This window comes from Pleurodeles waltl, chromosome 3_2 (genome assembly GCF_031143425.1).
Source record: "Pleurodeles waltl isolate 20211129_DDA chromosome 3_2, aPleWal1.hap1.20221129, whole genome shotgun sequence".
Classification (NCBI taxonomy): Eukaryota; Metazoa; Chordata; class Amphibia; order Caudata; family Salamandridae; genus Pleurodeles; species Pleurodeles waltl.
Window position 1 is genome coordinate 148,739,458 of NC_090441.1, and position 144,179 is coordinate 148,883,636.

Below are 144,179 nucleotides of genomic sequence, written 5' to 3' on the forward strand. Positions count from 1 at the left end.
GCGATGGCACGCCAAATCTCGATCTTCTGATGGGCGCTGACCTATTTGACATGTACAGGGTGGAAAGGAGGAAATCATCAATGACCTGCATGTTAGATGTGATTGGCCCCCCCCACCAACTTTGCCATATGGCACATGCTCTCATCTGTCGTGCGTTGCACTCCTCATTCGCCCCCCACCCCACCAACTTACATCCACCCCAATCCACACAGGCATAGCCCATTCCATGTGCACCCGGTGTACTCACTTGTTGGTCTGGAGGACCGTAGAGTAGCGCATACTGGGGGAGGACCCCATCCACGAGCTTCTCCAACTCTTCAGACGTGAAGGCAGGGGCCCTTTCCCCAGTCGCAGCAGCCATTGTATCTTCCAGACCGAGGTCACAGCAGCACTTGCAGTATAGGTCCTCTCCTGTGGATGATCAGGTCTCGAGAGATTAAGCAGATAGAAAATGGCGGTCACGCCCGGGCGGTGCGTACCGCGGCGGTGCGTACCGCGACCGCCGGCGCACTTCGTCATTGGCTCCTGAAACCCATAGGCTTCAATGTTAACCAACGCGGCTTTGCGCCGCGGTCTTCGACCGCCTACCGCCACGGTGTGCCCCGCCAGCGCATTGACCTCACATCCCATTGTCCCACTTCACAGGTCAGGCAGCCGCCATTTCAAGGGCCTACATGGCTTAATTTTGACTGCGACACACAGGCCTAGGCCTTGCATTGCCACACATACACGCCTTTCAACCCATTGCCATTCTCTAACTGTGCAAGCTGTCTGTACGTACCTGTGGTTTGGCTGACTCTGTGCTCCATGTTGTCCTTCCTAGGCACCGTCCGCTGGGACTTGGGATGAGAAGGAGGAATCCTCGCGTGTACCGACCGCTGGTGGACCTGTCGACAATGGAAGAACGCCATATAATACTTCGATACAGACTTGACCGTGCCACTATCCATGACCTGTGTGCCCAGCTGGAGCCAGCCCTGATGTCCCCCATCAGCCAACCCACAGGGATTCCCCTCTGGTGCAGGTTTTGTCAGTCCTCCATTTTTTGGCAAGTGGGTCATTCCAGACCACAGTGGCCATGTCATCTGGAATGTCTCAGCCTATGTTTTCAAAGATTTTGAGTAGAGTGTTGTCTGCCCTGATGAAACTCATGCGGAGCTACATCATTTTCCCAGAGGAGAGTGACTTGCCTACAGTGAAGGGAGATTTCTATGCCCTTGGACATATCCCCAACATCATTGGTGCCATTGATGGGACCCATGTGGCTTTGGTACCCCCAAAAGACGATGAGCAGGTGTACCGAAACAGAAAAAGTTATCATTCGATGAATGTCCAGGTGGTCTGTTTGGCTGACCAGTACATCTCCCATGTAAATGCCAAGTTCCCAGGGTCAGTGCATGATGCGTATGTGATGCGAAATAGCAGCATCCCCTATGTGATGGAGCAGCTACAGAGACAACGTGTGTGGCTAATAGGTGACTCTGGTTACCCCAACCTGCCTTGGCTACTGACCCCAGTAAGGAATCCCAGGACCAGGGCAGAGGAACGGTACAATGAGGCCCATGGGCGAACTAGGAGGATCATCGAAAGGACCTTTGGCCTCCTGAAGGCCAGGTTTAGGTGCCTGCATATGACTGGGGGATCCCTGATGTACTCACCAAAGAAGGTGTGCCACATCATATGCTGTATGCTTCACAATCTGGCATTGCGACGTCAGGTTCCTTTCCTGCAGGAGGATGGTGCAGATGGTGGTGTTGAAGTAGCTGTGGAGCCTGCGGAGAGTGAAGAGGAGGAAGACTCAGAGGACGACACAGACAACAGGGACAGAGTAATAGAACAGTATTTCCAGTAGCACACAGGTAATAATCACCCATGCCATTTTACATTTCCTGAAAGCCTCCTGCATCTCAACTTTGTCGGTTTCCCCCCAGACCTATGAACATGATGTTTGATTTTCCCTTCCCTTTTCTGTGCTGTATGAGCCACTGCGTGACCTCGGCTTGGTTGGCCCATGGACTAATGCTAAGTTACCTCGGTATGTGTAATTCACAATGTTCACAATACGTAATTGATATGTAATGTGTCATACATTTGTAAATAAGACAGGCTGAGTCCTGATTGATTTCAGTGCAATGTGTGATTTATTATTAGTGCATAGATATTGGTACATGATAGTGAAACAGTGATGGGTGGGGGTGGAGTAATGTCCATGGCGGAGTCCAGTTCTCAGTCTCACAGGTGCATTGTCCATATGCCTGTGGCAGGATGGAGCAGGGGCAGTTCAAGGTTTGACAGGGTGGCAATGTGGGACAGTGGGAGGACTTCAGGGGGTATGTGATGCTGGCGGGGGACTTGACATCCTACTCTGTCGGTTTTTTTGATCTCAGGCTCCTTTTGCGGGGCGGTTGTTGTTCAGCAGGAGGTGGGGTTCTGGTGGGCTGTCGTTGTGGTGGGGCCTCCTGTCCACTAGCGCCGGCGGAGGTGGTAGGCTGTTCCTGGCTAGTGACAGGGGCCCTGTGTGATGCCACATGGTCCCGAAACGTGTCCTCTATGCGGTTCAGGGCCTGGACTATGCTCCCCATAGCGGTTGAGATGTTGCTGAGTTGGTCGCTGAACCCCATGTAGCGTTGCTCCTGCTGTGCCTGGATCTCCTGGAACCTGGCCAGTACCGTCGCCATCGTCTCTTGTGAGTGGTGGTAGGCAGCCATGATGGTGGTGAGGGCCTCTTGGAGAGTGGGTTCCCTGGGCCTCTCCTCCCCCCCCTGTCGCACAGCAGCCCTCTGAGTTGCCCTGTTTCCCTGGGCCTCTGTCCCCTGGACGGTGTGCCCACTCCCACTGCCCCCAGGTCCCTGTTGTTGTTGGGTTGGTGGGTTACCCTGGGGGCCCTGTAGTGGTAGACACACCGCTGCTTGACCTGTCCTAGAGACAGAGGCATGGGCCCGCTGGGTGGGAGCTGTGCTGTTGTTCCCAGAAGGGGGTTGGGACTGCAGTGACCTGTGTCTGGGTGAGGGGAACCAACTGCCCAGAGGTCCCCGATGGTCCGGGCTGGTCGTCAGGTTCCAGGTCGACAGAGCTGCTGTCATCACTAGTGGCCTGTTCCGGGGGTGGGATGGACATTTCTGGTCCCTCCTGACCGGTGTGTTGTCGTTCGGGTCCTGCATGGGGTAAGAGGGTATGGTTATTGTTTCTGTGTGTGCATTAGCTTGCGTTTTATGGGTGCCCTTGTCCCCCAGTGCTGGCATTCCCTTGGGGGAGGTGTTGTGAGGGTGTTTTGTGGGGGGGGGGATGATGGGTATGTGCAGTGGTCATGCTTAGGTGATGGGTGTCCATAGTTTGGGGGTGGCATGCAGGGGTTGGTGTTGGGTGGGTTGTGCTGGGGAGACATTCTCAGGAAGGATGTGTGCTGGGGGTTTGGGGGTGAGGGTGGGGGTTAGCATGCTGGGGGGGGGGTGAAGTGGTTGGCCTTGTACTTACCAGAGTCCATTCCTCCGTGTACTCCAGCGAGGCCATCAGGATGCAGGATGTTGAGTACCTCTTGCTCCCATGTTGTGAATTCGGGTGGAGTGGGTGGGGGTCCCCCGCCAGTCTTCTGCACTGCGATGTTGTGTCGCGAGACCATCAAGCGCACCTTCCCCCGTAGGTCGTTCCATCGTTTGCGGATGTCCTCTCGATTTCTGGGATGCTGTCCCACCGCGTTGACCCTGTCCACGATCCGCTGCCAGAGCTCCGCCTTCCTTGCTATGGTGGTGTCCTGGACCTGTGAGCCGAAGAGCTGGGGTTCCACTCTTATGATCTCCTCCACCATGACCCGGAGTTCTTGGTCCGAAAAGCGTGGGTGCCTTTGTGGTGCCATGGGGTGGTGTGTATGAGGTGTGGGGTGGTGTATGTGATGATGTGTGTGTTGGTGTGTGGTGCTTTGTGCTTCTATGTGGTGTGTGTGATGTTGCGGTGTGCCTCTGTGTGTCTGGCTATCTATTCTCTGATGTGTCTCTCTCTCCTTCGTCTCTGGTTTTTGTTGGTAGGGGTTTGTGGGTGATGTGGGTGTGTGTTTTATATGGTATTGGATGTGTGGGAGTGGTGTGTGTATGTGTTTCAGGTGTGTGCCTTTCAAATTGTCCAATGTGGTAGGGGTTTGTAAAGGTGTGTGTATTTTGACCGCGGCGGTGTGTACCGCCAGTGGAATACCGCGGTTGAATGACCGCCGCGTCGATTTGCCGGTCATAATGGGATGGGCGTATTTCTGTTGGCGTGGCGGTGGAGGTTTGGTCTTCTCCAGTTTACCGCTGGCTGCTGATGTGGCGGACTGCAGTGGAGGGCGGATTTTCGGAGGGTTTGCAGTTGTGGGTCAGAATGTCCGTGGCGGCTGACCGCGGCCGCGGCGGTATTGTGGCAGCCTTCTGACCGGCGGTAAGCGGCTTTTACCGCCGAGGTCAGAATGACCCCCATTGTCATTTACAACACCAATGTCTCTAACTCTCGCAAATGCAAGACCTGTTGCATTGCAAATGCTTGTTTTTGATGCAGCCGCTATGCATCCAGAGCATTCTCTATATTTACAAAATGATGCTGGAGGCCTCTACCATCACTTTTCTCACTCCTGCATCAAATTTTACTAGCTCTAGATCCAGTTGCCTTTGATAAGACAATAATATGCAAGGTATGTGTTCCCTCTTAAAGAACAACGCAGAACTGATGCAGACATATCTACAAGGACTTCTCAAAATGATGCTTCTTTGGCAAAAGACACGTAGATTCTCAGTAGTGCAAAAAGAATAAATGCATCGTACCAGGAGTTAAAATGACACATTTGCACTGATACATAAGAACATACCCAGTTCACTCTGGCAAGCTCTGGGACACCATGGACCTACTGCTACTGCAGCTTGGAGCCCTAAGAAGACCACCACCATCACCACCACACCTTCACCATCACCACCACTATCATCACCACCTGCACCACAGAGGCAGAGCTGGAGAAGGAGCTGACATACCAGCAGAGGATTACGCTTGTTGATCTTAGGGAGGAGGAGGAGGTCATAACCCATTGCAGATTCAGGAGGTAGTCTATTGTCAAGCTCCTGCATCAGATTGCACCAGGGCTGCACACAACATTGCAGCAGTACACCAACATCCCTCAGCAGTCCACGCTACTGGCTGTACTGCACATAATGGCATCTTGAACATTCCAACTCACTGCAACCAGAGTGGCATGACTATCCCAGCCATCCTTCTCAGCATTCCTCCCCTGTAGGAGGCTGGCCGAGTTTGTAGTGAATACCTAAGGTACTTACACCTTATACAAAGGTCCAGTTATCCCTTATTAGTGAAATGTAGTCAGTGTTTAGAAGCCGGGTTCTCTAAAGGGTAGTGTGGATGAGCAGCCAAGGCCTAACTAGGAGACACGCAAAGCTCATGCAATACCACTGTAGTCACACAGTACTCACACACATGAAAGAAAATACTCAGTGTTACAAAAATAAAGGTACTTTATTTTGGTGACAGAAATGACAAAAATACCTTAGAGACTAAACTCCCTTAGGATGGAAGTAATATACACAGTATGTACACTAGAATGCAGTAATAGCCATCCTGGTCTGCCCTGTGGCAACAACTGGTAAATGAGGCCCTATGTGTGTTAAAGGTACTTTATTTTGGTGACAGAAATGACAAAAATACCTTAGAGACTAAACTCCCTTAGGAGGGAAGTAATATACACAGTATGTACACTAGAATGCAGTAATAGCCATCCTGTGCTGCCCTGTGGCAACAACTGGTAAATGAGGCCCTATGTGTGCATTCAAATGTTTGAAGGTTCCTCACTAATGCTCCACTATGTGAAATAGTGCATACAAACACAGTGTACAAGGAAGGGACTCCCTTTCTGTTGTCTGTGTGTCCCATGGTCATGAGGCATGTAATGTATCTCAGACCTGTGAAACTGAGAAATATAGACCTATTGTAACCTGTCAAGATCATGTGTATCATGGAACATTACATTTGTCATATACACAGTTCCCATCCAATATGCCCACCATTTTGTGGCACACAAACCACTCTACCAGTCCTCCAAGGCTTTAGACTATGCATCAAGGTATAGCCTCATTCACTAAGAACATCTCACTGGACTGGAAGCCACACAGTCACCTTGGGAATAATGTGCATGTTTTGGAGCAATGTTGTACATTGTCTGACAGTGCAGACAGCAAATCCAGGACACTGAATCATGAGGAAAAATTGCCCTACACTGTCCCCAAGCAGTGTGGCAGTGTAGTTTTTATTTTATTATTTAGTGTGGTCAGTGTACCAGTTGCACTGTACAGCACAGGGCTCCCACATTTCTCAAACCCTTTGTGTACTGTCAAAATAGTGGACATAGGGCCAGATGTATGAATCTGGCCCATTGCGATTAGGTAATTGCGATTTTTAAGAAATCGCAATTACCAACTCGCAAAGGGCCATGTATCACATTTGCGAGTCGTTAATTGCGATTTCTTAAAAATTGCAAATGCAATTACCGAATCGCAAATTGCGATACTGGCCCCATTCGCAGCTATGGGCCTATTGGCCCATAGCTGCTAATTTTTGGCATTTCGCAAATTGCGATTTCTGAAACAGAAATCGCAATTTGGGAAAAGCAAAGGGCCAGGGTGCTGGGGGCCTAAGGCCCCTTCTCCTGCACCCCATTTTTTTTTTTTTGCACATGTAAAGTACACACATGCCAAAAGGGCATGTGTGCTTTACATATCTAATTTAAAAATGCAGTTGTACTGCATTTTTACATTTTGCACCAGGTTACCACCTGGTTGCAGGTCATGGTATTTTGCAAGTGCAAAATACCATTCTGCGAAAAATCGCAATTTGTGATTTTTTGCAGAATTGCTTTGCGACCTGGATTTTGCGAATCTCAAATTGTGATTCGCAAAATCCAGGTCGCAACACACAAACATGCCTTTGGGTGGTTGCGGTCGTAAGACCCCTACTGCCTAAACATGCCTGTAATAGTAGCCAGAATATTTTTCTTTTCTAGGGCCAGTGATGCAGGTGACTTTTAAGAAGTCGGTGATGGTAGACCCAAAGGGGCATATTTACAAGGAGTTTGCACTGCGCTGAGTCATTTTTAGGTTGCTCATAGCAGCTGCAAGAACTGTTTTCTGACATCTTTGTATCTATATGGGATTTTAACCACACCCACCGCATGTCCATCACTTTCACTCGTTCATGAGCTTGTCTTTAAAAATTATTTTGTTATCATTGGTAAATGCTTTACCTTTGTCCCTCCTTGGGTCGGTTTTCTGACTGCCTGGGGACTGACCCTGTTATATGGATAATTGCACATTTGCCGATATGTTTGATTGCAAGCAAACTTCCTTTTCTTTTTGGGTGTATCCTTTGCCCTCACGCTCATGGCAGCCGTGGCGCTTTGAATTGTCTTGCTTATGTCAACTGTTTTCGTTTTCATTTTGTTTTGTAAGTGGCGGTGGCACCTCTATTCCCACAAGCAAAATTGGATGAACAGAAATGTTTTTATCGCAGAGCGGATGCTAACTTTGCTGGGGAAAAGTGTGCCTAACTAACAGTATGCCTATTCCTAACATCCTAAGCTAGCAATACAAAAGAAATGTTGATAAAATACATCTGCAGCCACCTCAACCAGTATTGACAATTCTGAAGATTTTCATTTTGTTGCACGAGTGGTAGCATTTCGCATCTTTTGCATGCATTTGTTTCTTTGAGCCCAATACAATGCCACCCTATACATGTACATGTTTTTAAAGGATTCTGAGGGCTGTTTTTACAGAAAAACGTTTAACTTCTACAAATATCAGAAAGCAATCTCTTCCAAATTGGAAGTGCTTTAAAAACTGTATGCACAAATTCCAGGATGCACCCTTTTCATACATATAGATTTGGACTTTGCACAGTAGATGACTATCGTGTTTATTTTACATTTTTAAAGTGCCCTGCATTACTTGGTGTATATAAAGCAGAAGAGCTTTAAAAAATCACAAACGGTATTCCATTCCTGATAAAGTCCTAGCGAAATAAACTCACCAGGGGGTTCTTTGCTTTATAAAGGTGGGGAGGGCATATTCTCAACAAAGTGCAAAAACGATTTTTGTACCAGCTAGGAGCAGGTACAAACTTGTGGCCATTAAGGCCAGAATCAAAGCTCAGGTGTCTTGGCACTCAACACTCATTTTTTTCAACTCTTCTGCCCTGCTCACTACTCTGGCGTTCTCCAATGTCTGATGAACATGTAGCACTGCCACCCCTCACTACTTGAATTTACTGCTCCCCAAGACATATGGTAATTTCCCCCACTTAGACATTCAAACCTCCTCTCACATCCTTCCCCTTTCCCCTGCTAACTTCAACCTACTATTTTCAGCGTGGCTATGGCCAGCCACGCTCCCCACTTGAACCTACTCTCACACATGCTTGCCAGTGCGGATGGGACGTTTCTTAATTTTTCCATCGCAGCCTGCTGTAAGCCCTCCTTTCAGCCAATGGTAATGGAGTACGTCTAGTGCCCAATGACTTTGCATTGCATTAGCTGAAGCCATGTCTGAAACAGGTGTCACAGGGATAAGACCAGCTTAGATAACTTCAGTTTTATTTGTTTTGAAATCGTCAAGGGATGTCACATTTAATTGTACATCACCAAATCGACCACCACTTCAATAAAATATTTCAAAGTCCTTCTGTTACAGTGAATACGTTTGCTGTGCTCCTTGAGTGAGTGCACTCGTTAAATGGGTGTAATTTCTGAAACTTTGAATAGTGATCTCTGCACTGAAAAGGATGTTACATTATATTTTGAAATTATTTCTGAGCGTGCTTCAGATTTAAATTCATCACTTGTGTTAATGCTGTGATGCTGATAAAAGTATTACATTTGTAGAATTTCATTGAACCACCATCAGATACCTATGGATTTTTTCTGTCATTTTTTGGACTGCAGTAACTATGGGCCAGATGTATGAAAAATGCCTTTTGCGAATCGGAAATAGCGATTTTTAAGAAATCGCTATTTCTGATTTCCAAAATGCAATGTATCATATTTGCGATTCAGTAATAGCGATTTCTTAAAAATCGCAAATGCTATTACCGAATCGCAAATTGCGATACAGCCCCCATTCGCATCTATGGGCCTGTCGGCCCATATTTGTGAATATTTTGCATGTCCCAAATTGTGAATTCCTAACTGGAATTCGCAATTTTGGAAAAAGCAAAATCCAGGGTGCTGGGGGTCTAAGGGCACCTTTGCTGCACCCCAAAACATTTTTTAACAACATGTAAGGTGCACACATGCCAAAAGGGCATGTGTGCTTTACATGTAAATTTAAAAAATGGATTTTAAATGCATTTTTTAAATTTGCATATGGTTACCACCAAGTTTGACTTGGTGGTAATAGCGATTCCTTAATGCCCAATTCGCATTAAGGAATTGCTTCATACATGTGCTTTAGAAATCGCAAATAAGGATTCCTTATTTGTGATTTCTTATTTAGAGAGTCGCAATTTGAGACTCTCTAAACAGGGTTGCAATTTTAAGGAATCGCTATTTTAGCAATTCCTTAAAATTGCATTCAGAATGCCTTTGATACATTCTGAAAGGGCTTTCTGCATTCGCAAACGGGCATTCGCACCGTTTGCGAATGCAAAAAGCTTTGATACATCTGGCCCTATATGCCTTGTATGCTTTCGGGAAACTTGAAAGTTTTGTAATAGATATCTTTATGCCAGAACTCAGTTTTCACCAATCCCATAAGGCCTTTGTGAAACTGTCCAATCTTTAGTTTTGAACACAACCCGCACATACGTAGCATGATAAAAATCAACCTACAATGAATTTGTTTGTCCAATTGTGCCTGAATCTGATCCCCACAGCAAATCTGTGTAATTATGTATGAGAAAACTAACTGTGCTTGTGCTCACTAGTACTCCATTTACATATTCCCCACCCTCTCTTTATGCCTCTGTGCCCTACTCCCCCTTCTTTCTCTTTCTCACACACTCTTTCTGCTCCTCTATCTAGAGTTCATACACCAAAACTACATATCCCTTCCTAACTTTCTTTATATCTATTTTCTACAGCTCTCACCCCTAGCTATTCACCATGCCACATAATTTCACTACACAAATACACTACACACCACACAATTCCAGCCCACAACTAATGATTCCAATTTAACCCACATAATTCCACTCCAAATCACATACATCCACTTCGCTCTACACCAAAACACATAGATAAAAGACATTGTCATTTACAACACCAATATCTCTAACTCTCGCAAATGCAACACCTGTTGCATTGCAAATGCTTGTTTTTGATGCAGCCGCTATGCATTCGGAGCATTCTCTATATTTACAAAATGATGCTGGAGGCCTCTAGCATCACTTTTCTCACTCCTGCATCAAATTTTACTAGCTCCAGATCCAGTTGCCTTTGATATGACAATAATATGCAAGGTATGTGTTCCCTCTTAAAGAACAACGCAGAACTGATGCAGACATATCTACAAGGACTTCTCAAAATGATGCTTCTTTGGCAAAAGACATGTAGATTCTCAGTAGTGCAAAAAGAATATATACATCGTACCAGGAGTTAAAATGACACATTTGCACTGATACATAAGAAGAACATACCCAGTTCACTCTGGCAAGCTCTGGGACACCATGGACCTACTGCTACTGCAGCTTGGAGCCCTAAGAAGACCACCACCATCACCACCACACCTTCACCATCACCACCACTATCATCACCACCTGCACCACAGAGGCAGAGCTGGAGAAGGAGCTGACATACCAGCAGAGGATTACGCTTGTTGACCTTAGGGAGGAGGAGGAGGTCATAACCCATTGCAGATTCAGGAGGTAGTCTATTGTCAAGCTCCTGCATCAGATTGCACCAGGACTGCACACAACATTGCAGCAGTACACCAACATCCCTCAGCAGTCCAAGCTACTGGCTGTACTGCACATGCTGGCATCTTGAACATTCCAACCCACTGCAACCAGAGTGGCATGACTATCCCAGCCATCCTTCTCAGCATTCCTCCCCTGTAGGAGGCTGGCCTAGTTTGTAGTGGATACCTAAGGTACTTACACCTTATACCAGGTCCAGTTATCCCTTATTAGTGAAATGTAGTCAGTGTTTAGAGGCCGGGTTCTCTAAAGGGTAGTGTGGATGAGCAGCCAAGGCCTAACTAGGAGACACGCAAAGCTCATGCAATACCACTGTAGTCACACAGTACTCACAAACATGAAAGAAAATACTCAGTGTTACAAAAATAAAGGTACTTTATTTTGGTGACAGAAATGACAAAAATACCTTAGAGACTAAACTCCCTTAGGATGGAAGTAATATACACAGTATGTACACTAAAATGCAGTAATAGCCATCCTGGTCTTCCCTGTGGCAACAACTGGTAAATGAGGCCCTATGTGTGTTAAAGGTACTTTATTTTGGTGACAGAAATGACAAAAATACCTTAGAGACTAAACTCCCTTAGGAGGGAAGTAATATACACAGTATGTACACTAGAATGCAGTAATAGCCATCCTGTGCTGCCCTGTGGCAACAACTGGTAAATGAGGCCCTATGTGTGCATTCAAATGTTTGAAGGTTCCTCACTAATGCTCCACTATGTGAAATTGTGCATACAAACACAGTGTACAAGGAAGGGACTCCCTTTCTGTTGTCTGTGTGTCCCATGGTCATGAGGCATGTAATGTATGCCAGACCTGTGAAACGGAGAAATATAGACCTATTGTAACCTGTCAAGATCATGTGTATCATGGAACATTACATTTGTCATATACACAGTTCCCATCCAATATGCCCACCATTTTGTGGCACACAAACCACTCTACCAGTCCTCCAAGGCTTTAGACTATGCATCAAGGTATAGCCTCATTCACTAAGAACATCTCACTGGACTGGAAGCCACACAGTCACCTTGGGAATAATGTGCATGTGTTGGAGCAATGTTGTACATTGTCTGACAGTGCAGACAGCAAATCCAGGACACTGAATCATGAGGAAAAATTGCCCTACACTGTCCCCAAGCAGTGTGGCAGTGTAGTTTTTATTTTATTATTTAGTGTGGTCAGTGTACCAGTTGCACTGTACAGCACAGGGCTCCCACATTTCTCAAACCCTTTGTGTACTGTCAAAATAGTGGACATAGGGCCAGATGTATGAATCTGGCCCATTGCGATTAGGTAATTGCGATTTTTAAGAAATCGCAATTACCAACTCGCAAAGGGCCATGTATCACATTTGCGAGTCATTAATTGCGATTTCTTAAAAATTGCAAATGCAATTACCGAATCGCAAATTGCGATACTGGCCCCATTCGCAGCTATGGGCCTATTGGCCCATAGCTGCTAATTTTTTGCATTTCGCAAATTGCGATTTCTGAAACAGAAATCGTAATTTGGGAAAAGCAAAGGGCCAGGGTGCTGGGGGCCTAAGGCCCCTTCTCTTGCACCCCATTTTTTTTTTTGCACATGTAAAGTACACACATGCCAAAAGGGCATGTGTGCTTTACATATCTAATTTAAAAATGCAGTTGTACTGCATTTTTAAATTTTGCACCAGGTTACCACCTGGGTGCAGGTCATGGTATTTTGCAAGTGCAAAATACCATTCTGGGAAAAATCGCAATTTGTGATTTTTTGCAGAATTGCTTTGCGACCTGGATTTTGCGAATCTCAAATTGTGATTCGCAAAATCCAGGTCGCAACACACAAACATGCCTTTGGGTGGTTGCGGTCGTAAGACCCCTACTGCCTAAACATGCCTGCAATAGTAGCCAGAATATTTTTCTTTTCTAGGGCCAGTGATGCAGGTGACTTTTAAGAAGTCGGTGATGGTAGACCCAAAGGGGCATATTTACAAGGAGTTTGCACTGCGCTGAGTCATTTTTAGGTTGCTCATAGCAGCGCGCAAGAACTGTTTTCCGACATCTTGGTATCTATGTGGGATTTTAACCACACCCACCGCATGTCCATCACTTTCACTCGTTCATGAGCTTGTCTTTAAAAATTATTTTGTTATCATTGGTAAATGCTTTACCTTTGTCCCTCCTTGGGGCGGTTTTCTGACTGCTTGGGGACTGACCCTGTTATATGGATAATTGCACATTTCCCTATATGTTTGATTGCAAGCAACCTTCCTTTTCTTTTTGGGTGTATCCTTTGCCCTCTCGCTCATGGCAGCCGCGGCGCTTTGAATTGGCTTGCTAATGTCAACTGTTTTCGTTTTCATTTTGTTTTGTAAGTGGCGGTGGCACCTCTATTCCCACAAGCAAAATTGGATGAACAGAAATGTTTTTATAGCAGAGCGGATGCTAACTTTGCTGGGGAAAAGTGTGCCTAACTAACAGTATGCCTATTCCTAACATCCTAAGCTAGCAATACAAAAGAAATGTTGATAAAATACATCTGCAGCCACCTCAACCAGTATTGACAATTCTGAAGATTTTCATTTTGTTGCACGAGTGGTAGCATTTCGCATCTTTTGCATGCATTTGTTTCTTTGAGCCCAATACAATGCCACCCTATACATGTACATGTTTTTAAAGGATTCTGAGGGCTGTTTTTACAGAAAAATGTTTAACTTCTCCAAAGAAAGCAATTTCTTCCAAATTGGAAGTGCTTTAAAAACTGTATGCACAAATTGCAGGATGCACCCTTTTCATACATATAGATTTGGACTTTGCACAGTAGATGAATATCGTGTTTATTTTACATTTTTAAAGTGCCCTGCATTACTTGGTGTATATAAAGCAGAAGAGCTTTAAAAAATCACAAACGGGTATTCCATTCCTGATAAAGTCCTAGCGAAATAAACTCACCAGGGGGTTCTTTGCTTTATAAAGGTGGGGAGGGCATATTCTCAACAAAGTGCAAAAACGATTTTTGTACCAGCTAGGAGCAGGTACAAACTTGTGGCCATTAAGGCCAGAATCAAAGCTCAGGTGTCTTGGCACTCAACACTCATTTTTTTCAACTCTTCTGCCCTGCTCACTACTCTGGCGTTCTCCAATGTCTGATGAACATGTAGCACTGCCACCCCTCACTACTTGAATTTACTGCTCCCCAAGACATATGGTAATTTCCCCCACTTAGACATTCAAACCTCCTCTCACATCCTTCCCCTTTCCCCTGCTAACTTCAACCTACTATTTTCAGCGTGGCTATGGCCAGCCACGCTCCCCACTTGAACCTACTCTCACACATGCTTGCCAGTGCGGATGGGACGTTTCTTAATTTTTCCATCGCAGCCTGCTGTAAGCCCTCCTTTCAGCCAATGGTAATGGAGTACGTCTAGTGCCCAATGACTGTGCATTGCATTAGCTGAAGCTATGTCTGAAACAGGTGTCACAGGGATAAGACCAGCTTAGATAACTTCAGTTTTATTTGTTTTGAAAACGTCAAGTGATGTCACATTTAATTGTACATAACCAAATCTACCACCACTTCAATAAAATATTTCAAAGCCCTTCTGTTACAGTGAATACGTTTGCTGTGCTCCTTGAGTGAGTGCACTCGTTAAATGGGTGTAATTTCTGTAACTTTGAATAGTGATCTCTGCACTGAAAAGGATGTTACATTATATTTTGAAATTATTTCTGAGCGTGCTTCAGATTTAAATTCATCACTTGTGTTAATGCTGTGGTGCTGATAAAAGTATTACATTTGTAGAATTCATTGAACCACCATCAGATACCTATGGATTTTTTCTGTCATTTTTTGGACTGCAGTAACTGTGGGCCAGATGTATGAAAAATGCCTTTTGCGAATCGGAAATAGCGATTTTTAAGAAATCGCTATTTCTGATTTGCAAAATGCAATGTATCATATTTGCGATTCGGTAATAGCGATTTCTTAAAAATCGCAAATGCTATTACCGAATCGCAAATTGCGATACAGCCCCCATTCGCATCTATGGGCCCGTCGGCCCATATTTGCAAATATTTTGCATGTCCCAAATTGTGAATTCCTAACTGGAATTCGCAATTTGGGAAAATGCAAAATCCAGGGTGCTGGGGGTCTAAGGGCACCTTTGCTGCACCCCAAAACATTTTTTAACAACATGTAAGGTGCACACATGCCAAAAGGGCATGTGTGCTTTACATGCAAATTTTAAAAATGCATTTTAAATGCATTTTTTAAATTTGCATATGGTTACCACCAAGTTTCACTTGGTGGTAATAGCGATTCCTTAATGCCCAATTCGCATTAAGGAATTGCTTCATACATGTGCTTTAGAAATAGCAAATAAGGATTCCTTATTTGTGATTTCTTATTTAGAGAGTCGCAATTTGCGACTCTCTAAACAGGGTCGCAATTTTAAGGAATCGCTATTTTAGCAATTCCTTAAAATTGCATTCAGAATGCCTTTGATACATTCTGAAAGGGCTTTCTGCATTCGCAAACGGGCATTCGCACCATTTGCGAATGCAAAAAGCTTTGATACATCTGGCCCTATATGCCTTGTATGCTTTTGGGAAACTTGAAAGTTTTGTAATAGATATCTTTATGCCAGAACTCAGTTTTCACCAATCCCATAAGGCCTTTGTGAAACTGTCTACTCTTTAGTTTTGAACACAACCCGCACATATGTAGCATGATAAAAATCAACCTACAATGAATTTGTTTGTCCAATTGTGCCTGAATCTGATCCCCACAGCAAATCTGTGTAATTATGTATGAGAAAACTAACTGTGCTTGTGCTCACTAGTACTCCATTTACATATTCCCCACCCTCTCTTTATGCCTCTGTGCCCTGCTCCCCCTTCTTTCTCTCTTTCTCACACACTCTTTCTGCTCCTCTATCTAGAGTTCATACACCAAAACTACATATCCCTCCCTAACTTTCTTTATATCTATTCTCTACAGCTCTCACCCCTAGCTATTCACCATGCCACATAATTTCACTACACAAATACACTACACACCACACAATTCCAGCCCACAACTAATGATTCCAATTTAACCCACATAATTCCACTCCATATCACATACATCCACTTCGCTCCACACCAAAACACATAGATAAAAGACATTGGGGGTGATTCTTACCCTGGCGGTCGGTGTTAAAGCGGCGGCCAACCCGCCAACAGGCTGGCGGTAAAAAATATGGGATTCTGACCCTGGCGGGAACCGCCAACACAGACAGCCACTTTAACACTCCGACTGCCACGGCGGTACAAACAAACAGCGTGGCGGTCACCGCCAACAGCCAGGCGGCAGACAATGTACCGCCCACACTATCACAACTCACCAATCCGCCACCTTTTCCGGGGCGGGAGCACCGCCGATAAAAACACGGCGGAAACAGACTACGGACGGGAAAACGCTCACCACTACGCACTCCAGGAGGAAGGAGGACAGCATGGAACCCGAATTAAACATCCTATCTGCTCTCGTCTACCTTCTCATCTACCACGAGTACGAAGTCCGGCGCAGACGACAACGGTGAGTACTGCACCTATGACACACGGGAGGGGGGAGGACGAAAGGGTACGGGCACACACATATGCAACCTCCCCCCCCCCAACTATGTACACACCAATGCAGAGCAACAAGTCACAGTGACACCACCCAAACACCCCAGAAAAATGCTAGGACATAATCAAATTTGGAATAAATATTTATGTACCAAAAAGCTCCTGAAAATTATCGTACAACCATGAAAGATATTCACAACAAAACTAATGACATACACATCAGTGTATAACTGAAGTAACAAGTCCTGCACATCCTACGAATTCATCATGTCCGTGGGCCAAAGTTTTGAGAAACAAGGGCAAAGCCCACACAGGAGACCTGAGTCCTTTGGAGAGAACACTGCAGGGGCATCAGATGTAAAAACTACAGGCACCTCAGGGGGAAGGGAAGGGAGGGGCACCACAGCCACATGAGTCCACGACGCCAGATCCACGAGGAGCCACCATGCCCACTGTACCATCCTGGGGAGTGCAAAGCCACAGTCTCTCAATGTCTCTACAGTGGGTGGGCTGCCCACTGTACCATCCTGGGGAGTGCAAAGCCACAGTCTCTCAATGTCTCTACAGTGGGTGGGCTGCCCACTGTACCATCCTGGGGAGTGCAAAGCCACAGTCCATCAGGTGGATGACAGTCTCCACTGGTCAAGGAGGAGGCATGGTGGGCACAGTGAACCATAAACAGTGATTGAGACGGCGGTGCCCAGCGGAGCGGTGCTTGACAGGAAGGGCCCAGCGGAGAGGTGGAGAGACAGCGGTGCCCAGCGGAGCGGTGCTTGAGATGAAGGGCCCAGCGGAGCGGTGTTTGAGACGGCGGTGCCCAGCGGAGCGGTGCTTGAGAAGAAGGGCCCAGCGGAGCGGTGCTTGAGAAGAAGGGCCCAGCGGAGAGGTGGAGAGACAGCGGTGCCCAGTGGAGCGGTGCTTGACAGGAAGGGCCCAGCGGAGAGGTGGAGAGACAGCGGGGTCCAGCGGAGCGGTGCTTGAGATGAAGGGCCCAGCGGAGCGGTGCTTGAGACGGCGGTGCCCAGCGGAGCGGTGCTTGAGAAGAAGGGCCCAGCGGAGCGGTGCTTGAGAAGAAGGGCCCAGCGGAGCGGTGCTTGAGAAGAAGGGCCCAGCGGAGCGGTGCTTGACAGGAAGGGCCCAGCGGAGAGGTGGAGAGACAGCGGGGTCCAGCGGAGCGGTGCTTGAGATGAAGGGCCCAGCGGAGTTGTGCTTGAGACGCCGGCGCCCAGCGGAGCGATGCTTGAGAAGAAGGGCCCAGCGGAGCGGTGCTTGAGAAGAAGGGCCCAGCGGAGCGGTGCTTGACAGGAAGGGCCCAGCGGAGAGGTGGAGAGACAGCGGGGTCCAGCGGAGTGGTGCTTGAGATGAAGGGCCCAGCGGAGCGGTGCTTGAGACGGCGGTGCCCAGCGGAGCGGTGCTTGAGAAGAAGGGCCCAGCGGAGCGGTGCTTGAGAAGAAGGGCCCAGCGGAGCGGTGCTTGAGAAGAAGGGCCCAGCGGAGCGGTGCTTGAGAGGAAGGGCCCAGCGGAGAGGTGGAGAGACAGCGGTGCCCAGCGGAGCGGTGCTTGAGATGAAGGGCCCAGCGGAGCGGTGTTTGAGACGGCGGTGCCCAGCGGAGCGGTGCTTGAGAAGAAGGGCCCAGCGGAGCGGTGCTTGAGAAGAAGGGCCCAGCGGAGAGGTGGAGAGACAGCGGTGCCCAGGGGAGCGGTGCTTGAGAGGAAGGGCCCAGCGGAGAGGTGGAGAGACAGCGGTGCCCAGCGGAGCGGTGCTTGAGATGAAGGGCCCAGCGGAGCGGTGCTTGAGACGGCGGTGCCCAGCGGAGCGGTGCCTGAGAAGAAGGGCCCAGCGGAGCGGTGCTTGAGAGGAAGGGCCCAGCGGAGCGGTGCTTGAGACGGCGGGGCCCTGTTCAGCGGTGCTCTTCTTCACCGCGGGCCCTGTTCAGCGGTGCCTATCTTCACGGCGGGCCCTGTTCAGCGGTGCTCTTCTCCACGGCGGGCCCTGTTCAGCGGTGCTCTTCTCCACGGCGGGGCCCTGTTCAGCAGTGCTCTTCTCCACGACGGGCCCTGTTCAGCGGTGCTCTTCTTCACCGCGGGCCCTGTTCAGCGGTGCCTATCTTCATGGCGGGCCCTGTTCAGCGGTGCTCTTCTCCACGGCGGGCCCTGTTCAGCGGTGCTCTTCTGCCCCGCGGGCCCTGTTCAGCGGTGCTCTTCTCCACGGCGGGCCCTGTTCAGCGGTGCTCTTCTCCACGGCGGGCCCTGTTCAGCGGTGCTCTTCTTCACCGCGGGCCCTGTTCAGCGGTGCCTATCTTCACGGCGGGCCCTGTTCAGCGGTGCTCTTCTCCACGGCGGGCCCTGTTCAGCGGTGCTCTTCTGCCCCGCGGGCCCTGTTCAGCGGTGCTCATCCAGCAGGTCAAGGGAGCCAGACCTGGCCTGGACTCCCTGCTCAGTCGCCCTCGGACCGTGACGTTTCTGGACCCTTCAGGGACGGACTCCTGGCCTCCTTAGTGTCCTCCTTCCCAGCTGGGATGTGGCATGTGGGGTCCACCTTCTCCGCGCTCCTGCTGCCCTTCCGCTCCTTTGATGGGGCTCTCGGGCCCTTGCCTCCCCTAGATGGTGTGGGTGGTGAAGTGGCCGCACATTGCTCCTTGGGGGCAGCCCTGTCGGTCCTCGCACGGCAGCCCTTGTTTTTGCGGGTCCTCTTGCCGGGGGGGGGGCTGGACGTGTCCTTGCTGCTGATCGATGTGTCACTGCTGGCAAAGGGTGGGCTCCAGAACCCATGCACAACAGTGACACCCGAAGCTGGGCTGGTGGTGGCTGCGGTGCTCTTGGGACTCTTTGAAGATGGATGGGGGAGCTCATCGGGGGGAAAGAGGTCAAGGTTAGCCATGAAAAGTTTTTTAGGGCCAAGGTAAAGGGTAGGAGAAGTGGAGATGGAAGTGGAGGTAGAGGAGGTGGTTGTAGGAGAGTCAGGTGTGCTGTCATTGGGTGAAGGTGCTGGTGCTGTAGGCTGTCGTGAGGTGGATGGCTGTTGGGTGGGTGGCTGCCTGTGTTTGTGTGTCTTGGAAGAGGGGGTGACAGACACAGTGGGAGAGGACACAGGGGACGTGTAAATGGCAGTGGGGGTGGTGACTGCACGAGTGTGGACTGTACTGGAGGGTGAGGTGGTGATGGAAGCACTGGCTGATGTTGGGGTGCATGCAGGTGTGAGTGTAGACGTCACAGGGAGGGAGGAGGGAGACGAGGAGGAGGGGGACACAGGGGTGGCAGTGGCTGTTGGCATGTCTGCATCTGGGTGTTGCTTGGGTGAGTGTTTGTGGGATCTGTGGTGCTTGTGTTTGGATGAGGTGCTCTTGGGTGTGGAGGTGTGTGCAGGTTGGTCTGATGGTGTGGATGGGATAGGCTGAGGAACAGGAGACAGAGAAAGGCTGGAGGCAGTAAGAAGAGGGAGGCTGGAAACAGGGACAATGGCTGCCGTCAGTGCTGAGGCCAGAGCAGTGAACGCTCGTTGATGGGCAGCCTGACCCGAATGAATGCCCTCCAGGTACGCATTGCTCTGTTGCACCTCCCTTTGCACACCATGGATGGCATTCAAAAGGGTCGTCTGCCCAACAATGAGCGTCCTTACCAGGTCAATGAGCTCGGCACTGAGGGCAGCAGGGGCAACAGGGGCAGGGGCTGAGGTGCCTGGGGCGAAGGAGACGCGCGCCTTCCTGGGCGAACGGGCACGGAGCGAAGACTGAGGGGCTGCTGGGAGGGCGGGGCTGGTGCGCTGGGTGGCGGCTGTACCTGTAGAGGCGGGGGCACGGATGTTGCCGCCACCGCTAGGGAGCTCCCATCCGAGGACGTGTCGCTTTCGCTGCTCTCACCAGCGGTCCCCGTCGTGGTGCTCCCCTCGCCCTCCGGATCACTGGTGCCCTCGGTGTCTGTTCCTGGGCCCACCGGGGCCTTGTGTCCTGCAGCTCCCTCGTGCTCCGATGCCAAATCTCCTCCGCCTGATGATGCTAATGCACACATGCACAAGAAGATGAAGAGAAAGGGTGGGGGGAGAAAAAAGAAGACCAGGTTGAGTGCATGCAATGTCAACACCGTTGGCGGAGAGGACAGACACAGGAGCCTAATGAACTAAGCCGCGCATTCGGGGTACACTACTCAGTACTGCTGACTAGGACAACAGGCCAAGAGACGTCAAACACGCACATGGGAGATGCTGGACCTTCAATGGCTGTAGTTGTCACCCTACCGAGGTGGGGGCCGGGGGCACAGGGCCATGCCTAAGGGAGAGGACTACACTACAGAAAGCGCCCTGGCCTAATGTCACCCACAGCCCTCCTCCCCCACCCAGACGCCTCCACTGCGCAGAAAGATAGGAGAATGTGCTGATACTCACCCCCTTGTGTCTGCTGTGATGTCTTAAAGCGCCCATCCAATTCTGGGTAGGCCACCGCCAGGATCCGGGACATCAGGGGGGTCATGGTGCGACTGGCACCCCTCCTAGGTTGGGAGGCCATCCCCAGCAGTGTTTCTGCGGTCTTCCTTGTTCCGCGGCGGATGTCCTCCCACCTCTTGCGGCAGTGGGTGCCCCGTCTGTTGTGGACCCCCAAGTTCCAGACTTCCTTGGCGATGGCACGCCAAATCTCGATCTTCTGATGGGCGCTGACCTATTTGACATGTACAGGGTGGAAAGGAGGAAATCATCAATGACCTGCATGTTAGATGTGATTGGCCCCCCCCACCAACTTTGCCATATGGCACATGCTCTCATCTGTCGTGCGTTGCACTCCTCATTCGCCCCCCACCCCACCAACTTACATCCACCCCAATCCACACAGGCATAGCCCATTCCATGTGCACCCGGTGTACTCACTTGTTGGTCTGGAGGACCGTAGAGTAGCGCATACTGGGGGAGGACCCCATCCACGAGCTTCTCCAACTCTTCAGACGTGAAGGCAGGGGCCCTTTCCCCAGTCGCAGCAGCCATTGTATCTTCCAGCCCGAGGTCACAGCAGCACTTGCAGTATAGGTCCTCTCCTGTGGATGATCAGGTCTCGAGTGATTAAGCAGATAGAAAATGGCGGTCACGCCCGGGCGGTGCGTACCGCGGCGGTGCGTACCGCGACCGCCGGCGCACTTCGTCATTGGCTCCTGAAACCCATAGGCTTCAATGTTAACCAACGCGGCTTTGCGCCGCGGTCTTTGACCGCCTACCGCCACGGTGTGCCCCGCCAGCGCATTGACCTCACATCCCATTGTCCCACTTCACAGGTCAGGCAGCCGCCATTTCAAGGGCCTACATGGCTTAATTTTGACTGCGACACACAGGCCTAGGCCTTGCATTGCCCCACATACACGCCTTTCAACCCATTGCCATTCTCTAACTGTGCAAGCTGTCTGTACGTACCTGTGGTTTGGCTGACTCTGTGCTCCATGTTGTCCTTCCTAGGCACCGTCCGCTGGGACTTGGGATGAGAAGGAGGAATCCTCGCGTGTACCGACCGCTGGTGGACCTGTCGACAATTGAAGAACGCCATATAATGCTTCGATACAGACTTGACCGTGCCACTATCCATGACCTGTGTGCCCAGCTGGAGCCAGCCCTGATGTCCCCCATCCGCCAACCCACAGGGATTCCCCCTCTGGTGCAGGTTTTGTCAGTCCTCCATTTTTTGGCAAGTGGGTCATTCCAGACCACAGTGGCCATGTCATCTGGAATGTCTCAGCCTATGTTTTCAAAGATTTTGAGTAGAGTGTTGTCTGCCCTGATGAAACTCATGTGGAGCTACATCATTTTCCCAGAGGAGGGTGACTTGCCTACAGTGAAGGGTGATTTCTATGCCCTTGGACATATCCCCAACATCATTGGTGCCATTGATGGGACCCATGTGGCTTTGGTACCCCCAAAAGACGATGAGCAGGTGTACCGAAACAGAAAAAGTTATCATTCGATGAATGTCCAGGTGGTCTGTTTGGCTGACCAGTACATCTCCCATGTAAATGCCAAGTTCCCAGGGTCAGTGCATGACGCATATGTGATGCGAAATAGCAGCATCCCCTATGGGATGGAGCAGCTACAGAGACAACGTGTGTGGCTAATAGGTGACTCTGGTTACCCCAACCTGCCTTGGCTACTGACCCCAGTAAGGAATCCCCGGACCAGGGCAGAGGAACGGTACAATGAGGCCCATGGGCGAACTACGAGGATCATCGAAAGGACCTTTGGCCTCCTGAAGGCCAGGTTTAGGTGCCTGCATATGACTGGGGGATCCCTGATGTACTCACCAAAGAAGGTGTGCCACATCATCGTGGCCTGCTGTATGCTTCACAATCTGGCATTGCTACGTCAGGTTCCTTTCCTGCAGGAGGATGGTGCAGATGGTGGTGTTGAAGTAGCTGTGGAGCCTGCGGAGAGTGAAGAGGAGGAAGACTCAGAGGACGACACAGACAACAGGGACAGAGTAATAGAACAGTATTTCCAGTAGCACACAGGTAATAATCACCCATGCCATTTTACATTTCCTGAAAGCCTCCTGCATCTCAACTTTGTCGGTTTCCCCCCAGACCTATGAACATGATGTTTGATTTTCCCTTCCCTTTTCTGTGCTGTATGAGCCACTGCGTGACCTCGGCTTGGTTGGCCCATGGACTAATGCTAAGTTACCTCGGTATGTGTAATTCACAATGTTCACAATACGTAATTGATATGTAATGTGTCATACATTTGTAAATAAGACAGGCTGAGTCCTGATTGATTTCAGTGCAATGTGTGATTTATTATTAGTTCATAGATATTGGTACATGATAGTGAAACAGTGATGGGTGGGGGTGGAGTAATGTCCATGGCGGAGTCCAGTTCTCAGTCTCACAGGTGCATTGTCCATATGCCTGTGGCAGGATGGAGCAGGGGCAGTTCAAGGTTTGACAGGGTGGCAATGTGGGACAGTGGGAGGACTTCAGGGGGTATGTGATGCTGGCGGGGGACTTGACATCCTACTCTGTTGTTTTTTTTTATCTCAGGCTCATATTGCGGGGCGGTTGTTGTTCAGCAGGAGGTGGGGTTCTGGTGGGCTGTCGTTGTGGTGGGGCCTCCTGTCCACTAGCGCCGGCGGAGGTGGTAGGCTGTTCCTGGCTAGTGACAGGGGCCCTGTGTGATGCCACATGGTCCCGAAACGTGTCCTCTATGCGGTTCAGGGCCTGGACTATGCTCCCCATAGCAGTTGAGATGTTGCTGAGTTGGTCGCTGAACCCGATGTAGCGTTGCTCCTGCTGTGCCTGGATCTCCTGGAACCTGGCCAGTACCGTCGCCATCGTCTCTTGTGAGTGGTGGTAGGCAGCCATGATGGTGGTGAGGGCCTCTTGGAGAGTGGGTTCCCTGGGCCTCTCCTCCCCCCCCTGTCGCACAGCAGCCCTCCGAGTTGCCCTGTTTCCCTGGGCCTCTGTCCCCTGGACGGTGTGCCCACTCCCACTGCCCCCAGGTCCCTGTTGTTGTTGGGTTGGTGGGTTACCCTGGGGGCCCTGTAGTGGTAGACACACCGCTGCTTGACCTGTCCTAGAGACAGAGGCATGGGCCCGCTGGGTGGGAGCTGTGCTGTTGTTCCCAGAAGGGGGTTGGGACTGCAGTGGCCTGTGTCTGGGTGAGGGGAACCAACTGCCCAGAGGTCCCCGATGGTCCGGGCTGGTCGTCAGGTTCCAGGTCGACAGAGCTGCTGTCATCACTAGTGGCCTGTTCCGGGGGTGGGATGGACATTTCTGGTCCCTCCTGACCGGTGTGTTGTCGTTCGGGTCCTGCATGGGGTAAGAGGGTATGGTTATTGTTTCTGTGTGTGCATTAGCTTGCGTTTTATGGGTGCCCTTGTCCCCCAGTGCTGGCATTCCCTTGGGGGAGGTGTTGTGAGGGTGTTTTGTGGGGGGGGGTGATGGGTATGTGCAGTGGTCATGCTTAGGTGATGGGTGTCCATAGTTTGGGGGTGGCATGCAGGGGTTGGTGTTGGGTGGGTTGTGCTGGGGAGACATTCTCAGGAAGGATGTGTGCTGGGGGGGTTGGGGGTGAGGGTGGGGGTTAGCATGCTGGGGGGGGGGGTGAAGTGGTTGGCCTTGTACTTACCAGATTCCATTCCTCCGTGTACTCCAGCGAGGCCATCAGGATGCAGGATGTTGAGTACCTCTTGCTCCCATGTTGTGAATTCGGGTGGAGTGGGTGGGGGTCCCCCGCCAGTCTTCTGCACTGCGATGTTGTGTCGCGAGACCATCAAGCGCACCTTCCCCCGTAGGTCGTTCCATCGTTTGCGGATGTCCTCTCGATTTCTGGGATGCTGTCCCACCGCGTTGACCCTGTCCACGATCCGCTGCCAGAGCTCCGCCTTCCTTGCTATGGTGGTGTGCTGGACCTGTGAGCCGAAGAGCTGGGGTTCGACTCTTATGATCTCCTCCACCATGACCCGGAGTTCTTGGTCCGAAAAGCGTGGGTGCCTTTGTGGTGCCATGGGGTGGTGTGTATGAGGTGTGGGGTGGTGTATGTGATGATGTGTGTGTTGGTGTGTGGTGCTTTGTGCTTCTATGTGGTGTGTGTGATGTTGCGGTGTGCCTCTGTGTGTCTGGCTATCTATTCTCTGATGTGTCTCTCTCTCCTTCGTCTCTGTTTTTATATGGTATTGGATGTGTGGGAGTGGTGTGTGTATGTGTTTCAGGTGTGTGCCTTTCAAATTGTCCAATGTGGTAGGGGTTTGTAAAGGTGTGTGTATTTTGACCGCGGTCGATTTGCTGGTCATAATGGGATGGGCGTATTTCTGTTGGCGTGGCGGTGGAGGTTTGGTCTTCTCCAGTTTACCGCTGGCCGCTGATGTGGCGGACTGCAGTGGAGGGAGGATTTTCGGAGGGTTTGCAGTTGTGGGTCAGAATGTCCGTGGCGACTGACCGCGGCCGCGGCGGTATTGTGGCAGCCTTCTGACCGGCGGTAAGCGGCTTTTACCGCCGAGGTCAGAATGACCCCCATTGTCATTTACAACACCAATGTCTCTAACTCTCGCAAATGCAAGACCTGTTGCATTGCAAATGCTTGTTTTTGATGCAGCCGCTATGCATCCAGAGCATTCTCTATATTTACAAAATGATGCTGGAGGCCTCTACCATCACTTTTCTCACTCCTGCATCAAATTTTACTAGCTCTAGATCCAGTTGCCTTTGATACGACAATAATATGCAAGGTATGTGTTCCCTCTTAAAGAACAACGCAGAACTGATGCAGACATATCTACAAGGACTTCTCAAAATGATGCTTCTTTGGCAAAAGACACGTAGATTCTCAGTAGTGCAAAAAGAATAAATGCATCGTACCAGGAGTTAAAATGACACATTTGCACTGATACATAAGAAGAACATACCCAGTTCACTCTGGCAAGCTCTGGGACACCATGGACCTACTGCTACTGGCGCTTGGAGCCCTAAGAAGACCACCACCATCACCACCACACCTTCACCATCACCACCACTATCATCACCACCTGCACCACAGAGGCAGAGCTGGAGAAGGAGCTGACATACCAGCAGAGGATTACGCTTGTTGACCTTAGGGAGGAGGAGGAGGTCATAACCCATTGCAGATTCAGGAGGTAGTCTATTGTCAAGCTCCTGCATCAGATTGCACCAGGGCTGCACACAACATTGCAGCAGTACACCAACATCCCTCAGCAGTCCACGCTACTGGCTGTACTGCACATAATGGCATCTTGAACATTCCAACTCACTGCAACCAGAGTGGCATGACTATCCCAGCCATCCTTCTCAGCATTCCTCCCCTGTAGGAGGCTGGCCGAGTTTGTAGTGGATACCTAAGGTACTTACACCTTATACAAAGGTCCAGTTATCCCTTATTAGTGAAATGTAGTCAGTGTTTAGAAGCCGGGTTCTCTAAAGGGTAGTGTGGATGAGCAGCCAAGGCCTAACTAGGAGACACGCAAAGCTCATGCAATACCACTGTAGTCACACAGTACTCACACACATGAAAGAAAATACTCAGTGTTACAAAAATAAAGGTACTTTATTTTGGTGACAGAAATGACAAAAATACCTTAGAGACTAAACTCCCTTAGGATGGAAGTAATATACACAGTATGTACACTAGAATGCAGTAATAGCCATCCTGGTCTGCCCTGTGGCAACAACTGGTAAATGAGGCCCTATGTGTGTTAAAGGTACTTTATTTTGGTGACAGAAATGACAAAAATACCTTAGAGACTAAACTCCCTTAGGAGGGAAGTAATATACACAGTATGTACACTAGAATGCAGTAATAGCCATCCTGTGCTGCCCTGTGGCAACAACTGGTAAATGAGGCCCTATGTGTGCATTCAAATGTTTGAAGGTTCCTCACTAATGCTCCACTATGTGAAATAGTGCATACAAACACAGTGTACAAGGAAGGGACTCCCTTTCTGTTGTCTGTGTGTCCCATGGTCATGAGGCATGTAATGTATCCCAGACCTGTGAAACTGAGAAATATAGACCTATTGTAACCTGTCAAGATCATGTGTATCATGGAACATTACATTTGTCATATACACAGTTCCCATCCAATATACCCACCATTTTGTGGCACACAAACCACTCTACCAGTCCTCCAAGGCTTTAGACTATGCATCAAGGTATAGCCTCATTCACTAAGAACATCTCACTGGACTGGAAGCCACACAGTCACCTTGGGAATAATGTGCATGTTTTGGAGCAATGTTGTACATTGTCTGACAGTGCAGACAGCAAATCCAGGACACTGAATCATGAGGAAAAATTGCCCTACACTGTCCCCAAGCAGTGTGGCAGTGTAGTTTTTATTTTATTATTTAGTGTGGTCAGTGTACCAGTTGCACTGTACAGCACAGGGCTCCCACATTTCTCAAACCCTTTGTGTACTGTCAAAATAGTGGACATAGGGCCAGATGTATGAATCTGGCCCATTGCGATTAGGTAATTGCGATTTTTAAGAAATCGCAATTACCAACTCGCAAAGGGCCATGTATCACATTTGCGAGTCGTTAATTGCGATTTCTTAAAAATTGCAAATGCAATTACCGAATCGCAAATTGCGATACTGGCCCCATTCGCAGCTATGGGCCTATTGGCCCATAGCTGCTAATTTTTGGCATTTCGCAAATTGCGATTTCTGAAACAGAAATCGCAATTTGGGAAAAGCAAAGGGCCAGGGTGCTGGGGGCCTAAGGCCCCTTCTCTTGCACCCCATTTTTTTTTTTGCACATGTAAAGTACACACATGCCAAAAGGGCATGTGTGCTTTACATATCTAATTTAAAAATGCAGTTGTACTGCATTTTTAAATTTTGCACCAGGTTACCACCTGGTTGCAGGTCATGGTATTTTGCAAGTGCAAAATACCATTCTGGGAAAAATCGCAATTTGTGATTTTTTGCAGAATTGCTTTGCGACCTGGATTTTGCGAATCTCAAATTGTGATTCGCAAAATCCAGGTCGCAACGCAGAAAATCGAAATTTTTGCGATTTTCATTTTTTGGTCTATGAATGCAGTTGATGCATTGCAGACCCCGATTTTGCACTCGCAAGCGGCCGATTTCGCTGTTTGCGAGTGCAAAATCAGATGATACATCTGGCCCATAGTGCACTGCCATGTATAAACTATCATGCCCCCCATTAACATCCACACACTGCGCTCCCAATGGCAGTAGCAATTGAACAGTGACTCAAACTCTCACTGCCAAATATGTGTGAATGAAGTATGCAACGTCACCAGCCCCACCTACAGGTAGAAAAGTCTGACATGTCTCAGTCCAGAAATGTCAATAGTAGTCAAAAACAGAAACAGTAGCTGGTTGTGAGAGATTTGCCTCCTCAATGGCTAATTGACTCTCCTTACTGGTGACAAATCACCACCTTCATGGCATTGTCACTCACAAGTATGACAAATATCAAGTGTGTCACAAAGGAAAGTACACTTGTATATGTAGGACAGTGTAGGTCAAATTTAAATTCAAATTGTCTGTATGCCAAACAATGTAATAGTACTTCTCATACTGTTGGCAAAATGTGTCAATCAGGACACATAACAGAATGTATATGAATGTGGGGCCATCACCTGTCATGACTATTTAAAAATTTGACTCCTCCTTTCTTTGCAGCTGACCGAGGATATTGGCTGCAACCGTGGGTGATGACTCCTTATAAACACCCCCAAATGGAAACCCAGTGGACCTTTAATCATGCCCTAAGCAGAACCTGGTCCACAGTAGAATGGACTTTTGGGGTCCTCAAGACCCGCTTCAGGACTCTGGCTATGTCTGGGGACCAATTGCTCCACTCTCCAACAGTGGTATGTAAAATCATACTTTTGTGCTGCATATTGCACAATATTTGTGTGCTGACAAATGTACCATGGACCAATGCCAATGAGGATGAGGAAGTGGTGGACGACGAGGATGAGAAAGATAAGGAGCAACAACAAAATGTCCCATCAGTAGCAGAAAAATGGCAGAAAGCATATGTAGCTATGTGTGACAAGCAAAGCTGAACACAATTTGGTACATCCAAAGTGTGCAAGGCAATAATCTGTACCAAATAACTCTCCATTGCCAACCACAATAAACATGGAGTGTTATCATAGATAGTCTGCTATTACTGTGTCTAACACTTGTCCAGCTAGCTATTTCTATGGCCTCATACTTGTGAAGGACAGCAGAGTTTACTCATAGTATGATGACTGTGAAGGGATCCACAAAGGATGTGCATGGGTGCACAGCCCAACCCCGACAGTCTACCTATGCAACATACAAATCTGCAAACAAATTTCATATCAGTTAGGAGATCTCATATCACACATACAAATGCTACATACAATACTTTTGCAGTGCAAGAGTGTCTGCCTAGGAACAATGTGCCCACATTTGTCCCACAAGTCCAAGATACTAATGGAAAAAGCAGTGAAGTAGCCTACCATGTTTGTGTGTTGCACTCAGATACAAACAATGGTCTCACTCCCTTCAGTACAGTCTTAGTGCAAATGAGAAGACACAACACCAAGAATCTGAGTATGAAACATATGTCCATCAGAAATCACAAAAAGCAAGGTTCATCCACCCAAGGTGCCAGGCACCGATGCATCCCAAGATATAGTGGTTGAGTGTGGTTGAAAATTTGCAGGTGAACATTGTGTCTGAATGCATACCAATCACCCAACTTCAATTAATCACACATTATAGACACATATTGTGATGGATGTCAATGACAAACATATTTAACTTAGGACTACACCTGACTAGTTGTGCCTAGACAAGCTGTCCTCGTGATCCACAAATTATAGAGTAAGCCTGTTGGTAAAGTCAAAGAGCTGTTCAATGTGAATGAGCAACACATATCCTCCAAAACACAAGGCCATACAGCTGATGTTTGTGTAGTACAACCTGTTTTGGTGTGTGTTTCTGAAGGCTGTCTAGTAACCGTTGGTATGCACATATCAACATGGGTCATCAACGCCACTGCACATACACAGCATATGTAGCGAGCCAGTTGTCCCCTGCATGCCGTTTACACTGGCGAGTGGCTGAAACACACAGTGTTGGTCACTCCCTGTGTGGGGATACTGCAACCACAAGGCACTCAATAGCAAGTTATACAGATACGGGTCTATGTACCACAAGCCAGTGACGCTGGTGTCACACCACTCTTGGCCCATCTGGTGGCACAAGCCTCTCAACAATTTCCATGAGGCCATGCAAAGTCTAGCCATGTGGCTTATTCTGGACTCATAGCTATGAAGTAAATGAAGGCACCCTAAGAGGCTCCCTAGAGATACTCTAACTGATAGGTGTACTGCAGGACCCTGTCAGTATATTATTGCTGGACAACTACTATGGATAATCAGGATGACTCATGTAAACTTATGGATGCCAACATGGGGCTATAGAAAAGGCCCATACCTCCACCCAATGGACTGTCAACTTGCATTATAGTTCTTGCAACACTTTCCTGCACATAAACCATTCAGTGAACAGTCCTACATGGCCAATGTGAGCAACAGAATGTAGGGCACATGGAACAGATGAGCCAAGGTCACATCAATGTATACATTCTTATCCAGGCTGCACTGGGGATGCCTGACAAGTTTGGGACTGTGCCAGGTCCATGTGAGTCCTGCCACAGTGTCAAACTACATGGGTGTTGCACGTGAACTACACTGCTACGCACAAGCAATACTGCCTTGATGTAGAGTGTAGTAATGGTGTGAAGTACGCTGCCTTGCTGTCCTCAATACTTCAAAGGTCACACCAAGGCATGCATGGTGGTCTTGTATTCCACCATCAGCATGAGTGAGAATCAAGTGCCCCCCAAATGATGAAAATGTAACTTTCCTGGGCACCTACAAATGGTAGCCAAATTGAAAATGGCACTTTAAGTGCCACAGTATTCACACCATGTGCTGTATTGTAGAAGTGTCACAGGTGCACTATGGTCTCCCAGGGTTCCTGGATATGCCTGAAGGTACTGCACATGCTTATGTCAACATTCATGACAAAGCTGATGTGTAGGGACACATACTGGCTGCAGCATCAACAAAAGGTGCAGGGGTGCATAGACCCATGCTATTATGAAAATCACTCTGATCCGGACTTTATACTGTATGTAAGATGTAGGGCCAGGGGTATAGTCGATCTCCGAAGGTGTCCTGGCAGTGCGTCCCCTGATGGGAGCCTTCTGAAGGGGGAATGAGGGCATATGGCCCCATCCATCCATCCCCTTCCAGGTGCCTCCAGCCAATCACAGCATTTGCCTTCAAGGACAACTGTAACCCTCCCCCAAGTTGCCCAACATCCTTCTGTCTGCACTGTGGTACATGGAAGAAGGCTGTGCTGTTTAGATGTGGGTGTGCTGATCCCATGCCAGTGCAAGTTTACAACAGTCCTGGGGGTATCTCACCAATGTAATCGGGTACCAGTGCCTATTGGGCACACTAGGCACCTCTTGTAAGGTGTGCCATTGCGCTAACAGAGGGATTGGGCCCATGGTTGTATGATCCTAGCAATGCATGTACTCTCACGTATGTACACTGTCAACACACACACTACACACATGTAAAGACAGTAAGCAGGTCACCTATCTATTCACAGGCAGCACAGCAATCCCTGCAAGTCTTTACATGCATTACACATCACACTGCACTGAAAAACACACATTTGCACCATTGCATCAAAAATAAAGACACATTAGCCTAATGCTTGTTTTTTACATCCATCATGTCAGTTCAAAAATTACACTTCCCACCCAACACTTCTGAATTACCGTATCGTGCTTTGTCAGGCCTTCTGTGAAATCCACACATTGGCTGGAAGCGTCAAAAAAATTGACCCATCAGCTGAAAACATGTTACGTCCCCACAGGAAGTGATGCAATGGATCAGCCATTCTGCAAATCACTTTTACTCACAGTCCATTTGTCTGTGCTTGTGAGAGGGTGTGTTTTGGTTGTGCTGAAGAAAGAAGTGGTGTTTTCGTGGATTGTTGTACTGTCTGCTGCCCCTGTAGTGTCCCTAAAGTGTTAATTGTCCTTTGTAATTGTCTATTCTATTGTTTTGTGCTGTGTTTTGTCGGGTGTACGTCTTTAGGGGTATCATTGTTGTTAGAGTAGTTGCAGGTATTTCTTGGTTTTCTGGGTTTGTTTTGTATCAGATTGTGTTTGGGGAAGGACATGTCGAGGAAGGGAAGGGCACGTACTATGAATACCCAGAGTTTCTGTGACAGATACTGATCTCCGTTAAATGAAGGAATGATATAATAGTAAAAAAACACCATCACACGGGAGAAACAAAAAAACTGAGCATCCGTTTTCATCTATTGTCTTCAAGCTGTCCCAATTTTGGTATGTGCAGGCCAATCAATTCTTGTACACAATCCCTATTCAAAATGATGCCCGTTCCAATGGGTCCAACTGTCCAATTAGCGTTGACGCGTTTCGGTGGTCATATAGAGATTCTTCCACTACCTTCTTCAGGACAAATGAATATACTCCCAACGTATACTGCTGGAAGACAATAGATGAAAACAGATGCTCTGTTTTTTTGTTTCTCCCGTATGATGCTGTTTTTTATATGTTGGGTTTCTATGGTTTTACTTGTTATGGGGAATTCTATTTTGTAATTTCAAGGGGCCTTGTAATTGTATGGGATTATTTAATTAAATCAAATAATTTTACTGATTCCTTTATTTGAGACTAATCATTGGAGTGAGTGATTGGCTGATATAGTATGTGGTGTGTCTGTGAATAGTATTGAACTGAAAGGGTGTGTTGATTGATTGTCTTTTCCTCTGGGGACTTTCTCTTGTTTTGCTTGTCTAAGTTACTGCCAATGTCTGTGGCAACAAATCCAATTTGGAGACCTCTGGGTCGCAGCCATCGAGGACGTTTGCATCTGTATGTGATTTCTCCATAGCGTACAGGGCCACTGTTACATGCGGCCAAACGATCATAAAAAGACCTGCAGATAGCTTTTTTTTTATCTCCGCAAAAGAGATCCAGTGTGCAGTGATGCACATGTAATCAGTAGCCTGTCAACCAGTCCACATGTCTTTCGTCAGGTGAATAGTGTAGACAACAATTTGCTGCAAAGCTTGTCCTACCAATTGCAGCACATCTTGATGCAGCACTTGAACAGCAACTCTGGAAAACTAACCCAACTTGGAACCTTCCATATAGGGCTGATGGCAGCCACAAACTTTAAGAATCCTATTCCTTCCACAAAAGAAAAAGGTAGGCGGTCCAGCGCTAACATTTTTACCAGCTTCCCATTGTACAAATATGTCATTGGGTAGTTGTGGTTGTGGGGCCCCTCCTGCCTAAACATGCCTGTAATAGTCACCTGGATTTTCTTCTTTTGCGGGGCCACTAATGCAGGTGACTTTCGAGATTTAGGTGGTGGCAGACTCAGTGTGCGTCATGGTGCAGTCACCGTACTCTGTGGTGTCTCCATCTGACTCTGAGTCTTCCAGTGCCATGGTGAGGTCGCTGTGGCAGGTGATTATGGTGTACTGCTGGTGTACTGCTGGAGACAGGGTTGCTTTGCTTGAGGATGTCAACTTTTTCTTTCTCACAGTCCACTGTGATTTGACCAGTTGTAGCTAATGTTTCTAGGCTCTCCTCACCTTCACCAGTGGAAACACGTTCAGCAATTTCTTTAAGATGCTCCTTCCACTGGATTGCATAAAGCTTTTTTCATATGGGTCACCTGGCCACCAGTACCATAATGTGTACAGGCTTACCTTGACGAGCCCTTGCATGGCAAATGGAACATTCTGCAATGTTCTCCTCCTGTCTGCTAATCATAAAAAAGTCCTAAACTGGCGAGAAGTAATTTCTTACTGGGCCCCTGTCAATGCCTAAAGAAGAACTGGAGGTAGGGCGGGATGTTGATTGCCTCTCTGCAGAGCATACTTCTACTTATATTCAGGTTGGTGCAGGTCTCTGCTGGCGCCTTACAAATATAGGAGGTGGCGGTGCTGCCTGTGCCATGTTCCTGGAAGCAGGTTAGATAGTAATGCGGACTCCTCTGTGCCAGCTACCACAATCATCATCCCCTTCCATGATTCTTCGGTTTTCTGGAACTTTTCTTTTCCCTTGCCTCTCCTGGCGTCTCCTGGACTGTGTTGGGTTCCACTCCATGTCCCTATCATCATCATCAGAAGTGGTGCTTAGAGAATTTGGTGGACTAGTAACCTTCCTTTTTCTTGTTGGAGATCTGGGTGCCATTGGTTCTAAAAGAGGAGGTTCTTGCTTGGCAAGAAGCATGACCTCTTATTCTGTACAAGTTCGGGAAGATCTACTATTGCTGGCTGAGGCTGCTGTCCACTTTGCTCAGTTTCCTGAACTACTTTGTGAAAGAGACAAATCCAATTCAACATCACTGCTCATCGGCGTCACCATGATTGTAGGGGCTGCCTCACTGACAGACATGGTCTTGGTTTTAGGTTGGGGTGGTGCTGTTGATGCTGTTGAGTGCTGCTCCCAGGTTCCTCACCGAAGGCTGGGGTGGCAGACACAAGTCTCCCAAAAAAGCATGCTAGTGACACGTCACTAGTGAAAAGGTGCTTCTTCTCACTGACCGCTTCCTTGGGAGCAACTTTCTTTAGGCCATCTTAAAGTCTCAGTTGGCAGTGGCACTAAGCTGACAAGTGGAAGAGATTGGAGAACTTGACTGTACTGGCCTTCTCTTTTTCAGTACTGTAAGTGATGTGACATCTCTTCTGCACCTAAAAGCAACCAAGCAACAAAAACATGTAGTGAGTGAAAAATGGCATTGTTGCAGGTTGAAATAGTGCAGACAAATGCAATATTAGTGAGGTTTGTTATTTATGTAATAAATGGCAATTTATTCAAACATTGTAAAGTCCGCCCACACCACCACACCATAAACTTTAATTTCAAATCAGTCAGTACGGCAATCAGATATAGCTCTTTGCTTTATCCTCATCAAAGGAGACGCTTGTGGTAGTCAGAGAGAGGTGCAAGGGTAAATGGAATAATCCTTTAAAAAAAAACTTTGGTAGGAGGTGGTCTAGGGGAAATGGAATCATCATTACAAAATTAGTTATGCTGCTGATGGTTCTGCAATGTACTGCAGCCAGGGAGTCCAAGATGAAATTAAATTATTATACACCTAAAGAACGTGAATGCTGTAGCACTGCTCTGCACCTTTGGTGGATAGATGGATGGATGGATGGAAGGATGGAAGGATAGATGGATCAAGGCAAAATGCTGAATAAAATAAAATGAATTAACACATTAAAAAAATTATAAAATTGAAAAGAAATCAAAAAACGACAATAAATTAAAACAAAAAAAGAAATTAAAACAAAAATTTAAATAGAAAATGAAAATAAAGATATAAAAGAACAAATTAATAAAATTAAACATTAAATTAAAGTAAAAACTTAAAATATAAACTTAAATTAAACAAATGATCAATATTTCAGGTGTTTGTATACAAGCCTTGGCCAAAGGGACATTGACTGGATGCACAAAATGGCTGCCAACCACATGGTCAAAGAACAACAAGGAGCAAGGAACAAAGGGGAATAAAGGGGAACAAAGAAAGAACACGTGCAAGCCTATGGCAAAGGAACACTGGCTGCATGCACAAAATGGCTGCCAGCCCCATGGTCAAACAAAAACAATAAGTAGCAAGGAGGCAAGGGGAACAAAGAACACATGCAAGCCTATGACAAAGACACACTGGCTGGATCCATAACATGGCTGCCAGCCACATGGTCAAATAGCAACAATGAGCAAGAAGGCATGGGGAAAAAAGACCACATGCAAGACTATGGCAAAAAGACACTGGCTGGATGCACAAAATGGCTGCCAGCCATATGGTCAAACAACAACAAGGAGCAAAGAGGAAGAGGGAACAAAGAACACATGCCGAAAAGGGGCACTCACTGGATGCACAAAATGGCCACCAATCACATGGTCAAACAACATCAACAAGGACAAGGAGGCATGGGTAACAAAGAACACACGCAAGCCTATGGCAAAGGGGCACTCACTGGATGTACAAAATGGCTGCCAGCCACAGGGTCAAACAACAACAAGGAGCAAGGAGGCATGACAAACAAAGAACACATGCTAACCCATTGCAAAGGGATACTGACTGGATGCACAAAATGGCTGCCAGCCACATGGTCAAAAAACAACAAGGAGCAAGGAGGCATGGCGAGCAAAGAACACATGCAAGCCTATGGCAAACAGAGACTGGCTGGATGCAAACAATGGCCGCCAGCCACATGGTCAAACAACAACTGCAAACATGGAGTCATTGGGACAAATAACACATGCAAGCCCATGGACATAGACTACAAAAAATGGCCCTTGGCAACATGGACTGGATAACAATGACAAATGGTGGACACTGGAAAACAATATAGATCATATTACGCGTTACTCATTATGCATTTTTTCATTTTGAATTGTTTATTTCGTTCAACTGCCTTAAACAAAAAGTATTTGTTTCCAGTCAGAGAAATATTGTTGAAAACAGTAAGTGAAACACTGGACTATACTGATTGGTTGTGTTTGATGAACAGCAGCGAGAAATAATTATGTAGATGAGTGGCAGTCGCCACTAGGTAGATATAGTTAGGCCCATTTTCTATAGAAAAAGCTGGTTTGCTTGCCTATATATTTGGCGCCGCTTGACAAATCTTCACAGAAGTTTCCATTAAAATTTGACAGCCATGAGAACTGCTGTCTGGAGGTTTTGGGGTGATCTGTGAAGCAGGGGCTGAGATAAAGGGGGGATGAAATTTAGAGCATTTTCAATGTTCATTCCCATAGGAAAAATTACTGGACGGATGTAGGAGGCTGGACTGGCTTGTAGTGAGTACCAAGGGGTACTTGCACCTTGCACCAGGCCCAGTTATCCCTTATTAGTGTATAGGGTGTCTAGCAGCTTAGGCTGATAGATAATGGTAGCTTAGCAAAGCAGCTCAGGCTGAACTAGGAGACGTGTGAAGCTACTACAGTACCACTTAGTGTCATATGCACAATATCATAAGAAAACACAATACACAGTTATACTAAAAATAAAGGTACTTTATTTTTATGACAATATGCCAAAGTATCTTAGAGTGTACCCTCAGTGAGAGGATAGGAAATATACACAAGATATATATACACAATAGCAAAAATATGCAGTATAGTCTTAGAAAACAGTGCAAACAATGTATAGTTACAATAGGATGCAATGGGGAAACATAGGGATAGGGGCAACACAAACCATATACTCCAAAAGTGGAATGTGAACCACGAATGGACCCCAAACCTATGTGACCTTGTAGAGGGTCGCTGGGACTATTAGAAAATAGTGAGAGTTAGAAAAATAACCCTCCCCAAGACCCTGAAAAGTGAGTGCAAAGTGCACCAAAGTTCCCCTAAGGACAAAATAGTCGTGTTAGAGGGAAAATGCAAGGAAAACACAAATCAGCAATGCAACAACGATGGATTCCTGACTGAGGGTACCTGTGGAACAAGGGGACCAAGTCCAAAAGTCACAAGCAACTCGGAGATGGGCAGATGCCCAAGAAATGCCAGCGGTTGGTGCAAAGAAGCTCTTACTAGGCTGAAGAACTGTGAATACTGCAGGAACGACAAGGGCTAGAGACTTCCCCTTTGGAGGATGAATCCTTCACGCCTTGGAGAGTCGTGCAGAAGTATTTTCCCGCCGGATGGACGCCAACAAGCCTTGCTACACGCAAATCGTGCGTTTGGCGTTTTTGGACGCTGCTGGGGCCCAGAAGGGACCAGGAGGTCGCAAATTGGACCTGCAGAGAGAGGGGACGTCGAGCAAGACAAAGAGCCCTCACTGAAGCAGGTAGCACCCGGAGAAGTGCCAGAAACAGGCACTACGAGGATGCGTGAAACGGTGCTCGCCGAAGTTGCACAAAGGAGTCCCACGTCGCCGGAGACCAACTTAGAAAGTCGTGCAATGCAGGTTAGAGTGCCGTGGACCCAGGCTTGGCTGTGCACACAGGATTTCCGCCGGAAGTGCACACGGGCCGGAGAAGCTTGCAAAGTTGCGGTTCCCAGCAATGCAGCCCAGCGAGGTGAGGCAAGGACTTACCTCCACCAAACTTGGGCTGAAGAGTCACTGGACTGTGGGGGTCACTTGGACGGTGTCGCTGGATTCGAGGGACCTCGCTCGTCGTGCTGAGAGGAGACCCAAGGGACCGGAGATGCAGCTTTTTGGTGCCTGCGGTTGCAGGGGGAAGATTCCGTCGACCCACGGGAGATTTCTTCGGAGCTTCTGGTGCAGAGAGGAGGCAGACTACCCCCACAGCATGCACAAGCAGGAAAACAGTCGAGAAGGCGGCAGGATCAGCGTTACAGAGTTGCAGTAGTCGTCTTTGCTACTATGTTGCAGGTTTGCAGGCTTCCAGCGCGGTCAGCGGTCGATTCCTTATCAGAAGGTGAAGAGGGAGATGCAGAGGAACTCGGCTGAGCTCATGCATTCGTTATCTAAAGTTTCCCCAGAGACAGAGACCCTAAATAGCCAGAAAAGAGGGTTTGGCTACCTAGGAGAGAGGAAAGGCTACTAACACCTGAAGGAGCCTATCACAAGGAGTCTCTGACGTCACCTGGTGGCACTGGCCACTCAGAGCAGTCCAGTGTGCCAGCAGCACCTCTGTTTCCAAGATGGCAGAGGTCTGGAGCACACTGGAGGAGCTCTGGACACCTCCCAGGGGAGGTGCAGGTCAGGGGAGTGGTCACTCCCCTTTCCTTTGTCCAGTTTCGCGCCAGAGCAGGGGCTAAGGGGTCCCTGAACCGGTGTAGACTGGCTTATGCAGAATTGGGCACACCTGTGCCCAACAAAGCATTTCCAGAGGCTGGGGGAGGCTACTCCTCCCCTGCCTTCACACCATTTTCCAAAGGGAGAGGGTGTCACACCCTCTCTCAGAGGAAGTTCTTTGTTCTGCCATCCTGGGCCAGGCCTGGCTGGACCCCAGGAGGGCAGCTGCCTGTCTGAGGGGTTGGCAGCAGCAGCAGCTGCAGAGAAACCCCAGGAAGGGCAGTCTGGCAGTACCAGGGTCTGTGCTACAGACCACTGGGATCATGGAATTGTACCAACAATGCCAGGATGGCATAGAGGGGGCAATTCCATGATCATAGACATGTTACATGGCCATATTCGGAGTTACCATGGTGAAGCTACATATAGGTAGTGACCTATATGTAGTGCACGCGTGTAATGGTGTCCCCGCACTCACAAAGTTCAGTGAATTGGCTCTGAACAATGTGGGGGCACCTTGGCTAGTGCCAGGGTGCCCTCACACTAAGTAACTTTGCACCTAACCTTTACCAGGTAAAGGTTAGACATATAGGTGACTTATAAGTTACTTAAGTGCAGTGTAAAATGGCTGTGAAATAACGTGGACGTTATTTCACTCAGGCTGCAGTGGCAGGCCTGTGTAAGAATTGTCAGAGCTCCCTATGGGTGGCAAAAGAAATGCTGCAGCCCATAGGGATCTCCTGGAACCCCAATACCCTGGGTACCTCAGTACCATATACTAGGGAATTATAAGGGTGTTCCAGTAAGCCAATGTAAATTGGTAAAAATGGTCACTAGCCTGTCAGTGACAATTTGGAAAGAAATGAGAGAGCATAACCACTGAGGTTCTGGTTAGCAGAGCCTCAGTGAGACAGTTAGGCACCACACAGGGAACATACACATGCACACCTATGAGCACTGGGGCCCTGTGTGACAGGGTCCCAGTGACACATACATATAGGCCACAAACCTATGAGCACTGGGGTCCTGACCAGCAGGATCCCAGTGACACATAACAACCATACTGAAAACATGGTGTTTTCACTATGAGCACTGAGGCCTGGCTATCAGGATCCCAGTGAGACAGTGAAAACAGTGACAAACACCCTGACATACACTCACAAACAGGCCAAAAGTGGGGGTAACAAGGCTAGAAAGAGGCTACCTTCTCACAACGGAACTATACCAAATATAGACAAAAGGTAGCTTTTGGTCCAGAAAGAGTCCTTTTTGTTATTTGGTGTAAATCCATTCATTTGTTTTTCAGAAATTTAAGGAAATCCAAATATGTTATTTTACATATATATATATATATATATATATATATTGATATATATATATATTTTCAGTTTAGTTCAAATAACTTAATTGCGGCTCACAGCTATACAAGGACATCATAAAACACGTAATTACGTAATATATTTAAATAAACATACACTGTACAAAAGCAAATTCATTTTGTTCAAGATAAAACTACACATACACCTCAATGAAATCAAATGCTATATAAAACTCTGGGTGCTATTCAGAGATGATTGATTATACATATCTATTGTAAATGCACCATTCCATAAATAAAAACCTAGATACTGAGAAAACAATTGGTTGCAAAGGGTTGATTTTAAAATCCAAAGTGCCTCCAGGTGTTGCCTAAAACCCAAATACCTGCATATGGGGAACAACCACGTTGCTCTCGGATGTTTATAAGTTTTGCAAAAGAAAAAAACATGAGCCTCAGACTTATCCCCTAATCCACCTGCAGGACAAGTCGTGGTCAATACACTATCACCATTCCTCCAATTACTTGTCAATGTACGCAGAGGCAGTGAACCATGTCTGAATTGTACACACAGTTTACATGCTAGCACCAGCTGTATCTCCTCTAAAAGAGGTTCAAACCTACAAAAATCCTTACATTCTAGAAATATTTGGGTCATTGAACCTTGGAGGAAATTTGTTAAAAACAACGACAGGTTAAGATTTTTATACAGCACTGTAAGGCCTTTTTTAGACACAGATTGGTATGCCATAGTCGGATCCTCCCACAGACTAGCCCTACCTAGATTTCTCATTGTATCCTTAATATATCACAACCAGGGCAGTTTCACCGCACCTGGTAAATCGATAATCTCCTCATGTATGATGCTGGTTCGGGAGTAACCCATAATCTTCTATATATATATATTCACTCTAAAAATCGAAGGTTACAGGTTACAGGGACATTATAGTTAGGCTCACATATTACCTTACAGTTACCTTAGGGCACAAGTTATAGTTACTTGAGATAACTCTAACTATAACAGGTGAATTTCTATACGTTTAAAATGTGAGCCTAACTATTACATCCCTGTAACCGTTGTTTTTTTCAGTGAATTTCAATGTTTTTTTTACCGTATAGGAATTTTCATTACTATATGTTAATCCAAACCCCTATAAGCACCCAACCTTACACCATGCATGACTTTCGCCCGTGCACAGTAGGGGTTGTTGCGGGCAACCCCACTAACCACCCAATCCTACTCTGCACACAGTCCTTTGGCCTTAAGTGGCGGGAGTTGGCCACAGCCTATCTCTCGGGGGTGTAAGAACAGGTGTAAAAGGTGTATCCGGGGGGTGAGAGTGGCTGTGGATATCTCCGTCTTGGGAGTGAGAGTGTGTTCATTAGTGCCTCAATGGGTGTGTCGGTATCTGTGCAGGTCTGTGAGTGGGTGCATGATGGTGTCAGTGGGTCTGTGAGTGGGTGTGTGAGAGTCTGAGTGGGTCTGTGAGTGGGTGCACAAGGGTTTGAGTGGGTCTGTGAGTGGGTGCATGAATGTCTGATTGGGTACGTAAGGGTGTGAGTGTGCGTGTGAGTGGGAGAAAGAGATTGAAAGAGAGAGAGAGAAAGAGAGTGAGAGGGAAAGAGATGGAAAGTTTTTTAATCGTTGATGGATGATATACTTAGAATGAGATATTTCTGGGCAAATTTAAAAGAAAAATGTATTTATAAATTAAAAAGAGTGGGATCATCTTTCAGTATGAGCCTTAAACATTTGAAGTTTTAAAAAAGTTAAAGGAGGGAAATGATCACGGTCACGCCTTCTAGTGTGAGGGTCTCAGACCTTGAACATTAGGCCATAGGTTTTTTTACAATATATTTTTATTTTGTGACCTTCACATGCTATCTGGGACTGTGAGGGGAGCCTTAAGGCCTCCCCTGTTGCCCCAGCCAGCTCCCGGCTCCCGCCTCCTGCGTGAGCCGGCATTGCTCCAGCAAGATAGTAGCTGCTTTTAATAGCAGCTCCCTGCTTGCTGGATCAATGTTTTCATCTGTCTTCCCTGCATGCATATCTGTCTGCAGAGAAGACAGATGAAAACTCCACTTTCTGACAGCGGGACCTTTTTGACAGATCTCGCTGTCAGAAAGTGGAGTTATGTTTGCTTTGGCTTGGTGGGAGCCATCGTGTCAAAAAAGATCCTATCAGAATTAACATGGGAAACACAACTTTTTTGACCTCCCCCCTTTATTCTTGGGCCACGCTTGACGGAACTCTGCAAAACTTTCCATGTGCAGCAAGTCACCGGGACACTTTTTTTTGTAAACTTTTGTGAAGATTCATCAAACGGTGCCAATGACATAGGCAAGTCAAAAAACACCTTTTCTTTGGAAACATAGGCCCTCATTACAACCCTGGCAGTCGGAGTTAAAGCAGCGGTAATACCGCAAACAGTCCGGCGAAAAAAAAATGGAATCACGACCATGGCGGAAACCGCCAACATAGACAGCCACTTTAACACTCCGACCGCCACGTCAGTAGCAACAAGCACCGCAGTGGTAACCGCCAACAGACAGGCGGAAGACAAAGTACCGCCCACTGTATTTCAAGACGACTATCCGCCACCTTTTCCGAGGCGGAACCAACGCGAATAAAAACAAGGCGGAAACAGTACAAAGAAGGGAAAACACTCACCTTTCCACATCCCACTAGGAACCAGGACGCCATGGAGCCCGATTTGCTGATACTGCTGATGCTGGTTTTCCTTCTCTTCTGTCAGGAGAACGAAAGACGGAGGCGAGGACCACGGTGAGTACTGCACCTACAACACAGGGGAGGGGGGAGGGAGAAGAGAGTGAAACACACACACGCAACACGCAACACCCCCACCCCCACCCCCACCTTCACCCACAACACCATACACACAAATACATGCAGCAACATTACATATACAGTCCCCCAACCCCCTGGAAGAATGCAAGGACAAAAGGAAATGATTTGAACAAATGTAATCATGTGAAATCTCATTATCAAAGTTCAAAATCCAGTATATACAATTATGTACACCAACTACACTAGTCCTGATAGTGCACCAATCATTTTCCGTGGACCACTGGGCCCAAAATGCATGGGCGAAGCCCACACTAGAAACCTGACTGGAAATGGAGAGAACATTGCAGGGGCATCAGATCGAAATGAAACAGGCACCTCAGGGGGAGGGGGGCACCTCAGCCAGATGAACGCATGACACCACTGCTGCACGAGGGGGCTCCATGCCCATTGCTGTATCCTGGGGAGTGTAAAGCCACAGTCTCTCAACTCTCTCCAGTGGGTGGGTTTCCCACTGCTTTATCCTGGGGAGTGCAAAGCCACAGTCTCTCAAGTCTCTCAAGTGGGTGGTTTGCCCACTGCATTATCCTGGGGAGTGAAAAGCAGCAGTCTCTCAGGTCTCTCCAGTGGGTGGGTTGCCCACTGCTTTATCCTGGGGAGTGCAAAGCTGTCTTTGAGGTGACTTTGGTGGATACAGCCTGCAATTTTGCCCCTCTAGAGGATTTTGACTTCCATTTCAGAAACTAAAGCAGGAGGTAAAATCTTTGATGAAACTGCTTGTTGTATCTGACCCATGCTCTAATGCAGTCATCTGGAAGTCAGGCCTAGCTCCCCATCAGCCACAAATAGTGATTACTCATTGCAACTTTACTTTTTCTTGGTGCTTTTTCTGTTAATTTTTTTTTAATTTATATCTCCAGTTTCCCTTCTAGACTTTTGTCATTTTGGAGTGTTATTTTTATTGTATTGTGATCTTGACATTCTAACTGATTTGGTACTTCTAAATGCTTTAGACATATTCATTAAGTTAAACCTGACTAGTCTGTGCCATGGCTATGAGGGGTTGAGCTCAGATTCAAGTTATTGATACCTTTTACTCGACCTAATAGGCTAGTGACTTTACTAATTTTGATGAACTACGTTCGACAACAATTACTAAACAACTTTCTTACACTTAACATCACATATATTCCGTCTCCATAATATCTATTTGAGTGCTTTGATTATATTGTGAAATACATTTGAATCACTTTACTGTGAAACAATGGAAATTGGTAAACTTTTTATGTTCTCCAAAAATAGACTTCAGTTGTAAATATTGAGAGTAAGCAAGACCACCCCGGTCTGCAGGGCTGTGAGTTAATCATGTATTTTTCAAATGATAAATTACCTGACCATTTGCTTTACATCACTAGATTTCATATAATTTACTTGTATGGTTTGATAATATTATAAAATAAATTTAATTTCCTTACAGTGAAAATTGGGGTTTGGTAAATATTTTCTCTTCTACAAAAATAGTCTGAAGATAGGGATATTGACAGTAAGCCATATCATACCACCTTGAATCTTACAATGGGAACAGGCAAATTCTTAAAAGACCATCGTTCATTATCTTTTTTCTGTAAACTTCTAAGTAGAAAATGCATGTTGTGTATGTTTTTCTCTAAAATGGAAATAATTATTTTAAGGAGAGATATTATCGTTGCATATGCCCCAACAGAAATCCAAAGTGACTTGCTTAGTCTTAAACAGTAACATGTTATAATGTACAGGTGACTACCTTTATACAATACACTAATGAGCCACAATTGAATGTGTTTATTGCCTGCAGCGTAAAAAATGAAACTTCTTGAACATTTGAAAGACTCCTGTAGGAAACTGGGTTATTAATTGTGTAGGATGTCAGGCCTGCAGAAGTAATAGGACCACAATTTCCCCTTACTGGGACTAAAACACCTTGAGGTAGTGCTCAACTCTTTCAGGGTATGAAGCAGAGCAGTCCAAGGCCTGATCAGGGTAGGTGGTGTAGGCTAGTAATCATCATTCGCTGGCACACAGTTATAACACCTAATAAATGATTGTCCAGTCAGTTCCTTTTCTTTAGAAAAAGGAAAAATACATTTATTACACACACACTGCTAAATACTGTGCATTCATTTACAAATATATAAATAAGGCAGATTGAAAATTAAATAGACAACACTGAATAATCACAATGACCATAAAAGGGTCATGACCCCCAAAATCACAATATCCCCACCTACACCAGATAAAACATCACAAATTAGGGGGTATCACTTTAGCTAAGACAGGCCTATTGGCTTTATCCAAGGTTCAGGAGCACCAAATCCCATGTTGAAAACATCATTATTGTGTGTATAAATGCAACAGTCAATAATAACCATGTGTAACTGTGCTATGTTGTGCTAATAAAGCATATTCACCTGGACCACTAATCACTGTCAACATTATTACCCCAGGTCAATATCTAATCCTGCAGAGTCACCTCTGTGCCAGGCTACCTGTGTGCAGTTAACGGGCTGCGCACATCAGTGGTCTCACACATGCAGCTCTCACACTTGTGCACACGTGTGTAAATGTGCTCACATGTAACCAGTTGAGTGCCTCTTACAGTGTTCCAGCGGTCTTACCTTAAAAGGCAGACACTGGTGGCACCAGTGCAGTCCATTTGTCAGGTGATTACCATAGTTGGGACACATGTGGTGAAACTCACCCACAGTAAAAAGGGGTGATCTAAAAAAGCAAAAAAAACAGGTGAACTGAATGGCAGAACCCAATTGCAACTATCCTACGCCCCCACAGGATAAAATTTGTGTAAATTAAGAAGAGCTATTCAAAGTGAACAATGAAAGAAGGAAACACAACAGTTTTTTTTTGTTTATATACAACCTGTTCCTTTTAGTGCCTGTTAAAAATTAGGTTTCTGTTTGGCAGAGGTATGCACCCTCTGGTAGCTTGGCACAGAGCTGTCAGGTTTAATATAAGAGACAATGTGCAAAGTATTTGTGCAACACTTCATATAGTAGCACAATGAAAACACCTGAAAAGTCTCCACACCAGCATAGAAAAAACAAACGTAATTTTATAAATAAAGCAAGATGAAAATGACAAAATCCTATAAGTAGGAGTCGAGATATGAATTTTTAAAGATGTAAAAGTAGTGCTTAGAAGCAATAAGTGCCTTGTGGGGTTATCTGGTTGTGCTGGACCAGGGCAAAGTCAATAGTTCAGACCAACCATGATAGAATGCAGCCCAGACACAGGGACCAAGCAAGGCCCGCTGAACAAAGTACCTTAAACCTGGTCGCAACAGTGAGATGTGGGTGCAGCCGAGTGATGCATCGATGTTGATCCAGCAGTTGAGGTGATGCGTTAATTTTCTCCATGGAACGATGGCAGTTCCAAAGAAGATGCGTCTGTTCTGGCAATTACAGTACTTTACATCCACGTACAAGGGTTCAGGACTGGATTTACACCACAGGGCAAGTCTTGCAGCAACCGAATTCCAGGTACTGGAAGTGAGTCGAAGTCCTTTGTCCCTGAGACTCCAGAAGTACAGTAGGCCAGCCAGCAAGCCCTTGGAGATACTTAGGTTCAGGGAGTTAGAGATGCAGGTCCAGTCCTTTTCACTCCCAGGCAAAAGGGCAGCAGGCCAACACAACAAAGTTCAGAAAAGTGTCAGTTCCTACAGCAGCACAGCAGGCCTTCTTCCTTTCAGAATATCCTCAGTTCCAGAAGTGTTTTGAGTTTGTGGTGTCAGAGGTCCAGTACCTGTACCCGGTTGGGCCTTTGAAGTGGGGGAGACTTCAAAGAGATGCTTTTAAAGTGCACAGGTCTCTTTCTTTCCTGCTCTGGCTCCAGATTCAGCACAGGGGGTATGCAGCCCTTTCTGTGCGGACAGGACCCAGCCCTTTCAGATGTAAGTTTCAGCTCCTCCCTACCATCCTGCCCTCAATGGTGCATCAGGATGTTCACATCAGGACGCCTGCTTTATGCACATTCTATACTCCTGTGCTCCACTATTGCCCACAGTGCCTCAGTGATATTGACCCCCCTAGGCACTCCCTCCACATCCTCGCATGGTGCATCATGTGTATCATTATTGACCCCCAAGCTCTCCCTCCACGTCCCAAGGATGGTGATTAACTTATTAGGATTCCTTTATGTCCAAGGTGATGGTGATTCACATGAGAACACATCAGAACCTTTAAAATAGCATAGTCCCCCGCTCCTCACATCCAGTCATGGCCTCTTTTCATGTACACAGCCGGGAGAGGTGAGATCTCGTGAGATCTCGTCTCTGTCCGATTTCAGCAGCCATCTTAGGGTGCGGTCTATAAAGTTCACACCCTAGGCCTCAATCCTCGCTTGGTTCAAGTTCTTACTTTGAGGAGGTTTTTTGGCTTCTGTCCCTGACATCCCTGCAGCTCCAGCTGCCCGATCCTGTGCAGAGGCATCTTCTTGTCTCCACCAGCCACTCCCTGGCTCCTGCATCTGCAAGAAGAAAGAAAAGGATCATTCAACTGTCAGGACGCACGCTGAGCAGCATGACGCCAAGGTCAGTACACTGTATCTAGGACACATTTACAAAGGCATGGAATAATTGGTTAATCCCTAAAAATCAATTGAACGTTGGCAGTGGAAAGACTTTGGGCAGATTATTGGACATATATCAAGACATAGTAATCTATGAGTAAATAGGTTTAAGGACAAAGAGAAACTACGATATTCAACCTATGAGAGAAATAGGTTTGGTAAGCACAGTCTGTGCTCCATAATCTATCTATAAGACGAAGCACCTATATGCGCAGCAAGTAACCAACCAATTTGGAGTAGGTTGCTTGAGTTCCTTTGACGCAACTCAGCGCACTATCAATGGTGAGTGAATGAGAGGTGAAATATTAAGGGATTACTGAAACTGGTATGTGTGATACCCTTGTCCTTTGTTTCCTGTAAGGTGTCAGCTCCTAGACAACAGAGGAGGGATATCCGAGACCAGACTGTGATACGAAAACACAGGTGCCCGGAACGCAGCCCATGCAGTAGACCAATGAACCCCAATCAGGCGCTTGGCAGTTGATGACCCATAAGTCACATGTACTCTTCCTTTGTGTGGGGCTTTCTAGAGGGAATGCACAAGAGCCCAACTGTCATCCATCCAGATGTGTATTCACAGACAGGCAGAAGGCACCAGATGGTTAAGGTAAGAAAATGACAACTTTCTAACAAGTACCATTTTAATAATTACAATTTAAAATCCAACTTCACCATAAATTATGACTTTAAATTGTGATTCCAGAGACACCAAACTTGGGGGGTCCCATCTTTTCCCAATTGGAAATTGCACTTAGAAAATGTAATAAGGCAATCCCAATGTTATGCTTTGGGAGAGAAAGGCCTTGTAGTAGTGAAAAACAAATTTAAGAGATTTCACTACAAGGACATGTAAAACTTCAAAGCACATGTCCTAGTTTTTAAATACACTGCACTCTGCCCATAGGTTGTCCAGGGCCTACCTTAGGGGTGACCTATATCTACTAAAAGGGAAGGTTTAGTCCTGAGAGGTAGGTTAACTTGCCAGGTTGACATAGCAGTTTAAAACTGCACACACAGGCTCTGCAGTGGCAGGCCTGAAACATGTTTGAAGGGATACTTAAGTGGATGGCACAATCACTGCAGAAGGTCCACCAATGTAATTTCTTTTACAGGCCCGGGGCATATGATGCGCACTTTACTAGGGATTTATTGGTAAATTAAATATGGCAATTGTAGATAAGCCAATGTTTCCATGTTTTAAGTATTGCACTGTAGGAGGTTGGCCTGGCTTATATTGGGTACCTGATGGTACTTACACCTTGTGCCAGGTCCAGTTATCCCTTATTAGTAGATTAGTAGTGTTCGAGCAGCTTAGGCTGATAGAGGTAGTTATAGCAGATCAGCTTAGGCTGAACTAGGAAACACGCAAAGTTCCTATTATACCACTTATATCATTTAGCACTATATCATAAGACCCACAATACCCAGAGTTACTAAAAGTAAAGGTACTTTAATTTAGTGACGATGTGTCAGAAATATCTCAGAGGATATTCTCCCTTAGGAGGTAAGTAAAATACACCAAACATACACATCAACCAAAATCAGGTAAGTAAACAGTTAGAAAAGTAGTGCAAACACTGTAGAATACAATAGGATGCAATAGGCATAGGGGCAACAAAAACCATATACTAAGAAAGTGGAATGCAAACCACTTAGGGACCCCAGCCCCAGTGTAGTGTGTAGAGGGTCACTTAGAGTATTAGAAAACTCTAAGGGTGTCCAAGATACCCCACCCCAAGACCCTGAAAGGTAGGAGTAAAGTTACCCAACTTCCCCAGAAACACACTAAAGTCGTGATAGGAGATTCTGCAAGGACAACAACTGACTGCAAAGCACTGAAGACGGATTCCTGGACCTGAGGACCTGTAAAGGAAGGGGACCGAGTTCATGAGTCACAAAAGTGTCCGGGGGGGCAGGAGCCCACTAAACCCCGGATGAAGTTGCAAAATGGCTGCATCCAGGTGGAAGAAGCTGAAGATTCTGCAACAACGGAAGATGCCAGGAACTTCTCCTTTGCGTAGAAAATGTTCCACAGCGTGCTGGAGGATGCAGAGATGATTCCACAGAGAAAGACCGCAAACAAGCCTTGCTAGCTGCAAGGGTTGCGATTGAAGAAAATGGGTCCTGCCCAGGAAGGACCAGGAGGTCGCTCCTTGGAGGAGGAGACAGAGGGGGTGCTCAGCAGCACAGAGAGCCAATGCAGAAGCAGGCAGCATCCGCAGAAGCACTTGAACAGGGGTTCAAGAGAACTGAGCACAGCGGTCATCTCAACACTACAAAGGAGGGTCCCACAAAGCCGGTGGTCAACTCAGAGAGTTGAGCAATGCAGGACGGAGTGCTGGGGATCTGGGCTGGGCTGTGCACAAAGGATTCCTTGCAAAAGTGCACAGAAGCCCTAGCAGCTGCAGTTCATGTAGTACACAGGATTACTGTCTGGCATGGGGATGCAAGGACTTACCTCTACCAAATTTGGACAGATGGACCACTGGACTGTCGGGGTCACTTGGATCCAGCTCCAGTGTTCCAGGGACCAAGCTCGTCAAGATGAGAGGGGACCCAGAGGACCGGTGATGCAGAAGTTTGGTACCTGCATTAGCAGGGGGAAGATTCTGTCGAACCACAGGAGATTTCTTCTTGGCTTCCAGTGCAGTGTGAAGGCAGACATCCCTCAGAGCATGCACCACCAGGAAACAGTCGGAAAGCCGGCAGGATTAGGCGCAACAATGTTGCTGGTAGTCTTCTTGCTACTTTGTTGGGGTTTTGCAGGCGTCCTGGAGAAGTTAGCGGTTGATCATTGGCAGAAGTCGAAGAGGGAGATGCAGAGGAACTCTGGTGAGCTCTTGCATTCGTTATCTGATGAGAAACCCACAAGAGAGACCCTAAATAGCCCTCAGAGGAGGATTGGCCACCTAACCAGGTAAGCATCTATCAGGAGGGGTCTCTGATGTCACCTGCTGGCACTGGCCACTCAAAGGCCTCCATTGTGCCCTCACACCTCTGCATTCAAGATAGCAGAGGTCATGACACACTGGAGGAGCTCTGGGCACCACCCCTGGGGTGGTGATGGAGAGGGGAGTGGTCACTCCCCTTTCCTTTGTCCAGTTTTGCGCCAGAGCAGGGGCTGGGAGATCCCTGAACTGGTATAGACTGGTTTATGCAAGGAGGGCACCATCTGTGCCCTTCAAAGCATTCCCAGAGGCCAGGAGAGGCTACTCCTCTCAGGCCCTTAACACCTATTTCCAAAGGGAGAGGAAATTCTTTGTTCTGCCTTCCTGAGACTGGTCTGTCCAGACTCCAGGAGGGCAGAAGCCTGTCTGTGGGTTGGCAGCAGCGGTAGCTGCAGTGAAAACCCCAGAGAGCTAGTTTGGCAGTAGCCAGGGTCCATGCTGGAGCCCCGGGGATACATGGGATTGGCACCCCAATACCAGATTTGGCATGGGGGGACAATTCCATGATCTTAGACATGTTACACAGCCATATTTGGATTTACCGTTGTGAAGCTACATATAGGTATTGACCCATATGTAGTGCATGCGTTTAATGGTGTCCTCACACTCACAAAGTCCGGGGAAATTGCCCTGAACTATGTGGGGGTACCTTGGCTAGTGTGCCCTCACACTTAGTAACGCTGCACCTAACCTTCACTAAGTGAGGGTTAGACATATAGGTCACTTATAAGTTACTTAAGTGCAATGTAAAATGGCTGTGAAATAACGTGGACGTTATTTCACTCAGGCTGCAGTGGCAGTCCAATGTAAGAATTGTCTGAGCTCCCTATGGGTAGCAAAATAAATGCTGCAGCCCATGGGTATCTCCTGGAACCCCAATACCCTGGGTACCTAGGTACCATATACTAGGGAATTATAAGGGTGTTCCAGTGTGCCAATCAGATTTGGTAAAAATGGTCACTAGTCTGCAGTGACAATTCTAAAAGAAAGCAGAGAGAGCATAAGCACTGAGGTTCTGGTTAGCAGAGCCTCCGTGACACAGTTAGGTACCACACAGGGAACACATTTAGGCCACAAACTCTGAGCACTGGGGTCCTGGCTAACAGGATCCCAGTGAGACAGGCAAGAACAAACTGACACACAAGTAAAAATGGGGGTAACATGCCAGGCAAGATGGTACTTTCCTACACAACCCCCAAACGAGGGACAATAAGGCTAACCTTGCCTAGATGAGTCTTCATTGTCTAAGTGGATCTATCTGGAGAGTCCATCTGCATTGGAGTGGCTACTCCCAGGTCTATGTTCCACTGTATAGTCCATTCCATGTAGGGAGATGGACCACCTCAACAATTTAGGGTTTTCATCTTTCATTTATTTAAGCCATAATAGAGGTTTGTGGTCTGTCTGAACAATAAAGTGAGTACCAAACAGGTATGGAATCAACTTTTTCAGTGCCCAGACCACAACAAAGCCCTCCCTCTCTATGGTAGACCAATGCTTTTCTGTAGGGGGTCAACCTCCTGCTGATAAAAGCAACAGGTTGATCCTGACCCTCAGTGTTAAACTGTGATAGAACTGCCCCACCCCTAATTCAGAAGCATTAGTCAGGACTATGAACTTCTTGGAGTAACAAGGGCTTTTTAGGACAGGGCCAGAGCACATGGCCTTTTTGAGCTCGTCAAAACCATAGCTGTTCACAGTACCTTTTTAGGCATCTTCTCACTAGTGAGGTCATTAAGATGAGCTGCAATGGAGCCATAGTTCTTAATGAACCTCCTATACTACCCTGTGAGGCCTATGAAGGCTCTCACCTGGGTTTGAGTTATAGGGGGAGCCCATTCCACAATGGTCTGTATCTTCCCCTGCAGTGGAGCAATCTGTTTCCCGCCTACCAGGTGGCCCAGATAAACCACTTTCCCCAGCCCTATCGGCACTTTGAAGCCTTGATAGTGAGGCCTGCCTTTTGCAGGGCCTCCAAAACTTTCCAGAGGTGGACCAGGTGCACATCCCAGGTGGAGCTAAAAACAGCTATACCATCTAGATATGCTGCACTTAAAGCTTCTAACCCTTGCAGGACTGTGTTCACCAACCTCTGAAATATGGCAGGTGCATTTTTCAAACCAAAGGGCATCACAGTGAATTGATAGGGCCCTCCAATGGTGAAAAATGCAGTTTTGTGTTTAGCATCTTCTGATAATTTAATCTGCCAATACCCTGCAGTTAAATCAAAAGTGCTTAGATACTTGGCAGAAGCCAGTGTATCTATTAGCCCATCTGCCCTGGCTATAGGGTGAGCATCAGTTTTGGTACTTGATTGAGACCTCTGTAGTCAACACAAAACCTAATTTCTCTTTTACCATCCTTACTGTGAGATTTTGGGACGAGCACCACTGGGCTAGCCCATGGGCTTTCTGAAGGCTCAATCACTCCTAAGTCCAGCATTTTCTGTACCTCTTGTTTTATGCAATGCCTGACATGGTCAGGTTGCCAATAAATCTTACTTTTGACAGGTAAACTCTCTCCAGTGTTGATTGTGTGCTCACACCAGGTAGTGGTACCTGGTATCAGTGAGAAGAGGTCAGAAAATTGGCTTAGGAGATTTACACAGTTGTCCTTCTGCTCAGCGGTAAGGCAATATGCAAGCACCACTCCCTCCACTAAGCCATCAACTTCAGCGGTGGAGAAGACATCAGGGAGAGGGTCACTCTCTTCTTCCTGTCCCTCTTCAGTTGCCATGAGCAGGGATAAGTCAGCCCTGTCATAGTAGGGTTTTAGGCGATTGACATGGAGCACCCTAATGTGACTCTTGGCAGTGCCCAGGTCTGCCAAGGAGGTAACCTCACCCTTCTTCTCAACAATGAGATGGGGTCCACTCCATTTGTCCTGGAGTGCTCTTGGGGCCACAGGCTCCAATACCCACACCTTCTGTCCTGGGTGGTACTGCGTCAGGACGGCCTTCTGGTCATGCCATTGCTTTTGGAGCTCTTGGCTGGCCTGAAGGTTTTTACTGGCCTTTTTCATATACTCAGCCATTCTGGATCTTAGGCCAAGTACATAGTCCACAATGTCTTGCTTTGGAGCTTTTAAAGGTTGTTCCCAACCCTCCTCCACACGTACAAGGGAACCTCTTACAGGGTGCCCAAAAAGGAGTTCAAAAGGGCTCCTTTTTGGGGTACCTCCCTTTAAGCAAAAAAGAGGCATGGCAACAGGACATCTCATCTCCTTCTGAGTTTTTCAGGGAGTCCATTAAATATACCTTTGCGAGTTTTATTAAACCTCTCAACCAGACCATTTGTTTGTGGATGATAAGGAGTAGTGAACGTATAAGTTACACCACACTCCTTCCACTTAGCTTTGAGGTATGCAGACATGAAGTTAATACCTCTGTCTGACACCACTTCCTTAGGGAAGCTCACCCTGGAAAAGATTCCCAGGAGGGCCTTTGCCATTGCAGGAACTGTAGTGGTCCTTAAGGGAATTGCTTCAGGATACCTAGTGGCATGGTCCACTACCACAAGGATGAATCTATTGCCTGAAGCTGTTGGAGGGCCAAGGGGGCCAACTATGTCAACCCAGACCCTTTCAAAGGGTACCCCAACCACTGGGAGTGGAATTAAGGGGGCCTTAGGTGTGCCACCAGTCTTGCCACTGGCTTGGCAGGTCACACAAGAGCGACAAAACTCTTTAGCGTCTTCTGAAATATGAGGCCAGTGAAACAATGGAACAAGTCTGTCCCAAGTTTTACTCTGGCCCAAATGCCCAGCCAAAGGAATGTCATGTGCCGGGGTTAGAAGAAACTCCCTATACTGCAAAAGAATAACCAATCTCCTGGCAGCTCCAGGTTTAGGGCTCCTTGACTCAGTATAAAGGAGGTTGCCTTCCCAATACACCTTTTGGCTATCAGTGACATCCCCATTCTGCTGTATGACAGCTTGCTGTCTCAAACCCTCTAGTGGGACAGGTCTGCTGTGCTACACTCAGCTCTTCTCTAGCAGGCCCCCTGCACCCAAAAGCTCAGCAGTGTCTGCTGCCAGCTCATCTAGTGTAGGTTCTGCACAGGGAGAGGATTACTCTTCCTCAAAAGGGGAATCTTTTGGAGAGGGAAGGATAGTGGGAAAGGATTTACCCTTTCCACCCCTAGCTTTTGGGAACACTTGGTCCATTGTTCCAGGATCCAAGTTTCCCTGTCCTCATTGCTTCTTGGCCTAAGCCCTTGTCAAAGCAAAGATATGCCCAGGAATGCCCAGCATTGCTGCATGAGCCTCCAACTCCACTTCAGCCCAAGCTGATATCTCCAAATAATTGCCTAGTAAGCGATGTACAGATACATCAGTGGTTACCACAACTTTCTTTGGACCAATAACCCCCCCCCACCAGTTGAGATTCAGAACAGCCATGGGGTGTCCAAGAGTGTTGTTATGAGCATCAGTGACTTGGTACTGCTGACCAAGTAGGTGTTGATTGGGTGAACCAGTTTCTCAATCACCATAGTGACACTGGCTCCTGTATCCCTATAGGCCTCAACCTCAACACCGTTTATTAGGGGAAGTTGCTTGTACTTACCCATGTTAAGGGGACAAGCAACCAAGTTGGCAAAGTCAATACCACCATCAGAGACTAAAACAGCCTCTGTGGTCTCCCTAACAAGACCAACCCCAACTATACTACCAATGGTGAGCCCAGCTATACCCTTTGATTGGCTATTTGTAGTAGACTTCCCACCACCACTGCTATTACTAGGGGCACTAGAGGTTGCAGTTGGGGTTGTGGTAGTGAGAGACTTGGTGTTATTCTTTGCACATGTGAAATCACTTGCCAAATGGCCTTTACTCTTACATAAATAACACCATGGCTTCTTTTGATTGTGAGAAGAGGATTTGGACCCACCACCCCCAGAGGATTTGTGTGGGCCTGATGAAGACTCAGAATGTTTTTATCTGTGTCCCCACCCTTGTCAGAAGACTTACCATCCTTCTTCTTTCCATCCTTGTCACCCCCTATATGAACTTTTCAGTTCACTCTTGTTCTGACCCATTTGTCTGCCTTCTTTCCCAATTCTTGGGGAGAGGTCAGATCTGAGTCTACCAAGTACTGGTGCAACAAATCAGGCACACAATTGTTCAAATTATGCTCTCTCAGGATTAGATTACACAGGCTTTCATAGTCAGTCACCTTACTGCCATGTAACCAACCCTCCAAGGCCTTTACTGAACAGTCTACAAAGTTCAGCTATACCCTTTGATTGGCTATTTGTAGTAGACTTCCCACCACCACTGCTATTACTAGGGGCACTAGAGGTTGCAGTTGGGGTTCTGGTAGTGAGAGACTTGGTGTTTTTCTTTGCACATGTGAAATCACTTGCCAAATGGCCTTTACTCTTACATAAATAACACCATGGCTTCTTTTGATTGTGAGAAGAGGATTTGGACCCACCACCCCCAGAGGGTTTGTGTGGGCCTGATGAAGACTCAGAATGTTTTTATCTTTGTCCCCACCCTTGTCAGAAGACTTACCATCCTTCTTCTTGCCATCCTTGTCACCCCCTATATGAACTTTTCGGTTCACTCTTGTTCTGACCCATTTGTCTGCCTTCTTTCCCAATTCTTGGGGAGAGGTCAGATCTGAGTCTACCAAGTACTGGTGCAACAAATCAGGCACACAATTGTTCAAATTATGCTCTCTCAGGATTAGATTACATAGGCTTTCATAGTCAGTCACCTTACTGCCATGTAACCAACCCTCCAAGGCCTTCACTGAACAGTCTACAAAGTCTGTCCAGTCTTGAGAGGACTCTTTTCTGGTATCTCTGAACTTTATCCTGTATTGTTCAGTGGTTAAGCCAAATCCATCTGAGAGTGCAACCTTCAAAACTTTGAACTTATTATCATCACTTTCTCTGACAGTAAGGAGCCTATCCCTTTCCTTACCAGTGAAAGATAACCACAAGATAGAAGCCCACTGCCTTTGAGGGACCAACTGTACCATACAGGCCCTCTCAAGTGTAGCAAACCACTTGTTAATGACATCCCCCTCCTTGTAAGGGGGGACTATCTCATGCAGGTTTCTGGAATCTTGTTCTCTTACAGGATTTCTATCATAAACACTGCTGCTGCCACCATGGGTAACTATCCCCAGCCTCTGCCTTTCCCTCTCTACATCTAGAGATTCCCTGTCTAAGGCCAACTGCTGCTGTCTCAGCTTCAGTCTGGCCTCTTCCAACCTCAGCTTTCTGAGTTCCCTCTCTAGGGTATTATCCTCAGGGTGGGAGGCTTGGGAATTCTGAGACACAGGGGAAATGTCGGAATTGGCAGAAGTGGACCTGTCTCTAACTGGCTGGACTCTAGTAACCTGGCCTTTTGAAGTGAAAGGTGCCCTACTAGTATATGACCCCCTCCCACTACCAGTGTCACTAGGAAGCCTGTTAGCTGGCAGGTCTTTGGATGAACCCTCCCAAGCATCCTCAGGGGACTCCTCTGAGTCTTGCTGGGTACCCTCCTCCTCTACCTCTTGATGGGATGGGCCGGACTAGTTCTGGTTACTTTCTAAGAGAAGGCTAAGGAGAAGATCTTTGGTAGGGTTCTTACCAATACTTAAACCTCTTTCTATGCAGAGACCCCACAAACGTTTTAATTTTTAACTACCATAGGTTGTCTGGACAACTGTGGGAGTAAGTTCTACTGCAGACATGATTGTTAGAAAGGGTTTAGGACAGAGAGGAAAATTTTTTGAAACTTTTAGAAAAAAGAGAAAAACTTTTTCAAACTTTTCAAAACTCTTCAAAACTTTTCAGAAACTTTTTAGAAAGTTTGTAGAAAGAAAGTTAAACTGTTTAGGTTAACTGTGTATATTTTTAAGTATTTGGTATATGTTTTTCTTATGAAAAGCACCAATGACAAAGTGGTAAAGCAGATACAAGTACTTATCCCACCGCTGCACCACCAATGTAGGAGGCTGGCCTGGCTTATAGTGGGTACCTGATGGTACTTACACCTTGTGCCAGGTCCAGTTATCCCTTATTGGTAGACTAGTAGCGTTCTAGCAGCTTAGGCTGATAGAGGTAGCTATAGGAGAGCAGCTTAGGCTGAACTAGGAGACATGCAAAGCTCCTACTATACCACTTATATCATATAGCACTATATCATGAGAAACACAATACTCAGAGTTACTAAAAGTAAAGGTACTTTATTTTAGTGACAAAGTGTTTGAAATATCTCAGAGAATATAGGGCCTAATTCAGAATTCGGCGGGGGGCGGGCGCCAAAGGAGCACCCGCCGGGCCAGCGGGAAAGGCCCTGCAACATTGAAGCCGGCTCCGAATGGAGCCGGAGGTGTTGCAGGGGTGCGACGGGTGTAGTTGCACCCGTCGCGATTTTCACTGTCTGCCATTCAGACAGTGAAAATCATGGTGGGGCCCTGTTAGGGGGCCCCACGACACCCGTTCCCGCCATCCTGTTCCTGGTGGTAAAAAACGCCAAGAACAGGATGGCGGGAAGGGGGTCGGAATCCCCATGGCGGCGCTGCTTGCAGCGCCGCCATGGAGGATTCTCCCAGCCGGGGGAAATCCGGCGGGAAACCGCCGGACCCGGCTGGGTGACCGCGGCTTTACAGCCGCGGTCGGAATGTCGAATGAAGCACCGCCAGCCTGTTGGCGGTGCTTCCGGCTACCTCCAACCTGGCGGTCTATGACCGCCAGGGTTGGAATGAGGCCCATAGTCCCTTAGGAGGTAAGTAAAATACACCAAATATACACACAAACCAAAATCAGGTAAGTAAACAGAAACGTAGTGCAAACACTGTAAAATACAATAGGATGCAATAAGCCTAGAGGCAAAACAAACTATGTACTAAGAAAGTGGAATGCAAACCACTTAGGGACCCCAGGCCTAGTGTAGTGTGTAGAAGGTCGCTGGGAGTGTTAGAAAACTCTAAGGGTGTCCAAGATACCCCACCCCAAGACCCTGAAAAGTAGGAGTAAAGTTACCCTACTTCCCCAGAAACACACTAAAGTTGTGATAGGAGATTCCGCAAGGACAACAACTGACTGCAAAGCACTGAAGGCGGATTCCAGGACCTGAGGACCTGTAAAGGAAGGGGACCAAGTCCAAGAGTCACGAAAGTGTCCAGGGAGGGCAGGAGCCCACTAAACCCCAGATGAAGGTGCAAAATGGCTGCCTCCGGTGGAAGAAGCTGAAGATTCTACAACAGCAGAAGATGCCAGGAACTTCTCCTTTGCATAGAATATGTCCCACGGCGTGCTGGAGGATGCAGAGTTGTTTCCATGCAGAAAGACCGCAAACAAGACTTGCTAGCTGCAAGGGTCGTGGTGGAAGAAAATAGGTGCTGCCCGGCCTCTTGGAGGAGGAGACAGACAGGGCGCTCAGCAGCACAGAGAGCCCACGTAGAAGCAGGCAGCACCCGCAGAAGCACTTGAACAGGGGTTCAAGAGAACTGAGCATGGCGATCGTCTTAACACTACAAAGGAGGGTCCCACGAAACCAGTGGTCAACTCAGCGAATTGAGCAATGCAAGACGGAGTGCTGGGGACCTGGGCTGTGCTGTGCACGATGAATTCCTTGCAAAAGTGCACAGAAGCCCTAGCAGCTGCAGTACACGCAGTACACAGGATTACTGACTGGTGTGTGGAGGCAAGGACTTGCCTCCACCAAATTTGGACAGATGGACCACTGGACTGTCGGGGTCACTTGGATCCAGCTCCATTGTTCCAGGGACCATGCTTGTCAAGATGAGAGGGGACCCAGAGGACCGGTGATGCAGAAGTTCGGTGCCTGCATTGCACCACAGGAGAGGGCATAGCTGTATGAGCAATGTGACCCTACAGTGTCCAAGTCCATTTTTAGACATTGTAAGTGCAGTGTGGCCATATTAAGTATATGGTCTGGGAGTTTGTCAAGACGAACGGTCTCAAAACGAGCCTCAAAGGCTCAGGCTTCGTGATACAATGCACCAGGGCACTCCAGCTATTGGAGATGCCCAGCCCCCGGACAATGCCTCCACTTTTGGTGGCAAGTCCAGAGGGATAATTAGGAAAAACAAGGAGGAGTCACCACCTCAGCCAGGACCACCTCTAAGGTGTCCAGAGCTGAAGTGACCCCTCCTTGAATAATCCGCCATCTTGGTTTGGAGGATCAGGGCCAATAGGGTTAGGAATGTGCTCCCCTCCTCAAAGAGAGTGAGCACAAGGAGGGTGTAGCCACCCTCAGGGACAGTAGCCATTGGCTACTGCCCTCTCACCCCTAAAACACCCCTAAATCTTGTATTTAAGGGCTCCCTGAACCAAGCTAGTCAGATTCATGATGACCCTACAAGAAGAAGGACTGCTTAACTGAAACCCCAGCAGAGAAGGAAAGGAGACAACAACTGACTTGGCCCCAGCCCTACAGGCCTGTCTCCTGCTTCAAAGAACCTGCAGAAGAAAAGTGATGTGTCCTGCAGGTCCAGCGACCTCTGAAACACCTCCAGAGGACTGCCTGCATCACAAATAATCAAGAACTCAAGTGGACAGAGGCCCTGTCCAAAGAAAAACAGAAGAAGAAACCTTTTCTGAAGGACTCCCACCTTACTCCAGAAGCGTGAGTCCTATCCACTCTGCACCCGATGCCCACAGCCTGAGTCCAGGTGACCCAACCAACCGAAGAGGACCCCCATGCGACGGTGACCAAGTGCCCACCCTAGATTGACCTCTCCACCCCTCCACAACGACGCCTGCATAGGGAATCTCAAGGACCCCCTGACCGCGACTGCCCTGGATGAAGATAACCAATGCCAAATGACCCACTGCACCCGCAGCCCCGAGGCCTTGGAGAAATCGACACCCGGTGCAGCGATGATCAACAGATGACCCTCTTCCCTGTCCGACCAGTGGTGTGCCTGAGACACCACCCCACCCCCCCCCCGGACCTCGCCTGCAGAGCCTGAGTGACACACGGGCTCCCCTCATAGAGTTTAATTGGAAACCTGATGCCCTGTTTACACGCTGCACCCGGCCGCCCTAGTGCAGCTGAAGGTGTGGGATTGGTGCCTACTTGGGGCCCCTCCAGTGCTCCTCTAATCCCCCCTGGTCTGCCCTCCGAGCCGCAGGTACTTACCTGCTGGCACACCGAATTCCGAGTACACCCTGTCTCCATAGGAGCCAACGTTAAAATTGCTCAACTTTGACCTCTGCACCCGGCCAGCCCCGTGTTGCTGGTGGTGGGTGTTTGGGGTTGATTTGAACCCCCAACGGTGGACTACCTATAACCCAGAGACTGGAACTGTAAGATGTGTACTTACCTCTAAAACTGTACTTTATTTTCTTCCCCCAGGAACTGTTCTGAAAATACAGTGTCCACTTTTAAAACAGATATTCTCTGTTTTTTTTTTTAACTGTTTACTTGACTAAAGTAAAACAAAGTTACATTGATGTCTATGCTAAGTACTTACCTGCAACAGTATTTACTTTGGAACTGAGTCTTGTGGTTCTAGTAATGAAGTAACTAAAATATATTTTTCTATATGAAATCCTGTTGGTCTGGAGTTAAGTCATTGAGTGTGTGTTTCTTCTATTGCTTGTGTGTGTACAACAAATGCTTAACGCTACCCTCGGATAAGCCTTCAGGGGAGTTTCAAAACCTGGAGTATCTTTATAATGTCCATCATTCTGGGGAAAAAAGGATGTGGAAAAAAAACTTAGAAGTTCAAAGTAACTAAATCATCAAAAAACAGGCTGAGCACTGTGACGTGAAAAGCCTCAGCAGCATTAATACCTACAGATGAGCCATTTCAGTGAGCCTGGTCAAACCGACGGAAAACAAATTTAGAATATCTTCTGTCATCTGTTAAGGGGAGCACATTTTGTTGATCCCAATGTTATATCATGCAGATGGGACTCATGCCTCAAGGAGACGGGATGCATACCTCAAGGAGACCGGACGCATGCCTCAAGCAGGAGTGAGAGAGACTGCGAGATAGACCCCGACGGCACGAACAGGCTGTGGCAAACCCTAAACTTACTTACCTTAAGGCAGCCAGCCCGCCAGTCTACCCTTGGACGGCGATCTTCTTCTTGGGGGCATTCTGGGAGACAGCCTTGGCATCTCCATGCTGCAAATACTTAATTTTCCCAGAGTGCTTTGGTGATGTTCTCCGGGATAGGTTATAATGTCCTATCCAAAATGGCAGTTCCTCCATAGCTCTCTATAGAACCTCTGAATCTAACATGGTAGTCCGACTTCCTTTGAGAGATTTCCTGTCCTGTACCAATATAAGTAAGGGTTTCTGTTCACTCCTTGTGTTACACCACTTCCAGGTCTTCTGTGATGTGTTCCAGCGCTCCAGTCCTTCCTTAGGCTTCGCTTTAAATTGATTTTCTCTTTCCTCTTAGTTATCTATTTTCCCCAGTCATATTTGTTGGTTTGGAATCCTCCACCTCCACCTTGAATCCTGAAGTCTCTTTGGCACCCAGAACTCATTTTGGAGGTTTTTTGCCCTGTGGCTTTTTCCTCCTTATTGGAGCCAATTCCTGAAGGCACCCTCTGGTTATAAGCTTCCTGTGTTGAAAGCAACATAGCTACTCGAAGGGGTCGCCATATCTCTAGCAGTCAGGAACTGTGAAAATGTGGATCTCCAGTCTTTCCCACAGCCAAACACTCTCTGCCAGGCATCAGCTCCATGACAGTTTACAATACTGTAGTCCAGCCCTCCTCCGGAAAACATGGAACTGGATTCAGCTCAGCTTGAAGCAGTTCCATTGACCTGCTCTGGCTCAGACTGTTCAGCAGCAGACACTCGAATTACTGCTGTTAAGAGATGAAAATTTGGCTTTACAACAAGCCCTAAAATTCCAGGTTGCTGATGTCCAAGCGGTCTCATCAAGCATTACATGGTTCTCTGGTGATTCAAGTAAATTAAAGGATTTTCTTGACACTTTGACTGTATTTGCCTTTTGACCTGCTCAGTTTTCGCAAGATCGGATTAAAGTGGTATATTCAATTAGTGCATTGTCTGGACCAGTGACAGCCTGGCAACCCCTTTAATGACTGCAGATGATTCCAGTCACTGTAATCATTCAATGTTCTTGCCTGTCTTTAAAAAAATGTTTAAAAGATCTGATTTGGAATATTTAGCTGAAAAAGGCCTCTGTGATCCAGCAGGGAAATCCGGAAATCTTAACATACGTAATTTGCTTCCAACAATTAGCAGCTGAGATATCCTGGGAGAACAAACCCCGATAACTGTTTTTTCCCAGAGGCCTAGAGACGGAGATTAAGGACAAACCAGTCTATTCAGTTCTATAAGAATCTTTTTGTTGCTTTAATTGGTCATGTTTTACAGATTGAATGCCACCTACAAGAATGCAAGATAGAACGCCGAAGGGTTCATCCTTCTTGTGGCCTTGGTATAGTCCTAATTATTGGAAGGCAGAGGCTCCTTCAAAGAAGCTATTCAAATAGGCCTAGCCCGGGGCCCTGATTCTGAGGTTGAAAGAGAAACTTCCCTGCCTGTGTATGTATTGTGGATCACCTGAACATCTGATCCGCAATTGTCCAGTTTGTCCTCCAAAGCCTTTGGGAAATGCCTGGCCCCATCCTTTGCAAAAGGGAGAAGGACAGAGATTTCTCACTTCCCTTTAGTTGAAGTATCAGGCAATACACTAGTTCCACTCTTTCTTACTCCAGTGCTTTGGATCCACCTGACTGGAAGAAGGAAATTATCCTGGCATTAGTGGATTGTGGGGGAAGTGGCTTGCATCTAAATGAGAGCTAGGCCAGGAACAAGAATGTCTCCAGGATTTCCAAAGGATCCCCAGAACATGTTCAGACCATCTATGGTGCTCCCCTGAGTTCTGGGCCAGTTAAGGAAATGATTGTACAAGTAAGAATAACATGTCAGTAAACATCAGGAAACTGTTTCTTTTGATCTAGTTTCATCTCCTGATCATATAGAAGGTTTAGGCATAACTTGTCTGACTCGCCATAACCCATATACCTATTCGAGAACCTGAACTATTTCTTTATCTTCCCAATTCTGCTATAACAATTGTTATTCATCAGATGAGAACGGGACTCCAAAGGAAATAGTTTCAGTACATGACTCAAGTAGGACAAACCTTCTCCAAGATGTTCTGGCTCAATACAGTAATTTTGCTGATCTCTTTTGGAAACTAAAATAAATATTCTTACCACTTACCATTGTGCTATTACTATCAAACCAGGAGTAACTGTTCCTTTTGGAACAGCGAATTCTCTGTCAGAATCTGATAATGAAACCGTAAGGCAATATCTGCAGGAAATCCTACAAGACAACCACATATCCCGGTTTACCTCTCCTGCCAGAGCTTCACCCTTTCTATTCCTGAGAAATCTAAAGAGTTGAGACCATGCATTGAATTCAGGGGTTTGAACAAGGTCATCATAAAAGACAGATGTCATCTTCTTTTAATCAAAGATTTTTTAGAATCATTACAGAATGCAAGAATGTTCACCAAATTAGATCTCTGTGTAGCCTACCACCTAATATGGATAAAGGAAGGAGACAAATGGAAAAAGGCTTTCGGACTTCATAATGTCACTTCAAATATTGTGTTATGCTTTTTGGCTTAAGCAATGGTCCATCCATATTTCAGCATTTTATGGATCACATATTTTCGAACATATTGAATCAATTTGTTGTGGTATACCTTGATGATATCCCGGTCTTTTCAAAAGATGCTTAGCTGCATTACAAGTATGCCTGTCAAGTGTTAACTAGACTGCTCTAAAATCAAAGTTTTTTTGGGAAGCTTGAAAATTGTGAATTTGACCAATCCAAAAATGATTATTTATACTGCCGCATAAATAGTACTGGGATTTTCATGGATCCACAAAAAGCCATTTTGGATTAGCCTTCTCCTTCAATTGTATTAATAGTTTACTGACAACTTTGCTCAGTTGACCACTAACATTACTCGTGTTCTTAAAAAACACATGCTCAGCCATGGCTTTCAATGGAACTCTTTAGCTGAGGAAGGGTTTCAGACTCTAAAGCTAGCCTTTACTCAAGCCCCTATCTTACGTCATTCTGATCCAACTAAAAAGTTTGTTCCTAAGTCGGATGCCTCTGACGGAGCTTTTGGGGCAGTTCTTCTTCAACTCCAAGAATATGATCAATTAGAACATCCTATATTTTACATCTCATATTTTGTCAGATTCTAGGAAGGATTACTCAGAGGGTCATTACAAGTTTGGCAGCCTTTTGGGAAGACTGCCGCAGTGGAGGCCGCCAAAAAACCGTCATGTTGGTGGTAAACCGACCCCCCTTATTAAGAGTTATACTGTGAAGTCTGCCAAAAAACAGCCAATTTTTCAAAACCGCTAGGACACTGGAGGACGGAAAAGAGGCGGTTCCACCACCAGCACCACCAGCCGGACAAAAATCCTCCTGTCAGATTACAATCCACAAATCACAACAGCGGTTCTTCCATGGTGAAAAACCATTGGCAGTGCGAACCGCTGCAGTCTCAACTCACATCACACTGAACACAGCACCACACTGGATAGTTTGAATACCCCACACCTGACACACATCCACACACTAACACATCTACACACTCAACTATAACAAATCTCTGCACAACCCATAATCCTTTGCAAACAAAATGCAACACACAGCCACAGAGGAGCAATAACCAATGCAGATTTCTGAAAACAATTTCTGGCATCTATACACACTGTACCATGCATACATCACACACCAGCACAACACACAACTAACTTTTACACGCAACACACAACAACCTTCACCCACTAAGATCACAACACTTACACCTCATCACTTATGTTTTTTTCAGCCTTTTTCCTTTAACACTACCTCACCGTCTTTACCACCACTACCATGTCCCCACAAAAACACTCATGTTTCACTGATGATGAGTTGAGGGTCATGGTGGGTGAAATTGTCAGGGTAGAGTAACACCTGTTCATAGCACAGGTCCAGCAAACATCAATAGCCAGGAAAATGGAGTTTCGGCAAACAATAGTCAACAGGGTCAATGCTGTAGGCACCTATCCGAGCACAAGGGAGGGCATCAGGAAGAGGTGAAACGACCTCCGGGAGAAAGTGCGTCCCATGGAATCAAGGTATTAGCTGGCGGGCCCCAACCCCTCCCCCTACGTTCACATCTTGGGAAGAGGAGGTCTTGGACATACTGCATCCTGAGGGCCTGACAAGAGTACCTGGGGGAGTGGAGTCTGGTAAGTCCCACTACATTCATGTCACCCAATTGTTCTGTCCTGTATGCTCCCTCACCACCTTACCCCACTTCAATTAACAAACCATCCACCACCCCTCTGTCCAAATGTCCTAATACCCCTCAGTGCCATGCCACATGTCACTAAACTCATCTGGCACCACAGCCCTTGAGAATGGAATGTGAAGTCCTGGGAACTAATTGCACCACAACTCCCAAAATGCAATATCCCACCATTGTGAAAACCTGAACAGTGCACTAAAAGTGAGATGTCATGCATGTGAAACTAACTATCAATCTAACCTATCATGAATGTCGAACTGTGAAACAGTTCATGGCAATGACAGCAATGCAAAGGCCCACTCCCACTATCATTACAAGCAAAACACAGCTACAGTTGAGTTCCCCATCCAACTGTCCTTTGAACAAATAAACCTAAGATTGAAATATACTCACCTGGAAACATAGATGCCAAAGTGGATGCACATGCAGTACATCCAGATAGAGGTCAATGTATATTGCTTACTCCGATGCTGTGTTCCTCTCTGACACTATTGTGTAGTGTCCAGCTGTTTTGTGCCATGTATCATGCCAGACACTTCACTAGGCAACAAAGGTGAACACCCATGTCAATAGTCAGACAACATAAGATGGTATCAGCAGTCTAATGACTACCAACATAGTTTAACATTTAAAACATGATGTATGGTATTGACATTACAGAGTCTCATGTTGTAATAAGTAAGATTTTGCATCAGCTGCCATTGTCATTTCTAGGGATGATGTTAAGGCTCTGTGTGCATCTCACACATCAGCACTAATACTCTAAATAAAACATCACTTGTATCATTTACTGCAACTCTGTGTTCCACGTCTCCCACAGGTAACCTTGCCATTGCCACCATGGAGAGGATACCAGAGACTGACACTACCCCTCTGGATGAAGGCCCTAGTGAGAACAACACCCCTGGATGTGTGGACACTGTGGACGAAGCTGGCCCATCAGGGACACCTGGTCAGTCAGCAACTGTGCGCCTCACCCTTCCCACAGCGACTCCTCCCAGCTCTGTTGCATCAACATCATAGGCAACCATTCACCCCCAAACCTGTGTCCTAAGGACTTTTTCATTGATTGTGTGCCCCCCAGTACAGGTACCTGAGTCTCATCCTGCCACCCCTGACAATGATGGTCCTGCCACCACTGGGAGTAGGGTGCATGGGATGCATGGTGTGGGCCAGAGGATGGGGGTTCCAAGGGACAATACTAACCAGGAAACCATCTCCCAAGTCTTGGGAGCCTACCAAAATTCCCAAGGCATGATGGGCCAGGTAGTCATCATGATGGGGGAAATCCAACAGCTGCAGAGGGGCATCCACCGAGGAGTTATGCAGCAGTGGCAGCCATTAAATTCCATCCTGGCTTCCACTGCTTGGGTGCTGACGGACAATAATACTATCCTGAGTAGGTCTGCCACACAATATCACGCCTCTTCCACTTCAGGCCCTTCAACATCTGCAGGTGCTAGTGGAATGGAGGCCCTGCCAGAGGAAGGACAGACACCCTACCCTCTCACCCTCTGTAGCAGAGGACCCTCCCCCCATGCAAACGTGGATGTCCACCCAGACATCCTGGTGGAGCTGATGCCAAGACCAAACCCACTGCCACAAGGTAGACCTCTCCTAACTGGTTCCCCTTATGTGCCACAGATACGCCCTGTTGACTGTTCTGTAATCTAACTAAATTTTCCTGGGGTGCAAGGACACTGGACTTGTGTTTCTTAATGGTGTAGCAGCTATCCTGATGATTTCAGCCATCATGAATGAACCCTCCACTGTTTACTTTGTGTTCTTTGGTTAATGTGCACTCCCCAATAAATTACACTTTAACATAGGTTGTGTGTAAGTTCATTCATCAACCAAGTACTACTGTCATGTATGCCAACTAAAGTATCAATATGTCCCTGTATATTGTAGAACCTTTATTATGGACATCACACATGTACTTTATCACCAGGCGAATCATTATATTGGGATTATAACATAGACAGAAGCCATTACTGCTGTATTCCACATTTCCACACATTTATTTCTAGATTTGCAAACAGCAGATAGAATAGTACTGCTAATGACTTATGATTGTCAGCTTAGGTGTCATACACTACTAACTGACAGGATAGAGAAGTTAGGGACATGCCAGTCTTCCTACAAGCCAGGAGGCATACAGATTGGTCCTTTCGAACACCATATAAAGCCTTATCACATAGCCTTAGCTTCCTAATAATCAAACCCCATGATACATACAGAGATCAGTACGGAAGTCCCCAGTCCAGGGACCTTTCACTCACATTGGTCACGTTTATGTAGGCTTGCCACTCACTTATGTCAGTCCACAGACACATGCACAATGGTCTGCAGAGTAGGAACACGCTGACAGCTGGGTTACAGGCAGGTCACATACACAGAAACCATTATGATGACAGAGGCTCTAGTTCAACATTTCCACATATGTCAGACACATATGGACACACACATGGCACCACTTGACCACCTCCAGTACCAAACAGGTCTACTTGGTGGGAAAACACGCTTCCACTCCAGTCTCCTGACAGTCTAGACATACTAGTTACACTCAACAGACTCATACCAATCAGTACCTGGTTTCATCCTTGTCCACTTCTCATGTCTGCCTGCAATTCCCATCTGCCTCTGACACTGTCTGTGACTTGCCAATGATGAAGAGCCAAACAGAAACTCAGCAAATCTGTGATTGACAGAGATGAGGGATAGGGCATAGCTGTAAACATACATCAATTCTGACAAGCCATTTTCACAAGTGTGACTTTGCATGTGGAGTAACAATTCAGGACACTATATACCACTCTGTTCTGTACAGAAAACTAAATTACAAACTGCATACACAACTGACTCATTGGCATTGGAGCTACCTAAGACCTCATGGATGATGGTAAATAGGAGGTGACATGCCAGCGATCAATTCTAGGTTACAAAATGATATCTCACCGTTAAGAAGACATCACATACCTTGAGTCAGTTGAAGTACTGATTGATGAGATATGCCCTGGAGTCTCCAGCTTCATCTTCATCTGGCTCATCATCACTTGGCAAGTCTGCATTTCCACCCACAGGTTGTGCCGCCCACTCATCTGGTATGAATGGTATCTGACGTCTCAGGGCAAGGTTGTAGAGAATGCAGCAGGCAACAATTATTTGACATACCTTGTTGGGTGAGTAGGAGCGGGCTCCTCCAGGTAAATCCAGGCAGCAAAATCTTGCCTTCAAGAGACCAAAAGTCTGCTCATGGACATGCCTTGTCCTTCCGTGGGCCTCAATGTAGCGGACTTTCCCTGGTGTGGTTGGGTAACTCACTGGTGTCAACCACCAAGGACGGTTTGGATAGCCTGAGTCCCCTGTAAGAAATAGGTATAACAACACAAACATATATCTGGGAATTGCACATTTGTGATAGCAAGAGAGAAACTTAGCAAACACACATGTCAACTGTGACTTACTAACTAGCCAGGTCATCTCTGTGTAGAGTTGTGTCATCAGCAGTGAGATATTGCTGTTGTATCCATGGACTGATCCTGGATACTTCGCACAGACTTGTGAAATGTACTGGTCTGCCAAACACACCACTTGGACGTTGATGGAGTGGTAGTCTTTCCTATTCCTGTATACTTGTTCATTGGCACTGGTGGGAAACAAGGCAACATAGGTGCCATCCATGGCTCTAACCACATGTGGAATGTGTCCCATAGCATAAAACTCTGCCTTCATATAGGCCAAATCCGCACGTTGGGGAAACCTGATGTAGCTGTCCAGGTGTTTCAACAATGCATACAGTACATCCTTCAAAACTAGACTGAACATGGGCTGGGACATACCTGCAGTTAGGGTTACTGTATTCTGAAAGGACCCAGTGGCCAGGAAGTGTAGCACTGACATGACTTGTACGATGGGAGGTATGCTATTGGGATTGCACATGGCAGGCATCAGATCTGGCTCCAACTGATCACAAAGGTCCATGATTGTCTGTCTTTTCAGGTGATAGATCTGTATAATATGTCTGACCTCCATGGTGTGCAGGTCTGCTAGTGGGCGCTACACTGGAGGTTGTCTTCCTCTCCACCTGCCAGGTTACCTACGTGGAAAAACAAATAGATTGTAGGTGACTCTTACAATGTACACATAATGATATGTTCATATACAAGTCAGACATATCTGCTGTCGATGTCAGAGACAACATATCACATCTGAAGTACATCATCTTGCTATGCCTCCTATGACACCCCCCTTGGTTCACATTCCCTGAATCCTCTAATGTACTATACATGCATACTTATCTGTGACTGTCAGTGTTTGATAGTCCAACTTAGTGTACATGTGAAACATATTGGTTGCACCTATGCTACATTACCGATGCACATAGGATGCTGAAAATAGGTATACATTTCCATTTCCACCATTCCCTCTGTCAAACAGCTTTTACTACTCACATGCACAATTTGATTACTAAACATGTGAGCAGCACTCACTAATATTTCACACAATATAGGGAATCGTTAATGATGCAGATTCCCATACTTTTCCATACATATAATTGCATCAAAATGGCAGCTGCTAGACCTACTGTACTGGACATGAGGAAGTAACTTCACTCCGCCGGCGGATGTTGTCATGGCAGTAGGCAGTTACAACTGTGGTGGACATTGCCATTGGAACACATTGCTGCCTTTGGCGGACTTGGGCCAATGGCCATGTCCACCAGTGGTGGCAGTCCTGTATGTGGCGGATGTGACTGCCATCTTCTGCAGTATTGCTCACTTGACTCCTGACACTGCTGCCAGCAAGACCTCCACTGCCTGAGCTGCTGGGTACTGCCTCTAGGAGCTATCATGCCACGTCCTGAAGGCGATAGGGTCCCAGCATTAACCCCAAAAGAGTTTGTGGAGGAGGTCCTACCCGTGTACGGACAGCTATATGGTGCACCAGATGAGCAGGTGAGTCCAGTGGTATATCAGTGTGTGACAGGCGGAGTAAATGATGGTCTACATGAGGCTGAGTAAATGATGGTGTGCATGAAATGTGAAGAAGGTAAGATTTCATCACTCATGTCTGGGTGTATGGAAATGTATACATGTGCATAGGCAGGCATACAGTAATGTCACATGGTAGATAGTGTGTAATCTAACTTCCTTCATACACAGCATAGGTTGCAGCATGGACAACAATGATGGTGTGAGAAATATGTACTGACTACACACATTTAAATCCCTCTGCCAGTTCGTTGTCTTATGTGTAAGTATCTAAACTGTAACAATGTGGTAAGTGCTAAAGGTAAAGGGTCACTTAGGAATACATAGAAGTACAGTTGCTACCATTGATACACATGTGTGGACATGGTATTGTGTATAGGGAAATATAACTCACCTATGTTAGGCCTATAGTATAACAGCATGTGGTGATGCACATGTGAATGTGCCATGTGTGTACATCTACAGTGCTATATATATCTGTAACCTGATGTGGCATCCTTCCCACCTACTGATCCATAATCCAGATATCCTGTTGGTAAGTTGTTCAGCTCTTTGGTCTCAGTCCATTCCTATTCCACTGGATCTAGCTCTATGTGTAACATGGGTCTCACATGTGAGCAACAGGCCAAATATTCCTGAGTTGTGAAATAGATGTCAACTTCATGTGAGGGCCGCATCTAATGCAGAAACGTCACATGACATTCTTGCTACATTTACTCAGAAATGTGAGGAGGTGTCCCCATTGTTAAGTGTAGACTGTACATTGACAAATGTGATGTTTGATCAGGGTGGACATCCTACATGATTAAAAGCATGGTGATTATAATACATTCCTACTGCAAGACATATCATAGACATGTGAGTTCAAACTATCTTTACCCTGTACAAGTTCTTGAGAAGGTAAGTAGCCATCCTGCATTTCACTTAGCCAATTACTTTTGCCCATGCTACATATGGCAGGACATCTCCTATATATGTACAACATCAACTGTTTTTGCCACCATCATGTTTACATTGGTTTGGAATACTTACTTTTGTTATTCTGAATCTGTTTTGAAGTATTTTAGTTTGGATAAGCTCATTTAACCATGACTTCATAGTGTTTATAGTGTTTCAGGTGTTGTAGTTGACAGTTACATGTAGGTAGAATGGTATATGTTGTCAGTCAAACTCCTGGACTCTGGGTGTATGTGTCAATCATGGTTACTTTAGAAGTGGTTAATGTCAGTGTAACTGTACTCCAAAGATGTAAGGTGACTCATGTCTGAAGTATTGATAGTGATGTTGGTAATTTGATCTGGTCATCTTGAGGTTGCTACTCAGGCTGATTAGTGGAATTGTATGTGGCCTTCATGCACACAACAGGTGTCCATTGTATTGAAGGTGTTGGTATGCTCCCTGTGGTTGTCTGTGGCTGTATCCTGTGTGCTAGGTAAACGCCTATTGCTGTACATGACTTTGTTTACTATGGGAGAATCACCAAGGTGAGTAGGTCCAAAATGTCTGCGTGATCCCTTGCAAAAACACAGTTCATGAAGGTTTTGCAGAAATAGTTTAATAGTCTATTATGCTTCGAAATTTGATATGTCAAATGGAGTAGATGCATCTGAGTTTTTTGCCATTGTGAATGTTTTAGGCACTGTAACATTTTAGAGATGTGATAGCTAAGCAACATGCTGTTTTGTAAATGGAATGTGATGAGATAACTTTCACAGAACATGACATCTGGCAATGGATTGAGCAAGTGTAGATTTGGAGTAGGTATGAATTTGAAATCAAAGTTAACACTGATTTCCATTGATGGATTGTTGTTTCACAGTGATGCTCTGTATTGGGACACACTTTGTATGATTACAAGTCACCTTGTGCAGGAATAGTTTGTGTTTCAGCTGTACTTATAGGATGGTGATGTAGTGGGCAGATAGTAGGCTTATGTTGGATGTGACATTGTTGTAATATGAGGTTGTGGAATGTATGTTGTTGTTGGAACATAATGTTTGCTCAAAATGGTTTCTACCTGGGGATGTTTTATACACAAATGTGATGTTACTGTAGTGTTTAGTGTAATGTAAGTGGTATGTAAAGAATGTGATGATCCTACCTCTGTCTCTGTTTCCCAGCATTGGAAGGTGAAGGAGATGGGGTAGAGCCAAGTGGTAAAGCTACTGGCCACGGGACCCGAAGTGCTGATACCAGTGGCCCTGAGGGCAAAGGGAGTGCAACAGGGGTAACAGAATCCACGTCTTCATCTTCAGAATCCTCCTCCAGTGGACGCTCCCTGGTGGTGGTGGACCCATCTGGGACCACCCCAGCACCATCTACGTCTGCCAACCCCCCTACTACCACCGCCATCCCTCTAGCTCCCCACCCAGTTGGCAGTGCCCACTCACCCAAGAGAGTGGGCGTCTCCTTTGCCCCTGTCAGCCCTGCAGCCCTCAGCCCTGCTGCCATCAGTGAGGAGGTCAATCTCTTTGGGCCAGTCGACCATTGTGAATGCCATCCAGGGACTTGCAACTCAGATCCAACAGAGTAGTGCATTCCTGAAGGGCATTCACAGTGCACTCGCTGGCCTTCAGAGATCCTTTCAGGCTCTGGCCTCCATACTGCCGGCTGCCGGTCACCCTTTGTCTCCCGTCCCCTGTCCATCTTCCTCTTCCCAATCCCAAACCCCTCTTCCCCAACCCAGCCAAAGCACACGGACAGACAAGCATGCATCCACCTCAACATCCAAGGGTAGCTCACATAAATACAAGCACCACAAGACACACCACCGGTAAGCACCCAAGCAACATTCAGATGCATACACAGAAACAGTCACAACCTGCCCAGACACCCCCATCATCCCCAGCATCACAGACAGCCCACCTGACACACCTGCAGACACTATACCAACATTCACAGATCCATCCTACCCAAAGACAGCACCACAGCAGACCCTCAGACATCCACCCCAGTCACCACACCCGCAGACACCACAACCACTGACACACCTATGTGCCACACATCCACCATACCTGCAGTCACCACCCCAACAGTCACCCACCCATCACGGCATCCCCCAGCACCTCCATCCCCCTCATCCCAAGACACATAAACATCCGCAGTTTGAGGTGCATGAACTATGTGACTTTCACATCTTTTTTTGGACACAATTGTTGATCCATTGGAAAGGATACCCTCCTAGTAAATCATCCTGGGCAATGCCATCTCAGTTCATGCTTGGGTTCTGCTCTGCTGCTTTTTCTCTAAGTTTCCAGATAAACCCAGAGCTTCTGGAGGAAGGCATATTGAAGAGTCCCCCCTGAATCCTGCCCCTGACATTATGTCGGGCAAGCAAGATGCGTACTCCCTCGGGAACGAGAAACGCTGAGGGCGAGACAGCAGAAGGATTGGTGGGCTGCTGTTGACCCTCAGCTTACTTACCTTACGGCGGCCAGTCTGCCAGTGTACCCGTGGGTGGCCATCTTCTTCTTGGGGGCATTTTGAAAGACAGTCTTGGCGTCTCCATGTGGCAAATCCTTCTTCTTCCCATAGTCCTCTGATGAGGATCTCTGGGATAGGTTATCCTGCCCTATCCAAAATGGCAATTCCTCCGTAGCTCTCTATAGAAACCTCCAAATCCAACATGGTAGTCTGACTTCCTGTGTGGTATTTCCTGTCCTCTCCCTATTTAAGTAAGGGTTTCGGTTCACTCCTTGTGTCACACCACTCCCAGGTCTCCTGTGGTGTGCTCCACAGGAGACTTTGAAGTGCACTAAAGGTACTGCCCAGTTTGTACTAAATCTGTTTTTACTTGTTTTTATAGCTATTCTTTTAATTTGTGGTGAACTGAACTGTTACATATTGCAGTACTTTGCACATTTCTGGGCTGTTTACGAGGGAGGTTAGGAACAACTAAAATGATCTCTATCTCTCTGCCATTTTCCCACTTCAGGGACAGCTAGAGTTGCCATTTTTGGTCAGTGTGAGCTTTAAGGAAATATGTATTTAACGGGGGATGCACCGAAAGCACCCCTAGACCTAGCCTGTCCGCGCCCACCAGTGTCCCGGAAGCAACCAGTGCCAGCTACTGTGCTCAGGGCTTGCTAGAAGGTAAATGCCATATATGTTTTAATAAGGAACAATTGCTACAGGACAAGGCACTCACACTCGCTCCAAAGATTGGGATAAGTAGGAATACACTGTTCTCTGCAGCCCTGATTAATGTCTGGTCACTGCAGAAACATGCCACCAATACTTTTGATTTTCTGAGTAACGAAATTTCGGACATGCTGTTCATGACATGATTATCTGAGAGATCCAACCCTGCAATAGTATCAGCCATTCCAAAGGATTACAAAATACACAAAAAGGACCAACTGGGTAGAAAGGGAGGGGGTAGCCGTGGTGTACCGAGAAAATTATGACTGCCTAATCCCTACCTGGAAGGAGCTGAGGCTGTAGATTTCTGCCTCAGCTTGTCTCCCATCAATTGATTGTCTCTTGGCCCTGCTGGTCCCTTTCTCAATTCCCTGAGCAATGCTTTGGAATATCTGGCACTAACATATGCTTATTTTATAATATTGGAGGATTTTAAACTTCATACGGACAAAACTGAAGATAGTGTGGTGGCTACATTACTCAAAGTCATGTCTTCCCTTGAACTTGCTCAACATGTGTTCAGCTCTACACATCAAGCAGGTCATGTACTGGACCAAATCTTCTCCAACGTTATGTTGGTAATGGGTTAACCTATTACACAAGTCTGGACAGACCACTCCCTGATTATGTTTGACTGGCCGGTCTTAGTAAAATCACAACCCCCAACAGGTAAAACCCTATGTGCTTCTAGAACATTTCATAGAGTACAGCCTGCGGAGTTCACTAGGTCCCTGGAAAAGAGGGCTCCTTCTTTTTCAGGTGTAGTGGAAGAGGACGCTTGTCTTCTGGACAGCTGGATCCGTGAAACTACATATAAGCATGTGCCAGTAACACATCATATACGGTGTGGAATAAAGCAATCCAGCCCCTGGTACACAGATAGTCTCAGGGGAGGAAAAAAACAATGCAAAACCTTAGAGAGACGATGGTGGAGACATTATAACCCCAATGCCAAGTCTATATACAAGGTAGCTCTAAAAAAATATTATACTGAAGTCAAAATATCCAAGAAGGTTTACCTGGAGGACAGAATAGAGAGCAGGAAATAAATCTGGGGAAATTTTTAAAGTTGTTAAACTGTCTGCCAAAGCTTGTTTAAGACTTCAACAGCTTTTAGCTGACTGGTGCCAGCAGCTGGCTTCCTATTTCTATGATAAGATCTTGCTCATCTAAAGTAGCTTTCACTCCTCCTCTCAGTCTGGAGTGGTTTCAATGAATGTTATGCAACCAAACATAACTTCCACAACTATAGTGTCTCTTGATAGTTTTGAACACATCTCCTTGGAAGGGTCATTAGCAGCAATATGTAGTCTTAAATCGGTATCTCTTCCTGATCCCCACCCTCCCAACCTATTAGCACTACAAGCAAGCATTATTAACCCACTGGCTAATAAACTGCTTAATAAATCACTTTCTACAGTAACAGTACCTCATTCCTAGAAGCAGGTTAAAATCTTGCCTCTGCTCGAGAAATCCTCTGCGGACCTTGGAGAGCAATCCATTTACAGACCTTTATTGCTACTCTGACCCTGTCTAAATTGCTGGAAAAACATAGAAATCAGCAACTCTCCCATTACTTGGAAACTCATAACCTGCTCCATTCAAGCCATTCCAGCTTTAGACCCAACTTTAGCACGGAGAAGGCGCTAGTGGAGGGTGCTGACTACATCAGAGGCACCTTAAATGCTGGTGGGAAGGCAGTGCTGATGAGGTATGGATCCCTCCCTTCTCTTAGGAGTCCTGTGAAATGTTAGTGGGAGTGCCACGGGGTTTGGCCTTAAGTCCTACATTATTCATTGTGTGTCTTACCCCATTAGCGCAGCTGACCAAAGGATTTGGGTAAAAATTAATCTCTTATGCCGATGATACATAGCTGTTGTTTTACTACGGAAGGGAAGCAGAGTTCCCGGATGAATCCATCTGATCCTGCATAACAGCCGTCTTCCATTGGTTAACCTCCTATCAACTTAAATGCAACGCTTACAAGACTGACAAGACTGAATTACTATTCTTCGATCTTAATACCCTGTTGTCATGGCAGACATTCTGGTCAGGTGATTGGACCCCCCCCCCCAGGCTCTCAGGAAGGAACAGTGAAGAATATTGGGGTCAAATTCAATGATGATCTGTCCTTTTAACCACGGATTCAAGCAGTAGTAGGAACATGTTTTGGGCTGCTGTGTATTTTAAGGAAGTTTTTACATTTCCTCAAGGATACTGCTTGTCCAGGTACTTATAACCTCAAGGCTTTTCTACGTATAAGCCCTATATCTGGGTCGTCCCACCCACCTTATTATTAGACTACAGGTGGTCCAGAATTCAGCTGCCTGCATTCTTCTGGGCCTTTTCTGAGAGAGCATGAATCCCCAATGTGGGCTCTTCACTGGCTACCAATAAAGAAGATCATTTTATTCAAAACACATTTCTAGTCCACAAGGCACTCCACTGTACAGGTGCGGACTACCTGAGGTCAAGAACTAGTTCCTATGTCCCCCCAAATATTTGCGATCAGCCAACACCCTCCTGGCCAAAATCCCTCAGTTTTGATGAACCAGAGCTGGGGGGGAGGTCTTTCTCCTTTCTGGGACCTTGTGCACGGAACAAGCTCCCTCTGGCGTTAAATTCAATTGATGCAATCTCAGGGGCATATTTATACTTTTTGGTGCAAAACTGCACTAACGCTGTTTTGCATCAAAAAGGTTTGGACTGGCTTGCACCATTCTTGAGCTCCAGCCAGGCACCATGCAAGCCGGTGCAAAGGGTAGGTAAGAAATTACTCTAACCAGCCTAGCGTCATTTTCTGACACAAAACCATCCATACCACATGACTCCTGTCTTAGAAAAGACAGAAGTCATGCCCACCATCCCATTGTCCAGTACATGGGCCCAGGGTACCCTGGGCATGGCCACTGCACCCAGTGCCATGTAGGGGGGCCCATTTCTGGGCCCCCAATGGCACTATAAAAAAATAAAATACTCACCTGTACTTACCTATACTTAGCTGGGATGGGGTCCCCCATCCTCCGCATTCCCTCTGGTGTCAGTGGGGGTGACCCTGGGGCCTGGGGAGGGAACCTGTAGGCTTATTCCATGGGGTTCCACCATGGAAATAGGCCCACAGGTCCCCTAACGCCTGCCCTGACCCAGGCATTTAATGATAGTGCAAAGCAAGCTTTGCACCATTATTTGACCCCTCATCCCCCCGTGCGTGATTTTAGCACAGGGGGATAAATATGGCGCTAAGGCCAAAGAGTCATTTTTTGCACTGGAACGCCTACCTTGCATCTCATTGACACAAGGTAGGTTTCCACTAACAAAAAATGACTAGCGGCAAAGTATAAATATTGAGATTGTTTTGCACTGAATTTGCGTTAAAAAAATGACGCAAATTCGGCGCAAAACAAGTATAAATTTGCCCCTAAGTGTTTAACAAAACACTGAAAACTTGGCTCTCTAAGCAGGAACAGATGGCTTAACAGCACCCTGTAATAGTGACCTGTGTGCAGAGCGCAGAGATACTCCTTGGAGTAACTATGCCCTATACAAGTCACCTTTCATTTATTCATTTATTCATTCCAGCTTTCCAATCCTTCTTTGGGCTTGTCCATGAATTGATTTTCACTTTCCTGTTACTTATCTGTTTTTTTCCATTCATCATCTGTTGGAATGGAATCTGCTCCCTCCTTCTTGAATTCTAACTTGAAGTCTCTTCAGCATCCAGAAGTCATTTTGAAGGTTTTTTGTCCTTGGGATTTTTCCTCTTTATTGAGGGCCATATCCTGAAGGCACTTTCTGCTTAATGTCAGCAGCAACGTGGCTACTGAAAGGGGTCACCCATATTTCTGGCATTCAAGAACAGTGAAAATTTGGACCTGCGGTCTATCCCAAAGTCAACTACTCAGGCTTCGGCTCCGTGACAGGTGTTGATAATTCCTCCTTTCGGTCCCATCCCATCAGAGAACTATAACCTTCAAAACATTTTGAACTGGAAGCAGTCTTGAGGCCATTTCAAGCTGGAAGCAGTCTCAAGGACAATGATACTGTAGCTCAGATGAGAATTTACCTTAAAAACAAAAGACAAGAGGTGTCCGGCAAAACAGGAAACGGTTAGTTTAATTAAACATTACAGCCGGAAGAGCAGCTAAAGCACTGGGGTCTGAGAACTGTCTCTCATAGTACATTGAATTAATGCATTTTTTATATATTTTTTATTTATTTTTGGGTGCAATAAAGTCATAAAAACATTCCTTCCTTGGTAAAAAATGTGAACAGTTGACAAGGAGTCGTAAATACAATTCCAGATAGGGAATGCAGGTGGACCTCAACCTGTCATGGACACAATGTGGGCCAACAAGTACATGTCCAGATATCTGGCCTGAGGGGCGCGTGGTCACTGTATGTGCTGTGTGTGCTGTGTCCTGATTCGCTATGTGTACCTATCTAAATGTGGCATCTAACTTTATGCTGTTTTGGGAATGCACGCATCCCTCTGGCCATGTGTGCTTTATTGGGGCCAATCTTCGGAGACCATTGTAGTGTTGCTAACTATCTGTGGGATCTGATCTAAGTTATCCTCTTTGTCTGTTTGGCTGTCAGCTAATTGTTACCCTCACCTGTGACCTGTCAGTCATTACCGTTCTGGCCTGGGTTGCTGAGCCTGCCTGTCCATGTACCTACGGGCTGGGGCTGACAGAGAGCCAGGGAGTGACTTTATTTGTGTATGAAAATGTATCGCTCATGTATAAGAATGCCTTGTTGTCGTCAGTGGCGGCTGGTGACATTTGAGAGTGTTGGGGCGTAAATCTTGAGTATGAGTATTACGTCATGAGCTTGCGCAGCAGGCAACCCTGACTTGCTGAAAGGGTGTTTGGAAGTTCTCCTCCAGACAAAATTTTTAAGAGAACAGTGGCAATTGGTGCCTTTTAAAGCAAATTTGAGAAAGGAAGGAGGGTTATGAAATATTTTTTATTTTAACACATTAAAAACTGCCCCATATCTTACTGAATTAAATATGTTTAACAGTTCCTGTAGTGTGCAAATTGTACAGTGTGACATACGTACACTACAACTATGGAAATGTCGAATATCAGCAGTCTAAAAACCCACAGAAGGCAAATATCGTTGCTCAATTGCTTCAAATGTGAATGTCATCATCAACGCTGGACATAACTAATTGTCAGTTAACAAATAAATAAAAAAACACAGAAGGCAAATTCAATTGCTTCAAATGTGAATGTGACCGTCTAAACCTCTGACCAGCTTTCCCTTCTTCAATACTGTGTGGAATTATTTGTGTTTACTTTCACTGTAGGTGCAGCAGGACAGTCCAAATATCTTCACTTTCTCACTGAGCACATGATGAGCTGAGCAGGGCTGAGGAGGCATCACATCTAGGTAACTATGAGCGAGGAACGTACAAATACATGAATGCTACAGACAAAATCAGCAGTAGCGGCTTCAAAGGCTTCAAACAGCACATGCAATGGACCATGCCACTAAGTGCCACAGAACATTTTCAGCAGAACAATGGCACAAAGGAAGATGAGAGCCGAAATAGTTCCTTGAGCAGAGACAAGGAATTCATCTTAATTTTTCATTATACTGCGAAGTACTCACTCCAGCAGGCAGAAGTCACCAGGGAAAAAACATTCCAGCTCCAATTGTACGTCTTCCCAACAATAAAACTGCTAATTTACGGGTTTTTCAGTTGGCACAAGAAAGGGGTTCGGACAAATGTCAGTGCCAGGCGTCTTCCTAAGCATTCATAGAAATTAAGGGCCTCATTTGCAAGAAACTGACGCATTGTCATTGATGCATCAGATTTCTTGTGCCTGTCGCACATCCCCTACAACACCATGGATGCACTGTATTTACAATACGGAGCTCCACGGAACACAGTTTGACAATTTCTGACTCATCAGCTGGTGCTAAAGTGATGCGTTGCTACAACTCAAGCAATCCGAGGAGAGTCCCATTGGAAAAAAGCCCTGGGTCAATTTTGTACCTGGTCTGAGCAGGAGGTAAAAGTTTGACGCAGTAAAGTCGTAGAGTGACACAGTCAAAAGTTGTAAATTTCTCAGCATCAGTGGTACGTGGCTTTTTCCATGGGAATGCCTACCCTGCATACATTATACCTGGTGCAGGTATAATGTGAGGCAGGGCTTTACAAACTGAAGCATTGGGCCCAATGGGTCAGTTTGTAAATATAGAGCAGTGCACTGATAGCGCCGCTGCTGCTAAAAAAAAAGTGATGCAGCAGTGGCACAAGGGACTGACAAATGAGGCCCTAAATTTCATCGCTTTTCAAGACTCCGCCAGCTGGGCTAGGGCGCCCAATGTAAATTCTGGCTTCAGACCAGAGAGATTATGAGAATTGGTTGCCCCATTGGTCGCTGTATTTCATTGTGTGCTAGCACACTGAGTCAGGCAGCTTGCCTGCCCCTGTTCCATAAGGGAGGTAGCTGGGAGACCCCCACACCTCCATCACTTGTGCAGCTAGTTACAATAGAACCTGCATTCCAGTAGATGGACACCTTCAGAAATGTGCACCATCCATCCCACACAAGGGGTCCCAGCTATGCGCATGCATTTTAGGGGGTCTGTCTAGCGCAGTGTTCCATCTAGTGACTGCTATGGGGAGACACAGGCTTCTCCCTCACAGGTTAAGAACCACATGGGGGAACCTCATACTTCTCTCTCAAAAGCAGATTTCCCCATGGGTGAACACATGTTTCACTTTTTCAAGGTAAGCACTTTCCTGAGGAGGCACAGCCTTCTCCTTCGGATGGTAAGTATCAATATGGGGGGGACACAAATACTTCTCCTACATAAGGTAAGTACCTCCATGGTGGAAAGGGAGGTTTCTCCCTCAGTACCTATGGGGAGAAACAGGCTTCTCTCTCACAAGGTAAGTCCCTCTATGGGGAAGCACAGGATTCTCCCTCAGTGGATTCATGCCTCTATAGGGAAACACCACAGACACAAACCATTCTGATGTTTGTGGCATTAAAGGCAGGGCTGCCAACTTTGGAACTGGGAACTTGAGTCTTGACGCCGGGGGACCATCCTGTGATTCGGGGCAAATCTCACCATGCCTAAAAACTGGATGTGACGTGTGTACTGAACTAGTGCACCTGTAAAACACTCAAATACCTTCTGGTTGAGTTCCTAGTATATAAAAAACTACACACTCTGCTGCATAAACATCTCAAGACCATGCTCAGCAGCATGGAAATAATAATCCACAAAGGGATGGTAGCCTGGTGTCACCCGCCACCCCGTCAATGCACAATTCACAGCAAAGTACAGTATGCCTGGTGGTTTGGTTGATAGTATACAGTGCGGCTACTGTATGCGTCTGTGGCGCAGTTCATGTGCTTACTTTCTGCATGCACTTTACCTGTGAGCATTATCTGTGAATACCCATGTGCCTCTCCGTGCTTGTATCCATGAGTACATGCTGAGTCTGCTCATCACGGTAATACATTTATTTATATATTAGTATGTATGTCGATATAAGAGATCACTACGATGTTTCTGTCCTAGGCCTTTATGTGCCATCGTTTATCAGTCTCTATAAAGTGTGCATGGGAAGGGGAAAAGAAATTGCATCAAAGTTAACAGATAACAAGAACAGCCTCAGCCCCTCCTCCCTCGCGCACAGGTCTCAGCTTTTTCCATGCAGAAAGGGGTTTCTCAGTAAAGAGACAATAGTGTGCCAGTCTAGTTGTGACAGTTTGCCAATAGCTCTCTTTAAGCATTCGCAATCTCTCTGCCTACGTCATAATTCAAGCACTGGGCAGCACTTAGCATGGTACCAACAATCTCCCCACACTCAATGGCCAGGCTTGGCTTGTGTGCTATCTTATATCATCAGCCCTTGAGCCCATTACCTGGACAACCCAAATCTTGCATTCACTTTCTGCACCAAATTTAGATGGAACCAGTGTGCCTATTTCAACATTCCCATGTGCTTCTTCGTGCACGGAGACTTTATCTCACCTCACAGTTTAATTGTTACACTGGGTCACTTTGCTCCAGAATTACTATTAAGCGATGTGCAGCAGCGCTGTACATAGAAAAATTGCTTAGAGATTTACATTGACCTAGGAAATGTGAATTTCACACTCCTGCTCAGTTCATATGGCACAAAACCATGAAAGTGAGGCGCTGTCCTCCACGGCTGTAGTGCTGGCTCGGGCTGGTAAGAGGCAGGCCAGTCCTGGCAGGAGGCAGCAGGGTCAACCCAGGCAGCAGTCACGTCTACTGCAAATTACTAACAAACGTTTTACAGACAAAAGAAGACAAAAGAAGAAGACTTGCTTGCTGATCCGTACTGCTGGTTTTCCTCATGTGGCCCCAGGCTCAGTCTTTTGAACTCCTTGGAAAGACCAGAATGGAGGGGGCCACGGAAAGAGGGAGATAGTGAGCACTAGACTGTCAGCGACTCAGACACGCCATTCACAAGGGCGAGGGAATGAGGCCTCTAAAGTCAAGTGGTGCAGCTTGTCCCCATCTGAACCTGTAATTTGGAATCTGCACTGACCCAGAGCCTCAAGGCAAGCTATGATGGGCTCCTCCTCCTGCCTCAGCCCACCTTTAGCAAAGTAAGGTGGGAAGGAACAGCAGCAGTTGCTGGGTGGCAATGGAGGAGGCAGAGGTCAGTGACACCCACACCTTCACTGTCCCCATGAGCTAGCCTCGCCCGTGGGTCATTCTAAATAATGCCCATATATATGAAATCCTAAACCATGAAGGTAAAATCCACCACACCCACAACTTGTCGTCACTGGCCAGGCTTATGACTCAAGGGCAAGGAAACCCTCGACCAGCCATGACATGCGTAGAAAGCTGCCTCAGGGCATTTCCAGTCCCTCCTCCTCCCCACAAAATAACTCAGGGCCTCTTTTATAAGAAACCGATGTATCGTCATAGATGCATCAGATTATTTGTGCCTGCCTCACATCCCCTTATGATGCCATGAATGCGCTGTATTTACAATACAGAGCTCCATGGCGCACGTTTTCACAGATGCGTCAAAAATTCTGATGCATCTGATGGCACTAAAGTGACCCATTGCTGGAGTTGCAGCATTAAACTGGCCCAACTCCAGCAATGCAAAAGGAGTTCTATTGGAAAAAGCCCTGTCTCAATTTTAAGCCTGAGCAGGTGGTAAAATTTTGATTCAGTCAAGTTGTAGAGTGACGCAGTGAAAAGTTGTACATTTCACTGCGTAGTTCTACTTGGCTTTTTTGGGGAATGCCTGCCCTGCCAATATTATACCTGGCGTAGGTATAATGAGATTCAGGGCTCTACAAACTGACGAACTGGGACCATTGCATCATTTTATATATAAGGAGCAGTGTAGTGCACTGCTAGCACCCCTGCTACGTCAATAAAAACGATGAGGGATGCCACAAGGGGCTTGTAAATGAGACCCACAGACTCCAACTGATTTGAGACCAAGCAGCAAGTGTAATTTGCTTCCAGCTGATAGGTCTTCTTTATATCCTGTTCTATCCATGGTGATGCCCCTTTCGCCTGTTACACCAGGTGCTCGTGGTTGGCATGCGCATTGTTAGTAATCAGTCCAATATCCGCATTCCACCCTGTAGTTTTCAACTACGTCATCAAACCTACAAGTCATGACAGTCACAGTGTCTGTACTTTATTGTCCCACCTCTCACGCTACTTGTACTCTACCCTATGTGGGGACTTCATTTTCACAGCAGGAAACCCCCAATTGCAGGAAACCACACAAAAAGAGTAACACGATGAAAACGGGCAACAATGATGTGAATAATCCATTCAGCCACCAGGAGCCAGGAGAATCAGATCATGAACCACTCCTGCTCAGGGGCACATCCCTCTTCACGCATGTCCTTATGTAGTCGATGCAATGCTTGTCAAAGTTCTGTTATCCATGTTAATGCTGGGTATGAAAGTGCAGCAGGATGCACCGATCTTGTTGCCCAACCCACCCTCCATTGCGGTAATCAAGTCCAACACATACCGATTTTTCATCATCATGAGGGGGTGACTCTCAGTTCTTCCTTGATTGTATTAAGGCCGCGCTCAGTGCTGCTAATTTTTTTGAGCATTTCCCACTGTTTTATCTGCAACCAGCAGGCATCTGCTTTTGTCTGCATGGTGAAGAAGGGTATGGACCCTCCTGCCGATGCTTGGGTGTCGGTGAACAGTCTGAACACCTCGGGAATGTCCTTGTACTGAGCCCAGCCAAAATAATCAGCAGTTATTTTCCTTCGAGCCTGATGCAACAATGTTGTTTTCCTCCTCAGGGAATTTGGGTACAGTTCAGACAGATCTTCTTCAGGGATGACCAGGATTGGGGTATGTATGTGATGAGGGAGCGGAGACCATGCTGCCATCCAGGGACGAGCTGGGTGTGAGCGAACCTGCTGCACTGCCAGTAGGTGTCCATCAGCGTGGAGATGCCCCATTGCATGCCTGTAATGTGCATATTGTGCCACAGTTCTCATTCGTGCCCAGTGGGATGGTTCCCTTGCCTATGAAACATAAGGAGTACAATGTGAGTTTCTGCATAATTAGAGGTTGCCCCTTCTCTTCTATCCATGTGTACCTGTCTAGCTCAGTGTCCCAGATCTCCTGACATAGGGTATATATGCTGTTGTTTAACGCTTTCCTACGAGGCACATTTACCTTCATGTCGTCAAGGTGGATGGCCCTGCATTGAGACTCCATCTAAGAGGTCCATTTGTTATTAACGTAGACAGCCCCAGACATGCTAAGGGCCACCCTGGGGCTGCAGATGAAAGCTAGAGTGGAAGAAATTTCTGCAGTGGTTAGGAGGCTCAGATACCTTCAAGAATCTCTTCTCATGAAAATCTCGGGGCCAAACGGTGTCCTTCCCTATGGCTTCCTTCCTGAGCATCCTGTCCAGCTCAATTTGGATATCACTAGGCTGAGTAAGAAGGTACTGCGCTGTAGGATTGGTCTCATATGAGGTCATATTTACCACTAACCAATGGGCACTACTCTATTAGATTGTAATTTGGCCCTAATTCTACACAGGTATAGATGGAGAAGGCATTTAGCTTTTTCTGGGGATACCTCTTGGGATAAGTACAATCTATTTGCGCCTACTGCAGGTGGTATCAGCGAACAGACATAACATGACCCGGCTGATGCCATGGAGCCCACGGAGGTCATGTGCTGATACCACGTGTTATGTAAAAGAGTACTTTGTAGTGCGTGTGAGATACTAGTTTTGGGTAAAGAATGATTAAAGGTGATGGTTGTGAGGTCCCTACGCAAATAGGTGACATTTTTCAAGTAGACTTCATTAGTTCAGACTGTTCTTTGGAAATAGATGATTGGGGTAGCTGTGAGAGACTTGCTCCTTGTTGCAGTACCCCACCCCCAAGTTTTGCCTGGTTTCTGAATGCAACTTGGACTGGAGTGCACTGGGATCCTGCTAACCAGGTTCCCAGTGCCAGTGTTCTTTCCCTAAAACATGGTACAAGCAATTGGATATACCTTTAGCTGCCACAATAAGTCCCTAGTAAAAGGAACTTAGGTACCCAGGGCATGGGGTACTATGGGTAAGCCCCTGAGGGCAACAGCACTGATTGTGCCACTCTCAAGGGCTATGCATCCAGACGCACCCAGCACTGCCATAGCAGGCTGACTGTCCTGGTGCAAACCTAAAATACAAGCTCAACATGGCACACTCTCTGTGTGCCCTGTCCACCCTGCACTGCATATTCTATGGGTAAGTCACTCCTCTAGCAGGCCTTCCAGCCCTAAGGCAGGGTGCACCATACTATATATGAGGGCATAATTGCATGAGCAATATGCCCCCACTGTGCCCTTGCCAAACCTGGGACATAGTGAGTGAACAGAGCAGCCATTTAAATATATGTGCTGAACTCTGGTCAATACGAGTTTCCCAGCTACATAATGGCTACTCTGAACCCTCAGTTGTTTGGTATCAAACAACTCAGAATAATAAATCCAAACTGGTCTCAGTACTGGGTTTATTATAAAAAAGTACCCAGGGGTCACCTTAGTGGTGCCCCCTGAAAAAACTAACTTTCCTGGCATGGTTGCTGACTGGTTCCATCCAGCCTGCTGCCTCCAGACAGCCAATCCACAAACCTTGGGGGAGAGCCCTTCCACTCTGGTTTGTGAAACAAAGCCCTTCCTGGGTAGAGGAGCTAACTCCCCCTCCCTCAGGAATGTGCACTGCCCTGGCAGTGTGCTTCAAAGGGCTACCGCCCTTGAAACTCGATCCCCAGGCCTGCTGCTAGCAGCAGATGGCCTCCCACTTTGCAAACCCCCACTCTTAGAGGGAGCAAAGGAGGGAAACCACACAAAGGGTAGAAGGAGAGGCCTCACTGAGCATGCACCACCCCTAGGGGTTTGCAGGTGAAGTGGACCCTTCAGTTAATTTTTCTCTATCTTGAAAGGGAGGAAAATAGCCAATGAGGTTTAGGGAAGTCACCCTTCCCACAGGAAGTGGTCACTGTAGTGGGTGTAGCCACCAAAGGGTAAGGGTCCCATTGGACACTACCAGGTTCCCCCTAAAATGCCCACTAAATTCAGTATTTAGTGGGCTCCCCTAGACCAAGAATTTAGATTAGAAAAGGATCCCAAGAAGAAAAGAAGACCAGCACCGAAGAATCCGCCAGGACGAGAACAGAGGACCTGCTGCAGCAGAAGAGGCTCCAAGACCCCTGCTTGCTGCACCAGAGTCCCGACAATCACGACTATGGAGGAGCTGATCACTGGACCGACCCCAAGAAACCCAGGGGACATTCAGGCTTCAAGGATTACCCCAGATCTCCCTCCTGAGTGTAGGCACCACTCAAGAAAAGCAAGAAAACTGCAAAGAACCAAGAAACCAGTGAGGGTCACTTCACTGAATTGCCGATATCTCTGCGACCGGAAGTCCCAGCTGGACCCAACAACACACCGATGACTGCCCGGAAGTGCCCCAAAACTGTACAATGTTTGGTGGTGCTGCGGCCCCCAGTGGCCGAGAAAGAGCAATACCCTGGGTCCTGGTCAGCTGGCATCAGACCAGTTGAAAACCAACTCCCCCCAAGGTGAAAAAGGATCAGGAGGAAGCCCCAGTCGAGGGACTTCAGGAACATCCTGGACCTCCAATCAGAGTGCCCCTGTTGTCCTATAAGCGGCTCTCAAAGAGACTCAACTCCAGCTCCAGTGGACTCAGTTGCACACAGCCTCCAAGACCTCCAAAACACCTTGCACCTGGCCGCCCTGGGCCTTGCATTGCGGGATCTGCTGTGTGCCCCAGGTCCCCAAACCCTTGCGACCTCAACAGCAAAGGGGACCCTCAGGCACCACTTTGAATTTCCAATCCAGCTACCTTTTCCAAGTGGCCTATCCAAGTGGTCCTTTGCCTGTGCCAAGAACCTTTCCAATGCTGCTCCTGCCAGAACCAGGAGCCGCCCGAGGCTCTCCAGCTGGCACGAGGGGCCCACCAACTGCTGTGACACCCTGCAAAAGAAGAGACTGGTAACTCAACTGTGCGATTTTTAATGCATTTTTAAAAGTGACTGCCTATTGATTCCAATGGGGCGTAATTACGCACAGAAAGACTAACTTTGCTAAAACTTTCAAAAGTCATAAGAAGAAAAGTACTTAACCTATTCTAAAGATTTTGGACTTAAAAATTATATAAAAGTCTGAAGTATTTTTATAAATTCTGATCTCAAGTTATTCATTGAGTGTGCGTGGTGCATGATTGGATTTGTGAGTACAGCGAATACTTAGCACATCTCCTGGATGAGCCTGCTCGACCAGCTACCTTAAAAATTAGAGCATTATGTGGTCTGATTTTTACCCCTGAAAACTAACATGTGGTTGTCCGGACCCTCTGCATAGTGTACTTGGTTTTGTACACTACATAGAGGGCCAGCCTCCAACAGAAGCAACCCTAGCAACCAGAGAATGTATAAATGCATGAAAACACATAATGTAGTCATCGTTGTAGATCTTGAGGTGATTCCGGCTGAGGTGTAGACCATTTTCTCGTTACCTGGAGTTTCTGAGTTGAGAAAAACAGGTCGGAAAGTCTTTGAGGCAAGGTGTGGTATGGGATCCCTTCGGGGGCATGGATGTGAAAAGTCCTGGGGGTGTGTTGTGGCTCTTGGTCCTGCTTGGGAGTTCGGTGTGGCTGCCAAGAAGGTGATGGTTCACTATAGAGGTGGTGCACTTAATGGCTCAAGGGCTATGTTTGGCTGTTATAAAAGAAAGAACATTGCATATCTGTATGTCGCCAATTAACCCTTAAGAAATTATGTTTTTCCATCAATTCAGTGAGGCACCAGATGGGGGCTCCCTATCGGGGTACCTAGCTCTGGAAGAAATAGGTTATTTTTATAAACATTTCATTTCTACACGTCGGGTCTCCCCCTCCACCCCACCCGGGTCTTCCCCCATCCGTGCTTAGACAAGTATGCTTTTGAACGGTATGCTTTACTTGGTCATTCTTGTATATACAAGTAGTTTTTAACTTTTAGTTGGTGCTATGTTGGCATTCCCAGCCCTTCGATGCCCTGGTGTGTGCAAAGCAGATGTGATCATTGTGGGGTAGTGTTTCTAGCCTACATGTGTAGGGTGATGTAAAAGAGGAGGCATCTCACACTAAACGTTGGTCAGCGATCACAACGTGCCCTGAAGTCACCTGTGCACCCTCTGATCCCAGCACGTGGCATGCTACGTGACCCTCCCAAGTTGCACCAGGTGTCCTAACTACACCCTTTTTCTCGAGGATTCCTTTGGGCTAGCTTTTGGCTTCTTCGTTTGGCTCTTGGGAATTTCCCCAGACCTCTAAATTTTATTGTTGTGTACTGGAGGGGGTCGGAGTGTGGTTCCGTGGCTCTGTGTCTATGATTTGCAGAGTGCAATATTGATATTGTTGCTCCCTTCAAACAGTGTGAGGCCGTGTGGGTCACCATATTGCTAGACCTATTGTGGGGGTGAGCTGACTTCTGTATTCTACTCTGCTTGAAGCTGTGTTGGATATTTTGGGCTCCCTTTCCTGGCACCCCCCTCTACTTCGGACCATAACTTTTTCGGCCTACCGTTCCTGGCTGGTATTGAGAAACTCAGAGGGAAATGATGTGGTAAAGGCATTGCAGTGTGGAGAGTCTAGAACAATGTCGGGAACTCGTTGAAGTTTTGCCCGCATTATAGGAATGGATTTGGGTGACTGGATGTCCTGGTGAAACCCCTTTCTACTGACTCGATGCAGTGTGGTGCCTTATTGGAACTCATGCGTGCTTTGTGAGTGTATGTGGTCTTTGCTACCCCTTGTGCACAGGGAGGCCTGGCTCCCGACACTAGAGGACAGCTTTGTTTTAGAACAAAAATGTGGGTCCCCATTTGGCTAGGAGCTGTTGGAGGCAGCCCAAGATGGCGGATTCTAGCAAGGACACATGGTCAACAGCCACACAACAACCCTAAGTTTTCCCTGAATGCAAGTAAAGGTTTTGAATCCTTGATGTTATTCTCTGTTGCCTTTTATTTTGAATTCTACTACAGTGTATTTTTAAGGTGTGCTCAAAATGTATACTCTGTGCCAGGGTGCTATGGCTTGCTACGCATTTGGTTCCTGTGTCTGTGTGAAAGCAGTGCTTCCCGAAACAGCTACCCCTCCCTGCGGCGACTTTGGCCCTAGTCCATTTGGACCTGGTTCTCCATGCACTGGTCCAACTATCTGACCCCTGCTGCGATAGTGCAGCAGTGGTCCCATATCCATGTGGCTGAGGATAAGGTGCGGTTACATTTTCCTGGGCCTGAGTCTGTGGATGGGAGTTATGCAGGGCCTGGCCTTGGCTCATAGACTTTTGCACGTGGTGTGCCTTTAGTCAGCACCTGTCAACCATGTGGGCCATTCTATGACAACAGTAGCATTCTTTGGGGGTTTAGCTGCTGCCAACCACCCTTGTTTCCATCATTGTAGCCATTTTGGAAACCTCTGGGGTCATGTGGCAGAGTTCCCTTCATAACTGGTGCCATTTGCATGCTTGAGGCCAACATGACCCCCTGGAGGGCCGTCTTCTTTAGCTTATCTTGGATCATCTTAGAGTTGTTCCTCTGGGCCTGTTCTTGCTATACCTTATCTTTTTCTTCTTTCCTCTTGTGGAAGTGCAGTATGTGCGCTTGTACATCTCGCACCAATTTTAGTGTCTAGTCCTACCACGCTGCCCAAACTGTTTTGTAGCTCAGTGGGCAGCTCCTTCTTGAGGATGTTGTAGATCAAAATGACTTGAGAGCCCATATTTGTCCACGGTTGTCCTGTCTCCTGTCCCCACCATTCTCTCAACCTGTTTAGGAAGTCTGCTAAGGTCTCCCCAGATTTCATGGTTCCCACCATCAACCCACTGATATCTGGGCAATGAGGGAATATTTCCCTCAGGGTCATCCATATCTGGTGCCTGTATGAATTAAAAGCGGCCCCCCTTGTACTCCCTGTTGGTTAGCTTAACCGCTGGGATGCAGGCACGGGCGAACACCATGTTGGTCTGCTCACCGATAGTGCTGCTGAGCAGCCTATTGCTAGAGTGATCCCCACTGTATTCTTCTTGAAACATGAAATCCATTTTACTGCCTCATCAAACAATGGCAGCAACTTGTCTCTTAGCCCCCCTTTGTCCCTCTGAGCCCATGGCACATAGATGTTCCCTGACGTGCCCTTCTGTAGTACCAGACATATCCTCATTGTGGACATCTCCACCAGTTTTCGCTCTTCATACTCTTCCCATGTCCTCAGACACTCCTGCATGTAAGGGAAGTTCCACTTTGAATCTCTCCCTCTGTGCGGATACAGTCTTTGGCAAATGTTATGTCCTCTGGTTCAAAGGATCCCTCTGGCCAGGGCCTATCGTGTTGACCACTTCTCTCGGTCCAGCGGGCTAGCAGGTGGCAAAGCGGTCAGACGAAGATTTTGCCTTCCTCCTGAGCTACTATGTCTCTTGGGGTTGGTTTACCCATCCTGTATGTTTGGGGGGAGTGGCGGACATCCTCGTCGCTGCTCTTCTCGTGCGCATGCAGTGGTGCCATCTTGGTCCTCCTGTGTCTAAGCTGGGTCCGCACCAGGCTGCCTTGGTTCCTAATTTCCTGGCCAGCCCCTCTCCTTTACTGGCACTTGGGTGAGGCACAGGCCCCATTCAAAAGCTTCCCTTCGGATTCTATCTTGAATTCCTCCGTGACTGGGGCCTACTCCCGCTTTCCTCAATTGGAGGGTGCAGTACTCTATTCTCTCACTGGGCTTTCAGGGTGTGAGCTCTCTCTCTCTCTATCTCCTCAGTTCAACCCTGTCTCCTGACTCCCACCTAGATTGCCTCCTTCAATCGGAACTGTGCGCTGTCCTAAGTTGGAACCTGTTCTCATGCTCGCTTTCTGTGGTTTCTTCAGTTACCTGAGCGTACCCTGTGGCTCCCTCCTCACTGCAAAATCTTGGAGGACTGTGACCTCTTCCCTCACTTTTGCTGGCTGTCTCGCTGTCAAAGACCACTAGAAATCTCCCCTTGACTCGCATTCGCTCTCCAGAACCATCTGGAATATGCGTAACCCAGAGGCTCCGTCCATTGACCGTGACGGACAGGGGGAGTCGGGCTTCAGGGTGCTCTAGTGCCGGACTGCGGTGGTGCAGGGAGTGTCGGGCCTGTTGGTGTGTCGGCCTGCTATGCCTAGACCTACCAGCCTGCTGTTCAGTAGGAGCCCCTTGAGCTCCCTCTACTGGTGGGTTAGTGTATGCTAATGCTGGGATAGCAGACATCGGGGGAGTACCCCCATACCTACATATGGTGTGGGAGGTGTGGACGCCCTGCTTGCCACAGGTAGGTCAGCGCTATTGGCCTGCACTTCCTTAAAGATGGTCCATAATCCATACAACACTTCCCTTTTGTCCTTCTGTTGCCCTGTGTATTTTGTTTGCACATATGTTCTTGTCTGATCTATTATATTAGTGTTGAATGTTCCTCCTTTGGGCCAAGGGACCGTGTGTGCAGGTGTAACTCATGGCAGAGCTTGCCAAGCTTTTTGGCCTGAGCGGGGAATTGACTGTGCATGTGCTCTAAAGGAGATCCCATGGTGGAATTTGGGTAGTCACTTTAGAGGGTAGATATCCGTATAGGTTTACGTCTTTTGGGGATTTTTCAGTTGCACATGTTCTAACTTTCTATTTTTATAGGGTTTCGTTTTTCTTAGTTGCTATTTTCCTGTTTTTATAGATTTGGTGCTACGTTTCTGTTTTTATAGATTTCTAAATTGTTACTCTAGTGACAGGAAGAATGTACAAGGGTATTACTGGATCACTCTGGGAGTGGGAAATATATACACAGGAGGTTTACCGAATCTACTCTCGTGGTTGAGAATATACACACGGGGATTCCTAGATCTAATGGGCTCAATGTTATTGTTGTATGGGAGTTGAATTGAGTTGTATTGACAAGCTGTATTTATTGGTATTAAGGAGCTGCATTTAATCATATGTAAAAGTGTTATCTACATACCAGTCAAGTCATTGTAGAATCCTACTATGTCATAGAAATTATATAAAGTTGTGTAGCTTCTAGAACTTTGTCAGAGTATACTTGGCTTGACTGGTGTGCGGTTGTGGGTCCTGTATCAGAATAAAGACGAACTCCAACCTATTTTCTGAGTTGTCCGCTTGTGTGTATTTCAAGCATTTGCAACAGTTATTCACAGGTGATTCAAAATAAACATTCAACAAACAAATGCATGAAGATTCACAATCCTAGGAAAAGTGCAATTGTTAGTTCATGGCAGCTTGCAATACAGTGACAAAATAGTGAGCCCTACTTTGGCATCAAACAACAATTTGTGTGAATCAAAAATATCTTCATTTATACATTAAACATTGACAAAAAAACACAACATATAGCATTTAAGACAAACATAGTCGCGTTGGTCTACCAGTATCACAATATAAAAATGACATACTTTCAACTGGCAGGGGAGATCCTGACTAAGCCCCAAAAATCAGGGGAACAGCAATACCTTAGCCCTGCCTACTTCTAGTGCACGTTATACTGTGACCAAGGGAAGCTCTGTGCTGCAAGGGACAAGGGAAGCCTGATGACCTTGTTGGTACCAGCTCGGGAAAAAAGATTGCAACAATTAATGCGGAGGAGGAAAGGATTTACTTCAATGACTATAGACCCTTCTTGGCAAAACACAAGGTATGCCTAATCACCAGGACCCCATCGATCTAGTACTCTAATGCCTGAATTTCCCCTCACACCCAGGGATCCTTCATACCATCTGTGGCACGCCCAGCAGGCCAAGTGAAGCACACCTCTCACTTCTTTCAAATACCATGAGTGTTAGGAAACCGGTAGCACTGAGAAAACCAGCATAGCCTAATAAGATCAAGAAGTGGGCCCTTTATCACACCCAGAGCCTATGGCTACCAACTGCATTACTCCCAGTGGTCCAAGCAAAGGAACCTCTTAAAACAGAGGGCTGGCACTATGTCACACCCAGAGCCTTATGCGCACAATCTGTGTCACACTAAGCCACCAGCTCCCAAAAACCCTGTATTACACCCAGGGGTCAAGCATACCGTCCGTGTTGCATCCAGCAGTCCAAGCGATCACCCTTCCCGATGCTGATAATCAAAAAAGTGACTTCCATGGGATATGCTTTTTCCTAGATTGCCACATGCCAAATGCTAGGACTAAGGTTCTGATGTAGTCTGCTACCCTTGTGACGGCGGCTTCAGCACGCATGTCCGCTTCACGGATCCAGCAGAACTTCCAGTCAATTGCAGCGTCTGCCCTCCTTTCTTGTTTGCACAAATGTGAGACCGTCTGGGTGGGGTCCCCTTCTTGGGTGTCAAATAAGGCATCTGATTTTGTGCATTGGACTTTATTAAGTGTATTGTTGCAGTTGAGTACGAAGAACTAATGAGCTCCTAGCTGACTCACAACAAATATTGCTCGAATTATCATTTACCTTAAAACACAAAAGACAAGAGGCATGTGGCAAAACAGGAAATGGTTTGTTTAATTAAACATTATGGCCAGGAGAGCAGTTTCGACACTTCTCCAAAGAGTGGTTGAGACTGATACAAAGAAATGTTGTGAAACTTCAGAGCCTCCTGGATTGAAGGAGCCACTTGAAGTTCATAATTTTCTTAACACCACACTCTGCACCGATTGTATACATCACCTTCACTCACCTGCACTTCAACACCTTCACTGTTTTATAGGAGCACCTACCCTGACGAATGTAAAATATAAATGAACAGAATGACATTTTCAACCGAGATTTACAAAAAACGTTGTGATTAATATTATGTTATAGATGAAGTAATACATTTTCTTTTGTATTACATTATTGGTACACTGGGAAATCTTCTTAAGTCTGTTATATTCCGCTGAAGTCTAGGTTACTTCCCCCTAGCGCTGACCTTGAATTTGATTACATTTGATACCCTGGTCACAAGGGTTAGAGGGTATTTGCCTCATTGTTTCTATATACAGGAGAGCAGTTACAGCACCTGGGTCTGAGGACTGTCTCTCATAGTACATTGAATTAATGCATTTTTTATACATTTCTCTGGGTGCAATAAAGAAAAAAAAGATTCCTTCCTTGGTGAAAAATGCAAACAGTTGACAAGGAGTCATAAATACAACTCTAGGTACAGAATGTAGGTGGGCCTCAACCTGGTGTAGACACAATGTGCCAGCAGGTATGTGTCTAGATGTCTGGCCTGAGGGTTATGTGGTCACTGCGTGTGCTGTGTCCTGATTGACTATGTGTACCTAGCTACACGTGGCATCTACCTTTATGGTGTTTTGGGATTGCACACATCCCTCTGGCCATGTGTGCTTTATTGGGGCCAATCTCTGGTGACCATTGTAGTGTTGCTGCCTATCTGTGGCATCTGATCTAAGTTCTCCTGTTTGTATGTTTGGCTGTTGGATAACTGTTACCCCACATGTGACCTGTCAGTCATTACCCTTCAGGCCTGGGTCAGAGAGACTGACTGACCACTTACCTACGTGCTAGAGTTGACGGAGAGTTCATTACGGGGGAGTCTAACAGTGGTGATGTGTCTTCGTTTGTGTATGAAAATGTATCGCTTGTGTATAAGAATGTCTTTTTGTGAGCATCATTATTAATCAGTCCAATATTAACATTACAACATGTCATTCTTTTTATGCTAATAATGAAACTTCTAACTTTGATTGGTTTCAGAAATAAGAAACTATTTCAAGTAGAACGATAGAACGATCAATAAATGTGAATTCAGTGGGTATCTACATTTAACTAAACAGACGGATTCCATTTTGTTTGCACTTCATCACTTGGATTTGTATTAAAACTTTTATATCAACTTGAATTTCAAATCCAGTACATTTCAAAAGATTGGCAGGCAGCAGGGAACACTCCTAAAGCAAATAGCGTGTTATTTCCCTATTTAATCTGCATAACATAAGTGTGCCAAATTTCATGGCATCACAGTATTTTCTCAGAACATCATTAATAAGTTCTCTAAATGTTGGAACAATAACAAGTAAACAAACACAGGCACTATTGCCAGAGATAACCCTTCTTCCCTCTGAATGTACCCACCAAATAACAGGTCACAATTGTCTACTTAAGCACAGCTCCCTGCCCCAGCCTTCATCCTTCACACAAGCACAAAGTCTTAACTTTGGAGACTTTGCGCAAGTGGTTGACACAGCTGCTGAATTCACCATGAAGACTTTCCTGCTGCTGATGAGCATTGGCTTTGTTGTCTTTGAAGGAGGTACGTGTATTAGTTAACAAAGTACAGATCTACTGATACCTGAAAGCTTCACAATATTTTCTATGAAGCATATTGCAGCATGTGTCCTGTTGGCGACTCACTATGAGACTCCTCAATGGAAAACAAAACTTCCACTTTCAGTGAGAAACATTTCTGAAGCCATTCATGCTTTTTAAAAGTGATTTTCACTTGGAATTGTTTGTCATTATGGGATTGATTGTTAAAATGTTATACCTTTGTGAAATCTCTTAAAGAAACGATCATATCATATTATGTTATCAATGCCGTTTTCGTTAACAAACCCCACTTTTAAAGTCCCAATATATTTTATAACTTATCAACAAACTAGAATAGTTGTTTATAGAAAACATGAACGACTTTTAAAAACACACCGTGCACCTTTGTAACATGTAAAATATTCTTACGAGTTTTAAGAAATTCTACTATGATGCTGATAGGGGTACGAGATTTAACATGCACGCATTGCTTATTTAAAAAGTTGTAAAGGATTCAGTGTCCTTCATAAGTAAAAAAAAAACTCTCCTTTGAGAGGGAACACTCAGCCCACCTGATAGAGAGAGTCAGTCTAAAATCAAGTTTAAAATGAAATTCAGAATTCGGTACTCTGTCTATAGAACTATTTACTTACCTTTATCTGTAGTATTAGGGACAGTAAATCAGATCCAGCAGGATAACAGAGCGCTTTATTCAGGGCATTGGATGCATTAGGATCCCCGGTACACCATACTGTAGTAAACAAAGCAATGGAAAAAACAGGAAAAATACATCATCAGGTATCAAGGTTGTTGCTATGGTAGCCACCGGTGCAGACTGTTGTCCGACACTCTCTAGACTCTAGACCCAAGCAATATTTTGTCTAGAAATCAGGGTTGCTTTCAAACAGTATAACGCCCTTAAGATTACTCCTAATTCAGAGTTTCTTTTGGGTCGGTCATATCTTGATAACCACTTCGGCCAGCTGTGGCCTAACAACTGGAAGTGACAGTGGGAAATAAGAGCTTTGAGTATCAGAGGGGATGCGTCTCTAACCTCAGCTAGGCCACATGAGATACTTAAATGAGTGGTTTAATTTTAATGAGTACTCCACACTGGTGAGGCACAATTAGAGTACATTTCTGACATTTTGAGAATTCAGAAAAAGTTCTAGAGGAAATCACGGCTACTGGGTACATAGTAAATATCCATGAGTGTTATAGCTATTTGTGCATAGAGAAGTGTAACAAGTGTACATTTTCCATTAAGAAATATGACACAAATGTGCATTTGTACTTAGGGGCATATTTGAAAAAAGTGGCGCTGCTCATAGGGCTGCGCCACTTTTCTTGCGCCCTTTACCGCCCCCCTACCGCTGCCATGTGGGCGCCATATTTAAAATAAGACACACCATAGCGCAGGGAAGGAGGCAATAGCATCATTTTTTATGACGCTATTGATGTACTCTGCAGGAGTAGCGCCACAATGTTGGTGCTATTCCTGCAGAGTATGTAGGGGTCCATTGTAAACAATGGTGTGCCCCCTTTTAACGCCTGCTCTGAGCAGGAGTTAAAAGTGGCGGAAAAAAAATGAAGCAAGGAAATCTGTTAGATTTTCTTGTGTCATCTTTTCGGCCCTCCTAATAGGCGAACGCCCCCTTTGCATACATTATGCCTGGTGCAGGCATAATGTAGTGCAAAGGGTTACAAAGTAGCGCAATGCAAGCATTGCGCCACTTTGTAAATATGGTGCTGGGATTTTGGCCTCGTTAGGCCAAATTAGCATCAGAAAAAAATGACGCTAATGTGGTGCAAGGAGGCACTAGGGGTTCTTAAACATGCCACTTAATTTTTAGTTAGTTTCTATGAGGTAAAAATATATGTTCTTGTGAGGAAACCCCTACCCCACATAGCCATTAAACATGCAGGTGTTTTCTCCCCTACCCTATGCTTGAACACACCGTTATAAATGTTTTCAAAATGGGAACCGGCCTGCAAAAACCATTGTAAATACACACAGACTTATAAGTTGTGAGTATTCATTGGCGTTTCCAGATTAACCCACCCAAGAATTCCCAAAAATCAGCCTTTAGGAACAAGACGTTCCACCAGTGCTTAATTTGTGCTTGTTGTTTCCGGTGCGTTGCACCGGCACTTATTTTTCTGCCTCAAGCATTTACTGCGAGCAAAAGACACATATGGGAAAGGGGGAGGAAGAGGAAAACGAAAAAGCATCACAATGGGAGAAAGCAAAAAGCTGCAGGAGTGAGCTGAAGGGGCAGAGAGTGGCTGTAAATGGATGGAAGAGGCCAGAGATGGCTTCAGGATTAGACTGCCTCAGTATTCTGTGTTCACACATTTAATTGCAGCAATCGCGTGTTTAAGAGGAGGGCTTTGGGCACTGGCACATTTTTATTTACAAATTAAGCACTGCGTTTCACCCTACTGGCAGAACGTCCATGTGAGATAATCTTATTAATTATGACAACTTCCCATGATGTCCATTTATGTGTAAAAAAAAAGGTATTTTGCTCTTGCAAATGACCCGACTCACAGTGCACAATTAAAACATAAATTTCATCTGTACTGCAGCGGGAACAAGAGATCCAATAGGGGTCTCAATACACGTGCATACAGTTTTGTGAAGTCTTAGAGCAGCATCTAATGAGTGTATTGAATATAAATATACCAAAGCAAATGTTTTTTTTTTTATAATTTATATCTTACTGGCCTTACTGTGGAGTTAAGTAACTAAAATATGTTTATTTAGAAGAAGATTGGTGTGTGTTTCTGTTTCCAAAGGGATAAAGATAAACATATCCACTGCCTTAACAGGGCAGGAAGCTGATTCTGTGCTTTGTTTACAACATCCAATGTTGGGGTCTTTCCGTGGTTGACTTCTAACCAAAATAGTTTAGAACATTGGAATGTTGGGAGCTCCATTGAAAACAATGGAGTGTTCTGGGCTTCTAATGACAAGTAGAAGCCCAAAGCACCAACATTCCAATGTCTTTGTTCTCATCTGTTTTATTTATTAGAACATTGTGCCCTCTAGTGGTAGAATGTTCTAATAGCCTTATGGCCCTTCATAGTTGGGCTATACTTGCATTAAAGCCCTGCCCCCTTGTTAAAGGCCTAATCCAAACGAGCCTTTAATGGATGGTATAGCCCGCTACAGGGGGATGGCTATCAGGCTATAATGGAGTAACACCGGTCCTGAAGGAGCAGGTTGGGATGCTCCCAGTTCAGAGATGCCCCTTTCCCCTTTCCTATTCTGAGGAGCTGCTGTCCTGCCCTCAGGAGCTACTGCCTTCCTCTTGCCCTGTCATGTTTGAATTACCAATAGCTACAGGACAAACAGCTATACCATGCACTCTGACTCTGAAGTGGGTGAGACTTTGTGAAGCCTATATTAATTAAGGGCTTCAATGCTATTATCTGGTAAATTATAAAAGCAGAATGTTGTTCTTGTAAGGAAAGTGGCCACATTAGTCTGCAGCCTTCTAACAAAGCCTCAGCTTGGTCTGCTCCCCTGTCCTTCACATACCTGGGCAGGAGCACCACTTCATGACATCTTCAGCACGACCATTATAAAAAATGTTATCTTCGTAGTTCTATTGAGCTCCATACTGCAGTTTTTTGCCGTTTTAAAGTGTTGCAAATAAACTTTAATTGCCAATCGGCGCAAGATTTGTATTATTGTGCCTCTCCTCTCCTCGCAACTCGTAATCAAGGCCACAGTGTATCAGATTGTCTGAAAGAACCAAAGTGGAAATTATAACCAAAGGACATCTTCAGTGCCTAAATGGAGGGGGGGGAGGTGAAAGATCTGGAAAGACAAAGAAATGAGATTAACAATGAGATAAATGGGAGCAGAGGACATAAGGGGGAACGATAAGGATGAAATAAGCAGAAAAGGAAATAGGGTGCGATTGAGGAAGAAAGTTGAAAGATGTATTAGGATGGAAGGATGTGTACGACAGCAGTGAGGATATTGTTGAAAAGAGCTGTAGAGAGAGAAAGAGGAAAGAGTGAGTGGAAGCATGCGAGCTCAGAAGGATAACAAAGAAAGGAAAAAGATAAAGAGAAACCATGAGGAAGTATTTATTTTACCCAAAGCAGCAAAATGGGTGAAATAGAAGGAAACAATCAGAAATGAGTTACAGATGTGGGATGTGAGGCTTGAGTGAAGAATGGAGGAAAGTAAATGAGGGAGCTATGGGACAAGGTAAGAAAGGACATTGAGATGAAAAAAGAGATGGAGAAATATAAAAGGGTGAGAGGAAAGAGAGCTGGAAGATGTAGCTAACGTAGTCATCACTGGGCCATTCACTTGTGGCTTTGAGTGGCCACGTTGTGGCATTCTGACAGATGTGCACAGCACTGGGCTTACAAGGGGCTAATCCAATGACTCCAGCCCACCACTAACTGATGAACATGACTTCCATTAACAAGTTATCTATTTTGAAGAAATGGAAAGTGCCCCATTTATTATCAGGTATTATTTCAAGTCAACAGGGACAATGTGATGGGTAGTAGGAACGTATACGATGTGATCTGGGTAGGGATGTATTAGTGGGACGGTCTTGGACAACATTTAGGGGTCGCCGGCGGTCGCAGCTGCTACCCCTGCTCTGTCCTTTGCGACTCCTGGCCCCAGAGGTGGCACATTTAGTGCAAGAAGCACAGTGGCAGCTCGTCCTCCAGTTGGGGCTCCACTCTCTGTTTTCTGATAATACTTTATCACACTAATAGTGAATAATATCATATTATTCACTATTAGTGTAATGAAAATGGCGTTCAGTTAGCTCGAATATGCCGTGCTATGGCAGCTGAGGTAAGTACAAAAAATGCTTTTAAGTGTATGTTGTGTGCGTGCTTGTTGGGCAAGTGTGTGTTTATGTGAGAGTGTGTATTTAAGTGTGAAATTGCATCTATGTGTAAGTATGAGTGTGTGAATTAAAGTGGAGGTCAAAGGGCATGTGATGTCACTTCCGCTCCCCCTGGCATTTCGGTAAATTGACATCCATGGGGACAGTACATTCTGGATGCGTTTTGTATAATCTTTATTGCCTATATTTGCATCACTTAACACAAGTATATTAAGTAACACATATTAGTAATTTTAGGAACGAAATTATATGAAATAATTTCGCAAGGAACACACGATTGTTGCGATTGGTATTAGAACGCGGCTTTTTCGTGCATTCCCTTATCACTAATCATCGATTTTTTTTTCTAATAGCTAAATTTTATGATCTATCCTTGAGTGTATTTCTTACTTTCGATGGTGCCCCCCCAAAATGTGATTACAATGTGAGTGAATATGTCCGGTGCAAATAGTGCACGTGCACTTCAGAATGTGGAAAGCATTCACTATTGGAACGTTAATTCCCATTCCAAGCTGTCAGACGGTAAATTTGCTCACCTGCTACCACGCATGCGCGAAGGTAGGTTGGCCTCATGCACGGAGATAAGTTCACCTGTGCACAGGTTGCACCAGCATTTGGCATATCCTGCGAAATAGGACCCACTGGCTTTCTGTTATGTTCTTACTGTTCTGATTTTTGCTGTTTGTTTATTATGCCTATGTACTTGTTGGAAACCTAGCGTTGTGTTTCTCTATTGCAGTTTCTGCTTTAACATGTCCCAAGGGAACCGATTGCGACAATGTTTCGAATTCATGCGAAAAAGTAGTCTGCAAAAACCGAATGGATGAATGCGCCTCCCAAGGTATTTGACCTTTAGTTTATTGTATAATGTGCTTACAATTCACACAGAAAGTCAAAGAGGTCATCCTTGGCGTTATGGAGGGTCAATAAAGCAACACATCATCGACATTAACCCTCGTTATGAGACAGCATAGGGAGAATAAGAGAGAAATATTGCTAAAAATGTAACCTGAAGCAAGCACAAAAACAAAAATCGAAAAAGAAAATCAAAACAAAGAAGATGAGGCTATTTCTTAGTGTGACTCAGAAGAAAACACTTAAACTAGAAATAACAAAGCCATTTTTTAATTTTTTGCCAGTTTAAGTGTTGTGGGGGGAGACTGCTACTGTCAAGTGTTTTACGTTTTATTTTCAGTTTGTGTGACGAGAAAAGCCCAGTTAGGAATTTACAACGCTAATAGCTCTAACTCGAGCAAGCGGGAGACCCATTGCTTTGCAAATGATTGTTTTTGGTATTCGGAGCGCTTCAAAACTTGCTGATGGCAATACTCTCATTGTGTCACATGTAGCTGCTTAATTCTGCAACGGGCCTAAGAGGAGGGGCAGATTAAATGCTCACGCTTGTGTGATGCAAGCTTGGACCTTGATGGCGGCTGCTCCACCCGCAAACATCTTTCCAGTTCTTCAAACACACGCACGCAGACACACATACACACGCAAATATGGACGCACACACACGCGAGCACGAGCAAGCATGCAGGCACATGCGCACACACCCACGCACACGGAGCGGGAGGCATGTTTCTTCTCACCAAGAGTAAACACAGGGTTGATACGCCTGATGCATTCCACCCAATCAAGGGGGAGATATCCCCAAGTGGACCAGTCACGGTGCATCCCTCAGAACCATAAATCACTGCCGCTACATGCTAGGGGCCGCGGCGAGTTAGCTGGTTTCCCATAAGCACAGAGAGCACAGGTCGGCACTGGCCCTGAGCAGATCTCCATGAGAGCCGCCTAACGATCGAGAAGATGAAGGTGGAGATTGTGCCTGGGTGGAGTGCTGTCTCACCGGTCCAGAGATGGTCTCTCTGTCAGCAGATTAATAGGATCGACCCGAGGAGTAAAGGGATGTCAGGTTTACGCACGATGCGAGCTCAGCCAATGAAAGTGCTTATAGGCACAAGGTGGAAGATGCAAATGATGGGGGTGCGGGAGAGGAGAGGGGAGGGGAGGCGACCCAATAGATTCCGATTACATCAGTGTAATTTCATTTGGTGCTTCGGTTGTTCAGATACTAGAAAGCTTAGGTTCTGGGGGCCCTAAACTGCTTACTGTGACTTAAGATAGGCGAGATGAGTTCTTAGTGGAATCACCCCCTTTTCCATTCCGCTTCCTGTTTGTCTTGAATTATTTTTCTGGTGTATAGGAATGGGACGTGCTGATGAAGAGTAAGCAACTAGGCAACAGCCTAGATGTAAGAAATATGTAAACAAAACCATGTGATTTCTCGCATTTCACCGGCCTTTCAAGCAAATTTCGCCAAAGTCAATAGGTCTGGCTTCATCTGTCAAAGAGTGCTTTAAGGCGAACACGAAGTTGTGGCTAATTTTTGTTAAGATTAAGAGATTTTGAGGTAGTTATTTGCAAAGGTCAGGTTGTGCGCATGCATGTTTTTGCCTGTTCGTGTGTGTGCACATGTGAGAGTGTGCATTTGTACTGTATTATCATGCATCTGGTATTTATTACCCCTTTGTAGGCCCAATAAGTTAAAGTCCGGCTAAAAGTTGTGCAGAAATACATTTTCTGATTCGAATGAAATTATGACAGGAAAACCATGATAATTAATAACAGCGAAAACAGAAGGGAAGATGAACTGTAGTAGACCATGGCTCACCAGTCAGGGAAGGCACGCAGGCCTTTGCATTCTGCCAGTGCCTATTTAAGACGTGATACATAGCTGATTTTCTTTGCTAACTTTCCAGAAAATATTTGCCTTGCAAATGTTTGATAGCTATAAGGGAAGCATTATTCCAAACACGTCTTGCCACCCACAGCGGCTGGTTGCCCCATTCTTTATATATTTCTTTCATTTTCAAAGTGTGTATGAAAAGTTAGTACACAAAGGGAGAGTATAAGGGAGTAAGAAAAGGCACCCATCGTACTCGACTCCCCAAACACAATACTAAGTCACAAAAGAGAGTACGGGGTTTTCGAAAATATAAATGGACTGGAAGTGTGCTAATTGCGTCACCATGCCAGTCCTAAATCTCAACTAGAGATACAAAGCGGGGTGGTTCACGGTCTGTAGAGGGGGATTTCCTTTACGGACTAGGTGGTCTCACACACTATATAGTGTCATGCTTCATCATATGACCACCTAGCCCCACCCAGGTAGGGCAATACCACCTGGGCGGACTCAACCTCGCTGTTAAAGGAACAGGAGGGAGTGCGTAAATTTAGTTAGATTTCTGGAAAAATAGGGATCCAGCTATGCTATGGGAATAAAAACACCTACTCAGATACCAGGGTAAGTTTTAATAGAAGGTTCTGTGTGGTGTGGTTAAAAGGAATGGGAGACCAGTGTGAGAACAATGACTCACAAGGTCACCTATCTAGCCGACATGTTTCTGCCCTTGTCTCTGGGCATTCATCAGGGCGTTGGATCCCTGTCGCGGATGCTAATAGCGCGCTGCAGTTAAATTCGTAATAGGAAAAAACGTGGGAAGGGAAGGAAGGGCCTACCTTAGCCAAGGGAATACCTGGGGAGAACCTATGGTAAATACAATAACAGACCAAAATTGGCAGTGAGAAAGATAATTCACGGCAAACCACGGCACACGTGACAAAATATCATGCAAAACACAACAGTAATGATTGCAGATAGAACGGTCGCAGCAATGCAGGTTATGCGCGGCGATTGGTAGGTCAGGGAAGACAATTCCTTACCCTAACAAAAAGGGCTACTAGCCTCTGGTATCCTGGAGAGGGAGCGTCCCCTTATAGTCAGACTCTAGGGTTAAAAAGGGAGAGAGCAGAAGAGGAGTGAAGAAGAGAAATTATATATGAGAGAATAGGGATAAGAAAGGGAAAAAAGGGAAAAAAAGGGAAAAAAGGGAAAAAGGGGGAGACAAAGAAAGAGAAGAAAAGAAAAAGAAAAAGAAAGAGAAAAAGAAAAAGAAAGAAGAAGAAGAAGAAGAAGAACAAGATGAAGCAAAAGAAGAAGAAAGGAAAAAAGGAAAGAAAGAGAAGGGGGAACAAAAGGGAAAAAAACGGGGAGGAAAAGAGAGGGAGGGAGCAACAGGGGGTAGGGGGCAAAAGAATAAGAGGGCTGTAAAGCAACCGTGGAAAGGAAAATAAAGAGAAAGAAAGAGGAAAAGAAAAAAGAAAAAGAAAAAGGAAGAAAAAGGAAGAAGAAAGAAGACAAGGGGAGATAGTTTTTGACAAAGAAAGGAGGGCAAAGAGGCAGAAGAACAGAAAAGAAGAAAAGAGAAGGAATTCTTATCTGTGTATCCATCGATGGTAGACTCACTGCATCAAAGGTGGGCGCTCGCTGTGCGCCTATACCGACCTCTCTGTCAGGACCGCTTGGGTAAAGTGACCTGAAAGTGGTTAGTTTATATAGTACTCGTAATGGGGATAAATTGCCTGCAGCTGTAAGTAATCACCGTCGCGGCCCGGGGGCCGGAAGTAATACGAGCTGTGAACGTTTTTTGCAGCACCGGACTGGCTTGTGGTCCCTTCGAAGGTGCCAAGACCCGGAATTGGTCGTGAATGGCCCACGGTGGGTGAGGCGCTCGTTATTGGCGTAATCGCACAAGGCAAGCCCCCTCCGCGAGGGCCGAGGCTAGCGCGGTCAATGACCGCGGCTCTGTGAAAGCCCTGTGGGGGCGGGGGCGCGATCCCGCTGGGGCTGCCGGGAATTGTAGTTCCCGTGCAGCCATGCGGGTCGCCGTCACTCGTAAGCCGGGAAAAGAAGTGTCCCGGCTGCGAGTGAGGCTAGAAAGGGAAAGGGGGTAAAGAAGAAAGAAGGAGGGGGGTTTGCAGGTGGAGGGGTGAAAAGGAAGGGGGGAGAGGTGGGGGTTGTTTTACAAAAATTATATTAAAAATAAGAAGAATAAAGAATAAAATGAAGCAGAGTTGGAAAAGATGGAAGTTCAAAATAAAAAATAAAATGGAGTAAAGTTGGAGAAAAAGTGGAAAATAAAATAAAATATAGATAAAATGAAAATAAAAATGAAATTAATAAAATAAAATAAGGTAAACTCAAATAAGATTAGGCGGGGAACAAATAGATGGATAGGAAACGAACAATGAAATTGTCGGAAATTAGGAGGAGTAGGAGTGGGGGAGTATAGGGCAGAAGGGGATGGGGAAAAAAAGGGGGAAAAGAGGGGAGAAGAGGACGCAGTGAGTAAAGAAAGGGGGAGGAAGAAAACGGCAGAGAACAAAGAAGAGCAACGGGGAGGGGGGAAAATGGGGAAAAAAGGGGAAAGGAGGATTTCAAGGAGAGACTGCGGGTCGAGAAGGAGAACAGAAGGGAAGGGTGGAGAAAAAAGAAGAAGGGAAACGTATGGGCGAGAGGTAAAGACAAAGGGAGGAAAAAGCAACAGAGGGGAAGGGAAAGGAGTTGAGAGGCGGGGAGGGGAAGCAGCGCCGCCAGCGAGGCGAGGGGGATGGGGGGAAAAAAGGGGGTTCTAATTATGAAGAGAGAACCACGGTATCTCATCATTCAATCCAGCCATGTCGGTATGCAATCTCCAAATCCAGCGTTGTTCTGCCCTAAAAAGTTTATCGGACAAGCTGGGGGTAGAAGGAGAGAATTGTTCCAGGACCGTCCAAGACATGTCATCTGGAGAGTGATTTCTTTGTAGGAAATGGCTAGTGAGCTTCGTTGCATCTCGTTTGCATCTAATCGTGCTTCTATGTTCGCAAATTCTGGTGCTCACTTTCCTCGTAGTCATACCTACATACTTAAGTAGGCAAGGGCATTTGATTAAATAAACTACGTTTTTGCTGTTGCAATTTGTCAGTGATTTTTGCACCCATGGGGTTTTGAGGTCAAGGTCGATGGTGGTAGATCTATGAGTGAAAGGGCAAACACTGCAGTTGCCGCAAGGGTAATGGCCAGCGGGGGGAGGCATTTGCCATAGTGTAGTCTGTGTAGACCCTCGCTTCACCATCGGTCTAGTGTGGACCACCATGTCCCGTATGCTAGTTGCTCTCTTAAATGCGTGCAATGGTGGTTCAAAGGGTAATCCGCCTGACGTCAACATTTTCCAATTTTCTCTAATGATCTTCTGGATTTCATTTTAAAGGGGATTGAAGGTAGTGACACATACGATTTTATCCAAACTTGGTTTCTGTTCTCGGGGCTGGAGCAACAGGTCTCTGTGATTGTTACGTGCCCGTTTTTTGGCCCTATTAATCAAATGTGTGGGATATTCCTTGGTGTGTAGCTTGGTAGACAGTTTCTCTGCATGTTTGCGGTAATCGGTGATGGATGAGCAGTTCCGTCTTAACCGGAGGAACTGTCCAACCGGAAGGTTATCTCGTAGGGCTCGTGGATGGAAGCTCTGGTATTGTAATAGGTTGTTGCAGTCTGTTGGTTTATAATAAACTTCAGTCGCTAATCCGCCGTCTTGTTCAAAGATTAGTAGGTCAAGGAAAGGTAGTTTACTGTCACCTATGTTCATGGTGAAAGTTAGAAACGGATTGGCCCCGTTAAGCCAGATAGCGAATGCCTGGGCTTCTTCTTTACTACCGGTCCATATTAACAATACATCATCGATGTATCGCTTCCAGAGTTTAATCTGATCTCGGTAGGGGTTATCTTCATGTAGGATCGTATGTCTTTCAATATGATCAACGTATAGACAAGCTAGGCTGGGGGCAAATGTACTACCCATTGATGTGCCTTGTGTCTGCAGGAAGAAACTATCTTCAAACTTGAAGTAGTTTCTGGTCAAAGCGAGATGTGCTAGGTCCAGTATAAACCCAGGGGGAGTTTGGGTTTGGGATCCACCCATATGTACATCCAGTAGGTTGCTGATTACTTCCAGAGTAGCTTCTTGCGGGATGTTTGTGTAGAGTGATTCCACATCAAGAGTAATTAGGAGTTCCTTGGATTTGTCGAAGGCTATGGACTCCAGTAAAAGGAGAACATGGGTGGTGTCTTTAAGATAGGTTGGGATCTTTTTGACTATCGGCTGAAGAAAGAAATCCACAAACTTAGACAGGGGCTCAAGTGCCGAGCCTATCCCGGAGACAATAGGCCTACCGGGAGGGGGGATCTTTCCTTTATGTACTTTTGGTAGAATGTAAAAGTACGGTATTTTGGGATTGGTTTGTATCAAATATGATGCCTCATGATCTGTGATCCAGTTGTTTTCTTTCCCTTTTGACACTAGGAAAGTGATCTCTTCTTGGACACCAATTGTGGGATCACGTGACAGCCGCTTGTAATGTCTGGTATTCCCCAGTAGTCGATTACACTCGTTTCTATACATATTGTATGGTAGGATCACAGTGGCCCCGCCTTTATCTGCTGGTTTTATGATAATATTAGGATCGGCTGTGAGGCTCTTAAGTGACTCTATTTCGGTATTACTCATATTATGGAATACTTTGTTAGATGACTCAGTAAGCCCATTGATCTTGAGGGATACTGATTTTTCAAAAGCCAGTACCTCCGGGGGCATCTGCCCTGCTGGGGGGCAAAAAGTAGACTTTGGGCGTAGTCCTGTATTCTGCGCGGGAGTATCAAATTCTCTACCGAGGAAAAAGGTTTTTAGGCGGATCTTACGGAACAGACCTGCCAGTTCTGTTCTAGTTTTGAAAAGGTCTACTTTAGGGGTAGGCACAAAATTCAGGCCTTTATTCAATGCTTGGGTTTCGATTTGACTCAGGGTCCGATTGGTTAGGTTGATGATGTTGACTGTATTCTCTAAATCGGGGTTTACATTGTCTTGCTTGTCCCTGGTATGGCGTCCCTGTGTATTGGGTTTTCCAAGACATCTTCTTTTTGACGCCACTGTACTTCTTTTCTCCTCCCCCTGTCCCTCCCATGGCCTCTGTCTAAAAAAGGAGGTGGGGGTTCAGGGAAGGACCATTGGGTAGGATGTTGCAGGTAAGGTGCTTGGTATTGCGGAGGGGGGCCATACTGGTTGGGCCAGCCCCAATGCTGGTTGAAGTATGGTGGGTATTGGGGAGGTACGGGTGGATAATTCCATCCTCCTCGGCGTTGGCCACGTCGTCCGCGGCGTTGCCGTGTGTACCCTGACGAGTTACTGTCGCTATCTGAATTGGTGTTGCTCCCTGAGGAAGTCTCAGATGTGTTAGAGGAATTTTTGGCTACGTAGTCAGGTTTTGTGTAGGGGTATACCTTTTCTAGGGAAAAACGATTCAAATCTTTTTGAAACTTCCCTATTTTTTGCTGAGTTAAGTATTCTTTGTATTCATTTATGTTTTTGTTTACCTCCTCCAATTTCTTTTTGAAGGAGAGAATACTCACACCTGTCTTCAGGTTATTTTCACTGGTTTTTATTTGAATCAGTAAGGTTTCTGATAGCCTAGTTGCGGTTCTTATAATTAGTATCAGCCAATCTCGTGTGCATTTCCATGCTATGAGTGACCAGTCTTTACGAAACTCTAGGTCGTCTAGGAAAATACGAGGTTCATTGGTGACAAGTAACCCGTTCGGTGCCGAATTACTGCGCAAGTACTCAGTAAGGACGGCTGCGTGTAGTATGGTCTTAACCTGGGTGCGTTTTAGTTCCACTAGGGACTCCCAGTCCCCAAGTTGGGATAAACTTTTTGACAAGGCTGAGTCCCCTAAGAGTGAGGGGGCTCAATCACAAGGGCAGAAACAAGGGCAGAAACATGTCGGCTAGATAGGTGACCTTGTGAGTCATTGTTCTCACACTGGTCTCCCATTCCTTTTAACCACACCACACAGAACCTTCTATTAAAACTTACCCTGGTATCTGAGTAGGTGTTTTTATTCCCATAGCATAGCTGGATCCCTATTTTTCCAGAAATCTAACTGTATGAAAAGTTATACACTGATTTCTAGTAAAACGTGCTCAGCATAGTGAGGCACTTCACTGATAGAGGAAACACAGAGTACATGTACCATACTCCAAATCCGTGTCTTATGTTATTATATTACCAAAAGGTTTGTGGCACCAACCACGCAGCACTCTTTTAGCCAGACTGAAAAAATGAACATTTTATGAACTGCATTGCACCAAGGCTCAAATCTCTTCATTTAGTGGTTTCCAATGGCAGCTTCCGGTTTAGCCACAATAGGTATTATGATACAAACTGCAAACACAGGGAGGTACTGTATGTATCGAAGAGTCAAATCAGAATCATCTCCAACATTAGGTAAAGTGGTTTCTCCTAATCTTTTACCTAGCCTTAGCAACAACAGACTGCTTAGACGTGATTTTTGAAGGAAAACACAATGTTAGTCTGATGCACGTTGGTTATTTGATCTATAAACAGGCCTCACTACGTAAGTGCAGGCACATGTCCCTTAAGGGTGGAAAACAAGCCATAAATGAACCATTCGCAGTACATCAATGTGTATCATGAGACCAAGAACATCCCCACCCACATCAGATCATCATCATATGAACACAGAGCCGAGGAGCGGGGTTGGTGTGAATTAGGAAAAACCTAAAGGGTGTGCCCTTGTTGATGAGCCTTCTTTCCCATCCTGTGGCCTCCAATCTGGCCCGTGCTTCCTCCTGTCCCGTCGGGAATGACCTAAACCATTCACTTTCTGGATTGAAACTTGTAATGCATGGAGGATGACATGAACAAATTGTGCTTGGAATGTCAGATGTCACAGGTTTACAGTCCAGTAGTGCGCCCAATCCCAAAACGAGAGGATGCTCCCTATTAGTGATACAGGCATCATTCAACTCATTGCTGCCACAAAGCCCTTCAGATTCTCAGAATGGAGTTAAAAAAAACCTGAATTGTCTTACGTTTTAGGGTCTTGCATGTTTCATGAAATGTAGGTAAATTTAGAACTTCTATTTCTAATTAGTAAAACAGCAACAGGACAGCAGCTCTATAAACCATAGAAATATATGTGTGCTTGTGCTCTTGCATATTTAGAACATGGTTTGCACGGTGGTGCAAATTTCAAAACTGTTCTGCAGGCTACGTGGTCTGGGCAAGCTACAGTACAGGCTACAGCTGAGTTTACATACACTTAACCAGAACTTTGGTTTTGCCTAAATGTCAACGTGTATCTATTTTGTAGGGCTTTTGACATGTGCTTGTTTTTAGAGGTGATGCAATACATCTCACTCTGAATTAAACTTCTATTGGCTGTTGTTACAATGTATTAAAGGGCGTGACTAAGGAGTTATTGACTTAATGTGCACTCAGTCTGCCGTCCCACTGAGATACTTTAAAATAAGGCCTGGGCAAAGTGTTTCATTACATCCCTTTATTTTGTGTAATTCGTACAATTTATATGAACATTTGCAAACTCCACTAGTGTGAAAATTACCACAACATCCTGCTGCAGAGAACTGGTTTGAGTACAAATTATCTTGGGAGACACATTCAAGCAGAAAATATATTGGGGCATATTTAAGAGCCCCTACCGCCACCTTAGCGCCGCCATAGTGTCATTTTTTTACGCTAAGGTGGCACTAAAGCGACTTTTTTCACACGCCATATTTACAAAGTGGTACAATGCATACATTGCCATACTTTGTAAACCCTTGCGCCACATTATGCCTGCGCCAGGCACAATGTATGCAAGGGGGGGTTCCGGCGCTAGGAGGCCCGCAAGAATAGCACAGAGAAATTTAATAGATTTCACTGCACCATTTTTGGCATCATTTTTAGCGCCTGCTCAAAGCAGGCCTTAAAATGACGGTCCCATAGAAACCCATGGGCCTCCTTGCACTTTGCTACATTAGTGTCAATAGGTTTGACTCTAGTGTAGCAAAGCACAACAATGGCATAAAAAATGTTGACACTATTGTGCTAACGACTGCCATGGTGCGCCATATCATAAATACAGTGCAACCATAGTGTTGTTAGGTACCAGTAGGGGGATGCAGAAAAAGTGGTGCATCAGCTCTAATGCACCACTGTTTAGGTTGAGCATTGTAAGTCTTGTTGGCATTTATCAATGCCCACTGCACGCCCATCACTTTCACTCATTTGTGGGCTTGCCTTTCAAAAATCCTTTGTCATCAATGGCAAATGCGTCTGTTTGTCCCTCCTTGGGGCAGTTTTGTTACCGCCTTGGACACCATCCCTGTTACATGGATAATTATATGTTTGACTGCGAGTGAACTTCTTTTTCCTTTTGTGTCTCTCTTTTACACGCATGCTCATGGCGGCCGTTGTGCTTTGAATCGCTCATGTCATCCCTGCACTGGTGGAAGAATTGGGCAGAACTGCTTCTTTAAGCAGCCTGACAATTCTGGATTCTGGGGGAGGGTCACTCTGAGTTGGGGGGGGTGGGGAGGACCCCAGAAGAAAGGGTAGAAGGAGGGAAGCCTAACTCCTGAACCTGGCCCAACCTGAGGGTACAGACCCCAGGTTGGAAGACCAGTTGCAGGTTATTAACATCCCTGCACTGGTGGGAGAATTGTTCAGGACTGCTTCTTTAAGCATCCTGACAATTCTTGATTCTGGGGGGGGGTCACTCAAAGTGAGGGGGTGCAGGACCCCAAAAGGTGGGCTAGGGGGAGGGAAGCCTCACCCCTGACCCTTGTCCAACTTGAGGGTACAGACCCCAGGTTGGAAGACCAGTTGCAGGTTTACACCCCTGCAAGAGTGGGAAAATTGTACAGGACTGCTCCTACAAGCAACCTAACAATTCTGGACTCTGGGGGTGCCGCTCCTAGGGGGAGAGTACAGAGCCCAGAGGGGAGGACCAATGTCAGGCTGTCATCCCTGACCTGGTGGAAGGGAGAGTGATTAAAGAGTGCCAGGCACCTGGGACTATTTCCCCCCACTTTTCACCGTCACAGTGGTTGGAGAGCCGTGAAAGGCCTGGGTCTGGCTCTCATCCCTGACAGCTGTCAGTGGCCACTGTGGCTTGCTGTCCTGGTGGACAGAGTTGTGTCGGGGGGGGAAGGAGTCACACCCCAGTGGTAGAGTGTGCCACACCACTGTCTTGGCTATGGTGGTGCTGTCTGCCCCTGGGATACATCTGTGAGCAGGGTAAGATAAGGGGTCGCACAGTTGGTATCCATAGGTGAGGAGAGGGGTTCCCCATGGGTCAGCTTAGTGGGCCCTGAATGTATGGACAGAGGGACTCACTTGGAGTCAGGAAGGCGCAGAACAGGAACATGCCCCTGCTGTTGAGGGCCATCGTCCATGTTCTATCGCCCCAATCAGGGAAGTCCATCAAGGTATTGATTGGTCCCCCCTGGCTTTAGGCTGGTGGGGGGCTATGTTTGACCTGGCCCTTTTTGCAGGGTCATCCCCAAACTGTTTGCCTCCTTCCCCCTATCTTTTCTGACCAGGTTTTGTTGGCTTTAGGACTCTCTGCACTTTGCCACCGTTAACCAGTGCTAAAGTGCATATGCTCTATGTGCAAATTGTATTGGTGATTGGTTTATTCCTGATTGGCATATTTGATTTACTAGTAAGTCCCTAGTACAGTGCACTACAGGTACCCAGCGCCTGCAAATCAAATGTTACTAGTGGGCCTACAGCACTGATTGTGCCACCCACATGAGTAGCCTTGTAAACATGGCTCAGACATGCCACTGCAGTGTCTGTGTGTGCAGTTGTTAAGCTGCCAATTCGACTTGGCAAGTGTACCCACTTGGCAGGCCTAAACCTCCCCTTTTTATACATGTAAGGCACCCCTAAGGTAGGCCCTAGGTACCCCCACAGGCAAGTTGCAGTGAATGTTAAGGATAGGACATGTACTGATGTGTTTTACATATCCTAACAGTGAAATACTGCCAAATTCACTTTTCACTGTTGCAAGGCCTATATCTCTCATAAGTTAACATGGGGTCTAGCTTTAAATATTCTTAAAGTGCAGTTTTCCTTTGAGAGAAGATAGAAATGTGGAGTTTGGGGTCTCCGAACATACAATTTACAAATACGTCTTGTAGGGAAGTTGGTTTTTAGATTGTTAGTTTGAAAATGTCACTTAGAAAGTAGGCATTTTCTTGCTTAAATAATTCTGTGACTCTGCCTGTTTGTGGATTCCCTGTCTGGTTCAGACTGACAGTTGGGCTGCTTGTGCATCTCTTCTAGACAGTGACACAAAGGGAGCTGCGGTGTAGCCTGCATATCCTGATGAGCCATCTGGGCTACAGTGGAGGGAGGGGTGGTCACTTACACCTGAATGGGCTGTGCCTGCCTTCACAAAATTCAGTCTCCAACCCCCTGGTCAGTATCTGGGGCCTGGGCAAGGCAAGATCCTGTAAACAATAGAGACTTTTCTTTGAAGTTGAGCAACGTCAAAGGCAGAAAGGGGTATAATTAGTGGACCTAAAACCCCAGGTTTTAGATTACTTCAAGGATTCAAGAGGAACCGCTGCCAGGAGAAGAACTGAGGAGAGGTGCTGCCCCTGCAGGTGACTGTGCTTTGTTGGGCTATTCTGCTGTTGATGCTTCTGCCTGTGAAAGGGGACAGAGACTGCACTTTGTTGTGCATTCCTGCTTGAAAGGTATCTCCAAGGTCTTGGACTGAGCTTGCCTCTTATTTTTGAAGCCTCAGGAACAGCAAAGGCTTCACCAACCAGTCTGCATGCTGTGGACTCTAACTTGTCAGAGGGTACCATTCCAGTTCCTGGGCCCCTGAGTTTGAAATCTGGTCAAAATTCCAGTGAAATCACATCAGACGATGCCGTGCGACTTTGTAAGGATGCCGCTTCATGGAAGTCATTATGCCATCTGCACCTGAAGCCGTGGAACTCGCAGAAGCACGACAACCCCACTGACATCACAGGCCCGACGTCACCGACGCCGCTGATTTCCCAAGAACTCACAAGATCGGAGTGTAGTAACCCCGACGTTCGTGAAACCTGACTTCGCCGCAGTGCCTGTGACCCTACAACATGACCGCGACCCTGTGAGGTCCCCTCACAGCATCGTGACTTTGCCGGACTTTGACTTTGCCGAAGTGCTAGGGACCGACTCCTGGCAACCAACACCACCTCACCTCCCCCGCTGCGCAGCAAGGACCCAACACCTCTTTGTGATGCCTTTGGTCCTTCGCCTCGCAGCACCGGAACCAACGTCGCATTGGATCCAGCGACCCCTTGCTCCCCAACTCCGTGCACCGGCCTGTTTCCACACATTTTGCTAAGGTACTCTACCTGGGCGTCCGTGTCACTCCGTAAACAGTGCTAGCGGCATCGCATTGTGGGAAATTACTCTGTGACGATGACGCTTAACATCAAATTTCAGCATTGGTGCAGTGTTTTTGTGATTTTAATTGCTAAAGTCATATTTTTTATTGTGTATTGTGGATTTGTATTGAATTTGGTCTTGTTCTACTTAGATAAATATCCAGTATTTTTCTAAAAATGGTGTCCATTTTGTAGTGTTTCACTGTATTACTGTGTGTATTGTTACAAATACTTTACACATTGTCTCTGGGTTAAGCCTTTCTGCTCGTGCAAGATACCAAGGGGGTGAGCGGGGTTAGCCGGGTGTGGTTCACCTTTGCCCTGACTAGAGTGAGGGTCTTTTCTTGGACAGGGGTTAACCTGACTGCCAACCAAAGACCCTATTTCTAACAATGACATACCTCCCTTTTTATAAACAATGAAAACAATAAAGAAAAGAAATAGATGAAACAGATAAAATATTTAGTACATACCAAAATCCTCAAAGCTTAAAATATTCCTTTTTTCTTTGATCACATCTGATACAGCATAATTTTCTGAAATACCTATTTCATTTTTATAATCACAATTATTTTCCACTTCAACTGATTCACTAGTAAAATCAGGGTGGTTCATAAAATCCTGATCCCCGCTTGTAACCTCGTTTTCTATATTGCACTTAGTGACTTTGTTTTCTGTGTTGCAATTGGCCAACCTAGAAATATTCCACCATGTGCTGTTGTTAAGCAGGGCAGCTGTTCTTCCCACTTTAACAACTTCCCAAACTCTAGAAAATTAAGAACACCCTTTTTTAACATGTCCAGGTAGCTTGATTTAAACTTTATCTCCCACATTTATTCTGATGTGTTTTGGAAGAGCTGTTGTTAGTTTTTTTTTTTTTTAATTCCACATTGTTCTTTACATCATCATACATTTTTTCCACATTACAAGTTTCCCTTTTAGTAAACAACCAGCTAGAATTTAACTCTTGTCTGCGTTTTCTTCCTTTCAGTAAAAAAGGAGCAAACTTAGTTGTACAATGTGCTGTACAATGATACGACCACAATAAATCTGCCACTTTTCTTAACATCGATGCGTGCATTAATGGCTAGCTGAATACCTTCCACTAATGTCTATTATTAAATTTTTTCACTAAACCATTCATGTTAGGTGCATATAAAGCAGTCTTAATATGTTGATTCTCATACTTTTCAAGTGATCATTCATTTTGCTAAATGTAAACTGTGGTCCATTGTCAGAAACAATGGTATCTGAAAAGACACTCTCTCTTTAAGGTGTTTTGGAGAAAGTCAATAACTGTTTCAGTATTGGGTGAGAAATCAATTTCAAAATCCCCCACTTCGAGAAATAATCAATTAATACTAACATATATGTTTTTCCAGAACCAACATTTTCATAAGGTCCTAGTAAATCAATAGCTAGTTTTGACCATCGTATCTCTGGAAACGTCATTTGAATTTTAGAATACTGTTGTGTCCTCAATACTTTATCAGAACTAAGACATAATGGACATGTTTCCACACATTTGATGATATCACCATCCATATAAAGCCACCAGGCTGTTCTCTAACTTTTTTATGGTGCTAGTTTGCCCCAAATGACCTAAATGAGCAATAGAATTCAAACTTTTTCTATTTCTGGCTGGAGGAACAAAACTCTTCCCTTTAACAATCATATCATTTTCCAAAGATAACTCATCTCTAACTTTCCAAAATACATTTAGTTATTTAGACAGTGTTTCTCTAAGGGCCATTCTTTAAGAATATACTCTTTAAGTTTTTTCAATGTTTTATCACTTGAACTTGCATTAATCATTCATCTTTTGAAAGAACTTGTCCCACAGATAACACTACATCTTCGACTGTGGCAACCACACACACTTCCTGTGACTGTTCATCATCGGCAATTTGGGCATTGCCAGTCAACTTGGTTAAACAGTCTGCTCTTACGTTTTGAATGCCTTGTACATACATGATGGTAAAATTATACTCATATAACTTGGATAGTAACCTAACTAATCGTGGTCTGTTTTAAGATGGAAAGACTTGCCCCACAAATACATTTTAAAATGTTCCACCACCCCGTTACTTCCCAGTGCTTCCTGTTCTATTGTAGAATACCTTGATTCGTCAACTGTAATGGTCTGGAAGCAAAAGCAGTTGTGTGTTCAACTCCATCTTTTAATTGACTAAAACAGCTCCCAGACTTCTACCACTGGCATCCACTGTACCTACATTCACAGCATTGTGGATGAAAGGACCAAAAAGGTTTGGACTGAATGCTTTTCTCTTTTAAACTATTGAAAGCTAAGGTGTGTTCTGTTCCCTTCTTGAGTAACAACCTCAGGGGAAGTACAATATCAGCGAAGTTCTTAACAAACCTAACGTAAAATTTGCATAAACCTGAAAATGATTTCAGTTGATCTTTGCCACTAGAATTTTGCGCATTACGAATCAACTCCAACAAATCCTCTTTTGGAAAAATGCCCTCTTTTGCAATCACGTGACCCAAATATTCTACTTCTTGCATGAAAAATATACATTTGTCCAAATGAACGGTCATGCCCTTTTTTTTAATATGTCTAATACTTTGTTCAAAATCTGAAAATGATGATCTGCCGTATCGGAATACACCAAAATGTCCCCTTAAACGCGACTAACCCATCAATATCCTTAAATAAACAAAACATTAACTTTTGGAATACCGATGCGGCAGATGCAAGTCCAAACTGCATTCTGAAGTATCTGAGCGCACCATCCGGTGTGATTAAAGTGATAATGGTGTCTGCAATCATTAGTCAATTCGATTTGGTGGTAAGCCGCATTCAAATCATTAGTTGTAAAGTATTTTGCCCCTTCTAGCTTGGCCAACAGCTCAGGCACTTTTGGTAGCGGATGACAATCAACCACAATTTGTCTGTTAACTGATCTCAACTCAACACACATTCTGATTTTGCCATTTTTTTTAAACGCACAATTAGAGATACCCATTCTGATGAGTTCACAGGCTCAATGATTCCCTCTTCACACATACTTTTTAACATCTGAGATAAATGAACTGATAAAGGTACGTCTTAACTTATGTTTAATAGGATAAGCATCTTTTTTCAATTGTGTTTGATGAGAAAAACCTTTTGCCTTTCCAAGTTGTTTATCTTTATAATTATAACTTACCACGCTTACTCCATGGAACAAAGGTCCTTCCTGCCAATAGAGTATTCTGTGGCCAAAAGAGGCATAGCCAGAGACCGGAGAGCAGCTAGTCCTCTCAAACTCTTGGGTTGGATAAGGAGCATACACTTGTTCTGTGAGGCTGGAAAAGAGACATTACAGTGGTGTAGATGTGTTTAAAAGCATAGAAAAGGTTGGAGCTCCTAGATGTGTCCCATTCAAGAAATGTATTTATAACGAGAATGTATGCTAATGCCTGGCAGGTGCCATTTTTTCATAATGAATATAACTGATATCTGGGCCTTTTCCCCTGCTGTGTTTCTATGCTTGCTTTGGTGTTATGCTTTTATAAAACAATAAAAACATATATTTAAAAAAAAATGTGCCTGGTACAGTAAATGCCATACCCTTTCCTCTGTTGAGTCCAGGCGGGTTTGTACGGCCAAAATATAACAAAGTGTGAGATATTTAATGTTGCCAATAATTACCAAGTACGGTAAAAAAACACCCAACTCTGAATTCTGCTCCTCCTAAAGTGGTATTTACGCAGAGGTCTGAAAATTCTAACCAACTCGTAATCAGGGTCTCAGTTGTATCGAAAATGTGAAGCTGCCATTCTCATTTAAACTAACTCTCCTGTGGAATACTGGTTTACCCTTCCTGAAGTCAGCAAAAATTCACCTTACTTCAACCCCTGGCTTCTTAAGCCCCCACCCTATTCCTCGATCCCACAGAGAAGGGCCGGAATTTGATTAGATCAGTTATCCTCTGTTGTTCTGTTACTGAGTCTCATTACAAAGTAAACACTGATTCTGAGAAGTGTCCGCACTGTACCACTGAATGTTTAAGAGGGAGCTAAGCCTTGCTCAGCACTGCAGCTCAGCCCTTAGAAGAAGTTAAGGAATTGTACAATTAAAAAAAAAAAACTCCTGCTGTCATATCCAGCCACAAGGAACATAACATTTAATCTAGAGGAAGAAAGAAAATCCTCTGGATAGGAGGTGTGACTGAGAACCCACACTACTAAACAGAAGGATCCACATAAGCTAAAACCTTTGTTCCACTAAGGCTAGTTTTGGGTCACTTTGCTTGTTTTAAACATTTCCTACTTATTACAGGCCGGTGCCAAGTGAGCTTGTAATGCAAGCTGAGCCTTCGAGAAAGCCATAAGTGCATAATCCATTGGTTTTGGCCTATATGGGTTTTGAAGCAGACGTGTTTCTTTCTTCCCTGCTTCCTCGTCATATGTTTTACATATATCTCCTCACTCGTGCTTTTACTGTTATAAGCAGTTGGGAAAAGGGGCAGAAATGATAGGATTTACGCAATGAGTCACAATTGCTCAGTGCAAGGTTGAGAGTACCAGTTGGAAAAAGCAATTTTCTGACCCCGCAGTCGTGTGCCGTCTGTACAGAGCAATTTGTAACCTGGGTCTCCGAAGGACTTAATTTTCATGTATTTCTTTTTTTTAAAATCTCGCCAAATTTGTGCAGACTTTTGCAAATTATTTCCGCAATTTTAAAAACAAACTGAGATGAATAATTTGCTTAGGCAAAGTTGGCAAATATTTCACAACACGTTTATAATTTGATACCGTCTCTCATGGGAAGTCATCTTAATGAACCAGCAGGAACGTAGGCGGTGTTTCCTTTCAGAAATTCTGAATTTGTGAAATACCGAACCACCTGCATCAGAGCTGTGTCCATTGTGAAATGTGTAACTGCCCCAAAAGTTGTTTTCTGCTTGTATTTTTATGTCTCCCTTCCTGTTCTAATTCATGTGTGTCTTTTCCGCACAGGAAACAAATTCTACGGATGTTTGAGGGGCAGAGACTGCAACAAGTCAGATAAAGGAAGCATTGACTGTTGTATCACAGATGGGTCTGCGGCCCTTACCACAAGTGGGAATGCTTTGGACGCAGCCAAAAAAATCCTCCCTCTTGTGCTATGATTATCCAAACCTTGGTGCTTCCAACACAACTGGAAATGAGCTGCTGAACACCTCAAAGTTAAACATGCAATGTCCATCCCAAGCATTTTGTAGTGTTAAAAACTGAAATTTTAGTTTTTCTGGTCATATATTGTAAAGGTTTGGAATAATTACTTTGAGTGTGCATGTTTGTTTTGTTTCAATATGTTGCTTGGCCTGCTGATTTAGATATTTCGAACAAATTGTTGCCTTGCGAATACATTAATAACCACGTTTTGCCTTAACGTGACCCGCATAAAAACTCAATCGATGTTAATATACGGTTAACTGTATTTCAATAAATGAACCTTTCGGCAGCACAATAATTTTTGTCTTATTTTTTGTTTAGGAAGGCACAAAACTCAGTATGCTAACCACTGCCATTTGCTCAGAACAACAGCAACTGATTCCTAGCCCCCAAAGGTTTTACAATAAATGCCAACAGTCTTATAGCTCCAGTGCACTGCAGGTTAGCTCATGAGTGAAGGGGTTTCTTCACACATTTTCTGTGACAGTAGATCACAGGTCATATCCTGACAAGCTACAATCAGCCCTTTATCTTTTTGTGGTCGGGAATAATGTGTCATTAGTTTGCTTGATAATGAAATTTGTCATTTATCATATTTGGCCTCATTATGAGTAGCTTGGTTTTATGTGTATTGTCACACATGAACCAACCTGACAATGATGTTTACAGAATTTATTGTACAGTCAGGTTACCCCCTGTCCAAGCAAGGGAAGGACCCTCACTCTAGTTAGGGTAAAAGGGAATCACCCTCAGCTAACCCCTGCTTACCCCCTTGGTAGTTTGACACGAGCAGCAGGCTTAACTTCAGAGTGCTAGGTGTAAAGTATTTGTACCAACACACACAATAACTTAATGAAAACACTACAAAATGACACAACACAGGTTTAGAAAAATAGAAAATATTTATCTGAACAAAACAAGACCAAACCGGCAAAAATGCAAAATACACAAGTCAAGTTATCACAAAAAATGCAAAGAGTCTTCATGTAATTTTAAACACAACACTAATGCGTAAAAATGTACCTCCAGCCACGTGCATCGATCTTCCGGTCGCGTTGCAAGCGAGCGTCGATTTTCAGCCGCGAAGCCGGTGGCGCATCGGTTTTTCAGCCGCAGATCGGAGTTGCATCGATCTTTTCCCCGCACGGCGGTCGGTGCGTGGATTTCTCACTCTTGGGCTGCCAGTTTCGCCTTTCAGGGTCCCAGGAACTGGATGGGCACCACTTGGCAGAGTAGGAGTCTCAGCAGAGGCTCCAGGTGCTGGCAGAGCGAAGTCTTTGCTGTCCCTGAGACTTCAAATAACAGGAAGCAAGCTCTAAATCAAGCCCTTGGAGAGTTCTTCACAAAATGGAATGCTCACAAAGTCCAGTCTTTGTCCTCTAGCACAGGCAGAAGCAGCAACTGCAGGATAGCTCCACAAAGCACAGTCACAGGTATGACAGCTCTTCTTCCTCAGCTGTTCAGCTCTTCTCCAGGCAGAGGCTCCTCTTGGTTTCCAGAAGTGTTCTAAAGTCTGTAGTTTTGGGTGCCCTTCTTATACCAATTTTGCCCTTTAAAGTAGGCTTAATTCAAAGGAAAGTCTCTCTTGTTTGTGAAATCCTGCCTTGCCCAGGCCAGGCCCCAGACACACCCCAGGGGGTTGGAGACTGCATTGTGGGAGGGCAGGCATAGCCCTTTCAGGTGTGAGTGACCACTCCTCCCCTCCCTCCTAGCACAGATGGCCCATCAGGAAATGTAGACTACACCCCAGCTCCCTTTGTGTCACTGTCTAGTGAGAGGTGCAACCAGCCCAACTGTGAAACTGACCCAGACAGGGAATCCCCAAACAGGCAGAGTCACAAAAATGGTTTAAGGAAGAAAATGCTCACTTTCTAAAAGTGGCATTTTCAAGCACACAATCCTAAAATAATCTTTACTAAAAGGTGCATTTCTAAATTGTGAGCTCAGAGACCCCAAACTCCACATGTCTATCCACTCCCAAAGGGAATCTACACTTTAATCATATTTAAAGGTAGCCCCCAAGTTAACCTATGAGAGGGACAGGCCTTGCAATAGCGAAAAACGAATTTAGCAGCATTTCACTGTCAGGACATATAAAACACATTACTATATGTCCTACCTTAACCATACACTGCACCCTGCCCTTGAGGCTACCTAGGGCCGACCTTAGGGATGTCTTATATGTAAGAAAAGGGAAGGTTTAGGCCTGGCAAGTGGGTACACTTGCCAAGTCGAATTTACAGTTTCAAGCTGCACACACAGACACTTCAGTGGCAGGTCTGAGCCATGTTTACAGAGCTACTAATGTGGGAGGCACAACCAGTGCTGCGGGCCCACTAGTAGCATTTGATTTACATGCCCTGGCACCTCTCGTGCACTGTACTAGGGACTTACTAGTAAATCAAATATTCCAATCATGGATGAACCAATTACATACACATTTTGTCTAGGAGCACTTGCACTTTGGCACTGGTTAGCAGTGGTAAAGTGCCCAGTGTAACAAAAACAGCAAAAACAGAGTCCAGCACATATCAACAACCTGGGAAACAGAGGCAAAAAGTTAAGGGAGACCACGCCAAGGATGAAAAGTCTAACAAACATATTAAAAAAAAGTTATTTTAACATTTAGAAACAGGTTGTTTTTGCTATAAAATATAGTCAATATTATTGTGATGCCTTCTCCGGCAGGGAAACTCCAGACAGAATTCACAACAAAAGATGGTATGTTGAATATATTTGGATGGAAAAATTCTAGTCCTGTGGTTCTTGGAATTCTTGATCACAACAAGTTTTCAGGAAAAGCAACGACAATCTATTTTATTGTCACTGTATGAGAAAGTCATATGTAAAGTATAATGGCTGAAAAAAGGTTATAAAATCACACACACATGCTTACACATACATATACATTCTCCCAGTCTCCCACATAAAAACACTCTCACACGTAAGCATGCATACCACATACTTAGAAAAGCATCTTAACTTACCTCAGCTACCAGATAAGGATGTATTGGTGCTATTTGTACTCCATTCTTTATTACTCTAATAGTGGAGTGGTGGGCGGGAGGGGACTGAGATGGAAGGGGGGAAATACATTTTTTTTTTTAAATCTTACCTTACTGCCGTCTCCTGCCGCCTTGCGCTCCTTTTCCACTCATGTGGTGACCCAGCATTTGCTGGGACACCAGCACAGGCTCCCCAGCAATCCCGGCATTGCTTTCATGCTAATTGGCATGAAAGCAGCATCAGGATTGGTCTGAGCGGCAGTGACTGCTGCTCATAACAAGCCCTGGGGTCTGTGCAGTTTCTCCAGCCTGGCTGTTAAAAACAGCCGGGCTGGAGAAACCTAAGTGCGTATGTGTGTTTGGCTGGCCTGAGATGGCTGGCCAAACACACATGCGCACTTAGGTGCACTCTCTTTGCCTCCCCCACTCCCTCCCGTTGCCCTGCCCCACCCCTCCCTGTAATGCTGGTTGAGCAAGCAGCTGAAAAATAAAATGATAGCACAACTATCGTTTTATTTTTCATCTCCTGGCTCTTGGCCAGGCAAGCGAGGCTCCTTCGCCATAGGGGAGGAGCCGCCCCTGGTTCCTGGCACAGCTTTTCCTCCTCTAAGGCCAGGGGTCCGCAAAGGCAGTGCCAGGGGCTACAAGGGCCAAGCCAGAGATCGCAGCTGTGATCCCTAGCAACACCTAAATTACATCTATGCCTGTCCTGCAGGCCACTGTTGAAAGGACTCCTGGGACAACTGTTTTAAACATTGGAGCCAGGCTGACACTCCCACTATCAGAAATGTAGTGGTTCCCTCTCCTCTACATAAGATGGGGCAACTGAGACTTCAGTGACAGAAGAGTTCTGCGAGTTACTGGCAGAGCTCCTGCTTCACTTGAAATGCCCTATTAATAACATTGATGCCTATAGGGTCAATAAGTTCAAAGATGGAAGAATGGTTGAATAAGGAAGTGCACTGATAGAAGGCTGGTTGAAGTGGTGTGTGTATGAATCAATTAATGATTTCCTTGATGGATACAGACAGCTTACACCAATTTAAAGCCTGAATTCTCAGGCAGGCATAGTAATTGAACCATCTCTTTTTGGGTTTGATACAAGTCACAATAATGTGAACATACAATCCAACTACAATCATAAGAAAATAAATAAAATGAAATTATGGTACATGATATAAAGATACTCATTCACTTGTTTAAAAACTTTAAAAAAAAGTACAAATCCTATGTGTAGCTACTGACATTAGCAACATTCTTGCAACCATCCTCCGGAAACATGTAACATTTCTACTAATAGCAATCCATGTGGCCTAGGTCTGTTTTATTAAGAATTCTTCTCTCCAGCTAAGCCTTGTAGGCCTTGTAAATCACTCTTATTAGGTACCATTTTCTAGTCTCAAAAAAGGGCCTTGGCTGATTCCCTCAGAAACCTCTAACAGCTTTAGACACAGCTCCTGGTGACTACATCACACAAACTTTGCTGGCATCTCTCTTGAAAGTTAGTTTACAAACTTGATACCAAAATTAAAAGCATGAGCGAAGGTGAAATGAAGAGACAACATAAATCAGCAAAACCCCCACAAAGCAAGTACCTAAAAACTTAAAAGAAACAATGTGCCTCAAACGCATCCAGAAACTTCAACTACTTCCACCCCTAAAAACAAAGATAAAAGCTGGCTCATCCTGCTTCATCTTCAATAGCCAACTTCATTTCTTATCATTACAACTTAAGAGAAAATGTGTTTAAAAAATCAGATGCTAAACAACTGGATGATATCCTTTTAAACACTCAAGACTTTTTCGCTGAACAACAGGATGATATTCCTTTGAATAATCAGGTTTTAATTATCTTGCGGACTTACTACCTAATATATAGTCCAGTTCCCTTAGTCCCATCAACACGACACTTGCCACATCAATACAGGTGTTAAACTGGCAATCACACAAATTAGAACATTAAGTCAAGCTTTTACAGTTACTCACTACTTGTATTACTAACCTGGATAGCAAAATTAGTATTCTCCAACATAACAAGGGGTCCATGTCAGTGTCTACCTCCAGCAATCCTTCCTTTTGTAGTTGCACATAATAATACCCGATAAACTATGAAGTTTGTTAGAGATGTTAAAGCAACTTATAGGCGTTCTTCACTCAAATAATGTTTGAGGCCATTTCTCACGGAAAAATGTACCTAAAGGGGTATGGGGCACCACATTTCTCTCAGGCTCGGGTTCCACATGCTTCTCAATCTGTACAGAAAGCCAAAGATACAATAAGCTCACTTAGAAGAAATGTGGACTCAAGCAATCAGGGCATGATTCAACCAAACGGTTACAAAACCCATCTGACAGCAACTCAGATCTGGTAAAACTTCCATTATGCAGAAAAGACATAGCTAAAAAAAAAAGCGAAAAGTCCAAGTCAAGTCAGAAAACAATCATATACAGATTCATCCACAGTGAATTAGACACTGTGGTGAACCAGGTATTTTCAATTAAAAAAAAGCCTAACCAAGAACTTTTGCTGTTCAATACCTCACATTACTGTTCTTCTTCTTCCATCTTCAACTCTTTGGCTTACACAACTACCAACATAGCACAGATTCTCAACTTGGGCAGCAGAAATGGCATCCAACATCCCTGAAATCAGGGAATATTATGAAGAGTTCATCATCACAATTAAAGAGTGATACAATCAGCTGAATTATTGCCAGTGACAGAATAATGGTTAAAGTATCATCTCCCAAGAAGTCACCTCTATTCCCCAAAAAAAGAAATCTTACAAGCCATTGAGCTAAGGCCTCCAGGGATTTGTCCAGTAATCAATTCTTAATAACAGTAAATCCCACAAATGGGACTGAACTACCTGATATTAGATGGGCTTCACCGGCTTGCATTGCCAATCAAAATCAAACAACTGTCAGAAATTAGGTCCAAAGACAAACCCACAGCCATGTTCTCACAAAACCATTCAATGAGATGTCAGAGGAAGGGAATACTTATTTCAACCGCCCATCAGGCTCGGCTACAAAGCCCATCACTGCCAACTACCTGGAGAACGACTCCACCAAAAGTCCATTGATTTTCCCTCCAGAATACATGTCTAGGGAGCGCAAGTACATCTTCAACCAGGGTAACATTCTCTGTCTTCTTCATCACATTTCAGCCTTATCACCTTTTACCTCTCAGCATATTTTAAGCATATGATTTGTCCAATGTCTTGTCAAACCACAAAAGGTGGTTACAGATGTTACCTGGAGGACCACAGATATATCAAGCCAGATTTTCAATCATCAAGAAGTGTCTTCCAGATGGGGGATTACCTTATACAAAAAAGAAAGAGAAATATAATTAGGTACTAGGGCCTCAATTAAAAATAAGTTCAGCTAAAGATTCCACCTACCACATGTTAAAAGGAAGATCAGGTATCCTTGATCTCAGATCACACTAAATTTAGGCAGTTTACATTATGGTAACTGAGGATAATCAGTGTCACTGTCAGTCTGTCACATACCTTTTAAACCATCAGGAAGAAGCCTGGAGTTGGCTACCCTCCATAATGGGGAGAGGCTCGAACCAGCACTCCTACCTCCATAACAGAGCTATGGTTTGAACGCCCCCAGTTGCAGACAAATCTCCTCTCAATTCTAGCATGGAACGTGGCTGGTTTTTAAAAGGCACTCTCAAACCAAAATACTCCGGTGCTCATGATAAAATGGGGTGTAATTTGTTCTCCACTTTTCACTGATTTCTTTTCAAGTGTTTGCCGTTCCGGCCACCTCATGAAGTACATTTAGTAGATCACCGGGTGTAATGTCGATATACACCTCAACTGCCATACAAGCCAGAGGAGACCCCTAAATTATTTTTACAACCTGTCATAATTGAATACTTATTTATTAACAAATCAGCATGCATTATATTGTTGATTATAGTCTGAATAATACTGATCAAGAAACTGCAGTTAAATTATTTTTTAATTAGCTTGAGACCCTTAGTTGGAATTTCACTGACTCCGAAGTGATCATAACAGGTGATTTCAACCTCACATTGCGGAACAACATATGTAGCTCAATAACCCATTCAGAATTAATAAGTTCTGTTAATTCTCAAAGAAGTAATCAGTGTATGTGAGATCCACTAAGGAAACAAATTGATGATTGTTTCATCAGCTTGCTGCTGGACTCCTTGATATTATGCAGCAAATTTCCCACGTCAGCAAATTCACAGACCATTCAAATAGTGGGGGATCTATTTTAGATTATACCTATGTATCTCAATCTCTCTTCAGTTACTACAAAGAATTCTCGGTTTTACAAAGCCAAGAAAGTGACCATTCCCCCTACTTTACAACTTTGAAATTGGCTTGTCAAGAGCCGATAATCTAGTTCACCTTGGCTACGTCGTGGCAGATAGCAAATTATGAAGAATAAAACGATCTACAAACATTGAAGAGAAATATTTCAAATTTAAAACATCTTGTGATATCATACTACAGAAGGAGAAGGTATCTAGGATGACGCCACTCGGAGCATGCTATCAATCTGGACAGAACTAATTCAATCCATTCACAAAGCATTTTTAATGGGTTACCGATAACCACTAACCAACAGGCCCGTCAGCTCCATTGGCTCGGAAAACAGTCTATTTAGCTTCATCAACTCAGAAAAATAGATGGTTTTCATTTAAGGTCAAGGAGAAAAATGTGCAACTCTTGAAACTAAAAAAAAATCTAAAGAATGGCATAGCTGGCCCTTTCTCTGTAGGAAGGTTGCAAAAACTTAAAAAAGATTACAAAAGGAAATTATGGGAGGAGAAATGAAACACATCGAAATGCATTGAAAACCAGTGGCTCACAGTTTACAACTTCTCAAAACTTTGAGATCAATTTTGATCCTGGAACTACATTAATGATTTAGACAGGGAGGATTACTCACAGAGAGAAAATAGAGTTTCAGTTGAAAACTGGGAGAATTTTATCTCACAACTTTATTACGATGCACCTGTCGCCAAAGGAAGCCAGGCCACTCCTTCTATTTGTTCAGCATCATTTAATAATCACACGAAGGGCAGTGCTGAGGCTGGTGACAATATTTTTCACCCAAAAAGAGTCATTGAAGTTTTAAATAACCTAACATTAAGTGGGGCCTCAGGCGTAAATGGCATAGTGCCCATCTATCTAAAATCTAACAGATTAATGGGAGAACTGGCTGACCCCCCTATTCAGTACCTTATTTCTAACCAGCCCAGTTGCTCATTAATAGTGTGGTTCAATCTTGTGCCCCCTTTACAAAAACAAGAGCTACAGAATGGATCCTCCCAACTACTGTCAAATCAACGCTGCTAGATGTCAAGGAATATGCGAAGATTCTACTCTAGGAGCTTGAAACCTGTGTCGTAGTTTGGACTCTTGCTCTGGGCAAGACTGCTGGTTAAAGGATGACAGTACTTTTGCTTGTAGGCGACTACGCCTTTCCTACAACAAGTCGCAACTGTTGTCCCAACCTTACCGGCTCACTAGCAGCACCTCACCAAGAACACAATAGTAAAAGGTGATTTGTGGCAGCCTTTACACATGGACTCGAGAATAAGACATCTCAGGGGGTGTCTTGGTTAAACGGAGATTACCCCTTTCTCACAGATATATCATGTCTCATACAAACACAGGCAATGACGAAGATGCAGTAAAGTTTCAATAGTTTTTATTCAACATAACTGCAATTTGCGATACGTTGCATGGGCTGCAATGATTAGGATAATGGATAATGCAAGAAACAGAATTGTGAAGGCGAGAGTCATTATTACAAAGACCCCCATCATCTTGCAATGCATAGAAAATGACATACGAGATGTACTATGCCCTAATACCCTAATGTGAAAGGCCTAACCTCCTACCTAAAGGAGAGCTGGGTTTGTTAAACCTAATCTGCCAATGCCACGTCCATGGGAGGAGCCCCCAACGCTCGTTACCTTGGAATGAGGTCTCTATCTCAGACTCCGCAGGGATACGAAGACTGGGTCAGCGTCGAGACGACTGCAGCATCGATATCAGCGATGGTGGCGATGCCCTCTGGTCGGAATCCCTCTGATTATCTGTCTAAAGTGCGATGTATTTATACAGATCTACAAGGACCCCTGACGTAGGTGTGTTTCCAAACAATAGATAACAGACATGCTTGGGACGGCAATTAATATAAACAATCCCTCGAAAGTATAGAGAGGAAAAATCCCTAAGTGTGAACGCCTACTGTTTGTTTGTCTTTGTTGCTTGATCTTGACGCTTAGCGCGGTGATACTGATAATGTAACTCATAACAAGTGGCCTAACCATAAACAAGGCAGCCATCTTAGAAGAGTTAAATAATTAAATGGGTTAAGACAGAGCAAGCTAAGTAGGTTAAAATTCACTAGGTGACGGGGGCATGAGTCTGCAAGCCAAAGCCTAAGCTAACTCCTGTTATCCCATTAAAAACAAACTAGGGTTCACTACACCTGGTCAAGCAACGTCATCCCTTTTATTCAAACAGGTTTTGGACCAAATTGCAGCATCACTGCAGATTCAGGATAATTTCTTTCCTGGCTTACCATGCAATCACTGTCAGTGTCCCCCTACTAATTGACTGATTTATCGATTACACAGCAGCCTTTGACAAGGTTGATCAGCAAACTCTGTAGAAAAAGCTGCCAGCATGGTGCATTCCGTCCAACTTACTCTAAGCTAGCGTCTAATTGGACTCTGACACTTGGGTTGGAGTGAAAGTCAGTAAAGTGATGACTGTCTAAAAAAAATCTACACTAATAGGGTCCTGACGCAGGGGTGAACAAGAGGTGGAGAACAAGAATAAGAACAACATGAGCTGTAAGGATTTAGGAGCTAAAACATTTAAAAATTAAAAACCCGAACAGGGATAGGTCCTATTTCTCTACCAGCATTAACAGATTCAAGTTAAAGTGATAGATCGTAAAATGTGCAAATTTGTAATAGGAAACTGGGCTAGACACAATACAGCTTCCATCATCCAGCCACACACTATTCTGGGGTTTAACAAAGATCTGCTCTATCCTCTGCTGTTTTGATAAACTTTGTGCGCCTCAGCCATACAGACAATAGGAATGTGGAAATTGAGAAAAACAACAATCTGCTTCAGTCTGTAGAGAGGATTCTAAATGCCTCGAAATAATGACCAGTACCCAAATTCCTACACAAGGGACTATCCACTCAATCGTTTGGGGGGGATACTCAGCGCAAAAATAGAATATGCGCACTAATGATTTGGTAGCCTCTCTGCAGATGACCTAGGCTGTCCTCAATAACATCTCTATGCCGTTTACTGCAAAATTGTTTGGTTGGAAGAGTCTTATGCCTAAACTGGATATATAGTTTCAGTGGCAAGGGAGGGGTGATTTTATCGATAATTGGTTCATACCAGGGCAGTAATTTGACATCAAGGAAGTCCCTTAGTAGAGAGCCTCTACTAAAGAGATTTATCTGGTAAGTAACAAATTCCCAGTAGATTTCCTTTAGCCTGGTCTTAGCCACTGTACATAGGTCTTCGGGAGAAGTCCAAAAACTTTGGAGCCCCAGTTTTTCCAAAAGCAGGCTATAGAATTCATCCATGGAAATTTGCACACACAATTTGTGGACATAGGGTTGCTCAGTCTCACTTGGTAGGAGCTTAACTCTTCAGTAGTCCACGGTCGGTGCCAATATGTCAGCGTTCCACACTCAATTTTCTGGGGGATAAGCCTCTGGGCCAAGTTGAAACAGAGAGGGATCAACAGGGTACTTGCCGGTAGGCTTGACAATGACCAGAGGAACATATTTTCTACTGAAGGAAGTAAATGGGTGTTGGCTGAATCCCAGAGTTTGCAACCATAAGGGCCACAACCAAAGCTTTCATATTGTAAATTTCTAGGGCCAGTGCCTGAGTCCTAGATAAGGTTTTCCTGTGGATTTTTGATATGGAGGCTGAGCAGTGTGTTAGTTTTACAAGCCATTTCTGGAGCTTAATTTCCCAATATAAGTTTTACATGCATCTCACACCCAAATAATCGAAGTGGTGTACTTGGTAGATTGTGTTACTGCGTACTCACATTTTCCCCATCGTTCCTCTTTGCCTCACTGACCCAAAGACCATAAACCTTGTCTTGGAGCAATTTATTTCCAATCGCCTCTCAGAAAAAAAACATGTTAGCATGGTTTAGAAGCTGTTGAAGACCATGGGGAGACTTGAAAAGACACAGGGAATCGTCCTCAAAGAGGCGTGCTGGAGTTAACCAACTAGCCACCGTGGGGAGTCAAAACCATCCTTGGCTAAAAACTCCACCACCCCGTTAATGTACATGGAGCAAAGGGTAGGAGCCAGAACCCACCCTTGCCGGACCCCTTATACTGAAGGGCTCAGTCAATTGGCCGAGTTCACCCTACATCACATGCACAAACATTTGTGCATGGATCTATATTAAGATATTCAAGAGGTTATCTGGAATGCCCACCTCGTCTAGGACCTTCCAGAGCTTAGCTCTGGGGAGTAAGTCAAAAGCGGCACGTAAACCGACGAAGGCAACATAAAGTTTGCCCCCCTCGATAAGAACTGTCTTCAGTAAATGCAAATAAACTTGAAGACCTGGTCAGCTGTACTGACTTGGCTTTTAAAATCTGTCTGGATTACTGATAATACTTGCTTCAATCCAGTCAATAAGATGAAGAAGGACCTATTTGCAAAAGATTTTCTGGAGGGAATCTAACAGGCTGGTAGGCCTACAGTTGCTTGGGTCACTATGATCCGCTTTTTTGAAGATGGGGATAATCTCCGCAAGTTACAAGGATTTGGCGATCTCCATGCCTTTTAGAATTGCCTTAGACAATATGTTGAAGTAGACTCCCCATGCTGCCACATTAGCTAGAAAGAGATTGTTAGGGATCATGTCAGGCCCTGGAGTTTTTGCTGCCAAACAGGAAGAAATAGCAGACTTGGGTGTATATTTCCTAAGAATTTACAAAAGTGATGTAAAATCTTCTTTTTTCTATTCACTTTACAGTACAAGACTTGTTTACATTGGAAAATTGTTAATAGTAATGCAAAACAGCTCATAGCACTGCTTCACATTTCTTAATGCCAAGGAGGCTATCCTTGGGTGGTGCATCAGCATTCCATGCAACTAGCCAATTTGTTTGACACAAAACCATATTAGTAAAAAAAGGAAACATGGACCTGCATTAAAAAATAGCACCTATTCTAACTAGGTGCTATCACGGATAAATCCTTTTATTTCGCCTTTCTTTTATGACTTTGCATGCATGCTGCACTGTACAGCACACATACAAAATGCGGAAAGCTTTAAAGTGTGTCTCAGCATAGTATGTTGTACTGGAAGGCTATCCTTCTAGTACAAAACCTTTACACTGTAGTGCAAAGGTGTGTCTCTGGCGTTCGGAAGAAGGGAGGAGAGTGCCATATTTATGTAAATATGGTGCTCACCTGCTCTCTCCTTCTCACACATTGAGATGTTTAGCTGCTGCACTAAGTGAGAATCTGGTAAATCTGGGCCTTCACTTCATTCAACCCCAATACCAAAGTAGGGAACACACTATTGGTTAAGTAAGACTGCTCAGAATGTTGCTCTAAACCTATCTCAGCCTGAATACTATTTTCCCTATAAAGATTACTAAAATGGCTAACCCACTGTTGGGGTTGGATGCAAAGTTCCACACTCCTGTTTGTACCTATCTCAAAAACTGCAACAGAGTTCCAAAAGATTTGGTATCCTAAGTTGCAATAGCATCTTGTAGGGGGGGCCAAAGGCCGTTGTACCACTCTCACTTGGCCCTCACTAGTTCCCTCCTATAAAGTTGTCTACACTATACAAGTGAGTCTCTGCGGTTAGCTTTGGCTGCAGTAAGGAAATTGGCTTTGGCTTCCCTGCAGGATTTAGTATACAAGGGTGTCCCTGTAGGGTCTTTCTTGATAGCCTTCCTGCTAGTGGCTAAATGGCCCCTAATATTGTTAAATATCTGATCGTGCTCTTCTAAGAGTATTTCTAATCTTTTTGCCACAGCACTATCAGTGAGTTTCACTGTTGCCTGTCTAACCAATTCGATAGCTCTATACAGCACCTCGGGATTTCATGTCTTCACCAACAAAGAAGCACTTCATGTGTGTTATTGTTAGGATCAGAATTATTACGCACAAAACCATAAAAATTCAGCTGTTAAAGTTAACTATATCTTCCACCCTCACCATGCACTGCTAATTATCCCACATATTACATCACTAATTGCATTTTCTATGACATTATTGATGATATCACTGAAAAATGTGCTATAAAAGTATTAATCTGAAAACTGTACATGGCAGGGGCCAATCATAGTTACCTTAAGGCATGAGTTATAGTTACTTGAAATAACTCTAAAAGCTGAATTTGTATGGGTTGTATGGTGTATATATATATTTCTGTAAAAAAATATATATAACATACTGGCAGTTGCCTGTGGGTAGTTATAGTTAGAACTTAGGGCCAGATGTAGAAAAGAAGCATTTTGCGAGTTGCAAATAGCGAGTCTTAGCGACTCGCTATTTGCAACTCGCAAAATGTCATGCAGAACGGTGTCTCAGACACCGTCTGCGAGTCGGTATGGGGTCGCAATGACCCACCTCATTAGTATTAATGAGGTGGGTCGCAAATTGCGGCCCCATACCGACTATGGGCACTCGCAAACATGGAGGCCTGCTGTAGTCAGCAGACCTCCGTGTTCGTGACTGCTTTAAATAAAGCCGTTTTTTTTTTTTTAAGTGTAGCCCGTTTTCCTTAAAGGAAAACGAGCTGCACTTAAAAAAAAAAACGAAACCTTTAGTTTCGGTATTTTTTCAGGGCAGGGAGTGGTCCCTTGGACCACTCCCTGCCCTGAAAAAATGTTTTTGGGTCCAGTCACAAACTGGAAGGGGTCCCATGGGGACCCCTTCCAATTTGCGAGTGGGTTACCATCCACTTGAAGTGGATGGTAACTGCAACACCATTTGCGACCGCATATGCGGTCGCAAATGGTATTGCATACCACTAGGAATCGCAAATAGGAAGGGAACACCCCTTCCTATTTGCGATTCTGAAATGCATTTTGCGAGTCGGTCCGACTCGCAGAATGCATTTCTGCATAGGAAAATGCGATTTGCAACTCGCAAACGGCAGTTTTTGCCGTTTGCGAGTGGCAAATCCTTTCCTACATCTGGCCCTAAGTTTCTATAGGAAGAAAGTTTTTTGTTTTGCCAATAACTTTCGCACCACTTGAAAAATCTTCATGAAATTTTCACAACTGATACTTTAGTTGGTTCAGCTGCTGTCTGAAAAGTTTGCGGGTGATCTGTCAAGTAGGAGCTGACAAAAAGGAGGGTGGGGGTACAAAACTCTTTTCCCCCATTAATTTTTCCATAGAGTATTTAGACACACCTACAGCCCAAACCACTGAACGGAATTACACCAAATTTGGCACGAAGCTAGATCGTGTTCCACAGATTGTGCTTTTCATAATTTGGTGTAAATCCATTCAGGAATTTTGGAGATAATAAAGGTTTATAAATATAGATATCTAGGGACAAGGATCATCAGGGGATTTAAAGTGTCCCTGTGCTGATATCTGATTGGAGGCCAATACTTCAACAAGAAAGGGTTGGCAGCCATCTTGGGGCTTAGCTATAGCCAATTCACACAAAAAAGAATAAAAAAAGAAAAGGGGCTAGCGTAGGGTCATCCTGAGGCCCTGTCCTGGGTCTAGCGGTCCCTCACGGACCCCGCTCGGGTTAACATTTTTTTTGTTTGTAATCTCGGAAAAATCTGCATATTTAAAAAAAGTGGGCGGTTTCAGTCCCTTTTTTTACTTTGGCACCAGGTGGGCCAGGTCCCACTTGCATTGGGGGATTGAAAAAGAAGGGGGACGCCCTTCTAGGGCTTCTATTAGCCCCAGCTACCACCACCTCCCTGGGACAAAATCTTTATTTAACATGGGGGAGGCCCATGAGACCTCCCGCACAGCCCCGGGGACCGCCACCTACCCAGGGAAATTTGTTACAAATAAGGGGGGGCTGCACAGCCCCCCGCAGCCCTGGGGACCACCAACTCCCTGGGGCTGATATAACATTATAACATTATGAAGGGGGTCTGTTGGGGGGACCACCACCTCGCTGGGGCTTAGATAAAATAATGAAGGGGGGACCCGCAGTCACCATCCTTGAGCCAATAATAGCCCTGGGGACTGCCACCCCCCAGGGCCGGCTCCTGCTATGTCCAGGGGTGCCCACCCCTGGTACACAGCTTTTTGCTCTGACTTGGCAGTAGCTTTGACAGCTCTCACCTAGTCAGTACAAAGAGTCTGCTTCCAGCAGGTGAGAGCTATCAAAATGCTTTCACCCACTGAAAGCAGCAGTTTCATATTTTTCCCTGCCCGTAGAGATGCGGGCAGGGAAACAGATTAAACAATTGCTTTTTCAGGCAGGGAGCCTCATGTTTAGCAGTTTCATGTGATCAAAAGCATTGCCGCCTCCTGTTGGAGGTAGGGGAGCTGTCTGGGACTGCGGGCCTTGTGGCTCCCACCCCAGTCCAATTGCACACTCGGTGCCCTGGGGGGCATCCAGGAGAGATGTGCAAGCTCCAGTGGATGTGGTCCCCAGGGTCACAATTGGGCCAGGGAGAGGGGGCATGCCCCCCTCCTCCATTTAATAGAAGTGGGCACCAGGGATGGGGTCCCTGGGGCTGAAATAGGCTACGGGAGGGAGGCCACATAGTTCCCCTTCCTCAGTGAATAGGGGTGGGCCCCAGGGGATGAGATACATGGGGTGAAAATCGGCCAGTGGTAAGGTCGCTGCACAGCCACCCAGGGGTGGATAAGAAACAACCCACTTGTCACAATCACATCCAGATTGGGCTTCAATACATCAAAGGCGCAGTCACCGCCACAAATGATCTCCGATCATTTTTCAATATGGAATCGCGGAGTAAGCACACTTGCTTTGCCTTCTCCGAGCCCACGAGGTAGGATCATGTGTTCTTTCCAGAAGTGGAGCTTCAACTGGGGTACCTGCTACGTTTATATTTTGAAGTGCTACCTGTTGAAGTATAATTTCTGTGAAATGAGCATTGTGGCCAGAATGGAGGATCACCTGCTCGTCTATCCAACAAGAGTCCACAGATTTGCACCAAATGTCTATCCAACTGGAGTACTTTCCAATGGTTAGTTAATCAGTGCTACCATGTTGGGTAAATGTGTATTCTACACTACAGATGCCTAATGGACCACAAGGACCTCCAGCAACCTTATTTGCGCTTACCAATATGATTGTTCCTCGTGCGTCCTTCTCCAGAATTCTGTAAGGCTGAAGGCTGTGCACGGTGTGGGGATGGGTACTTTTAGGGGGTTGGACAAGGGCCTGGCTGCAGCCACTGCAAGAAACAAAATGGCGTCTTCAACTTTTCTGTCAGGTTGAGGACAGCCAGTCATGGCCTTGCTTTTCCTCTGGATCTAAGGAGGATCGGCGTCTCTAGATATACAAATATGAAATTCTTTTAATGTCCTCCAAAACTACTGAACAGATTTACAGTCTGGAACGAGAGCTACCATTTTGCCAAATTTGGTTTATTCCATCCAGTGGTTTGGGCTGCAGTTGTGTCTAAAATCTCAATGGGAATTAACATGAGAAGAAAACTTTTTGAATCCCCACACTTTTACTCGGCCTCCGCTTGATGGATCACTGGAAAATGTTCCATGCACAATAAGACACTTGGGCACACCTTTTTGGAAACGTTCATGAAGATTCCACAAACAGCACCAATAATATAGCTAAGTCAAAAAATGATTTTTTATTGGAAACTAGGTCTTAACTATAACTACCTACTGGCGACCACCAGTAGCTAATATATATTCCTGGCGGTCACCAAGAGGTACTTGTAGTTAGGACCTAGTTTCCATAGGAAAATCATTTTTTGACTGGTCCTATATCTTTGGCAACACATAATGACTATTCACAAAATTTTCCAAAACAAAGTGCTCTCTAGAATCTTGTGCATGGAAAGTTTTGGGGTGATCCATAAAGTAGGGGCCGGGAAAAATGGGGAGGTCAAAAAAGTGTGTTTCCCATGTTCATTCCCACAGACTCTTTAGTTATGCATGCTGCCTGAACTGCTGGAGGGAATTACACCAAATTTGGCAAAAAGTAGCTTTTGGTCCGCAGATGAGTCTTTTGTTCATTTGGTGTAAATCCATTCAATAATTTAGGAGAAATTAAAGGAAATCCAAATATGTACCCCTGCAGCAGTGGTTGGATTAATGTATAGTAATTAAAATTACTTTATGTTAAACAAAAACATAGAAATTCACTGAAAAACCAAAGATTACAGGGACATTATATTTGGGAAATAGAATTTAAAAAAACATAGAAATTCACTTGAAAAAACAAAGGTTACAGTGTTGTTATAATTAGGCTCACTTTTTAAACATACAAAACTATAGAAGTTCATCTGTGATATAGTTATTTCAAGTAACAATAATAATACCCTAAGGCAACTATAACTAGCTCCCTTGCATGGCACTGCTAATTACCCCAGATATTACAGCACTCATGACATCTTTTATAACATCATTGATAATTTCACTGTAACATTTCTTGTACAAATATTAATTAAAAAACAGTGCATAGCGGGGGCGTGAGTTATAGTTACCTTAGGGCACCAGTTATGGTTACTTGAAATAAGTGAAATAACCCTAACTATAGCAAATTAATTGCTGGGGATTTGTATGTTTAAAAAGTGAGCCTAACTATAATGTCCCTGTAAGTTTTGTTTTTTTGTAATTGAATATATATATGTAGAGACACATGTATCCTCACTTATACCCACTGAGGTACACATACACCCACGCACAGACCCACTAAGGCACTCATGCACCCATTCACAGATGCACTTAGGCACTCATGCACCTACTCACAGTCCTACTCAGCGATTCAGTGCACCCACTTCAAGATCCACTCAGACAGTCATGCACCCACTCACAGACCCACTGAGGTACTCATGCACCCACACACAGATCCACTCAGAGACTCATACACCCACCCACAGACCCACTTAGACAATCATGCACTCACTCATTGACCCACAGAGGTACTCATGAAACTACACACAGCACCCTCAGAAACTCATGACCTCACTCAGAGGCCCACAGACTCATGCATTCACCAGCAGAGCCACTCAGGCACTCATACACCCAGTCATAGATCCACTTAGAGACTTCTGCACCCACACACAGACTCACTCAGAGACTCATGTATCTACTCACAGACCTGCTTAGACACTCATGTACCCATCCACAGACCCATTGAGATACTCATGCACCCACTCACAGATCCGCTTAGACAGCCCTGCAACACTCACAGACCTACTGAGGTACTCAGACACCCACTCACAGATCCACTCAGAGACTCGTACATCCCCTCACAGATCCACTCGGTGACTCATGCAACCACTCACATACCAACTGAAGGAATCATGTACTCACTCACAGACCCACTCTGCCACTCATGAACCCATGCACAGATGCAATTAGGCACTCACGCACCTACTCACAGACCCATTCAGACAGTCATGCGCCCACTCACAGACCCACTCAGGCACTCATGCACCCACTCACAGACTTATTCAGACACTCATGCATCCACTCACAGACCAAGTGAGGTACTCATACACTCACAGAGCCAGTGAGGTACTCATACACCCACTCACAGACACAGAGACTCATGCACACACTCAGAGACCAATTGAGGTACTTATGAGACCCACTCACAGCCCCACTCAGATACTAATGAACTCGCTCAGAGACCCAGACACTCATGCAGCCACTAACAGAGCCACTCAGGCACTTATCCACCCAGTCACAGACCCACTCAGAGTCTTATGTACCCATACACAGACCCAGTCAGATACGCATGCACCCACTCCCACACCCACTGAGTGTGGGAAAGTGTCTCTTTTGACATGCTTAGCCCCCACTTTTTGCCTGGAAAATTATGTGGTTTCACACTATCAGTACCTGAGGCCCCTCCCAAACAGGTTCGGAGGGTCAGATCTCTTTCCTCAAAACTATACCTATGATTTGGCACTCAAGCCACCCTTGTCAGTCCCTAGTAAATGGTACCCCTGGTACATAGGTCATGAGGTAAGAGGGCCCCCCCAGAGCTGCAGCACCAATTGTGCCACTCTAAGAGGCCCCACAGCAGCTTCATGCAGACTGCCATTGCAAGATGTCCCTAAGAACCCTACCTCAACATGACACTCACCCTGAGTGCCATGCCTAAAAACACTGTATGCAGTATAGGTAAGTCACACCTCTGTCAGGCCTTCCAGCCCTATGGGACGGTATGCTATAATGCATGTGAGGGCATATATGCTTGAGCAGATATGCCCCTACTGTGTCTTTGCCAATTCTTAGACATATTAAGTGTTCAGGGAAGCCATAGTAAATGCATGTGCTGGACAGTGGTCACTACGAGTTCCCCAACTACATGATGGCCTCTCTGAAACCTGGTTTGTTTGGTATCAAACAACTCAGAATAATAAATCCACTCTGATGACAGTGTGGGATGTATTATAACATGTACCCAGAGAGCACCTTAGAGCTGCCCCATGCAAAACAAACAGCACTGGCATGGTTGCTGCCTGGTCCAAACCAGCTCTCAAGAGCCAGAACACAACGCCTTTCCTGAGTGGAGGTATCACACCTTTTCCCCTAGGCAGGCACTCTGCTCCAGTGGTCAGCTTCAAAAGCTTTGCTGCCTTTGAAATCTGACACATGCCTCTGCTTCTAGCAGCAGAAGGCAGCCCAATGGTTTTACCCCCACCTTAGGTGGTAAAACAGGAGGGAAACTTAGGAAGAATAGAAGGTGTGGCCACACTCAGCCTGCACTACCCCTCACGTGTCGCAGGCGAAGTGACCCCTCCATTTCATTTTCCTCCCTCTTGGATGGTGCGAAAATAGCCAATCAGGGTCCGGGATGAGTCCCCTTCCCACAGGGTCACTACCAGGTACTCCCCCTAACACCTGCTAAATACAGTATTTGGAGGGCAGCCCCTGACCAAGAAATCAGACTCGATGGACACAAGAAGACCTAGACAAAAGAAGACCCGAGGCTTGAGAACAGAAGCTTTGCTGCAGAAAGAAAAAGGTGTCAAACCCTCCCTGCTGCTCCAAGGACTCGAACATCGCTGCTGATGTCTCGCCTGGAACCTTGAAGGACTCTACGAAACCCCAGAGCACCTCCAGCCTTCTAAAAACTGTCAAGTACCTCCCTCAGTGTGAAGGTATCACTTTCCTGCATTATGCAGGCAAGGAACATATGAGGTCTGGTTTACTGACCTGCTGCTGACCAACGGCCAAGACCCAGCAGCCCTGCCAAAATCATTACAACAGACCCAGGGGACAACACTTACAACTGTGCCAAGTTTCATGGCACTAGGACTTTCTAGGACTGTGGTGTACCACTACCCGGGGTACCGGACCCCCAATATCGGACACCCAAAAGCAACGTCACTCCAGACTCCCAAAAGGCCAGAAGAAAGCACAAGTTGAGAGACTGCAGAACACCCCAGAACCACCCCACAGAGTGGCCCTGCTGACCTGCAATCTACTCTCCAAGCTGCCTACTCCTGACTGCAAGAACTCCAAGAGTGGGTACACAGGAAAGCACTTTAATCCCAACAATGCTTGGTGCCATGATTGCAAAAATAAAGGACACCAAAGTGGAGACCCTACCTGTAAAAACAAAAAGAATGGCTCTGGTTCACCTACAGTAAATTCAGTTGCTAATCTCCAGATGGGATCACAGTTGTGGCCTTACCATGTCAGTGAACCCACTGAGGCAACATTAGTCACTCAGGGAGGGGTAGACTTATCATGTGCTGCCTAGCCCACAAACATGCACAAATAGAGGCAGCACAGTTTGTTTAATGGAACTAAGGTAGAAGCCTTGAGGAACACTGGGGCTAGTGACACTATGCTGACCCAAGCAAAAACAACAGATGATGGACGGAACGCAGAGCAAATCAAACATTCACCCCAGTCACAGATCTGGGTTTAATCCATCAGTTTTTTTGCTTGCCATGCCATTCCTGTTTGAACCCAGCCATATGCAAATCATTCTTGACCCTGTCCCCCTTGGGAACAGTTCAGCCCAAACTGCCAGGCCTGGTCACCCCTGGACCAGAAAAAAAGCATCATGGGACTGGTTTCAGGGTATCACCCTTCATCAGCTAGACTAGCTTGAATCTGGTGGCATAGCAAGCACAGGACCCACATCTGGGCGTACCCTTCCCACTTGGGGCGACAAAAGCAAAAACAACAGATGATGGACGGAATGCAGAGAAAATCAAACATTCACCCCCAGTCACAAATCTGGGTTTAATCCATCAGATTCTTTGCTTGCCATGCCATTCCAGTTTGGACCCACCCATATGCAAATCAGTTTTGACCCTGTTCTCCCTGGGAACAGTCCAGCCCAAACTGCCAGGCCAGGTCCTCCCTGGACCAGAAAAAAAGAATCCTGGAACCGGTTTCAGGGTATCACCCTCATCAGCCAGGCTAGCTTGAATCTGGTGGCATAGCAAGCCCAGGACCCATGTCTGGGCATACCCTTCACATTTGGGGCAACAAAAGCAAAAACAACAGATGATGGACGAAATGCAGAGCAAATCAAACATTCACCCTCAGTCACAGATCTGGGCTTAATCCATTAGTTTTTTTGCTTGTCATGCATTCCAGTTTGGACCCAGCCATATGAAAATCAGTCTTGACACTGTTCCCAATGGGAACAGTCCAGCCCAAACTGCCAGGCCAGGCCCTCCCTGGACCAGAAGAAAAGCATCCTGGGACCGGTTTCAGGGTATCACCCTTCATCAGCCAGGCTTGCTTGAATCTGGTGGCATAGCAAGCATAGGACCCAGCACCTGTTCCACTCAGATCAGTACCTGATAGGGAAAACATATCCCGTCACCAATGCTGACCATGTCATAAAGTTCCATCCCAATGGCTTTGTTATCTTTTGACTGTAGGGGTGTAGTTGGACAGAAATAAGTGGCTGTGTCCCCATCCATCCCTGCAGATTGTCTGCTTGGAATTGAGTTGTAGAATTCTACATGGGCTGAAGTGGGACCGAGGACCCAAGCAGCAATGTTTAGGATCGCAGAATGGGGCTGTGTCAAAACCAAAGCATGAAGCAGACTCCTCAGTGAACAAGAGGTGTTGGAACCTGGAAGAATGGAAGAATCCTCCAAGAGAAAAGGCAAGAAGACTGGAGGACCAGCTTCTATACAGATTCCAAGTCAGAACCCCTCTTCCCAGGAAGAGGACTTGTTAATTTCAGAAGGAACTGAGCCTAAAGTGATTGGGGCTTACCACCCAGAGCTCTTGGTACCAGGGGGACCCTCCAGGGACTATCTGTGCCAGGGACAAACAACCATTCCCACTCTTGAAAGCCTGAGGCAGCAAGCTGCACAGGAAGAACAGGGTAATGTCAGTGGTACCAACAGAGTCTATTGGGAGGATGGACTCCTGTACACTGCGGCCAGGGACCTCAAGCCTGGTGCACCAGGAAGGTGGTAGTACCTCAGCAGTACAAAGAGGTTTGTCATTCTCTATCCCTTGACACATTCCCATGGCTGGGAACCTGGGCCAAAGCAAAACCCGGAGTAGGTTAGTTAATCACTTTTACCTGGTGGGGATGTCCCAAAGGTAAAGGACTTTTATCACTCCTGTGTCTCCTGCCAAGGCAGTGGTAAGGCAGGAGGCCACCTGAATGTTCCCTTATTCCCACTTTCTGTGGCTAGGGTGCCCACCTGAAGGCCCCCTTATTCTCACCACCTGTAGTTAGGGTGCCCTTCAAAAGGGTAGGGGTTTATATTGTTGCCCCCCTTGACCACCAAACAGCCTCAGGAAACAGATATATCCTAGTGGTAGTGGCTCATGCCACTAGATGTATCCTGAAGCCATTCCTCTTAGAACCATCAATGCCCCTGCAGTGGCCAAGGCCCTCCTAGGTGTTTTACTAGGGTTGGCTTTCTTAAAGAGACACTATCAGACAGGGGTTACATCTTTATGTCTGCATAGTTAAAACACATGTGGCAGGAATATGGTGTGCCTTATAAGTTCACTACCCCATAACATCCACAGACCAATGGACTGGTTGAAAGATGTAACCATACATTGAAAGGAAAGATTGGAGGACTCTCTGAAAAACGCAGG